This window comes from Pteronotus mesoamericanus, unplaced genomic scaffold, assembly GCF_021234165.1.
Source record: "Pteronotus mesoamericanus isolate MK-2021 breed Mesoamerican mustached bat unplaced genomic scaffold, CSHL_Meso_final contig_24, whole genome shotgun sequence".
NCBI classification, from domain to species: Eukaryota; Metazoa; Chordata; class Mammalia; order Chiroptera; family Mormoopidae; genus Pteronotus; species Pteronotus mesoamericanus.
Window position 1 is genome coordinate 12,700,023 of NW_026555100.1, and position 144,179 is coordinate 12,844,201.

Genomic DNA, 144,179 nt, shown 5'->3' on the forward strand with positions numbered 1-144,179 from the left:
ACATGATACTAAATGGGGGAAAACTAAAAGCATTCTCCTTAAGATAAGAAACAAGATTAAACTGTCCATTTTCACCACTTAATTCAATATAGTATTAGAAGTCCTGGACAGAGAGATAAGAGGAAAATAAGTACATAGCATCCAAATTAGAAAGGAAGATGTAAAACTATCATTATTTGCAGGGGACATGATACTCTACAGACAGAACACTAAAGATTCCATAAAACAAACTATTAGAACTCAAAAAAGTCAAGTTGCAGCATATAAACTTAATATTCAGAAATTGGTTGCATTTTTATACAAAACTAACAAACTCTCAGGATGAGATATTAATACAATAATCTCATTTACAATTGCATCACAAATAACTAGCAATAAATTTAACCAAGGAGGTAAAACACTTGTACTAGGCTAATTGTAAGACATTAAAAAAATTAAAGAAGATACAAATAAATAGAAGTATAGAACTTGTTCATAGATAGGAAGAATTAACATTGTTCAAATGTCCATACTACCCAAAGCAATCTGCAGATTTAATGCAATCCCTATCAAAATATCAACAGCAATTTCACAGAACTAGACAAATAATTCTAAAATATATTTGGAACCACAAAAGACCCTAACTAGCCACAGCAGCCTTGAGACAAAAGAACAAAGTTGGAGACATCATGCTATCTGATATCAAACTATACTACAAGGCCATAGTAATCAAAACAGCATAGTACTGACATACAAACATGCATTAAAATCAGTGGAACAGAATAGAGAACACAGACATAAACTTAGACCTATATAGTCAATTAATATGTAACAAAGGAGGCAGGAACATGCAATGGGGTAAAAAAAAAAATTATTCAATAAGTGGTGTGGGGGGAACTGGACAGTTATGTGCAAAAATAATGAAAATAGACCACCTTCTTACATCATGCATAAGAATAAACTCTGAATGGATTAAAGTCCTAATGTAAGATACAAAATCATAAAACTCCTAGAAGAAAACATAGGAAGTAAGTTCTCTCACATTACTCTTAGTGATATTTTTTCTAATATATCTTCTCTGGCAAGGGAAACAAAAGAATAAACAAATGGGACTACATCAAACTTAAAAAGTTTTTTCACAACAAAGGAAACCATCAATAAAGTGAAAGACAACCTACTGACTGGAAGAAAGTATTTGCCAATGATACATCTCATAAGGGGTTAATATCTAAAATTTATAAAGAAATACAATGTAACACCAAGAAAATCCTATACAATTCAATTTAAAAATGAGCAGAGGATCTGAATAGATACTTTTCCAAAGAGAACATACAGATGGCCATTAGACACATGAAAAGATTCACTACATCATTAATTATCAGAGAAATGCAAACTAAAACCACTATGAGGTATCACCTCACACTTGTCAGAATGGCTATCATTAACAAATGAACAAATAACAAATGTTAGAGAGGATGCAGAGAAAAGAAAACCCTCATGTTTTGTTGGTGGGTCTGAAAATGAGTGCAGCCACTATAGGATACAATGTGGAGATTCCTCAGAAAATTAAAAATAGAACTACATTATGATCCTACAGTTTTACTCCTGGATATTGATCTGAAAAAATACAAAACACTAATTTGAAAAGATACTTTCACCCTTATGTTCAATGAAGCATTATTTACAATAGCCAAGATATGGAAGCATCCTCAGTGCCCACCTACAGAAAATTAAAGAAAGAAGTCATGCTAAGTGAAATAAGCCAAGTGGTGAGAGACAAATACCATATGATCTCAGTAAAAGTGGAACCCAATCAACAAAACAAACAAAGGAAAAACATTGAACCAGAGGCATGGAAATAAAGAACAAACTGACAGTGACCAGAGAAAGAAAAGGAAGGGTCAAGTCAGGGAACGAGTATAAAGGACCCAGGACAAGGACAATGGTGAGGGGGAGGGTTGAATGTGGGAGAGGTGAGTGGGCAGGGTAGGGGAGAGTAATGGGGGAAGAACGGGGACAACTATAATTAAACAACAGTAAAAAAATTGAAATAATTGTAAAAGAAGTTGTGGTACATATATACAATGGAGTATTACTCAGCTATAAAAAGAATAAAATCTTAACATTCACAACAATATGAACAGACCTACTGGGTATTACGCTAAGTGATGTAATTCAGAAAGAGACAAATACCATATAATTTTAATTATATGTGGAATAAGTACAAATAAAGGACAAATAAAAAAATAAATGAAGAAGCAAAGCAGAAATATACTCAGAGTTACAGAGAAGAAACTGAGGATCGCCAGATGAGAGAGGGACTGGAGGCTGAGTGAAGGAATTAAGAAATACAAATTGGTAGTTACAAAACAGTCACAGGGATATAAAGTACAGCATAGGAAATATAGTCAATAATACTGTAGTAACTATGCGTGGTGGCAAGTGCGTGTTGGACTTATCAGGGGAATCATTTTGTAAATTACATAAATGTCTAACCATTATGTTGTACACCTGAAACTAACATAAAGTAATAGTTAATTTTAACTGTAATTAAAAAATAAGAGAAAAACATGTATATTATTTTACAACCAAGAGATGAAACATAATTAAACCTTCATCAAATTACAAAAAAATAAAAAAAATAGATTAGTGTCAGTTATTTAAACAATTTACTAGTTTTGGATTTTTAGGATGTATTGCATTTTAATAAATTCTAAAATCATAAATAATTTTATGATTTTTATCTTTGCCATATAATCTCTTAGCAATATATTTTTATAAGATTATATCTTTATGCCAGGAGAGAATTTTAGTAACTCCGTAAAGTTATTGTTTTTTTAAATCTTTCCACTTATAAATTTTTATATCATACAATTTTTAAAAAGAAAACTTTTAGTAAAAAACAGCCTTATTTTAATGTTGAGAAACCCAAAATCCATATATTATCATGTTATGAGTCTAAATTAGAACACAGATCTTTATGTATTACTTTAATACTACCATGTTATGTATTAAAATACAAAGAAAAATTACATTTCTGCTTTTATATGTGCCCATGTGGCTGAATATTAATTTTTATAAGAATTAGTTTTATGCTCTCCTTTTAAATGTAATTTAATCTCCTGTCATTTCTCTAACATAATCAAATATTTTTTAATTAGCATATGAGAAACATGAATGCCTATTAGTGTTAGATCAAGGAGATGTGGACAGCCCTCTTAGGACAATACTTTCCTGATGCAATTTATAAAATGATATTTATTGAAGTACAATGTACATACAGCAGCATACACTGATCATAAATTTATAGCCTGATGAATTTTCACAAAGGAGGCATGCGTGTGTAACCAGAAGCCCGTCCAAACAGAGCGTGTACATTTCCCAGGGCACCCAGACTTTCCTTCAGTCCTTCTACTCCGCCCTGGACCGCACCGCCCCCCGCACGCAACAACGGTAACCACTCTTCTGAAACACTACAGATGGTGCATTTTTAAATGAAATTCTAAAATTTGTACATTTATGTGTCCGCTTCTTAGACTCAAAAATATTTGAGATTCATCCATGTTGATGCATGTAGTTGTAGTCTGTTTGTTATCACTGCTTTCTAATAGTCCATTGTTTAAGCATGCCGGAGTTATTTCTATAGGCTACAGGTAGAGAAACTATGACCCACAGGTCAAACTTGAATGGTCATGTTTTTTTGTCACTGAAGTTTTCTTGAAACACACCCATACCCACTTATTTATGTATTTTTCTGTTACTGCTTTCACACTACAATGGCAGAGTGGAGAATTTGTGCCCAAGACCGTATGTCCTGAATATGTCTTAAATTATTTACTATCTGGCCTCCTATGGGAAAGTTTCCTGCTTCCTGATCTATGCTTCATATGATGGACATTTGGATTGTTGCTAGCTTGGACCTTTTAAGAATAGTGCTGCTTTAAACATTACTGAAAATATATTTTGGTAAATATCTGAACTCATTTCTATGGGGTTTATATCAAGGACTAGAATCCTAGTTCAGCAGTTCTGGATATGTTTGCTTTCCGATGATATTGTTAATGAGTTTTCTAAAATTAGTTTGCCAATTACATAAGTGTTCCAATTAATTCATATTTGCATGCAGGCTAAAACTTGGTATATATTTTTCATTTTAGCCATTCCGCTGTTTCTGTAGTGGTGTCCCATTGTGATTTTGATTTCCGTTTCCTTAGTAACTAATGAAATTGATCATGTTTTAATATGTTCATCGGCAATTTGGTTATCTTCCATCACAAAGTGCCTATTCAAGTATTTTCTTTGTTTCCCTGTTGGGCAGTTTTCCTTTATTCTATTGTAGAAAAATATAAAGGACCTGAATTATTTGAATATATGTTTATTGCAAAATATTTTTCCTACACTGTGGTTTGCATTTTCACTCTCTGAACCATACCTTAAAAAAGAACAGAAGTTGTTAACTTTAATGTGGTCTAATTCATTCATGTTTTTCAAATGTTTGGAAATGTTGTCCTTTTTGAGAAGTTTTTGTCAAGTCCAAATTTTTGAAATGTTCCTGTATTTACTTTTAAAAGATTGATATTACTATCTACACACAGATTGAAGTACCTGATTGACTTCATTATGTTGTGTGAGGAAGAATGTATTTTAAGAATGAATATTCAATATATTCAACATCATTTATTGAAAACACAATTTTTTCCCACTGCACTACAACATATTTACCACATTGAATTTATTGTTTTTTCTTTCACATATTAATTTTCCTTACATCTTTGGGCCTGTTTTCAAGTCTTACAGTCCATTGTTACTAATTGTTGTTAATATTATTATAGCATCTTAAGTCTCAATATCTGGTAAGGCAAGTAGATGTACATAATTCTTCAAAATTGTCTGATCTTTTATACAAATGTAGTAATAATCAACAAATATTCCACATGCTATTCTTAATTTATCTGTTTCCTTAAAGTTAGGCCAAAAAAAAAAAAAGTTAAAAGCAGAAATTACTTCTGGGCCAAAGCATTAGAAGGGAAACATAAATGTTACACACAATCTTCCACCTTTGACAGAGTGAAGAGGTCCATTGCTGAGCTAGAAGAAGGAGAAGAAAAAAAAAAAACTAGGTTCCCAAGTCATCATTAGATTCCAAAGATAATTACCCTGGAAAATCACATACCTACAAGGCAATTTGTATACATAAAAGAAAAATTTGGTAGGGGGACAGCCACTGAGCTTTCAGAAATTTTTTCTGCTTTTGTGCAATGCTGTATTATTCTAATTCAACTATTCTTGACATTTGTTTCTTAGAAAAGGATATCACTATCTATTAAAATCTAATTACATCCAGTTAAAGATACATTCTTTATTTATTACAATAGTCATTTTAGTTAAATAGATTATGCTGCTATCTCATTTTAAAAGCCAATCCTGATAAATAAAATAATGCATACATCAGGAACAAAGGCACTCTGACTATCATCTCTCTTAAAAGGTGCAGCAATATTTATTCCATGTAGGTATAGAGTTATTTACTTTTTTGGAATCTGCCTTTTAGCACTACAAAAATCCACCTCCATCTTGTGACTTTTTTAACAGTTTTTACCTAACATAAATTAGATGAAATCTCAGGAGACGCTATTTTTCGTTAGATGCCCCATAATATAGGCATCAAGCAAGCCCTATATGAATCTCAACACAGAATCAGAGTTTTTCACAAAGATTTTCTAACACCAGTTTTCTTGGTCTTCACTCCCCACTCCTACTTCTTTCATCTTGTTCAGTAGGACACTATAAATCTTTATACTTTTCCTGTTCACCACCTTCTAGGAGCAATATTAGGTATCTTTGTGGCCATCTTTCTTATGTATTTCCTCTTTTCTACACAAAATAATTCTTGAAAAGAAGAGAAGCTATGGACTTTTGTGTGATGATGATACATCAGATATATCAGTTGCAAAAAATGTATCACTCTCTTGTGCAATGTTGATAATAAAGAAGGCTATGCATGTGTGAGGTCATTGGAATAGAAGGAATCTCTGTACCTCCCTCGCTATTTTTTCTGTGAACCCAAAACAGCTCTTAAAAAATTGAATTGGTATATTTTACATTATACTTGGAAAACATTAAAAAATGTTTTCATAGTCCAAGTTGCATATTAAGAAATCTAAATTATGTTCATTATACAGGAGCAGAAATTGATGCTAAGTCCTTAATATGATTATAATATGATATAATATAGTATGATTAATATTTAAGTCAATGCTTGCCCTTGATATGATTATAATATAGTTAGTTTCTGTGCTATTAAAATAATTTTTAAAAAGAACACACATTGATCTAGAATTTCAAATTAATGTGTTAAGAAAATTCCATTTAGTAGGAAACAAAACAGACTTGCCTACTTCTGAAATCTCATTTTAATTACTGCCAGGTTTCTATGAGATTATTAATAATATAGCCTCCAAATGAACAGCTCAGTTGGTTAGAGCATTGTCCTGATACACCAACGTTATATGTTCATTCCCCAGACAGAGCCCATGCAAGAATCAACCAACGGCTGCATAAATACATGGAACAAAAAATTGATCTCTCTCTCTCAAATCAATAAATTTTAAAAAAAGTACTTACAATTTTTCAGTGGTAACTATTATCTACAAATGTAGACAATTCTTTCAATCAAAAATTTATAATCTAATTAATCTTAATATAATACAATTACAGAAAATAAAAATATTTCCGCAAGTACAAATCCCCCTTTCATAGTAAGAGTTTATAAAATCTTTGTGGTAAATAAAAGCAATTATCTTAAGGACTGTATTTCCTCATGTTTGTGAATATCTAAGAAATAAGTAATGTCATAGAACAAACTTTTCTCAGAATTTAAGAACGTTTTATTTAAGGTATAAAAAAAGCTTTTTCTTTTGCAGTAACTGAGACTCCTCTTTGAGTTTCACCTGATTTCTATTAATATATTCACTATCTCATTAAAAAAAAAGATAATGAAAGTTGTGTTTATCTGATTCATTAACATTGTATCTCTAATTTGAAAAGGTTAAAGTTGCAGATCTCTTCAGTTTCCTGTTTGAAAATAAAATACTTTCAATTTAGAATATTTGCCTATAAACAACTACAATCATAATTAATTCTATGGATATTTGATCTCCAAAATATTTAAAGAACTCATATGACTCAACACCAGGAAGACAAACAATCCAATTAAAAAATGGACAAAAGACCTGAACAGGCACTTCTCCAAGGAGGATGTACAGAGGGCTCAGAGACATATGAAAGAATGCTCAATATCACTAGCCATCAGAGAGATGCAAATTAAAACCACAATGAGATACCACCTCACCGCAGTTAGAATGGCCATCATTAACAAATCAGCAAGTAAGTGCTGGCTGGCAAGGATGTGGGCAATAGGGAACCCGAGCGCACTGTTGGTGGGAATGCAAACTGGTGCAGCCACTGTCGAAAACAATATGGAATTTCCTCACAAAACTGAAGATGGAACTCCTTTTAATCCAGTGATCCCACTGCTGGGATTATACCCTAGGAACCCTGAATCACCAATTCAAAAGAACCTATGCACCCCAACATTCATAGCAGCGTTATTTACAATAACCAACTGCTGGAAACAGCCTAAATTCCCATCAGTAAATAAGTGGATCAAGAAACTGTGGTACATTTATACAATGGAATACTATGCAGCAGAAAGAAAGAAGGAACTCCTACCTTTCACAACAGCATGAATGGAACTGGACAGCATTATGCCAAATGAAATAAGCCAGACAGTGAAAGACAAATACCATATGATCTAACCTAATAAGTGGAACCTAATGAACAAAACAAACAAAAGAGCAAAATATAACCAGAAAAAAGGAAATAAGGAACAAATTGACAGTGACAGAGGGGCAGGGGGAAAGGGATAACAGAGGAAAGAAGGGGAAGGGTCTAGTCAAGGAATATGTATAAAGAGCTGTTGGTAATAAACAACAGGGTAGGGACTAACTGAGGGAGTGGGGGGTGGGTGGGGCAGGGGGAAGCAACAGGAGAACAATTGGGACAACTGTAATTGAATAACAATAAAAAAAATCTATAAATATAATTTGGGTTCACAGCCAGCATCAATAGAGCAGAAAAATGCAAGAATATTAATAATTCCATATACATATACATATATCTCCTGCATATTAACCAAAATAAATGTGACTGCAAAATATTATGAGCCAAAAAGGAGCTAAATATTTTACATATTTATGTTGATATACTACAGTTTTATACTTTCTGCTTTATAAATGCATTATAACAAGAGCTTTAAAACCTCCTAATCTCAAGAAATATAAACAAGATATAGCTACCAAAGCCAATTTCATTCCAAATCCCAAAGCTGAACCCAGAAATAAATGAGAAAAAGCAAAAAAATCTTGAAAATTTATTTTCCCTTTATTGAGAATTAAAAAAATTATACAGTAGAAGAAATATAATAGAACAAATGTCAAAAGACTTTATTAATTGCTAAATGATGCTACTAACAATTGGTGTTAACAGAATTTGGAATTTTGTGTATTGTGTTTATGAAGGATATGTTCATATGTATATCTTTCATTCACTTCTGTGCATTTTTACCTGACATAAAAATGTGTTATCAGTCAGCTATCATTGCCTGAAAATAATATAAATTGCACAAATCCATTTCAGAATATTGTTGCCACTCTTTTCAATCTGTTCATGCCAACTCTCCAATTCACCTTAAGGATAAGGTTTGTTTAGATAAAACAAACAATTATAGCACTTGAATATTAAGAATAAGATCACAGCCAGCCAGAAATACTATTTATAAGAGTTTTAAATAGTCCATAAAGATTAGAATATATTTACTGAAAATACATAGTGTAAATTTATATGCTTTTACTTATTTTACCTGTAAAGTATAATTTTAATAAGTATAATAAGTATAATTTTACCTGTAAAATAAAATAAAATTTTATTTTATTTGTATATATATAAGCATATATATACACAAACATGCATATATGATTTACATATACATGTACATGTATAAAAGAAGTAAAATGATTTCAAGTAATAATTCCAAAATAGGATCAGTAATTGAATCTGAATGCTTCTGATCATTATCATTATCAATTATTATGAGATTTAACTATACTTAATTTTCATAGCAGCACTGCAAAGTCATGGATGCTCTGCTTCTATAGATATCCTTCATCAGCCTCACCATCCCCATACAATCTACAAGTGAGCTTTCGTAAAAATGCTCGATTTTGCAAAAGATGTTTTGCAAAGATGATACTGTTTCCTTCCTCAGAGTGAATCGGACTTTGGCTCAAACTTGGGTCAGTCAGAGTACCTTTCGTGGTTATCTTACATCTGATGTAGAGCAAGAAAAAGGCTACAAAAAAACAAAAAACAAAAAACAAAAAAAAACATGTGGGAGATGGTTAATGATTATTCTTTTATTTTCAGAAACCCTTCATTCCCAGTTTCACACCTTTTAAAGGTCCTAGTATATTTCTGTATCTAAATTTCTGAGACATTCTACTGAATTTTTATAACTAACTTCTGAATACGCTCCTATGTAATTGAAATGATTTATTTATAACCAGCATAGTCTTAACTAGTACAGTTACTCTACCTATTTAATGCCTGAGTAAACTGAGGCTTGGGTAGTTAAGTACCTTCCCTCAAAGTCAAAGAACTGTTGGAGGCCAGACATCTTTAGAACTCTGGTCTGACTCCAAAATTTGTGTTTATTCTCATATAACCAGGATTGGGATGAGTGAGGGACTAATGGTAATTTTCATGAGCTTTTAAATTTCATCTCTATTTTCTAAAGTTTCTACAAAAATTGTAAATTTATGAATGGGAGTATAAAATTATTTGAAAAAATATAAAATCTATGTATTCAGCATCATTTTATTTCTAAAAATTGAAAGCTTGTGTGTATAGTATGTAAATGGACTTGTGCATTGGGGTGTTGAGTTCTGTGAGTAGGATGAAGTATGTTGAAATGGTATTAGAAACAATTCATCTGTTTCACCTCTGTTTTATGTTTTTCAGTCAGTTGCATATACTGCCTATTTGCTTAAATGTATGTGTTATGGAATTTTGAGATGTAGCTAAATATATTCCATTAGTCTGGTTAGTTAACCTTATTCAAATCAGTCTTATCTATATTCCACTTAGATACTTATTCTAGCAGGTAGTAATAGGGGTTTGTAAAATCATTCCACTTGAGTTTCAAATGAATCTTTTCCCTAAAAGACCTGTACTTTATGCTGCATATATTTTGAGGCTATGTTATTAGGTGTATATAAATGTATAATTGATATATTTTCCAGGTGAATTAACTTTATCATTATAAAATATCCCTCTTTAACTTTCTTTTTTTTTATTTATTTACTTTTTAAATACATTTGTCTCTGCCTCTCCCCCACCACTTTCCCTTGCCCCCTCCCTCCTTCCCTACCTCAGCTCTTCCCCTTTGGCTTTGTCCATGAGTCCTTGCTATATGTTCCTTGACTTTCCCCTTCCCTTCCCTTTCCCTGCCCCCCCACTTCCCTCTTGTCTCTGTTCATTTCTTTTCCTTTCAGTGTTGCTGGTCATATTTTCCTTGCATCTTTGCATTGTTGGTTAGGTTCCACTTATAGGTGAGATCATATGGTATTTGTCTTTCGCTCCCTGGCTTATTTCGCTTAGCATGATGCTCTCCAGTTCCATCCATGCTGTCGCGAAGTTTAGTAGTTCTTTTTTTCTTTCTGCTGCGTAGTATTCCATTGTGTATATGTACCATGACTTTTTGATCCAATCATCTACTGATGTGCATTTAGGTTGCTTCCAACACTTGGCTATTGTAAATTGTGCTGCTATGAACATTGGGGTGCATAGGTTCTTTTGTATTGGCGTTTTGGGGTTCTTAGGGTATAGTCCTAGCAGGGGAATCCCTGGATCAAAAGGCAGTTCCATTTTCAGCTTTTTGAGGAAATTCCACACTGCTTTCCACAGTGGCTACACCAGTCTGCATTCCCACAAACAGTGTACTAGGGTTCCCTTTTGTCCACAGCCTCACCAGCACCTGTTGTTTGTGGATCTGTTTATGATGGCCATTCTGACCGGTGTGAGGTGATACCTCATGGTGGTTTTGATCTGCATTTCTCTGATGGCTAGTGATGCTGAGCATCCTTTCAAATGCCTCTGGGCCCTCTGTATCTCTTCCTTGGAAAAGCATCTGCCCAGGTCCTTTGCCCATTTTTTGATTGGATCGTTTGTCTTCTTGGAGTGGAGTCGAGTGAGTTCTTTATATATCTTGGAGTTCAAACCTCTATCTGCTGTATCATTAGCGAATATATTTTCCCATAGGGTAGGCTCCCTTTTCACTTTGCTGATGTTTTCTTTTGCCGTGCAGAAGCTTCATATTTTGATGAGGTCCCACTTGTTTATTCTTTCCTTTACGTCCCTTGCTTTAGGAGACATATCAGTGAAAATATTGCTGTGTGGGATATGAGTTTCCTGCCAATGTTCTCCTCTAGGACTTTGATGGTGTTGCAACTTATATTTAAGTGTTTTATCCATCTTGAGTTTATTTTTGTGTATGGTATCAGCTGATGATCCAATTTCAATTTTTTGCATGTAGCAGTCCAGCTCTCCCAACACCATTTGTTGAAGAGGCTATTATTCCTCCATTTTATGCTTCTGCCCCCTTTGTCAAATATTAGATGCCCATAGAGACCTGGGCTTATTTCTGGGCTTTCTATTCTATTCCACTGGTCTATGGGCCTGTTCTTGTGCCAGTATCAGATTGTTTTGAGTATGGTGGCTTTGTAGTAGAGTTTGATGTCCGGTATTGTGATCCCTCCTACTTTGTGTTTCTTTCTCAAAATTGTTGTGGCTATTCGGGGTCGTTTATGGTTCCCTATAAATTTTTGAAATGTCTGTTCTATTTCTGTGAAATACGTCATTGGTATCTTAATAGGGATTGCGTTGAATCTATACATTGCTTTGGGTAGAATGGACGTTTTGATGATATTAATTCTTCCAATCCATGAGCACGGTGTATGCTTCCATTTATTTGTGTCTTCCTTAATTTCTTTTTTCAATGTTGTATAGTTTTCTACATACAGGTCTTTTATGTCTTTGGTTAAATTTATGCCTAGGTACTTTATTTTTCTTCTTGCTATATCGAATGGCATTTTTTTCTCTGATTTCTTCTTCTTCTATTGCATTGCTGGTGTACAAAAATGCCTTTGATTTCTGAATATTGACTTTGTATCCTGCTGTTTTGCCAAATTCACTTATTAGGTTGAGGAGTTTTTTGGTAGAGTCTACAGGGTTTTCCATGTACACTATCATGTCATCTGCAATGATAGCTTTACGTCTTCCTTTCCTATTTGATTGCCTTTTATCTCTTTCTCTGGTCTGACCGCTGTGGCTAGGACTTCCAATACGATGTTGAAAAGAAGTGGTGAGAGCGGACATCCTTGTCATGTTCCCGATCTTAGTGGGAAAGCTTTCAGTTTTTGCCCGTTGAGTATGATGTTGGCTGTAGGTTTTTCATATGGCCTTTATTACGTTGAGGAATGCCCCATTTATTCCCATTTTGCTGAGTGTTTTGATCATAAATGGGTGCTGTACCTTATCGAATATGCTTTGTCTGCGTCTATCGAGATGATCATGTGGTTTTTGTCTTTTCTTTTATTCATGTGATGTATCGCGTTTACTGATTTGCGTATATTGAACCATCCCTGCATGCCTGGGATGAATCCCACTTGATCGTGGTGGATAATCTTTTGAATGTATTGCTGGATGCAGTTTGCCAATATTTTGTGGAGGATTTTAGCATCTATGTTCATCAGCGAAATTGGCCTGTAGTTTTCTTTCTTGGTAGGGTCTTTCTCTGGTTTTGGGATCAGGGTGATGCTGGCCTCATAGAAAGAGTCTGGGAGTCTTCCCTCCTCTTGGATTTTTTGGAATAGTCTGAGAAGGACAGGGATTAGCTCTTCCTTAAATGTTTTGTAAAATTCTCCTGGGAAACCGTCCGGCCCTGGGCTTTTGTGTGCTGGGAGTTTCTTGATGACTGCTTCCATTTCCCCAGCTGTTATCGGTCTGTTCAAGCTTTCTGTTTCTTCCTCCTTCAGTGCTGGAAGATTATACTTTTCTAAAAATTTGTCCATTTCATCAAGATTTTCAATATCTTGGCATATAATTGTTCATAATAGTTTCTGATGATCATTTATATTTCTGTGGTATCAGTTGTTATTTCTCCTCTTTCATTTCTGATATTATTAACTTGGGTCCTCTCCCTTTTTTTTCTTGATGAGTCTGCTTAAAAGCTGGTCAATTTTATTTATCTTTTCAAAGAACCAGCTTCTGGATTGGTTCATCCTCTGAATTGTTCTTTTTGTCTCTATGTCATTCAGTTCTACTCTATTCTTGACTATTTCCTTCCTTCTACTTGCTCTGGGATTTATTTGTTGTTGTTTCTCCAGTTCTTGAAGTTGTAGTGTTAGGTCTTTTATTTGAAATGTTTCTATCTTTTTTAGGTAACCTGTATTGCTATGAACTTCCCTCTCAGGACCACCTTTGCTGTGTCCCATAGGTTTTGGACTGTTGTCTGTTCATTTTCATTTGTTTCCAGAAATTTTTTTATTTCTTTTCTTACTCATTATTGACCCATTCATTGTTTAATAGTGTACTGTTCAGTCTCCATGAGTTTCCAAGTTTTTGAAGTTTCTCTTTGAGATTGATTTCAAGTTTCAAGGCCTTTTGGTCCGAGAAAAAGTTTGGTATTATTTCAATTTTCCTGAATTTGCTGAGCCTTGCTTTGTGTCCTCTTTAACTCTCTTAATGTTGTTTGCTTTAGGGTCTGATTTAGCAGTGTAAATATAACCACATCAACTTTCTATTGATTGGCATTTAATTATCTTTCTATATATTTATTTATTTTTAAGCTTTCTGTATCCTTATGAATATGCTTCTTATAAAAATGAAGTTTTGTTTTTTTAAAAAAATGGAATAATCTTTGACTTATAATTGGACTCTGATCAATTTACATTTATCTTAAATCAAATATATTTGATTAAATCAACTCTTTCGGATTGCTTTATCATTTTGATGAATCTGTTCTTGCGTCCTTCATTTCTATATTCTCTTCAATTATGTTTTATCATCTTATATTTTATCTTCCCTTATTTCACTCTGTTATGTTGAAACAAATATATATACACACATATGTGTGTGCATGTGTGTGTATATATACATGTGTGTATATATGCATGTGTGTATATATGCATGTATGTATACACACAGACACTATATATATATATATAATCATTAGTGATTCCCCTAGACATATCAAAATGATTCTCAATTTATCAAAGTCAAAATATCAAACAAATTTTTTCAGTCTTATATTAAAAAATGTTAAGGATCGTAGAAAAATAAAATATCATGTATGTTCTCTACCTGATTAATTCCTCTTGCATCTCCAACATTCTATGGGTGCATTTTCCTTCTGCCAGGAGAACATTCTTTGGTACTTTCTTTTGTGATAAAAAATTTGTTCTTAACTTTCTTAGTTTTTGTCTGAAAATGCTTTAATTTTTTCTTCATCCTTCTAGACTGTTTCTTTCTGTGAATTGCAATTCAACAGTTTAGTAGCATTGTTACTGAGGTTTCAAGCTTTTGAAACAAAAATCCATAAACAAGGTAAAAGGAAAATTATCCTCCAATGGTGAGCTCATTTCTCTAAACATCACAATACCAAGGTTTCTGGCCTGGTGTATAAGGTAACTATAGTGGCATTTCAAGTCATTTTGTGGTTAAAACAATTCCCACACAAATAAAAAAATGGATTGCCTGATGCTTTTTTATCTGTGCCAGATGTGGCTGTGCTTGTGTGGGTGGAGGGCTGACTGCGGGCTGCCTGTCTAGGAGGTCCTTGACTACCTGGCTCAGCTCTGTTCCATGTGTTACCTCATCCTCTAGCAGGGTAACCTGGGCTTGTTCTAATCATAGTGGCAGGGATTCATGAGAGAGAGAATGGAAGCTTGAAATCTCTTTGGAAACCTAGGCTCAGAAATGGCAAACTACCACTCTGCCAAATTACTTTTGTCAAAGCCAACCACCAAGGCCAACATAGATTTATGGAGCAGGAAAAAGACTTTCTCTATTCCTGGAAGGGATCAAAGAGTCATGCTGTAAAGTATACAGATATTACAATTAATTTACCACAACTGATAAATATTTATTAATTTTTAAGTACTACAGAGTTTTTAAATTGTTACTTGGGTGTATTTAATCTAGTTTTCCTAGTTATCCTCTGAGGAGGAATTGATATGACTTACTTAAACTCTATTGCTGGAAGACTGTCATTTATGTTTCTAGGAACTTTTATTGTACAAATTGGTACAGCCAGCAATAATTAAACTATTGCATTTTTGTTAATGAAAGACAATAATAGTGCAAATGACATTACATATTTTTTTCACTATGCAGTAATGTTCTTTCACAGTCACACAAAATACTCTGGCTGAGAGGTCAGGCAGCTGCTTAGTGATACTCTGTCCCCAAGGAGTTCATGTACCAGCGTGCTTAGTTATGTTTACTTCAAGGGAATATGTCATGTAAATTTAGATTTTGACATGCAATTCAGGAAATTGAGTCTCTTTTATACAGTTCACTGATTGTAAAGTCCATGAACGGTTTATTGGATAGTTTCCACTCAATCAGTCTGCCTAGTGTAATTTTTCCCAGGGGATTGGAACTTCATGTTGTTATTTCAATCCCAAGTAGCTCTACTTGTATTGTAATAGTTGGAAACTCATGATTACCCTTTAGAGAGACTTTCAGAGACTGGTTATTAAATTGTTGTTTCTCTGTCCCTGCTATTCTAGCTGCAACTCCAAGAAAAAAAAAAGAGCATTTGTAAATAAAGTAAGGCCATATAGTGTATACTCCATTAAACAAAGAATTGCTGGCAACACTTTCTATTATTATTTTTATTCTACATCAGGAAGAAACAAAATTATAAATGTGTACAAAACGTCCTGTTTTCTCTTTTGCAATGCCATCATTTCTAAATCCTGCACTTCTCTAATGTCATGATTCTTTATCAAGTTATTATTAAGTTGGAATATTTTGCATGGGTGAATAAAAAGTATAATTTATCTCAATAGCTCACAAAACTGAAGAATAATGCAAATTTAATTTCAAAGACATGTGGATTTATTCAGCACAATGGGGCTTTTTTCTTTTTATTATTTGTTTTTCTAAATCTAATTCACAGATAAACCAACCAGCAAATATTTATTAATCTGCTAATTTATGATCAGCACTAGACTGTACACTCTCAGAAATAAAGATAAAAACATAAGAAATATCCCTTTTTAGAAGAACTGAGGTAGAAAATATTAGCATTAAAAACAAAAAAAACACAACCAGCTTCTATATTTATGGTCCAGGCTATTTAAATGCATGTGTACACACATTTTTAATATTTATCCAGAAAATTCATGCCTCAAGACTGATTTTTTTAAGTCCATGAACAATTTATTGGATAATTTTCACTCAATCAGTTTGCCTGGTATAATTTTTCCCAAGGGACTGAAACTATATTATCTCAATCCCAAGTGGGTCTATAAAACATTGTAATTCCTGTCAAGTCCTTCCTTTTTTCCCTTTAAGTCTGCAAAATGTCTGCCTCCTCAGAACTCTCGAAGCAGTAAATGTATAATATTTTTATAGATGTATAATGATCTACCTACCTTTGTAGTTATTTATGACAATTGATACTTTTATTCTGGAGATTAAATATTTTGATTAGCAGAATCTATATGCAATTTATTTATATATGCTTCATTAATGCCAAACATAATTATTGGCACATAATTGGTGATTGATAAATAGAAGTGAATGATTAATTATTGAATAAGAGGGTAAAAATCAGTATGCATTGACTAATTTAAAATATATATATATCTCACATTATATATATATATATCTCACATTATATATATATATATATATATATATATATATATAAAATCTCACATTTCTTTATTCATTCATCCATCAATGGACACTTAGGTTGTTTCTACATCTTGAGTATTGTAAATAATGCTGCAATTAAAATAGGTGTGTAGATATCCCTTTGGGATAATGAATTCATTTCCTTTGGATATATACCAAGAAATAGAATTGCTAGATCATGTGGTAGTTTTATTTATAATTTTTTGAGGCATCTCCATACTGTTTTCTATAGTGGCTGCACCAGTTTATATTCCTACCAGTGGTGTATGAGAGTTTCCTTTTATCGATAGTCTCACCAGCATTTGTATTATCTTGTATTTTTGTTGAGAGCCATTCTAACAAGTATGAGATGTATCTTATGATTTGGATTTGCCTTTCCCTAATAGTTAGTAGTGCTGAGACCTTTATATTTACCTTTTTTGGCCATTTGAATATATTCCTTGGAAAAATATATATTCAGGTTCTATACCCATTTTTAAAATGGGTATTTGTTTTTATGCTATTAAGTTGTATTAGTTTCTTATATAGTTTGAATATTAATCTGTTTATCTGATATGTGGTTTGCAAATATTTTCTTCCATTATCTAGGTTGTCTTTTCATTTTGTTGATAATTTTTTGGGGGACAGACATTTCTGAATTTGACAAAGCCCCCCTTTTTTTATTTTGTGGCTTGCGCTTTAGATAGCATATCCAAAAATGTAACTGCCAAGACCCATGTCAAGAAGCTTTCCCTATGCCTTCTTAAGGATTTTTACAAGATCAGCTCTTATATTTAAGTCTTTAATCCATTTCAAGTTAATTTTTGAGTGGTGTAAAATCAGGGTCTAGATTCATTCTCTTGCTTGTAAATATCCCAGCACCATTTATTGAAGAGACTGTCTTTTATCCATTGAGTATTCTTAACACCTTGTCAAATATTAGTTGATTATATACTAAATGGCTTTCCATATACTCTCAGGTCTATGTTCAATGTTTCCCATATGACTCATTTCATATTCACCTTTTAATGTTTTACTATTCATCCTATCCAATGAATATTTTATATCAGTACCATAGTCTAATATCCAAGAATAATTTATTCTTATATTTTTCTCATTTCTATGGTAGCTTCTTTGTCTTTTATGCATAAAATATTTTCTCAATTTCTGTGAATACCTAATATAGCTATTAACGGTTATTTTTTAGCCCTTGAAAGTCATTTTTCTGTACTCATTGCCCATTTCCATGCCTTTTTATTCTTTTTCTTTTCTTTTGATAAATGTCTTTTCAGGTCTTCTGCCTATTTTAAAATTGAATTTTTTTATGTTTGTTTGCAGTTGTATATTTTGAATAAGAATATTTATGTGATTTGCAAATATTTTCTCACACTCCCTCTGTTGCCTTTTCATTTTGTTGATGATTTTGTGGATGAGGGGGTAAATTTCCCTCTCCACCTCTCTTGGGTGTTTATGGTTGGACTAATAATTAAATTGACAAAATACCAGATTAAGAGGAGAAACACTAATTTAGTATTTGCACATGGGAGATCATAAATGGTTCTGTGAGAAATGTTAGGAGCAGGAAGCTTTTTATGTTATTTAAGCCCCCAAAAAATACATTTTAGAAGATTTGACAGGAAAAAGAAACTTAGGTTTGTGTGCTCCTTCATGAGGAATCTTAGCAAAATTTGGGCTTGGCTAGTAATTAGTTAAGAATTAACAAGATTTGTTTATATAGGCATTTTGGCCTTGAATTCCTTAACTCTGGCAATAGGGAAGTCTCTTTCAACTCTCCTACCTCACCCCAATGGAGCAAGGAGAGAACCTTTCACAGGGGAAATTTATTTTCGCATTCAGTGAGAGAAAGGAAGACCATCATGCCTTTCCTGGACTGCTTTTTAAGTAACTTAAATTCAAAATTATCAACATGTCAATATTCAGGGGCTGCTCGCTCTGGGCCCCAACAGTATCCTTTGAAACAGATGCTTTTTAATTTGATACACTTCCACTTATTTATATTTGATTTTATTGCCTTTGAATTTGGTATCAAATATAAAAATATATTGCAAAGACCAGTGTCAAAGATCTTACATCCTGTGTTTTCTTCAAGGGGTTTTACAGTTTTAGGTGTTATGTTCAAGTATTAAACCATTTTGAGTTGATTTTTTATATGATGTGAGATAGGGGTCCAGTCCCATTCTTTTGCATGTGGCTATCCAGTTAAGAGACAATCTTTTCTCCATTGTGTACTCTTGGCCCCATTTTTATAAATTAATTGACCATTTATATGTGAGTTTACTTCTGAGCTTTCTATTCCATATCTAGTGACCAGCATTTAAGACTCCATCTCAGGGATGAGCTCTCAAAACACACCACACTCTAAAAGCCAATAAAACTTATATACATATACCGCTAACCCACAAAAGTGTAGAAAACAAAAATGCAGTTCTTAACAGGCACTCAAGGAGAGATTTTCAAGATGAAGGAGGAGTGAATGGAAGTCACACTGACCTCCTCCCAGGACAATCTGGAATTACAACTAAATTGCAGAGAAATCACCTGGAACAAACAGCTGAACAATAGCAACAGAGAAGCCTTAAAACCTCAGACAAACAGAAGAATCAGCTTTAAAACAACCTAACTGGTAAAGAGTGCAGTGGAGACTTGAGAAGGCAGCCTGGGCATCTACGGGCAGCAGTGCCAGAGATATATTAAACAGCCAGTTGGATTCTCCTGAGAAGAGTGAGATCTAAACCATAAGCAAGGATTCCCAGCCTATAGCACCAGAGCCCAAAAAGTGCACTGATAATAGTTAGCTACGAAAAATGGCAGGGTTTCTCTCTGTCAGAGATGGGTGGCTGAAGACACAAAGAGCCATGTAAAGGGCCAAAACATACATTTTTATTGGCAGTCACTTACCCTGGTTTCCGGCAAAAGCGAGGTCAGAGTGGGCTAGAGATGCCTGAGGAGAGACTGAGAAAGGAGGTTTTGGGGAAAGAACTGAAAGAGTAGCCTGTGGAATCTCAGTGCTGACTCATCCCACCTATGGCAGCAGCCATCTTGCTCAGGCAGACCTCTCCCCTGAGTAGGAGCAGCATGAGAGCAAACAATAGGCCCATCCCCAGGAGGAACTCTGCCCTGCCCTGTGGTGACTAAGTCTGACGGCTGAGTGCAGAATGACTAGATTAATAACTGAAGGAGACAGCCACAGACAGTAGAACCCTGGAAGCCTCAAACAGACTGCCTAAGGTCAGACACAGTCAACATCTCATATCATCAGAGGCAGATCCAGAAAGAAAAAATAGGGGTAAATACTAGAGGTTACTGAGATGAAATCCAACATGGTCTTCTCCATGATTTGTAATATTTTCCTTAATACATAGTTTTTTAATGTCCATTTCGAGTCCATGAAGTTTGTGTATTTAACTCATTAGATTTTATACTAATAGTTAATTTCTCCCTTTTTTTATAATAGTCATAATTTCTCTACAGCCTTATTAATACTGGTTCATTTGCTGTTGATAGTGGGATTGCAGGAGTGATTTATTTGTGGGTATATGAGTTTGTTTCCTGGGTTTTGTGGTTTTTTTACTGGCAGCACCTGCACAAAAACACATAAGACATGGTGGGCAGAGGGACTCTCAGTAAACCAGCAGGATGGTAAGACCCACCAAAGAACAGCCAAACAACAATAAAAACCCAATTACTTCCAGAGAGCCAACATAAATGGCATAAAAGGCATCCAAAGAGCAGCAACTTCAGGAGATCAATGAGACAGCACCACTGAATCTCACAGTTCTCCTACTATAGAAATTCACACCACAAAATCAGGAGTTCCAGACAGATCAATTTAAGAAGCAGAAGCAAAAAAGAAGAGTCTCACAAATAATGGGAAGACAAAGAAACACCCCTCAATCAAAAGGAAAGGAGGAACCCAAAGAAAAAGAACTAAATTAAATAGAGGCAAGTATGCTATCAAATACTGAGTTCAAAACAATGGTTCTAAGGAAGCTCAGTGAGCTCACAGAGAATTACAAAAAACTAGAGGGAAATTATGAAGAACTTACTACAGACTATATCATTATAAAAAATGACATAGAAACTATCAACAAGAGGCGAGAGAAAATGAAGAATACAATTTCTGAACTGAAGAACACAGTAGAAGGAATCAAAAGCAGGCAAGATGAAGCAGAGGGTCGAATTAGAGAGCTGGAGGACAGGAGAGAAAAAAGCCTCCAGAAAGAGCAAAAAAAATAAAAAAAGACTCAAAATGAATGAAGATGCATTTAGGCAAATGAAGGACAACCGGAAACATAATAATATCCATATGATTGGGATACCAGAAGGAGAAGAGGAGAATAGGAGCAAGGGATAGAGAACCTGTTGGAAAAAGTAATTACAGAAAACTTCCCTAATCTGAGTAGAGAAAAAGTCACACAAGTCCAGAAAGCACAGACAGTCCTAGACAAGAGGAACCCAATGAGGCCCACTCTAAGACACATCATCATTAAAATGACAAATATCAAAGACGAACAGAGGATCCTAAAGGCAGCAAGGGAGAAAAGGTAGTAACATACAAGGGAACCCTGATAGGGCTAAGCAGCTGACTTCTCAACAGAAACACCACAAGGCAGAAGGGAATGGCAAGAAATATTCCAAGTCATGAAAAGCAAAGGCCTGCAACCACAACAGCTTTACCCAGTAAGGCTCTCAATTAAAATGGAAGGCAAAATAAGGAGTTTCCCAGACAAAAGAAGGCTGAAAGAATACACCTCCATCAAACCACCATTGCAAGATATGCTAGAAGACTGCTTTAAGAAGATGAAGAAAAAGAGTAAGAGAGGAACACAGATACAAAGGGAAAAAATGAATAAGTCCCTATCAATAATAACTTTAAACATAAATGGGTTAAATGATCCAATCAAAAGACATATGGTAGCTAAGTGGATTAGAAAACATGACCTGCACATATGCTGCCTACAAGAGACCCACCTCAGAACAAATGATCTACACAGACTGAAAGTAAAGGGATGGAAAAAAAATATTCCAAGCAAATAGACAGAAAAAAAAAAGCCAGGGTAGCAATACTTATATCAGACAAAACAGATTCAAAACACAGGATATAAAAAAGAGACCCAGAAGGACACTTCATAATACTCAAAGGAATAATCTATCAAGACATGAACATCATAAATCTATGTGCACCTAACATAGGAGCACTCAAATATATAAAGAAAATCTTGGATGACTTCAGAAAAATAAACAGAGCAACACACTGATAGCAGAGGATTTTAATCCCCCACTTGTGGATAGATCTTCCAAACAAAATATCAACAAGGATACTGTGGAACTGAACGATGCATGTGTATATATGCATACATATATATAGCTGAATATATGTAGAACCTTTCATCTTGATATATATAGAACTTTTCATCCCAAAGAAGCAAAATACATATTCTTTTCAAATTCACATGGAACGTTTTCAGATAGACCACGTGATAGGACACAAAACAAGCCTCAAAGAATTCAAGAAAATTGAAATAACAAACATTTTTTCTGACCAGAAGGGTTGGAAACTAGAAATGAACCTCAAGGAAAATACTCAAAAACATTCAAACTCATGGAGACTGAATGTCATGCTATTAAACAATGAATGGATCAATAATGAGATCAAAGAAGAAATAAAAAAGTTTCGGGAAACAAATGAAAATGAACACACAACAGTCCTAAACCTATGGGACACAGTGAAGGCAGTCCCAAGAGGAAAGTTCATAGCAATACAGATCTAACAGTCTAGTACTGGCATAAGAACAGACACATAGATCAATGGAACAGAATAGAGAGCCCAGAAGGAAATCCATACCTCTATGGTCAATCAATATTCAACAAAGGGGGCAGAAGCATAAAATGGAGTAAAAATAGGCTCTTTAACAAATGGTGTTGGGAGAGCTGGACAACTACATTAAAAAAAAAAAATGAAACTTGACCGCTAACTTATACCATACACAAAAATAAACTCAAGGTGGATAAAAGACTTAAAAAGAAGTTGTGATCCATAAAAGTCCTAGAGAAGAACACAGGCAGGAAACTCTCAGATATTCTATGCAGCAATATATTTATCTATATGTCCCCCAGGGCAAGGGACAGAAAGGAAAGAATGAACAAGTAGGACTTCACCAAAATAAGAAGCTTCTGCCCAGCTAAAGAAAACATCAGCAAAATAAAAAGGGAACCAGCCGTATGGGAAAACATATTTGCCAATGATACATCAGACAAGGGTTTGATCTCCAAAATACATAAAAAACTCACATGACTCCACTCCAGGAAGACAAACAATCCAATTAAAAAATGGGCAAAGGACTAAACAGATACTTCTCCAAGGAGGACGTATACAAGGCCCAGAGACATATGAAAGGATGTTCAGCATCACTAGCCATCAGACAAATATAAATTAAAACCACAATGAGATACCACTTCACACTGGTCAGATTGGCCATCATAAACAAATTAACAAACAACTGCTGGCAAGGTTGTGGAGAAAAGGGAACCCTGGTACACTGTTGGTGGGAATGCAGACTGGTGCAGCCACTGGAAAACAGTGTGGAACTTCCTCAAAAAGCTAAAAATGGAACTGCCTTTTAATTCAGCAATTCCACTGCTGGTTTATACCCTAAGAATCCCAAAACAATAATTCAAAAGAACCTATGCACCCCAATGTTCATAGCAGCACAACTTACAATAACCAAATGGCGGAACCAATCTAAATGTCCATCAATAAATGAGTGGATCAGAAAACTATGGTACATTTACACAATGGAATACTACGCAGCAGAAAGAAAGAAAGAGCTACTACCCTTCACGAGAGCATGGATGGGACTAGAGAGCATTATGCTAAGTGAAATAAGCCAGGGGGCGAAAGAGAAATACCATATGATCTCACCTATAAGTGGAACCTAATCAACAAAACAAACAAGCAAAAATATAACCAGCAACATTGAAAGAAAAAACAAACCGATAGTAACGAGGAGTGGGGGGTGGGGGGGAGAGGAGGAAGGTAATGGGGAAAAGAAGTGTCAAGGAACATTTATAAAGAACCCATGGACAAAGCCAAAGTGGGGAAGGTTTGAGGGTGGGAGGTGTGGGTAGGTCGGGCAGGGGAAAGTGGTGGCTGGAAAGTGGAGACAAATATATTTGGAAAATAAAAAGATTTAAAAAAACCAAACAGGCACTCAAGCGCTTGCTGCCACTATCCCCCACCCCCGCACCAACCCAAACTCTGTGCAGAGGGAGCAGGTAAAAATGTCTAATATTTCCATGAAAGGGTTTATCTACATACTTTAAAAGCTGTTGCCTAAATTACATATTTCTAATTTAGCACACAACTAGGGGCTGGCTACAATGCTCCCTAGAGACTGAGGAAATCTGCAGATACCTCTACTGCCCTCTCTTCAACCTACTCCAAGTCATCAGTTTCCCAGTGGAAAGACCTTGTACACATGTCTGGACCCCAGAGTTTATGACTGGTGCCTGAGGGACTGATCCCCAGGTCATCTGGCTCTGAGTTGAAACAGGACTTTCAACAGAGAAGCAATTCTGGAACAGCTCTCCTCCCACAACTCAACACAGAATATAAAGGTAAAAATGCCCATCTCCAAGTCTTTCCCTGAAATGGTTCTACTTCATGCGTTAAAAGTTGCTGCCTGAGGACAAGGCTTCTAATTTTGTATACTCGAGGCTGCTGAAATCCTCCCTAGAGATTGGGGAACTCTCTGGACATCTTCTTCCTCCAGCCTACCCCAACAGCAACAACAAAAACAAGCCACTAGTTTCTCCTTAGAACAAGCTGGTACACACATCTGGCCCATCAGCTTTTAAGCAACCAGTCACCTGACACTAATAGCCATCAGTAGTCATCTTCACTGAGCAACAAGAGAATTAATATTGTTGAAATGTTCATACTACCCCAAATCATCTACTGATTCAATATATTCTCTCCCAAAACTCCAATGATACTCTTCACAGAAATAGAAAACACTATCCTAAAATTTTTATGACACCATAAAAGACCCTGAATAAACGAAGCAACCTTGAGGAAGAACAAAGCTGAGGATTTCTATACCTTTGCAATCCATATTACAAAAGTATAGTAATCAAAACAGTAAGGTATTTTCAGTAAAACAGACACAGTGATCAATGGAACAAAACAGAGTCCTTTCATGGACTTCATGGTAACATCTTTCAGCAACATGCCTCCCTCTTCCTGGAACCTCTTCTGCCCTCACGACTCTTTATACATCCTTGTCTTTTTTTTTTTAATTTTAACAAGTGTATTTTAATTTATTTTCCAGAAAAAGAAAGATTTTATCATGTTTTTATCCACTATTATTCCTGAAAACTATATTTTTATTTTCTAAATTATAGGTCACTTTTCCTATTTTTCGTAATTGTATAGAAAAATTAATACAAAGGAAATTTTTTCATCAATTATTTTAAATAAAAATTAGGCCTCAATTAGAATATTTAAGTGATTAATAGCTTCATTAATAATAATTTTATCATAGTAGTATTAATTTGTACAAAATACTTGATCTCTATATATCTAAATGATTTTTAGGTAATTGACTTTATAACACAAAAAGTTTTATCTGTATACTATTGCATTAAAATGACAGATGAAAATTAATGATTGATTACCCCCTGATAGAATATGAAGAGTATTATAATTTATATTAATAACTTTTAACATAAATCTTTTTAATATGCTCATTTTTAATCAGTTGCTTTTCTAGCCAGCCTGAAAGAACTCAAACACTGTAAAAACATTTTCTTAAATGAATAAGACATGTAAATTGGTAATCATTATTCTAATTTTATTTCCAAATAAGAATTTATTTTTAATGTTTTTAATTTATAATATCAATGTCATTACAGAAATGTATTCATAGATATGGGGAAAATTTGACTTCAGGGTACTTCACATAGTGAATGAATAAAATAAATCATAATATAAATGAATATTGGAATCCAATGAGCATCAATGTTACTAATCAGTATAACACTGCACATTCAGGTCTTATATTATGAAAGGGAGAAATAATATTGCTCAGTAAATACAAATTAATTTTGGACACTAGGATCTAAATTAGTGGAAGATATCTAAGTCAAGAGAAATAGGACTGCAAGGATTTCTCCTTTGGAGCTACTTAGGTAAAGTCTATCTGAATATTTTATTTCTTGACAGTGCTAGTTTATGGCAATTATGGGGAGATTGTGCAGTTCCCCAAATCTCCCATTGGCCTAGCTGCTTGTCAAGACAATGGACAAACAGGGAGAGATACTCAATGCATAAAACATTTTCTTCTTGGCATTTGCAGCACTCTGAAGCAATTCTTATAGCCTATACTCATCATAAGGCAGAAATCACTTGCTTTGAATGATTTTCATCTTCTTTTAGCCAAAATACAACCTGAAGTTATAATTGCTAATATCTTATTACATCAATACATTAAAGAAATAGTGGTGGTTCATAATGGACCTCAGAATTATTTCTTTTGCTATATACTTACTGTATATAATTTAAACTATTATATGAAGCAATCAAACAATTTTTAGCTTATAAATTGGTTGTCGAATAAATAATAGCAGTTTGATAATTTAGTGCAGTAAAATAAACTTGATTGGATATATTAGTGTATTGTTCTTACTGTTAAATATCAGAAGTTAGATGTGTAAATTAATTTGACTGCATATATGATATCGGTAACTAAGCACTTGAGTTTTCATTTAGGATTATAAGAAAGGGATATCAGAATATCTGCACTATAATAAAGAAAATTGGTTGTAACTCTTATTTCAAAAGAAAATCACTGGATTACACTTTTCATTTAAAATTCTCATAATACCAAATATTCTAAATGTAAAAATAAAAATAATAAATAATAAGACATTTTACTTAGAGTTTCAGATTGTATATCAGTTTGTAACTTACTTCTTATTTTAACACAACACAATGGATATGGATTTAGTCTTTCATGTTATCTTCACTCATAATCTTTCTGCTTTCCTCTCTACATTTGTAGAAATTATTCAATTATTCTGTCCATATGTTTACCATCTCCAACTTATTCCTTTACACTATCATTTAAATTTTACAAGGTGAAGTAAAATAATCTGCCACATGTATTCTAGCAGAAGTAGAACTTCCATGATCAAACCCAGGTAATAAATCAATCATAAAGTCAAACTTTTTAAAGGGTAGGCATAAGAGAAAAGATGGGAATATTAAATACACAGCAAGTTCCTAAATTTTATTTTTTTAATTAATATATTTATTTTTTCAAATATATTTGTCTCTGCCTACCCCCCATAACTTTCCCTTGCTCCCTCCCTCAAATTTTCCCCTTTGGTTTTCTCCATGAGTCCTTGCTATATGTTCCTTGACTTTCCCCTTCCCTTCCTTTTTCCCTGCCCCCCTCCTCTTTCCCTCTTGTCTCTGTTGGTTTCTTTTCCTTTCAGTGTTGCTGGCCTTATTTTCCTTGCACCCTTGTATTGTTGATTAGGTTCCACTTATAGGTGAGATCATATGGTATTTGTCTTTCGCCCCCTGGCTTATTTCGCTTAGCATAATGCTCTCCAGTTTCATCCATGCTGTCGCGAAGTTTAGTAGTTCTTTTTTTCTTTCTGCTGCGTAGTATTCCATTGTGTATGTGTACCATACTTTTTGATCCAATCATCTACTGATGGGCATTTAGGTTGCTTCCAACACTTGGCTATTGTAAATTGTGCTGCCATGAACATTGGGGTGCATAGGTTCTTTTGTATTGGCGTTTCGGTGTTCTTAGGGTATAGTCCCAGCAGGGGAATCCCTGGATCAAAAGGAAGTTCTATTTTCAGCTTTTTGAGGAAATTCCACACTGCTTTCCACCAGTCTGCAGTCCTACCAGCAGTGGACTAGGGTTCCCTTTTCTCCATAGCCTCGCCAGTACCTGTTGTTTGTTAATCTGCTTATGATGGCCATTCTGACCGGTGTGAGGTGGTACCTCATGGTGGTTTTGATCTGCATTTCTCTGATGGCTAGTGATGCTGAGCATCCTTTCAAATGCCTCTGGACCCTCTGTATCTCCTCCTTGGAAAAGCATCTGCCCAGGTCCTTTACCCATTTTTCGATTGGATCGTTTGTCTTCTTGGAGTGGAGTCGAGTAAGTTCTTTATATATCTTGGAGATCAAACCTCTATCTAATGTATCATTAGCAAATATATTTTCCCATAGGGTTGGCTCCCTTTTCAGTTTGCTGATGTTTTCTTTAGCCATGCAGAAGCTTCTTATTTTGATGAGGTCCCACTTGTTTATTCTTTCCTTTATGTCCCTTGCTTTAGGAGACATATCAGTGAAAAAATTGCTGTGTGGGATATCTGAGAGTTTCCTGCCAATGTTCTCCTCCAGGACTTTTGTGGTGTTGCGACTTATAGTTAAGTCTTTTATCCATCTTGAGTTTATTTTTGTGTATGGTGTCATCTGATGATCCAATTTCAATTTTTTGCATGTAGCCGTCCAGCTCTGCCAACACCATTTGTTGTAGAGGCTATTATTCCTCCATTTTATGCTTCTGCCCCCTTTGTCAAATATTAGATGCCCATAGAGACCTGGGCTTTTTTCTGGGCTTTCTATTCTGTTCCACTCTTCTATGGATCTGTTCTTGTGCCAGTACAAGATTGTTTTGAGTATAGTGGCTTTGTAGTATAGTTTGATGTCCGGTATTGTGATCCCTCCTACTTTGTGTTTCTTTCTCAAAATTGCTGCATCTATTCGGGGTCGTTTATGGTTCCGTATAAATTTTGAAATGTCTGTTCTATTTCTGTGAAATACGTCATTGGTATCTTAATAGGGATTGCGTTGAATCTATAAATTGCTTTGGGTAGTATGGACATTTTGAGGACATTCATTCTTCCAATCCATGAGCACGGTATATGCTTCTATTTATTTGTGTCTTCCATAATTTCTTTTTTCAATGTTATATACAGGTCTTTCTGCATACAGGTCTTTCACGTCTTTGGTTAAATTTATGCCTAGGTACTTTATTTTTCTTCTTGCTATATCGAATGGTATTTTTTCTCTGATTTCTTCTTCTTCTACTGCATTGCTGGTGTACAAAAACGCCTTTTATTTCTGAATGTTGACTTTGTATCCTGCTATTTTGCCAAATTCACTTATTAGGTTGAGGAGTTTTTTGGTAGAGTCTGCAGGGTTTTCCATGTACACTATCATGTCATCTGCAAACAATGATAGCTTTACTTCCTCCTTTCCTATTTGGATGCCTTTTATCTCTTTCTCTTGTCTGACCACTGTGGCTAGGACTTCCAATACGATGTTGAAAAGAAGTGGTGAAAGCGAACATCCTTGTCATGTTCCCGATCTTAGTGGGAAAGCTTTCAGTTTTTACCCGTTGAGTATGATGTTGGCTGTAGGTTTTTCATATGGCCTTTATTACGTTGAGGAATGCCCCATTTATTCCCATTTTGCTGAGTGTTTTGATCATAAATGGGTGCTGTACCTTATCGGATGCTTTTTCTGTATCTATCGAGATGATCATGTGGTTTTTGTCTTTTCTTTTATTCATGTGATGTATCGCGTTTACTGATTTGCGTATATTGAACCATCCCTGCATGCCTGGGATGAATCCCACTTGATCGTGGTGGATAATCTTTTGAATGTATTGCTGGATGCAGTTTGCCAATATTTTGTGGAGGATTTTAGCATCTATGTTCATCAGCAAAATTGGCCTGTAGTTTTCTTTCTTTGTAGGGTCTTTATCTGGTTTTGGGATCAGGGTGATGCTGGCCTCATAGAAAGAGTCTGGGAGTCTTCCCTCCTTTTGGATTTTTTGGAATAGTCTGAGAAGGACAGGGGTTAGCTCTTCCTTAAATGTTTTGTAAAATTCTCCTGGGAAACCGTCTGGCCCTGGGCTTTTGTGTGCTGGGAGTTTCTTGATTACTGCTTCCATTTCCCCAGCTGTTATTGGTCTGTTCAAGCTTTCTGTTTCTTCCTCCTTCAGTGTTGGAAGATTATACTTTTCTAAAAATTTGTCCATTTCATCAAGATTTTCGAATTTCTTGGCATATAACTGTTCATAGTAGTTTCTGATGATCATTTGTATTTTTGTGGTATCAGTTGTTATTTCTCCTCTTTCATTTCTGATATTATTAATTTGGGGCCTCTCCCTTTTTTTCTTGATGAGTCTGCTTAAAGGCTTGTCAATTTTATTTATCTTTTCAAAGAACCAGCTTCTGGATTGGTTCATCCTCTGAATTGTTCTTTTCGTCTCTATGTCATTCAGTTCTCCTCTAATCTTGACTATTTCTTTCCTTCTACTTGCTCTGGGATTTATTTGTTGTTGTTTCTCCAGTTCTTGAAGTTGTAGTGTTAGGTCTTTTATTTGAAATGTTTCTATCTTTTTTAGGTAAGCCTGTATTGCTATGAACTTCCCTCTCAGGACTGCCTTTGCTGTGTCCCTTAGGTTTTGAACTGTTGTCTGTTCATTTTCATTTGTTTCCAGAAATTTTTTGATATCTTCTCTTATCTCATTATTGACCCATTCATTGTTTAATAGTGGACTGTTCAGTCTCCATAAGTTTGCAAGTTTTTGATGTTTCTCTTTGGGGTTGATTTCCAGTTTCAAGGCCTTGTGGTCTGAGAAAAAGTTTGGTATTATTTCAATATTCCTGAATTTGCTGAGGCTTGCTTTGTGTCCTATCATGTGGTCTATCTTTGAAAAACTGCCATGAGCATTTGAAAGAATGTGTATTTTTCTTCTTTGGGATGTAAGGTTCTATATATGTCAGTTAAGTCTCTTTCATTCAGTGCATCATTCAGCTCCACACTATATTTATTAATGTTTTGTTTGGAAGACCTGTCCATTTTTGACAGCGGGGTGTTGAAATCCCCTACTATCAGTGTGTTGCTGTCTATATCTTTTTTGAAGTCATCCACCAATTTCCTTATATACTTGGGGGCTCCTGTAGTGGGAGCTTATAAGTTTACAATGTTGATGTCTTCTTGATAGAGTCTTCCTTTAAGTATTATAAAGTGCCCCTCTGGGTCTCTCTTTATGGCCTTTGTTTTGAAATCTACTTTGTCTGATACAAGTATGGCAACCCCGGCCTTTTTCTCATGCCCATATGCTTGGAATATTTTTAACATCCCTTTACTTTCAATCTGTGTAGGTCTCTTGCTCTGAGGTGGGTCTCTTGTAGGCAGCATATGTGTGGGTCACGTTTTCTTATCCATTCAGCTACCCTGTGTCTTTTGATTGGGACATTCAGTCCATTCACATTGTGAGTTATTACTGATAGAAACTTATTCATCCTTTCTCTTTGTACCTGTGTTACCCTCTCTCTCATTCTTTTCCTTCATCCTCTTAAACCAGTCCCTTTAGCATATCTTGGAGTGCTGGTTTGGTAGAGATGTATTCTTTTGGCCTTCTCTTGTCTGGGAAACTCTGTATTTCCCCTTCTACTGTGTTCTTCAATTCAGAAATGGTATTCTTAATGTCCTCTTGTGTCTTCTTGATAGTTTCTATGTACTTTTCCAGGCTGATATAGTTTGCTGTAAGATCCTGATAGTTTCTCTGCAGTTTCTTATAATTATCTTTGAGCTTGGTGAGCACACTGAGCTTCCTTAGAACCATTGTTTTGAATTCAGTATCTCATAGTTCCCTTGCCTCTATTTCATTTAACTGTCTCTGTGGGGAGTCCCGTTTTCCACTCTTTCGGGGGGAACTTCTTTTTCTTCCCATTTTTGTGTGTCTGTTCAGTAATTTATTTATTTATTTATTTATTTATTTAATTTCCTTTTACTTTTCTTTCTGGGCCTGCCTCTGATGCTGTCTGTTGTTTACCCTATATGACCTTGGGTTGTTTGTTTGAGCCTTCCAGGAGTCTACTGTCTGTGTCTGACTCCTGCTTTGGGCAGATCTGTGACCGCTTTGGCCAGGGATCCACTATTTCTGTGCATCGCTCTGCACTTTCATGCTGGCTCCTTGATTGCGCTCCCTGACCTGGCAGGATCCCCAGCCCGCCTGGGCTATCACGTGCTTACCCCAGCCCAGGGGGCTTCTTTGCTACCTCGCGTACTCGTCTGTCCCCCCAGGCCAGCGGGCACCCCGGCACTGGTCAGTTTAGGGTCTTTTATTTTGTGCTTTCCCCGCTTTTGGCTCTTTGGATGCGTTGCCTGCCCTCACCAAATGGAGACTACGGAAATGGGAGGAAGTCAGCTCCAGGACTCTCTGGTTAATCCTGTCTCCGGTCTCTCCTCCAGGGACTCTGGGCAGCTCTGTGACCCCTTCGGCCTGGGATCCACTATTTCTGCGGACTGCTCTGTACTCACGGGCCGCGCAGGTTGATTTACACCTGCCCTTGCCACTCTGCGCACTCCCTCGCAGGCACCATCAGTGCCAACCTGTGGGAGGCCTTGCCAGCCCACGCGGGTCCACACACACACTGGCCAACCCTCGCCAGGCACTCGGAGCAAGTGTGCGCGCCTGCACTGGGTGGTTTTGGGCTGTCTATTGTGTGCTTTTCGGCTTTTGGCTCTTTGGGGGTGTGGCCTCTTCCTGCAGAATGGAGACTAGGGAAAGGAGGAGGAGTTGGGACTCCCCGCTTCCTCCTCCTGTTCTTTCCCCAACACCTCTGTCTCCAGTCCCTCCTCAGGGGTCTCTGGGCAGTTCTGTGACCCCTTCCGCCAAGGATCCACTCCCTGTGCGGACTGCGGTTCAATCACAGGCAGTCTGGTTCCTGCGGACCCTGCTTCTGCCTCTTTGGGGTCGCGCCTTGCCTGCCCACAATGAAGACTACAGATCGGGGAGGGAGTCAGGACTCCCCGGTTCCTCCTCCGTTCTTTCCCCAACACCTCCGTCTCCAGTCTCTCCTCAAGTCTCTCCCAGCCAGTCTGCACTCAGCCCCCCAGCTCACACACACACCAGCTGTTTGTGGAGAGCACAAAAGGCAGGTTCATTGATTCCTTTATGCCTGAGCAAGGTGGTAGCTGCAGAGTGGGAGGTGAGTTATCACCGGGGCTCCACCGGCCACCGTCTCAGTTCTCTTCAATAAATTTTCCTCACCAGTCTTTTCCCAGGCACCAGCCCACCCTGCTACTGCCTCTACCCAGAGATCAAGGAGGGTGGCTGCCGCTGCAACTTTTGCGTTGGCCCTTTAAATGTCTCTTTGCCTCCCCAGCTACCTGTGTCTGGCAGAGAGGGCCCCTAAGCTTTTTGGGGTTGCGTTTTTTCTGTATTTTCCTGGTTTTAGCTGCTGCAGTTTAGGGGTCCCTGTTTATGATTCAGACCCCGTTCTTTTCGGGGGAAGATAACTGGTCGTTTCAATGTCCCTCTGGTGCTAGTGCCCGTGGGCACCCAGCCCACCCTCTCGAGCCTCCACCACACTTCTCACCCGTTGGAATGTGTGAGAGTTGAATCCACTGTCTGTCTGCGGCTCCAAGGCTCTTTCTCCCACTATGGTTCCATTGTTTTCCAGGTGATTACTCCACTATTTAGTTGCAATTCCAGTTTGGTCTTGGAAGGAGGAGGTCAGCGTGACTCCCATTCACTCCTCCGCCATCTTTCTCTCTGACCAAGTTCCTTAATTTTAAATTTAGGTATGAGCTCGACCTCTCAGAGAGTGTGCAGATATAGTGAATTAGTTTTAAGTTTTCGTCAATATAGTCAAAGCACAAAAGGAAATTAAAACAATAGTTTCACCTTTCAGGTTAATTTGGATATACATTGATAAACAATTCTTCCTACTAAAATACCTCTTCTTATCTTTTTTATACCCTCCCCTCTCAAAGTCTTGAATTCATTTTCTTTGTTACTTTTAATGAGAAAGGCTAGGGTGAGCTACTTAATGCTAAGGCAATGGATTCTTATGAGATCCATTGTACTAGCATCCTAAGCTAGTACAATTAATTTGCTTAGATTTTTTAAAGTGGAACACTCATAAAAATAAATGTCATTCTCCTAGCAAGACATTAAACTGATACGTTGATATATTCTTATATCAGAAAATGGTTCTATAATAGAGAGAAGGTATGAAGAAGGTAAAAAAAAAAGGCAGAAAAACTGCCCTGAGAAACACTGAGCAATATTCTTCTGTGCCAGACTCACTAATAAAATATTTTATCTGATTCTGAAAAAAAAGGAACCTTAATCATGGGATATATAAAATAAATACTTAGTATTTATCTCATAACAAGATTTTCAATACCCAAAATAGAATCTGAAAAAGTCTCTGAAAAGGACCTATAGTGGTAGGTAACTAACTTACTAACACTACAATCAGGATGCATAAAGGAATGTAACACCTTTATTTCTCTACAGCTGATTTTATCTTCTTTATAAGCTTCACAATCTATTTGGGAACAAATAGAAGATTTAAATTTAATAAAACAAAACTAAAATTTAGTACTATTTAGAAATTTAAATATCTGTGTCAGGTTTAAACCGTTCATTAGAGTGATCTCTCCTCTAGCATACTTATTTTCCAGATTTTGACTGGATGCATTTGGATTAATGAGAGTTTAATAGTGAAAAGACCCATAAGATCTGAACAGAAATCCACACAGTATAAAAGCCTAGACATAGCGAATAAACTATATTAAAGATATAGTTTATATTGACAGGATGTTTTCCTCCAAAAGAAATTGAATTAGATCTACAGATGCCAGAATTGAAGGGAAATCTAAGAGCCATTAATTAGTTCATGTTCACAGTAATTGAACAAATATTATGGAGTGCAGTAACATATTACTGTTCAGGTATTCCACAGACATGAATAAAACCAAAGCCATTGTGATATCAGATCTAGAATAGTAAATACATAACATTTCCAGAAAATCAAGGGAGTTAACAGACAAGGGCTAAATATTCAGGTCCACATTCTTTTCTTGAACAACAAGTCTTCAAGGACACTAAAATAAGAAACTGAAACTGAGACCCAGTATAAATAAATTAAATAAACTTTACCTATAATCAAAAATGACTAGCACCATCTTTGTACTATGATTTTCAGTCAATTAAAAATTATCAAGAGAACCTAAACTTCTGGCTTGTGTCTCAGTTATGTTTAAATTCTGACTTTATAAGCAGTCTGGAGACTTGGTTAAAAAAATAAAAAATGATATCCCTTTTGAAAGCCAACTCTCTCAACAGACCAATGCACTATGTTGACTATGCATTTTATTAAACATGCTACAGTAAAGAACCCTACTATGATGGAGACTTGCAGAGAGAAATTTTAAATGAGTGTTCATATGGTTTTGGAGTCTGAGCACAAGTTGTCTTTTAAGGGACTGTAGAGGCTGGATAGTTTGTGATATAATATTAATAATTTAGGATTGTTGGACACAGCAAGACATAATAAGCCTTGAAGTAATTCTTGGTAAGTGAACTGTTTGATTAATATCTAATTACTCAGATGAGCAAATAATTTGGTTAGATAATTTAGTTTTATCTCTTTCTTAAAACAATGCAGTGCAGTGAAGATTTACAGCATTTTTCTTTCCTTCTTCAGTAAGAATTTCCAGGACCAAAAGCAATGTGAACACTGATGGCTTCAGTTCTTCATTCTCAGCTCTGACCCTTCTTCATCCTACGCTAGAGGGCAGACCATCATTATCTGTGGATATGAGCAATCCAAATTGAATCAGATAATTGAGCAATAGTGATTATATAAGTTTTTAGTAGTGGACATTTCAATCCCTAGGAATAGGAGGACACCCTGTTTTTTTAATGTTTTGATGAAACAGCAAATGTGCAACCACATTTTAGTTTTTGCAGAGTTCATCTCTAAATACCTCAGCATGGACAAATTCTAATATTAATATATAGATACATACATACATGTATACTTATAGATATATCAAAATTCATAGCCTCTGCTAAGTCAGAACCCAAGGATCCTTAAATTAAACCAAAAATTGAATTCAATCATCAATCTAGAGCACAGAAAACTAAATATAAGGTTATTAGCCAACTTATCCAATTTGGTTTATTTCCTGAATTATTTAATATCAAATCAACATAAATTCTAATCATTATTCCATTACAAAAGCACATGTTTTACCTGCCAAGTATATTTGCCTGCCCAATCTTATTAAATTCTCAGATGAGGTTTTCACACCATGACTAGGGGAAGAGTGAAGCTTGAGGAGAATTTCTTTCTGTTTCCATGACTGCATTTAAGAAGCTGAGCTATCATTAATTTATTTTCTTCCTTTCTTTTCTTCTTTTATTTTCTTTCTCCTACCTTCATTCCTTCATTCCTTTGTTCCTTCCTCCCTTCCTCCGTGTGTGTTTGTGTGTGTGTGTGTGTGTGTGTGTGTGTGTGTGTGTGTGTGTTGTCCTTGTGTTTGAAAGTGGAACCTTTTTGCCTCCTAGTTTCTCCAAAGAGTAAACCTCTTGACTCCTGCTGGGTGAGGAGCATTCATGTATTTATTCAAAAGGAAAACTGGGAAAGAGGATATAGAGAACATCTCTGTTCCTTGAATAGAGCTTCAACAAGTCCTCCTGCTTTCATCCCCACTTCTACTACTATCTTTGAATATATTTGTTATACTCACTGAAGAGTATTTTGTGGGTTGTTTGATGCAAATGACTCACTTTTTGTTGTTTTTCCTTTTCTAGAACATTATACCTGTTCAGACGTTTTTCTCAATTTGCATCTTCAGTGGACATCTCTCATCTAATGTCAGCTCCTAACTAATATATATGTAACTTTATGGTCATTTTACAGGAAGAGGCAAAAAAGCATGCATGTTTATTAGTCATTTTAAATCAGATATCCTCCATGATATTATATTATTCTCCATAAAGTAAAATACCCATTATATTTGAAAACATTTTGGCTTAATATCAGTTCTGTTGGCAACAAGAAGCATTAAAGTATTTGAGAAAATTATATTCCTGTTTAAATAAACCTTAAATGGATACATCAAAAATTAACAAAATAGATATAGTTGGACAATGTCAATAAAAACCTTGAAACAAAGTTTCTTAAAAAAGATTTAAAACTGTAATGGTAAGGCGTTCTAGTATAACTGAAATTTACTTAGAGTGAATATTAAAGCATTATTGATCACAAAGCTTTACTTCAATTTTTTTTCTTAGTGGTCACAATAAATTAAAAGAGACAGCTATGAAGCCAAAATGCAGAAGAATAACAAGGTAATGTGAGATTTAATTTTAGATTTGTCAGTAATACTCCTGGTGATTCTGGAAAGTACAATTAATGCTAAATATCTCAGTTATGTTATCTGTGAAAAGAGAGATTGTAAAGTCTTAAAATGATTTTCTAGGTGCAACTTGTTAATTAATCTAAAATACATGCTTCCCATATAAAATATTAGTTGAAATGTTAAAAATAGATCAATTATTTTTATAAATATCCATTTAATGCTTAAAAACTACAGTATTTTAAAATTTTTATTACTTTTCTACTTTAAATATAGTGCCAAAAATTATTAAGGAATAAATATATTTTTGTAATATTATAAAGTGTTAATATTTATTTAATACTTTATATTTATCAGACACAAAATGTTAGTAGGATGTTATTATCAATCTCATTTTATAATAGTGTAAGTTAATTTGGGTAATTTAGACAAGACTATACAAGCCATAAAAGACAAATATAAACTCAAACCTAATTATTAATTACAGGTGGATATACATATTTTAACATCTTTTCTATACAGGTTTGTGAGATTCATGTTCTATCATATCTACTTTCTGCAGATATCTAATCATATCTTATCTGTCAAGCAAAAAACATATGCGCCTTTTAGAATGTAAGAAGTAGTTTATATTATTCTCAGTTTCACTAACAATTACTTCTTAAAACTGTAATATTTAACTTTTTTATCGTTATTCTATTATAGTTGTCATACCTGCAACCCAGGCATGTGCCCTGACAGGGAATCAAACCCAAGAACTTTCCGTTTATGGGCCAACACTCCAACCAACAGAGCTGCCCCGGCCAAGGCAAAACTGTGAAGTAATTTTTAATAAATGACTACCTTTGTGTCTTTTGAATTAATTTTAGAAGTTACATGGATCGGTATTGTGATTATTCCTTATCTAAGTAGTGATACACATTTGCTAATTTCCCTATAATTAGAGTTAAATATGTGACAATGTTTCATATGTTAAAAACACATTTTAAAATGTCATAACTCAGAACTATCTTCTTATTTTTATTAATACCTTTCTAATAAAAGTATTAATAGTAAAAATAACATAATTTTGAGCAAGTTCTCACTTTGCTCTCTAGCCACTGTTGTATTAACGCAACCATTAACTATGTATAAAGCATAATTGTCCTATTTACAAATTAGAAGGCTAAAACACAGAAGGATTATGTAAATAATCTTCCCATTTTCCAAAACTAGTAAATGAAATTGCTATCATTTAAGCCCCAGTCATGTTAACTAAATTCTACATTATTGAACATACCACTGTGCTTGTCAATTAATAAAATGTGGTGCAAAGAATTGTAAAAGTAGATACCTTACTTTCAAAAATCATCTAAAATAGCCCTCCATGTGAGAATAATGAAAAAAACGTGTACATACTGTGTTAAATTTCAAAAATACCTATCACATAAGGCAGCTACTCATCATGCTGCTGAAAGGCCAAAAGTATAGTAAAATTAAATATGATCAGTCTTAGCACATAATTACTCAGGGGAATGACTATGTTATTAATACACACATTTAAGTTATTTTTCTACTCAACAAAAACATACATAGAGAAAAAGTATACAATATAGAAATGTATATCTCTTGCCAAATATGGCTTGGGAATTGATAATACATGCTGGGAGGGAAAAAGCAGCAGAAAATATCTGGCTCATCCTAACGTGGATGTGCTTTATTTCTCTCTGTGATTTTAAAACCTCATATCTTTTCTGCCAAGATGTTGCTCCCAGATGCCTTCAACCAGCTGTTTTGTTAAATGATTATTTTACCCACCTTCCTTTTTTATTTTTGGTGAAAATGTTGTTCTATAACAGAAGTGTCATGCTGATGCTTTAAGAGTTGAAAGTAAATCTGATCCAAATTTAAAATAGGACATCAAATTAATTCCTGACATAGTAGAATTATGCCAACTAATTACATAAAATAAAGCAAAATGGTAAAAATAATCAGTAGTTTGGTTTGCCATGGGCAAAATGTTAAATGCCAGTGTGCAGTTCCAAATATTTTAAACACATATTTAAATTTAAGCAATTTAGTACATTTAACTAGAGAAATCCTATGAAGACTGAGAAGTACTCCTAAGATTTTAATGAATTCAGAAGACATTTAAAAAGATAAAGAACATTTTAGTGTATAATATATAATGGGACAACTAAATAAATAAATAGTTGAATATTTTTTAAAATTTATTTTAATGCATGAAATGTGAAATACTTTGTTATAGAACTTTTAGAAAAATGTGTTGATATCATATAACAGGAATTATTATAGTCAATTTTCCTCTTTATGTAAACCTGTTCAATTGAGAAAAACAAGAAGATAATAGTCTCAACTCTTCATAGAAAACTAGAAAATATGAATCAATATGTATCGGAGGAATTGTTTGAAAGAACTCTCTAGTGATGACTAAGTATACTTGCCAATAATGTACAAAAATATAAAAATCTGTTATAATTTGTAATATTGTCAAAAATAAGGTAGACAAATTTTTATGAGAGTTCCACATTCTCTAATATTTTTAATTTTAAAATTTCCTAGAAAAGTAAAGAGAAAATAAGCAAATCTATGTTAATATTCACAGGATGTTCAAATTTCTGAACCAGGAAAGAAGGAAAATTTTAAACAATTTTTAATAAAATACATACATTTATTATTGACAATAAACACATAATAAAGTTTGCAAAAACAGAAATAATTCAGTGCTATCATTCTACCACTAAAGATAAGCAGTGCAGACTGTTAACAAGAAATGTTAGTTGCTACTCAATGAGTAAGGAATACAATATGGACAGAATTTCATTGCGTAAACATATTGCAAACCACAAAATCTGGAAGCATGTTGTAATTAAATAAGTGAGGTAAACTATATACATACACAAAAAAAGGGATGGTTCAAACAGATTATGTAGTTTGTAGTCAATGCAACAGATGGACCATATGCCTGACCGAATTACCTAATGGCAAAATTGTGATTTAATGGACATTGGGAAGTACTGCTGGTTATTCCAAAATTTATGTAACTCTAAAGTATCAACTCTATAATTCAGTAACAGTTACAAACCTCAAAGCTCATTTGTAAATGGCATAAAAATTCATCATCTCCCTTCAAAAATACTAGGAAATTTATTAAATATTGAAGTAACCTGGGTAGTATTAAAAATAAATGTTCATTATTTATTTTATTTAAGAATTACTTTATAACATCAAACTAGGTGTTACTAAATATTCACTTAAATGTATTACATACTTAAATTTATTTTTTCTGTTTTAATGCATTTTTTGAACTTTACTTTTTTAATTAATTTATTTATTTTTTCAAATACATTTGTCTCTGCATATCCCCCACTACTTTCCCTTGCCCTCTCCCTCCCATAAATTTAAACTAGATATTCATTAAAACGTTTAAAACTATTATAATAGAAAATGAGATAATTTATCAATTATTTACACTTTAAAAATTTCTCCATTTTAGAATTTTTATACTTATTTATTCATAAGTATACATAAGTATACTTATGTATACTTATTTATGTGTACTTATTCAATTATTTAAAAAGCTATACTATTCATTAGTATAAAACTACTTTTCCTTCAAAAAATAAATATTCACAATATGAAAAATCTTGCAAACAACAATCAAATCAAAGTCTGATGGACAATTCTTAGGAATGTTATAGCAAAAATACAAATTAATGACTTTAAAAATGTATATACTATGTGTATATGTCCATTTGTTATTGATTTCGGGAGAAATATATATCTCTCAACATAAGAACAAGTGGAGAAATAAATATAGATATCACATTTAGACATGTTTCTTTCTTTCTTATGGAAATAACTTATGAATTTTTGCCAAAATAGGACAAAACAGTTTGTAAAATAAAAAATCCAAAGTACTCAAGCAAACTGAGATACCCCAAAGGAGGACTGTGATAAAAAGTTGAAAATCACTAGTGTGAACTTAGCATCTTATGGTTGATAAAATATTCAACAAAACATAACAGCCAAGTGAAAATTTTCTCAATGTAAGAAAACAGTAGAATCTCATCTTAGAAATACACTGTACTCCTCATGCCCAAAGAGAGTTGTTTCCATAGCAGATTCACTTGTGAAGATTGCCATTAATATTACTGTAGTTTTTTAGTGTAATTTCTTCTCACAGACAAGGTACTCCAAGTTGATAGCTTCCCTCAATGAAAAGGCAACAACTTAAAGGCAACATGATCTTAGTTCTTCTGAGTACTTTTATAGTAGGATTTTTTTCAAATTTATAAGTTGACCTCCATGGGGCAAAAAAAATCCCAGTGACCATTTCTAACAACCAAATTCATTGTGAAAGAAAATAAATAATGACAATCTTACTCTGCTTTTTCTACTGAAAAAGAGGCCAAAAACCTTATAGGTATAAACTAACAGGAGCTAATGTTAAATTTATCCCTATTTTCATAATAAATAATAACAGATATTATAAACTATTGGCAATCATTGCCAGCAGCTAACAGCAACATATATTTTTATTATGTGGGAAAATACATAACACCTAGTGTAAAAGCAAAATAATATATCAGTCAAGAGTTTCTGTTCTAGGATCAAACCCCTGTGAGTGAATTCCATCTTTCTCATTTTTTATTTGTTATTTAACCATCTCTACATTTATTATTTTCACTGTTGGAATAGGATAATAACAATTACTGTCAACAGTCATTTGAGGATTTAATGAGTCAGTTCATGCAAAATGCTTAGAATAGTGCCAGACAGATAATATGACCTCCTTAAATGTTGGTCATATGTTAAGTGATAATAGGTACTCTGTACTATAGATTTATTTTTATATACATATAATTATGCACATATAAATAATGAGATAAAGGAAATACTTAAAGTGGTGATGATTTCTGAGTGCTCTACTTTATGGGTGATTTGATAGCCTTTGAATCCTTTTGTCTGCTGCCTTCCATGACAAAAGGAATTAGACAAAACATGCACACACACACACATGCACACATACACCCTGAGAGACAGTGACAGAGAGACACAGAAATAGAGACAGAGAGAGACAACATGAATAAATTATATTTCTTTAGGTAATAGGTTTCATTATTAACATAGTCATACAACAAAATCATCTTATTTGTTAAACAATATACTTCATATATTTAAACTCCATTGGTATTTTCATTTATATTATCAATTACCTCATCTCTTAGAATAAAAACTCAGAATAAAAACTTAGTAACCATACCCACTCCTTTTTCATCAGTTTCTAAGAGTCCAGAAGCCAAAAATATACATCCCAGGTGGATGTTCATATGGAGCCTGTAGACAAAGTCCATGGTAAATTTCCATTTCCTGAAAATGTTGTGTTACCAATTCAACACCCACCCCACCATTGCCCCTTCCTGCAAGTAGTAAATAAGCATATTCTACATAGATATGGGGTTTCTTGAGCATTAATGGCAGCCACAAATTTTCAGAATGGTAGAATCGTATTTTTACTGAGATAGATTCTTCTAGAAACACAATTTTAGAATACTACAATCAGTCTTTGGACCATTCAAGAGATGAGAGCAGGCACTTACTAACTGATATATTTATAAGGAACTGAGATAAGTTAGACCCCGAAATAGCTAGGAAAGCATCTGGTTTGTTTCCCATCTACTGATTGGGACTCTCCCCCATCTACTGGGGGATATATTTATAAAAGGAACTGAGATAAGTTAGACACTGAAATAGCTAGGAGAGCATCTGGTTTGTTTCCCATCGCTGTGTGACTCTCTCCCAGGGTCATCCAACCTTTTGGTGTCTCTGGAACACAATAGAAGAAAAGTTGTCTTGAGCCACACATTAAATACATTGAAACACGTAATCACAAAAACATCTCACAATGTTTTAAGTAAATAAACTTACAATTTCATGTCAGGCCACATTCATAACCTTCTTGGGCTGTTTGTGGCCCATAGATTGCAGGTTGGCCACCCCTGCACAGACCAGAGTTGAGCATCCTGTTCAGACTGTAATTTGCCTCTAGTCAGCATTCAATGCCACCTAAACTTGAAGGGACCCAAAAGCTGCAGGTGCATGCTTCTAATTCCATGGAGATGCCAGAGAGGCCAAAATAGAGGGAAGTCAATGATCGTATTTCAAATCTCACAATGCTAACTGATTTCTACCACCTCAAGGAAGAAATGCCAATGATGCAGAATATCCTACAAATTGGAAGTAAAATTCCACTTATGAGAACTCTTAAAGAGAGAGAATATTATAACATAATCAAAATGTTACCTTTTTCACTGTAGAGCAAATCAGTAAAATCATAACCTGTCAACCTGAGGTGGCTAGCTACCTAAAGTTGGTGAGCCCTCAGCACTCTGGACAGCCAGGTATATCTAGAGCACAACTGAAGCATCTAAAAAAATATTTACTATTATCAAGGAATATCTGGACATCCATCTTCTCATTCATGCTTTGCAGTAATTTCAGTATGATTTTCATGAAACACAGTTACTTCACTCCTCTAATGACTGTGGGAACTCCCAGCCACTGAAAGATAAACTCCAAACACCTTACTAGGAAATTAAAAATTCTTATGCTAGATTTATCTAATATTGTGTAAGAATTCTGAAAAGCCTATTTTGGTATGATACTATACTTAACTTCCTAATTAAGAAAAATATATTTTAAATATGCTTCCACAATAAGATATATATATATATTTTCTCTTTAAAATATATAAATACCCTAAATTTGGTACACTTATGTAACCATCATTAAGGTTGTATTTCTTTTTAGAAGGAAGTATCACTATATTTAATCCCTAGATGACAATTTTTTTTCACATTCTTCCCAACACTGGACCCCATTCTCTTCCTGGAGAATGGAGCTCTTCTTAAAAATAAAACTTACTTTTTATACAGTTTTAACTTCTGCCACGTTAAGACTAAAATGTCATAATGGGTGTTCAGTGTTATAAATTTACCATATCACAAATAGCCACTGTTTTATATTTTTCTTTTTATTATATTTATTGAGATGGCATCTGTCAATAGAGCCACATAGATTTCAAGCGTATATTTCTACGTGTGCCCACCACCCAAAGTCGTCTTCTCCCATCACCGTGTATTTGGTTCCCTTTACCCTTTACTACTCCCCTACTCCTTTCTGATAAACACCATCCTCTTGTTCGTGTCTATGAATTTTAGTTATCCCACATTTGAGAGAAATCATATAGTACTTAACTTTTTCTTGCCAACTTATTTTGCTTAGCATAATATACCCAAGGTCCATCCATGTTGTCACAAATGACAGTATTTCATCTTTTCTTATTGCTGAGTAGTGTCCCATAGTATATATGCACCATATCTTATTTATCTCATCCTCTGTCGAAGGACACTTTGGTTGTCTCCATGTCTTTTCTAAAACGTGATATAAAAAAAGTCTCCTCATTTGCTGTTTATTACTTAGGAAAAATATGATCCATACATGATCGAAACCATACCTTTGGTAAAATAGCTGATGGAACTTTTATATCTTTGTGTCAATTTTTCAAGATTCTTGAAATTAACAAAAAACACCCAAATGATAAGATCAGCTATTATGACTTGCTGAGACACAAAGGTAGGCAGGAAAATGTGAAAATTATACTAAAGAAAAAGGGAAGATTTTCAGTTATGCTCTGATTGGAGTTTGTTGGCATGAGAAAGCTCAGTTGGATTCACTAGTAACAACATAAAATGCTAAGCAATATTATTTACTGAGTACTTCTATTTAGTAGTTCCTATTCTAGTCTTTTTAAATGAATTATCTCAATTAACATTTGAAATACATTATCCCTTTTAATGTTCATAACTGTATATTATATAGATACTGCTCTCATCTTAAGTACATAAATTTTAAAAAGTACCACTTGGAAAATATCTTTCCAAAGATCACATAGCTCCTATATTAAAAAGATGAATGTAGAAGACTCTTCGGAAGAACAGGAGGAGCCAGCTGGACACACAATATAATGTGTAACCAGTTTTATTGTATTGTTACCTTTGCCTGGTGGCTTAAACCACAGAAATTAATTTTCAGTTTTTCTGGAAACGGAATTTTTAGATTAGAACACCAGCACTGACTGGTACTGGGGAGATACCTCTTCCTGGTATGCAAAGTTGTGTCTTCCATCATGAGGGTTTTACCCATCGTAAACTCATCTGAACCTAATTATCTCTCAAATGTTCCATCTCCAAATACCATCACATTAGGGGTTGGGCCTCAACATATAAATTTGGGGTGAGGGACACAAACATGCAGTCAATAACAACTATAAAATAGGATTGCATACTAAAAGAAAATATCATTAAAACCCATATATATTTCAAACAAAAAGCACTAGAATGTGAGGCTATTAAGGAAAAAACACATTTAATTGGATATTTTTCTACCCAGGCAACCACTACAGTTTTTGATTTGCCGAATTCACATTTTAATCCTTGGACATTTGGAGTGGTGGAAAAAAGAAGCGTTCTTCACCCCGGGGAGAAATTTATAGTGGCTAAAAAATAAAAGCAAAATTCTGTAATGAAGTGCTTTGATAAATTTGGGGGGGTAGGAAGAGCTAGAGTCAGAGCTTAAACGCTGTCAAGACTGGAACCTGGAAAACCAAAGAGAAATTAGGTAAAGGAAAAAACTAAAATAGCTGACACCTGTTAGTAAATATAAACTACAGTAAAATATCCTGAGTATAGAATGTATCCTAGCTTCTAGTCATGTAAATACATTAGAAAATTTCAACATCTGAAAATGAGTTAAGATGACCCTCTATTTCCAGAGTCCAAATGATTAGAAAAAGGAAAGTGATGCCCTCTCTGAAGAAAAATAAGATCATAGATCACACATTATTTCTACGAATAATTTTTCAAACACAAGTACAGAACAAAGTCAAAGATAATCATTTACACAAGATAAAAAGATATGAATAGAAACCAGCACAAAATATGACTAGAAAAAGGATGAGAGAGATTTTTTAGCAGTGGAATTAATAGTCACAGGTTTTAAAGCAACAATGCTCATCCTGCTTATTAAAAAAATTATCAAGAAAGTAGAACTAAAAAAGAATAAAATGGCACATTAAAAAATGTACAATTTATTGAAATAACAGTGCAGTAAACAAAAGAGATCTAAGCTTCAAAAAAGTCCAATGTACTTCAAGTAAGAATAAAAAAGAAATTCACATCAAGAAACAACAGAGTTTAACTGCATAAAACTAAACATACATGTACACACAATCCTAAACGCATGTAGAGGAAGAAGGGAAAGACTAGCATCAAATGAGCAATATTTAAACGGACAGTTTACCTCTCAAAAGCAATAACATAATCCAGAATACAATAAAAGGATATTTTTAATATAGTAAATGAAAATAATTTCCAGGTTAGAATTCCACATCTGATTTTAAAAAAAGTACCCTGCCATGATGAGAATAAAATAAATACATAGTTATATTAACTTAAAAATTGAGAGGCTCCACAATCAGCACAGTTGCATTAAAGGAAATTATAAAGATTAACTTCAGGCAGGAAGTTATCTTCAGGAAATGATCCCTGTCAGGAGCACAGAGATGTGTGAAGAATGAAAAGGAATAGAAAATAAAGTCCATATAAATAAAAACCATCCTCGAAAATAAATGTGGACATATAAATACAAAGAAAAATAGCATATATGTACATATTGGGTCTGTGTGTGTGTGTGTGTGTGTGTGTATGTTTAGGGGAGGAGATAGAGTCAAAGTGCTCTAAGGTCCTCTCCTTTTCCAGATATGGTAAATGTGACAATTAACATTAGATTGCTGTAAGTCAAAAGTCCAAATTGTATTATTTATGATATTTGTTAACTAACGAATTAATCGCTTCTCAACTAATATAAAAATAATGAAACATAACAAATCAGAACCATAAAAAGAAGTAAATAAGCATTCATTTGAATATGAGTATAGCCTTATAAATCTGTCTCTCAATATTTGATAAAACAAGTAGTCAAACATTACTAAACATATAAAAATTGTGAATAACCCACTAACAAATAAGAATTAATGTATATAACTGTGAAATTGTACACAACAATTTCAGGATACATGGTCTTTTCAAGCACCTCTAAAGCATTTTTTCAAGACAAAACTAGGTTGAACATAAAGCACTTCTCAACACATTTCAATGATTTGAATTCATACAGATCAAGGGTAAGCAAACATTTTACATAAAGTGACAGAGGATATAAACCCTAGGTTTTGTGGGTAATGTGTTCTCTGTCGTTGTAGTGTGAAAGAAGACATCGATAATATAAAGGAAAAAATAACTAACATGTCTCTGTTCCAATAAAACTTTTCTTAAAAAAATAAAAAGACTGGATATGGTCCACAGGCCATAGCTTGCCCACCTTTGATAGGCATTACATGTATTAGCCACATGCAATTAAGTTAGAAAAGAATATTTTCATACACATAAAAAATTAAGAACTTCAAAGAAAACATCAGAGTAAGATGGAAAATAGGTTGAAATAAATGAAAAATGGACACATCGTATCAAAAATCTGTTGTGTTCTAAAATGAAATGCATCTTTAGGGAAATGACTGTTCCCATTCTGGGACAGAATATGAACAAGGTAAGCCTAAAACACTCTGAAAACAAAAAGTGAATAAAATTTTCAAAAACCAGTGGAAAATTCATCACAACTTGTTCATCACAACAGGAGCCACTTGAAATAAAATTCTGTAACATTGGGACAATTTATCTATTAGTCAATCAAGGCTTCCATGATTTGAAATATCAAATATAGTATAGTCAAAAATAGTTATAATTAGCTTTAGAACTTAATGAGGTGTCAAGTTATAAAATTAGTAAGTAAAGGAAAAGAATTAAGTATTTATTTCCCCTCACTTTCCTCTGTGAATTGTACATCAGGATAACCAAATACTCTTTGATGGAAATATTTTAATAGAAAAAATTTAGCTATAAAACAAATAAAGATTAATAGAATTATAATATCTTTATCCTATAAACCCTACTAAAGTAATGGATACAGATAACAACCATCAATAGCTGCTAAACCAGTAAGTGAAATAGTGATAGGAAAATTTATAATGGATAAATCAAGCCAATAATAACTGAATCTGCTCATCAATCACATCAACAACCCAAGTACAGAAATGACCAAAAAGACATGCCTTGGTAGGAAGTAATCAAGATCATTTATGAAGTATTCTTTTATAAAATTCAAACCTTAATCCAATTTAACTTCTAGATCTAAAAACCACTTGCAAGAAATTCAGGAAACGAACTACATAGGGGTGGTTCTCCACGTGGCTGACAGGAGATGGTGTGCACATATCCCTCCATATGCACCCTGACTCTACTGAGATGACTGCAAAGTGCACGTTTTAGAGTGGCTCTTGGAGTCTTTCCAGTGGAAAAGTTCCAGCAGCCCCCAATAGATGCTGGTGTCTTGTATTGGCTATCTTTCCTTTCCTTCCTTTTCTCATTGCCTTAAAAAGCCACTTGCACTAGAATCCTGATCTCGGTTTGCATCTAGAGGAATCCAAAGAAATTCATGATATAATTTCTAAAGTTCTGCTTATCTGGTAATTAAAAATTACCTTCTAAAATAACATTTTAAAATTTTATTTCATATTTTTCCATCACTATTAATCCTCCCATACCCTCTTCCACCTCCACTCAACCCCCACAATTACTACACAGTTGTCCATGTCCACAAGTTCTTTTTTCATCAAGTTTTCTCCTGCATTCTCTTGTCATTAAGTCTCTTAAACCTAATATTGATTTCCGTTCAAACCCATCCAGAGATTATAAACAAATAAACAAAATACCCTAGTTAAAAACAACCAATTATAATCTTATTTAAACAGAAATGCACTTTCACACAATAGTTAATAGTCAAGGTAAATCTTTTATAATCACAGAAATCTATTACAACATTTTTATAGGCAAATATGAATATACAAACCTATATGAGCAGGGGTTTTTTTATATCAATGACTACAACTAATTCAAATTTCACAGCCAGCATAAAACCCACTAATGAATATTGTGGCAGTGGAGGTGTTTTTTGTTTTTTTTTCCCCTACCTCCTAATCCTTGCACATGGAAATATTTAAGATAAAGTAACATTACTTGTATTGCCTTATACCCTATTTATTCCTCTTCCTGGGAGGTCGAGAGATTAATTTGGTTCATTAGCTTGGGAGAAGCTAATGGTCCTTATTAGCTCACCAGCTTTTCATTTGGAGCCAGTCTGTTTGTAAGGTATAGGAATGTGGCGAGCAGCCTTCTCTCCAGCAGGGCCCTGGACTCTCCACTGACTGGGGGAGACTCTCTAATTCAGCAGTGAAAAGTGAATAAACCCATTCAACTGTAAACCAAAAGCTGCATTCTCAGTACTAGTGTCAGTTAAAAGTCATTTTTCATCTCTATTGGTTTAACCCTTACATGTATTTCCTATATGTTTGGACTTAGGAGAAAAGAAAGGGATATTATTTACCTCCTGCCTAAAATAACAAACTATTGACTCAGAAGCTCTTGGGATATCAACAAGCACTGCAAATGATTCTGGTACACCTGACTTTCAAGAATCCTGAGAGATAATAATATAAGTACACAAGTTACTTTTCTGGAGAGAAGCATATGTTTGAAGTTTTAAATTTGAAATATTTGAAGATTTTGTATAAGTTTTCATGAACTGTTGGCTAAAGGTTTTTAAAATCATTACTTTGAAATAATTTTACTAAAGTATAGAAAATGCACATAATTAAATTAAAATTTAATTTCAATTACATAATAATAAAATTAAAATATTTGTTATTCTGTTAATGTGCCCAGTTGTATCCCAACATTTTGGGAAACACTCTTCAGATTCTTTTCAACATTATCCTGATTGGGTAAGAGTTTGTTCCCCAATGTCTACATCATTACTCAAAGTGTTCAGGTTTCACATACCCTGTTCAGTCAGTGGGCTTCTCTATACCCAAGTGTCCCAGATAATTAGTCAGTGTAGTTGAGCTCAGAGAATAATTAGCAGTGGGGGGAGGGGCGCGCGGTGTGTGTGTGTGTGTGTGTGTGTGTGTGTGTGTGCACATACTACAAAAGCCAGAAGCTGAGACTTATCTGTGCCTGGGTCTATGTTTCTTTTCCTAACTGAAAATTTTTTTTTCCCTTCTTTATCTTCCTCTTCACTTCAACCCTCTGTTCTCTAATTTGGATAATGGACAAGCCAGCTGCAGGCATGAATCCAATTCTTTCTATTCTCATGCTAAAGCCAGTGTTTTCTTTAGCCTTTGATTTTGCTTTGTGTTATACGGTGAAGTAAAATGAGCAATAATGGAAGAATGATGAGAGAACAAAAGAGAAACAAAAATTTAGAAAATCCAAAAATTAATATTTTAGAATATAATACAGTCATGTTAAAGAGAAGCTAAAAATAAGCAAGACTTGCCCTATAAATTTCAAAAACTATTCTAAATTAATGGAATAAAATAGACAATAAGAAACAATCCCTATAAATGTGTGTATGTATTTGACCACAATATCATAATATCTACACTTCCCTTTCTTCTTCCATTCCTCTCTCTCTCCTCTCTCTTTTTTTCTCTCTCCCCCCATATATATATGTTTACAGACATTCAGTCTTTGTCACAACTACTTAATGTTTTTTTATAGCACTAAAACACCCATTCACACTATAGAAACAAATAAGTATGGCTGTGTTCCAATAAAGCTTTATTTATAAAACAGGTAGTGGGATAGATTTTACTGATAAACTGGTATAATTTAATATAAGAAAAAAAGAAAGGATGGAGTAGTCAGCAAACGACATAGTAATATTTTTCAAATTTCCACTAAACATCCAAATTAACTTCCAGATGACATTGAAAGAAACATTCTGATTATTCAACATATTATCCATTTTTAAAACATACATAATAAATTTAGTTATCACAAGTCCTTTCCCCAATAGAATTTTGGATAGTTTCATTTAAAATTTGAACATGCAGGTTGTTTTTAGACTTGACAAGAAATATAACTACAGGACAGATTGGAAGCAAAAATAAAACACAGGAAATAAAACATGAAAGTAAAACTTTTAAAAATAAACAGTACATTTGCCATAAACTTAATTTCAATAATTTTTATATTTAATGCTTTAATGACTTTTTCACATGCTCCCAGTTATCTTGAGACTAATCAAATCATTCTCATTCTAGATACAAAATTCACTTGGTCATATTTCCATAACTATTTTCACATTGTCATAATAATCAGTATTAAATACTAACAAAAAGTTTTGTAACATATATCCATGTGGTTTCATTAACATACTACCTAGAAATATGAGGGGACCCTCCCCAAAAAAGAATTTTTTTATTAAAAAATGTATTTATTCTTACATGTTTAAAGTTCAATCACCTTCAAAGTGCTCTCTATTTGATGCAATACAACTATTAAAACATTTGTTCCACTGCTCAAAACAGTTTTGAACTCATTGATTTGGATGCCTGTAAGTGCTTCTGCCTTTTTTTGTTTCACCTCTTCCACATTGGCAAGATGTTTCCCTTTGAAAACCTTTTTCATACATGGAAACAAAAAACAAAGTTGCTCAGGGTGAGATTGGGTGAATAAAGAGGGTGGGGTATAGAGGTCATGCCATTTTCTTGGTAAAAAACTGCTGAACTAGATAAATGCATTGGAATAGTCTTAAAAAAAAATCACTGAAGCCAAATGCAGCCTCTCACACAATGCCAGTCAGTACACTGATACAGGTGGGTTCCTAGAACACTTACCTGGTAGGGAAGCCTGTACTACAAGGGGCTTCCCGTCCAGATGATAATTCTGGTTTTTTGTGGGGGGCTCCCCTCTCATATAAAGGGCAAGCTAGAATAACAAGAAATCCCATTACCCTTTTCTTTTAATTTGCCTTACATTTTTAGAATATCACAAAAAAAATTTTATTCTACTTTGAGAAGAAAAAGGCTAAAAATGGCATTGATAATTAGTGAGAACTTCAATATTTAATTTCATGAGAACTGAAAATGTAGATTGTTTTCTCCTGAGGTCTAGACTCTTCTTTTGATTGAGGGTCGTATGTGGCTGTAACTGTGTCAGGGGTGTCCTGCCTGTGGCCCACGGGCCACATGCCGCTCAGGATGGCTCTGAATGTGGCCCAACATGAAATTGTATATTTATTTTCAGCTTTTGTGAGGAAATTCCACACTGCTTTCCACAGTGGCTGCACCAGTCTGCATTCCCACCAACAGTGTACTATGGTTCCCTTTTCTCCACAGCCTCGCCAGCACCTGTTGTTTGTGAATCTGTTTAAGATGGCCATTCTGACCGGTGTGAGGTGGTACCTCATGGTGGTTTTGTACTGCATTTCTCTGATGGCTAGTGATGCTGAGCATCCTTTCAAATGCCTCTGGACCCTCTGTATCTCCTCCTTGGAAAAGCATCTGCCCAGGTCCTTTGCCCATTTTTCGATTGGATCGTTTGTCTTCTTGGAGTGGAGTCGAGTGAGTTCTTTATATATCTTGGAGATCAAACCTCTATCTGATGTATCATTAGCAAATATATTTTCCCATACGGTTGGTTCCCTTTTCATTTTGCTGATGTTTTCTTTTGCCGTGCAGAAGCTTCTTATTTTGATGAGGTCCCACTTGTTTATTCTTTCCTTTATGTCCCTTGCTTTAGGAGACATATCAGTGAAAGAATTGCTGTGTGGGATATCTGAGAGTTTCCTGCCAATGTTCTCCTCGAGGACTTTGATGGTGTTGCGACTTATATTTAAGTCTTTTATCCATCTTGAGTTTATTTTTGTATATGGTGTCAGCTGATGATCCAATTTCAATTTTTTGCATGTAGCCGTCCAGCTCTCCCAACACCATTTGTTGAAGAGGCTGTTATGACTCCATTTTATGCTTCTGCCCCCTTTGTCAAATATTAGATGCCCATAGAGACCTGGGCTTATTTCTGGGCTTTCTATTCTGTTCCACTGGTCTATGGGCCTGTTCTTGTGCCAGTACCAGATTGTTTTGAGTATAGTGGCTTTGTAGTATAGTTTGATGTCCGGTATTGTGATCTCTCCTACTTTGTGTTTCTTTCTCAAAAGTGCTGAGACTATTCAGAGTCGTTTATGGTTCCATATAAATTTTTGAAATGTCTGTTCTATTTCTGTGAAATACGTCATTGGTATCTTAATATGAATCTATAAATTGCTTTGGGTAGTACGGACATTTTGATGATATTAATTCTTCCAAACCATGAGCATGGTATATGCTTCCATTTATTTGTGTCTTCCGTAATTTCTTTTTTCAATGTTATATAGTTTTCTGCATACAGGTCTTTTACGTCTTTGGTTAAATTTATGCCTAGGTACTTTATTTTTCTTCTTGCTATATTGAATGGTATTTTTTCTCTGATTTCTTCTTCTTCTACTGCATTGCTGGTGTACAAAAATGCCTTTGATTTCTGAATGTTGACTTTGTATCCTGCTGTTTTGCCAAATTCACTTATTAGGTTGAGGAGTTTTTTGGTAGAATCTGCAGGGTTTTCCATGTACACTATCATGTCATTTGCAAACAATGAACTGCCTTTTGATCCAGTGATTCCCCTGCTGGGACTATACCCTAAGAACACCAAAATGCCAATACAAAAGAACCTATGCACCCCAATGTTCATAGCAGCACAATTTACAATAGCCAAGTGTTGGAAGCAACCTCAATGCCCATCAGTAGATGATTGGATCAAAAAGTCATGGTACACATACACAATGGAATACTACGCAGCAGAAAGAAAAAAAGAACTACTAAACTTCGCGACAGCATGGATGGAACTGGAGAGCATTATGCTAAGCGAAATAAGCCAGGGGGCGAAGGACAAATACCATATGATCTCACCTATAAGCGGAACCTAACCTACCATACAAACATGCAAGGAAAATAAGACCAGCAACACTGAAAGGAAAAGAAATCAACAGAGACAAGAGAGAAGGAGGGAGAGGGGTGCAGGGAAAGGGAAGGGAAGGGGAAAGTCAAGGAACATATAGCAAGGACTCATGGACAAAACCAAAGGGGAAGAGCTGATGGAGGGAAGGAGGGAGGGGCAAGGGAAAGTGGTGGGGGGTAGTCAGAGACAAATGTATTTAAAAAATAAATTGAAATTAAATTTAAAAAAAGAAATTGTATATTGACTTAAAACAGTATGAGATTTTTTTGTGATTATGTGTCACAATGAATTTCATGTGTGGCCCACGACAACTCTTCTTCCACTGTGGTCCAGAGATGCCAAAAGGTTGGGCACCCCTGCTAGGTGCTTTCAAAGTCAGCTCCTTGCATTTCACTGCACCATGATTATGTCTTTCTAAGGAATTAACTGCTTTTGTTTGCTGAAATCAGGCTCCACCCTGTTCTCCAACCCCGGGTAAAATGATTCCTCAAAATAGATAATGTCTTTTCACATATATTTCTTTTACTAGAATTGTAAGCCAACTCATTTGAAATATTTTCTTTGAAAATGTAAAATACATTCATCACATCTGATCAAATAATGTGGTTATAAATATAGTATCAGCTACTTGAGAACTTATACAAATCTATAATATAATTGGAATAAGATCTAATTTGATGGAAATACTTGGTAGTAATATTTCTCCATCATGGAAATTACCCTAATTGTTAGTAATTATTTTAATTTTTTATTAGCTATAGACACAATTATATAAAATAATCTATATTATTGAACTGGATTTTAGAAAGATTGGGATTACTACCTAAAGGCAAAATAAATGTAGAGAAGCTTGCTGTAGTTTAAAATTATTTAACTTATATCCAGATGAGCTGGATTTAAGTCTGAGCAGTCTGAGTGCCTACACTGAAGGAGTCGATTTGCCTCTCTAAAACTCAGCTTCCTTGTTATAAAGGTGGTTGCAATAACCATCTTCTAAAATATATATGTATTTTAAAAAATATTCTGCAACAATATAAGAATGGGAACGGATATTCTAAAGGCAAAAATTAGCAGAAACACTATTGTGGGAGTTTTTTTTGATTAATTAATATGTCCTGGGCTTCTGTTAATCAACTAATTCTCTGTAATCATTGTTTCAAATATATATTCCCAAGCCCTTTCCCCAAGAGATTATGATTAATGTTACTATAGGGGATCCTAAGAATCTTTATTTTGTAGTGAAGACATATATTTTTTATAATCAGAAAAAGTTTGAAAGTATTGACTTATATCCTTGATCTCAATGAAAGTCCATGGAAGTCCATACAACGATTCCAATGGTAAGGCATTTGAACTAAAGTAAACATTTAAGTACTAAAAATGAAACAAAACTGGTTTCCTTACTCCTTGGCAACATACAGCAATTTATCTTTTCCTCTACTTTCTTTCTTTTTAATTACCAATGGTGTATCAGACATGAAACATACTCAACTAACCTCTTTCTTTTGCTGATACAACATCTTCAGTACTTAAGACATTTTATCATCTTCCTTACTACATTTTTTAACTAGTGAGATATGTTAGAATCAATTTTCTAAATATATTTGCCTAAAGAATCTATTGTCAACACTTGTTAACATTATTACCAGAGAAATAACAGCCAGTCATTTTATTTCTCCTAATGAAAGTGTACAATACTGCCTGTGTTCTATGTGAAGAAGAGAAAACAAAATCAACAAAATTCAGATTATGAAAAGTCTATGGACTATTTAGTTTAGCTTTTCAAATAAATAAACTGACAGGTAAGAAATGATGGAGAGAAACTTATAGATTAAGGGAAACATAGACTGTAGACCTTCCTTACTTTAACCCTGATTTATAAAAACTTTAAAAAAAGGGTGGGAATTATTGTAAATATTAACACTTATATTTGATGATATTAAAATTATTTTTACTTGTTTTAAGTATGATAATGGTATTGTGATGATGTGAAAGTCTTTATTTTTTGAATATTCATACCAATATGATGTCTTGGATTGCTTTCAAATATTCCAAGGAGGGGAAATAGATGAGGTTGTAGATGAGGCAGGATTAAGAATGGCCTGGTGGTTGTTGGGGACAGGTGATGGGCATATGAGGATGCATTTTCAGTCTTTCTACTTTTAAGTATGTCAAAAATCTCCAGTAGAGAAGGTTAAGCATAATAGATATACCTAGGCCCATTTCTAATGTTACTGACTCAATAGATTTTGGGTAAATCCCAGGTATCTGTATTTTAAGTAAGCTGCACAGATATTCCTGGTATAGAATCATGGATTAGATATATCCTAAAAGTATGTGTATGTATCTGGTACTAGATATATCTTGACACTCTATAAATGCAGATAATTAAAAACAACTATTGTATTTGTTATTTTGATGCAAATATAGCATCCCTATCAAGACTTCCTATCCTTAAAAATATTACAATAAAGGCTTAGGAAAATCCACTTTTCATCAATACAAGAATTCTGTTGGGAGAGGGCAGAAAAAAAATAAACACACAGGTGAGCAAATATGCAGACTCAGAATTAACAGAAGAAGACAATATTTAAATATTTTAATGAATCCTTAGAAAAGATGCAATCATCAATGCATGTTTCATTTATAATATTATAAAAATCCACAACAAACTACAGTCAGTTGTTTACAATTCTGAATATTTTTAAATTATTTGGAGACATTTTTTAAGCTATCAATGCCCATACCTCAATTTCAAATATTTGGATGTCATCAGTTTGGAGTGGAGTCTGAATATTGGTATAATTTTTAGTTCTTCAGACAATTCTAATCAGCTTCCTTGGATCAGAAATATTTTGCTGTAGACAAAACAACTCTCTACCTAAATAAAAATATTGAAGATTGCTCATGGTATCAACTTGGAGAATTGTGTAGCCTGACTAAAAATAGTAGGAGGACTTCAAAATTGACAAGTGTGAATTAATTTCAATCTGGCCCTTAGTGTTGGTTTTTTTTCCTAACTACTCACCTCTGTATAGTTTTCATACAAATAACTGTAAATCGACTTTTGTCCAACCCTATGTATATTTATTAATTGTTATATGTGGCACCTTCTACCAGGAACTAAGAGGCACTACAATGAACAAGAGCTTAAATTCCAGAGGCTTTAATCCAAATGAATAAAATGAGAAAGCAAATAATTGTGAATACAGTAATTTCATATTCTAAGTTATATAGGTAATATGATATGTTTCATAGAGACTAATAGGATAGACAATTACTTTTTCAGGGTGCTGAGGTAAAGCTTCTCTTAAAGACCTTGTCTGAACAGAAACAGGAATAAGAAATCAGCCGGATAGGTAGGGAGAATAGTTTCTAAAGAGTAGGAATGGCCTCGTAAAATATAACCTCAAAAAGAGCAGGACACAGCCCACAAACAGTGAGGAGAGTGCAGATGGAGATTATTGAGCAGGAGCAAGGGAAAGAGAGGAAGATATGAAAAGAAGTCAAAGAAGTGCAGAAATCAAATCAAGTAGTATCTTTAGGCCACAGTAAAGACAGCTTATTCGTTTTGTTCTGTTTTGTTTTCCCTCAAGGGCAATGGGAAGCCTTTTGAAAGTTTTAAGCAGGGAAGTGACATGACCTGATTTATAATTTTGAAAGATCACTATGGCTTTGGTGCAGAAAAAGCATTATAAAGTAAGACTGGAAGTAGGGAACTCAGGTGGAAGATAATTGCTATACTCTGGGGAGAAAATATAAGTCTATTACAAAATATAATACAATGAGAACTAATTGAAGTAAACACCTACATCAGTGTAAATACGGACATAATGTATTTCAAATTTACAGATTATACCAAACTAGAAAACAGAGCTCTTGTTTTATTATTTAACTCACAAATTTTTGTTAAAGTCCATGTAGTTGATGAATTATGAGCTATTATTCTAGACTTATGAAAGCATATTAAAACTCAATTCTTTCATCTAATGATTCTGATCGGCTTTCATAGCTTTGTATAAGCCCACATGTTAGTATTATATGAAGATACTCATATATGAATTATATGAATTTAGAGTTTATAAAAACACAGTGAAAAATTACCTGAGGATTCTTAAGCAGGAGACTTGCATTATGTGATTTCTGCTTTAAAAGTGTCACTCTTGCTATTGTCCAAGAAAGTCAACGGCAAAAAAAGAAAAACTAACTAGAATATTATTGCCTTTGAAATTATAAACTAAGTAATGTAACTTCTCTAGTTAGAATTCTTAATTCCAGATGAAAGATGATGTTATCAGGCAGCTGTGGAAAGGGTGAGAAGTAATAGGATATACTTAGGAAAAAGATCCAAATGAATTAGAATTAGTAGATGAAGGAGAGGGAGAACTCAAAGGGAAATCCTTGGGTTTTTTACTAAATAACTGGATGACTGCTAATTCATAAACTGAGGTGGAAAAGACTATGGAGAAAAACATTTTTGGTAGAAATAAAGATTCTATTTTGGGAATGTTAAATTTATAATGTCTTAAGACTCAATTGGAGGTGTTAAGATTTAGGTATAGGAGACAGAGACCAAGATGGTATTAGGGATATGAGATGTAGATTAAAGCCACAGGTCTGAAAGAAATTATCCAGGGCAGAAACAAAGACAATGAGGAGGTCTAAGGACTTCCTCTAGGGTATTCTAATAATTAAGAGGGACTGGGAGACCAGCAACTGAATCTGAAAAGCAGCAGCACAATGGTGTAGGCAAAGAACCTGAGATTTGGCTAGCCTGGAATTCTGGGGAAAAATATTTCAAGAAGCCAGTAATAGTAAAAGGTATCAAATGTTGATAAGATATAAATAAATATTATCAATTCCTCATCCAAGGACAGAGATTGAATAATATTTAGTTTTGGATGCTTCAAAAGGATTGATGCTTGATATATAAGGTAAACACAAATTACATTAGTTAAGATAGGTCATCTACTGACAACAATGAGCCTAAACATTTCAGTGCTAGTTGAGGAGTTTTGCAGTACACAGTTGTACAGTGACCAGGACATACACATTCTGTTTAGTGGCTTATGTGGCTCCTTTGCAACCAATCAGCAATGAGAGAGAGAGGAAAGAGGGAAAAAGAAAAAGAGAGAGAGAATAGAATAAATAGGAGCTTTTAACTCTAGGAAATGATAGATCTCTTTTGCCTACTTACCAGTGAAAAGAATAATCAATATAGCAAGTAGGGTGAGACATTTTATTTATTACTACAACAGGATGTGAGTTCAATAGCTTTTACCAGTCTCTACTACATAAATATTTTTGAAATCACGCCAATATCTGTTTTATTCTATAAAATATTGGAACATTATTCCTTTGATCACTTAGATCAATATTTTAATTCAGTTCATATGATCTCTTTACTTTCCCTCCACCAGTTACAGACCTTCATAATCATACTACTACGTGATTAAATGATCTGATTTGTCAATTAAATTTACCAGGTGATTAAATTATTTTATTAATTAAATGTATTTCATTCATAGGTGACTACAGTTTATATCTTTATATCAGATATATCTCATTCAACCTATGAGTTTAATGTGATTTCTGCTTTAAAAGTGTCACTCTTGCTATCATCTAAGAAAGTCAAGGGCAAAAAAGAAAAACTAATTAGAATGTTATTGCCTTTTTAGTATACCATGTTTATGTATTATATATTTATACATATATACACAAAGATGTTTAGAGTATTATATATTAATTTGATAATACCATTTTTATTGCCATATTTTATCACTTTACAGTACTACCTTCAAGTTTATTTATTTCTTTCAACCACATTGTCATTACATATTGATAGTAAACAGATATTTCAATGTTAATATTATGTTCTATGGAGTTTAAACATTTATCACATTATGGGAAAGTTAATAAATGGTAAACAAGAACAGAGAAGTAGGAATGATTCTGTTAGATAATAAAGACTTAAATTAGTATGTTTAATGAAACTGCTGTATTGGATTCAGTAGGTTGTTTTCCTGATAATTACACTAATAACAAATTCGATTCATTGAAAATAATGAATTTGCTGACTCTCAGTTACACATCAGTAGATAGATAAATAGTAAAGGTTTTAACATGCTGCACATCATTACTTTGAATTATGATATTTGAAAAGAGATTCGTAAAAATTTTTACTGTTCTACTGTTGTGAACTGTCCTAAAAATAACTGGTTAGGTGAATGATGATACTACTGACCTCAGAAAGTGCTTTGAATAACTATATCTAACACTAATGAATTAGCTTCAGCTGTCCCATTAACAGCAAATCTTTCCCACACAATTTTTAAAAATAATTAGCAAGAGCAATGGGCAACTGACACCTATGATATGCATTAACATATTATTAATTAATTATATCTAAGCTACATTGGTCTCATTAATAACCTGCTCATTTTAATCACATCAACTGCTGGAAATAACAGAGAATGAAGAATGGGTATATATAGATTAGACAATGTGTTTCTTTTTATTTGTGACTCTAAATTAATTTTAGTTTGTATTAATTTAAGAATCTGTTCACACAATTGGTGATAGAATGTCAAATATTAATTTAGTCAGATATTAATATTTTAAAGCATGTAGAGAATACAAAGCTAAGTAGTTTATTTGAAAAAAAATTAAATTTAGTCCGCAAAAAGAATTAACCTCATACATAATTTTCTAAAATGTAAATTTATTTTTTAATTTTTATTTTTTTAAATCATGTTTATTCTATTACAGTTGTCTCAAGTTTTCCCCTTTTGCCCTTCTCTGCCATCCAACCCCCACCCCCTGCTCCCATAGTCAATTCCCACTCTGTTTTCCATGACCACAGATCATACATACATGTTCTTTCTCTAGTCCTTTCCCACTTTTTCCACCATTGTCCTCCTTCCCCATCCCCTCTGGTCACTTTCAGTCTGCTCCATGTTTCTGTGCCTGTGGTTTATTTGTTCATTAGTTTATTTTGTTGAACGGATTCCACCTTGAGGTGAGATCATATGGTATTTGTCTTTCACTGACTGGCTTATTTCACTGAGCATAATATTCTCCAGTTCCATTCATGTTGTAAAAGGTAAGAGTTCCTTCTTTCTTTCTTTCATTTTATTTATTATTTTAAATGTGAAAATGCATTATAAAATAATTAAAAATTTAAATCCATTATAAAATCTCAGCAATTAAAACATGATACCAGCACAGAAATAATCAAGTAGATCAATGAAATAAAATGAGCCTCCTAGAAACAAACATATCTATTTATACCAACATTTATGCCTATGTGTGTAAATGTATATTTGCATGCATATATGTATATACACATAATACATGTACAATTACAAAATTTATATTTGTGTACATATATAGTACATATACATTCAAATATAGCATTTATTCTTTTTCTATGGGGGATAATTTCCAAAACATCCAGTGGATGCCTGAAACTTAAAATAGTACTGACCCCCTACTTATACTATATTTTCTTATAAATATATTTGATAAATATTAAGTATACATTATTGATTATGCTATTACAGTTGTCCCATTTTTTCTCCCCTTTATTACCCTCCACCTGACATCTCCCTCCCTCCAACATTCACCTTGCCCTTAGTGGATGTTCATGGCTCATACATATAAGTACTTTGGCTTCTCCATTTTCTATACTATACTTAACCTCCCTCTCTTTCCTGCCTACCACACCTCTTCCCCCATTCTCCCCTCCCTCTCTCCACTGATAACCCTCCATATGATCTCCATTTCTGTGATTCTGTTCCTGTTCTAGTTGTCTGCTTAGTTTGTTTTTGGTTTTTAGGTTCAGTTGTTGATAGGTGTGAGTTCCCTTTCGTTTTACTGTTCAGAGTTTTGATCTTCTTTTTCTTAGATAAGTCCCTTTAACATGTCATATAATAAGGGCTCAGTGATGATGAACTCCTCCAAGTTTACCTTGTCTGGGAAACACTTTATCTGCCCTTCCATTCTAAATGATGGTTTTGCTGGATAGAGTAATCTTGGATGTAGGTCCTTGCCTTTCATGAATATGAATAGTTCTTTCCAGCCCCTTTTGGCCTGTAAGGTGTCTTTTGAGAAATCAGCTGATAGTCTTATGGGAACTCCTTCATAGATAACTGTCTTCTTTTGTCTTGCTGCTTTTAAGGTTCTCTTCTTATTTTTAATCTTGGGTAATTTAATTATGATTTGTCTTGGTGTGGTCCTCCTTGGGTCCAGCTTCTTTGGGACTCTCTGAGCTTCCTGGACTTGCATGTCTATTTCATTTGCCAGTTTGGGGAAGTTTTCCTTCATTAATTTTTCAAATAACTTTTCAATTTATTGCTCTTCCTCTTCTCTTTCTGGCATCCTTGTTGATTCAGATGCTGGAATATTTAAAGTTATCGCAGAGGTTCCTAAGCCTCTCCTCATTGTTTTTTGAATTCTTGTTTCTTCATTCTCTTCTGGTTGAATGTTTATCTCTTCCTTCTGTTCCAAATTGTTGATTTGACCTGGTTTCCTTCCTCTCACTGTTGGTTCCCTGTATATTTTTCTTTATTTCACTTTGCATAGCCTTCACTTCTTCCTCTATTTTGCATCCATACTCAATCGTTTCTGTGAGCATCCTGATTACCAGTGTTTTGAACTCTGCATCTGATAGGTTGGCTATCACCTCATTACTTAGTTCTTTTTCTAGAATTTTGATCTGTTCTTTCATTTGAGCCATATTTCTTTGTCTCGGTGTACCTGTTATGCTGTAAGGAACAGAGCCTTAGGTATTCACCAGGGTGGGGCAACCCACGTCATTGCACTGTGGTGCTGTATGTGGGGGAGGAGTCAGAGAGGGGACAGTGCTGCTTGTTCAGCTCTAACCCCACTTTCAGTCATTTCCCCCACTACCCACAAGTGAAGTGGGTCCTTTTGGTGCTGATTCTGGGGTTGGTGGGTTTGTATATGTTCTAGGACCACGTGGGTCCCTCCAATGGACTTTCCTGTGAGATTGGGAGTTTCTCCCACCACTGCAACCCCCACAGATTTTTGCAGCCAGAGGTGTTTAGGCTTTTTATCACTGAAACCATGGGTTGCATAATCTGTCTTGCTCCCTATTTTTTCTTCCTGATTTATCCACACACAAATGTGGGACCACCCAGTCTTCTAGCTGCCACCTTGCCATGTGTCCTCTCCGCCCTGGCTGCCCATCTTCACCCCTCCTACCATATGGATGAATATTTCTTCTTTAACTCCTTAGTTGTTGGACTTCCATAGAGTTCAATTTTCTGACAGTTTTGGTTGTTTTTTGTTTTTAAATTGGTTGTTGCCCTTCTTTTGGTCATGCAAGGAAGCAAAGCATATCTATCTATGCCTCCATCTTGGCTTAAAGTCTTTTTAATAAATTTTAACTTATAAATTAGGCACTGTAAAATATCAATGGCAATAACTAGTAATAAAATAAAGTAATTACAATATGCTGTAACAAAAGTTATGTGAGTGTAGTTCTTTCTATCAAAATATCTTGTTGCACTATATTGACCCTTTTTCTTCTTGTGATGATGTAAGATGATACAATGCCAATGTGATGAGATCAAGTGAGGTCAATGGTGTGGGCATTGTGACTTTAGTATAGTAACATTAAGCTACTATAATGGTTACTTAAACAGAATCACTGTCATACCCAACAGTCAATTTGATAACCGAGATGGCTACTATGTGAATAACAGGCAGGTAACATACAGTGTAGATATGCAGCCAAATAATGATTCATACCCTGAATGGAACAGAGTGGAACAGTCTGAGATTTCATCACACTACTCAAGAAGAGCATACAATTTAAAACATGAATTATTTATTTCTGAAATTCTCCAATATTTTTCAGACTAAGGTTAACTGCAGGTAACTGAAACTATGTATAGCAAAACTGTGGATAAGAGGGGACTACTGTAAATTTATATGTGTGTCATCTATATATTTGTGTGTGTGTGTGTTCAAATGAGAATCATAAACATGTAGGAATGAATAATCACAAAAGTTTGGGTTAAGTAGATATCAAGAAACTATGTCAAGGTAGCTTACACATAAAATTCCATGCAATAACAGAATAAATGTAAAAAAGACCAAATAGAATTTAAAGCAGCATGGGAAAACATAAACAATGTAACTTTAAAAATCCCCCAAAATACAAAGTAAAGAGGGTTATATAATAAAAAATGGAAGGTATAATGGCACACATTCATTAAGGATAAATGAATCAAGAGTTACACGGATTGAGGATAAACTTCTTAGCACTTGAGCAAGCTGGAAGCTTAGCCAAATTTATACAAGAAGTGGCAGAGGGCCCATTTGAAAAACAAACTGGTTGACCTCTCCCTCTCCTGGATTTGTTCTAAGCAATAAGTAAAAATGTTATTAACCCAGAGGTTAAGCAATTAGTGTGGAAATTGGAGCAGTAGAATCAAGAGTGTCTCCAATAGCTTCTAAGTACGTAACAACCACCCTGAGAAGACAATCAAGAAGCGAAAACTTAAATCATGTAGCATGTCTTGCTGCAGCTTTTATTCTACTCTAGATTGAACTGACATGTAAATTATAACTATCACCTTAAAATTATATGCAAATAATTAAGAATCGTAAAATAATAGAGTGAAATAATAAAATACAAGTATCAAACAAGACAAATTGAACCAAAGCTTAAAGTAAAAAGGTTTCTAATGCAAACAGGTTAATGATAGCATTAATAGCAATAAGATCCAAAATAATTTAATCACCTGCCTCAAACTTTACACAAAAACCAACACAGTAGGGGTTATGGAAAATGTGTCAAATATAAAAGAATTAAGCTTTCCATAAAAATAAAAGAAAATATACTCATGACTATGGAATAGCCAAAGATTACTTAAATAGGACTAAAATGTAGCTACTATAAAGGAAAGTTGATAAGATGGTCTTAATCAAAAAATTTTTTTAATTCATCAAAAGAAATAACTAATAGAGTTAAAATGCAAGTCAAAATCTGAGGGAAGTTCTTTTTAATACTGATATTAGAGGAAGTTCATCTGGAAACTCCAAGAGTTAAAAATCAATAAGATAACTTGGTACAAATGAACAAAATCTTGGAGAGGTACTTAAAAGAAGACACCTAAATGGCCAATAAGGCATAGGAAGGTGTCCTCCATTATTAGTTATCAGAGAAAAATTAAAACTTCTGTGGCATACCTCTACAATTCTCACCAGATTGAATAAATAAAAAGAGAAAACTCAAGGTTTGGGCAAAGATGTTCAGGAAGTAGAGCTCTTTTACACTGTTGGTGGTTTCACTTAAACACAAACATACTCAAAACCTATGACCTAGCAAATTCCATCCTTATTACATAATACATGGAAAGATATAGAAATGGACACACATGTTAATAGGTGTGTTGTTGATAATATTTTATTATTGCCTCTTTTTATTTTTTTATTGCATTTTTTTCATTACCATTTAGTCCTCTGATACTCCCCTACCCTCAGCAATCACCACACTGTTGTCCATATCCATGAGTCCTTTTCATCCCCTCAGTTCCCCAACCAGCTGTCAACCTTCTCCCCATGTATGAGTCTGTCCCCATTTTCCTTATTAGGTCAGTTGGTCATTACATTCCACATATGAGTGAAATCATATGGTATGTCTTTCTCTGACTGGCTTATTCCACTCAGCATAATGTTCTCCAGTTCTATCCATACGGTTGCAAAGGGTAAAGTTTTCTTCATGTTTATGGCCTAGTAGTATTCTATTGTGTAAATGTCCCATAGTTGTTTTATCCACTCATCTCCTGATGGACACTTGGGTTGCTTCCATATCTAGGTGACTGTAAATAACACTGCAATGAACATAGGAGTGCTTGTGTTCTTTTAAATTAGTGTTTTGGTTTCTTTTGGATATATTCCCAAAAGTGGGATTGCTGGGTCAAAAGGCAGATCCATTTTTAATTTTTGATGTATCTCCCATACTGCTTTCTACAATGGCTGCACAAATCTGCATTCCCACCAACAGTGCAAAAAAGGGTTCTCTTTTCTCCACATCCTCACCAGCACTTGTTGTTTGTTGACTTGTTGATGATAGCCATTCTGACAGGTGTGAGATAATATCTCATTGTGGTTTTAATTTGCATTTCTCTGATGATTAGGATGTTGAGCATCTTTTCATATGTCTATTTGCCATCTGTATGTCCTCTTTGGATAAGTGTGTGTTTATGTCCTTTGTCCATTTTTAATCGTATTGGGTTTTTTTGTTGGTTTTTTTTATTTTTTGTTTTTTGGTGTTGAGTTTTGAGGCCCTTTTTTTTTTTTTCTATAACCAAATAAGAAATGGAGAAAAATCCTGGTGAGGGGGAAAGTGTCACTTGGATAGTTTAAAAATTTTGAGCTTTCCTCTCATTAAACTATTGGTACAGATGTATATCTCCCTTTCTAGGATCTTTCTGTCAGGGCCTTGTACTCTCCTCCCCCTCTGCCCTCTTTCCTCTTGCATACAGACGCACTGCAAAATAAAGACGTGTTTATCTATTTATCACTCACTCTACGGCCAGTCATTAAAACTAATGGAGAAGTAGATGATTTTATCTTTCGTGAGTGCTCTCACATAATTATGAAAACTGGGAATTTCTACAATCTTCCTTCTGCAAGCTGGGGACCCAGAAAAGCCACTGGTGTAATTCAGTCTGAGCCCATAAAACTGAAAACCATCATAACTGATGGTTTAAGTCCCAGTCCATGGGCTAGAAAAGATGAAATAAAATGTCCCAACATGACCAGGCAGGGAGGAAGCAAAAAGGGACAAATTTCTCCTTCCATTACCTTTTGTTCTATTCAGGCCCACAGTGGATTAGACCATGCCCACTCACCTTGGGAAAGGCAATCTGTTTTAATAAATTCACCAATTCAAATCATAGTCTAATCTGGATACACCTCACAGACAGATCCAAATAAAATATTTACCCTGGGTACCCTGTGGTCAGTCAAATTGACACACATTTACTATCATACTTATTTACTACTATATCACCGTGGCTTAGCATGGTGTCTTGCACATTTTAATGACTTAATAACCATTTGTTGAAGAAAAGAATGTTTAAATTAGTGGCTATGGACAAACATGGAAGGGTTTGCAAAACTGAAGTTATAAAAATTAATGCTTATTTTAGTGAGCTTGGATTCCTCTTCAGGGCTATCAACTTGTTCTGCCTTTGTTTCTTTAAAAGTGATAAACAAATGGCCAGATCTTGCCATTCTGTGTCTATCAATAATATCTAAAAGCATGCTTTCATTGAATGTGCTTATCCCATGCTCGTGAGAAAGCACCATTGTACTTCCTCAGTATGCTTTCACTGTGCTGTATTCTTCATGTGCTTGTCTCCAGTGGATGTGTAAACCCACTGAAACACAGGATGTTAAAAAATCAACACATCACTTCAATAACTGTGGAGTCACTCTGTTCATGATTATCAAACTATCTTTAGGAGAACCAGTTTGTTTTTTAAAAATAATTTCTTGAGTATCATGGATTGATACAATAAAAAGAATTATTAGAAGAACAAAGATATGTTTGAGTGTTGTGACAATGTCAAATTCCTCTTAAAAAGAGTCTACTAGTTTCTCTTTGGGTACTTAGTTCTCTATATGCTGTAGTGAGCAGTTGGAAGACATAGGCCCTCAGACCACACTTTTGAGTATTGGTCCTCTAAATTACATAGGGGAAGGTGAAGATCAGCATCACAGGGGAAAGCAACATGCACAATGAAGTTAGGTTTACTTAGGGGAGTTTTAGTATAGGAGCTATTTGCAAATATATGGGCAAAGAATAGAGAAAAATGAAGAGATAGTAACCAGAACCTCTATTACAGATGAGAATTATTAGTCTTGTGGAAGTTAAATAAATTAAACAAAGTCCTCAACAAATAAACTCCTGATACAGGATTTAAACCTAATCTGACTGAGCTTTAAGGAAACATAAGAAATGATTTTTTTGAGAAGTCTTAATTGGACTCCTAGAACATATAAAAATAAAGACTGTAGACTTAACAATATGTGAATAAGTATAAAATAAAAGAGGATAAGTACAAAAGAGAATAAGGGAGGATAATCAGAAGAAAATAGGGAAAAATTAGTGAAGTTAATCAATGTATATCTATTTGAGAAAGTACTGTGTTCCAGAGTATATGAGTAAGAAAGTACCAAAGAGGTAACACTGAAGGAAAGGAGTACTGATGGAGTGAAAGGAGGCATGAGAAAAGGCATCAGGTGTGATCTAGCAATTTGTGTTTGGAAGCGTCCAAAGATTTCATCAATCAACACAAAGAGTATAAACTGGAAAATATGAGATGACTCAAAAGTAGCTCTCTATCACGACCTGGGGACTAGCAGATGAGGAGATCACACTGGCAGAGCAACGCTTTTCAGCTGTACCTAATATTGATGTCTTTCCTTGTTACTTGACTTTTCTAATGGTGAATAGTAAAAAGAACCATGCAGGTTTCATGTTCAAAGTAAATCAGGGGAAGAGAAAATTGTTACTGCTTGTACTTTAGTAATTACTTAAAAATTGTGCCGAGGTTTAATGGAGCCTTTAAAAAGTTTACCATTTTCCATCTGTCACTTTGCCAGAAGTACCACTTTATTCATATTAATTTTGCAAAATTAGAAATAAAATATTTGCTATTGATAATGACTGTCTCAATTTGTTAGCCTTACTGTAAAATACACCCTAATATGCAGTTAATTGAGATTGAAGAAGAATAGCATGTTTGTTAAATAATAAATCACAATAACTTTGAATCAAAGCCTAGTATCAGGCAAGTATGTAGAGATCCCTTAAAATAGATTAATATTCCAGTTTTGAGGACTTGCAAAACCCTATTAAGCAAACATACTATCATCCAATTTGTTCTAGTTAAAAATTATAAAATTCTTTCCAGGTTTCTCTGAAAAAGTGGCCCTTCTTTTCTGCAACTTATTGGTATAAAACAAAGACTTAAGTGTTACGGTGATTGTAACAGTAAATTCCAAAGTTTAATGGTTCAGTTATCACCCTGGGCACACTAAGCTGCTATGAGTTTATTGTCATAGAAATCCTATAAATAAAAGTTACATATTTAAATGCATTCAATGTATTTTATAAAAGCTTTTAATTTTAGCCCTTTTAAGATGTTACTTATATGGACATATTTACTCTCAATATACGTTAATTGGTTCTTAATAAAATAGTGAATTATAGAACAGCATTTTGAGGTATATTTCAGTTAAATGACTTTTCTTGGTTAATAGCTGCTGCTTCGTGCTCTAAATATGTAGCTATCAGTCGAATTCTGCTTTTACAATGTATGGTGGTGAATGAATAAATGAATATAACAGCACGACACACTCTAACATATTCCCCATTTGTAGTGTTTTATTAACTTTAAAATATATGTCAGAAAATTAAACATATTGGAACAACTTAAAATGTAACTAAACATAAAGCCAACCAGGTGATATTACAAATCCTGTATTTTCAATTAGATGCCCATAGTTTGCAAGCTAATTTAGTTAGACCAATGTATCTGCATCATCAACAAATATATTCATCATCATTATCACTTTTCAGCTGGCAGAAATTAGCAGCAGATGTTATGAAAGTTTTCCATGTTTATATTCAGAGATGTTCAACATTCCCCTGTGATTTCAAAATAGGAAAACACAATGAATCATATCCCTGCAGTCATAGCAAACCATATTTTGCATCATAATAACATTTGTCTAATGGAAATTCATCTCAGATTTATTTCCCCCAAAGGTAAGAAAGCTAAAGGACAGTGGAATTTCAATAAAAATGCTCTTCATACTGCTCAGACTAAAAAATAAAAAAATAATTTTGTTTATATAACATTCTTCAGAATCCAATAAAATCACAAGAAGCTCTTTGTATTGTAAAAATTTACTGTTCAACTTATATATTAAAGAACTTTTTATTTAAGCTTTACACTCTTTTATTACTATCACTAAAAAATTTTAAGACTATTTTCTTTTAAAAGTTAAGAAGTAGCTTTCTCAAATATAGAATAAAACATAATGCATAAACATTTTTAAAAAGCAAAACTAATTAAATATTCTAACATTATAAGGCACTTAAATGTGCTGTAACTACAATTTAACATGACACTCAGCACCGAATTTACTCATAGCAAAGCCAGAAAGGAGCTCACTTTGTAAGCATAAACATTTTTCCAATATCAATTTTGAGAAGTAATTGTTATGTGGGTTTTGATGTAAGAAGATGTGAGTAATGTCATGGATGACATTTTCAACTGAGTTTTCGGTAGAAATAGAAGCACTTTTAAATTATATAGGTATATCAACACTGATAAATATTGATAAAATGACATTTAATTATAAACCCTGAAGGCATCGTATGTAGAAAGTAGTTTGACAGGAATATAAATTTTTGGTGATGTTAGTAAACAGAATAATAGAGAGTTCTAGTTAGGGAGTTCTAGATAGTTTCCCAAAGTCATTTCTTGGGGCACTAAATCACTAAGATGCTCTGTGATAGAAGTGTTTCTTACTTAAATAATGTTGGGAGTCATCATATGCTATTTGATCCTCTAAATTTTCATAATTCATATTAGTATAGTAATGCCTATGAAGAGTTCAGCCAAATACAAATCTGTTTATATGTGTAAATTTTTATATGTTAAAATTATTTAATCTTAAAACACATTTTTCATATATGTATTAAACAAGTAGCATACTCTTTCAATAATATTTCAGAAAACAGATTTTATAACTTTCTGATATGGCAGGATTAATCATTGGAATGTGCCCAAATAAAATAAGTCAACTAAAATATTCTACCATAATGACTGGTTGTCACTTCATATTTGTTCTCTCTGATGGGTGACCATCAGTTCATTGTTTTTCTAAGTGATTAAGGATCTTCGTACAACATATATAAGACACAACATGGATATTTGTCAGGAAAATTAAGGACTGGATTTAATTCAAATGTAAGGATAATTTGTTTTTGCATAGGGTTGAGTCACAGGATTCTGCTGGGAAGAGCTTTATAAAATTCAAAAAGCGGATTTGCATTCACTTAAATTTAGGAGGGGAGGAAGAATTGCTATAAAATATCTTAGGTTGGATTCCCTAGAATCAAAATCTGGCATGGGAAATCTTGCTCAAGTGCTCTGTAAAGAAGTGAGGAAAATGAGAAGTCTCTTTTCTCATTTCTTTTTTTTATTATATCTTATTGTTTATCCTATTACAGTAGTCCCCAAATTTTTCCGTGTCCCTTTCCACCCATCCCCCTCCCCTCAACTCCCTCAGGCGTCCCCACACCACTGTCCATGTCCATGGGTCATGCATTTATGTTCTTTGGCTAATCCACTTCCTATGCTGTACTTTACATCTCCATGACTATTCTGTAACTACCTCTTTGTACTTCTTATTCCTTCACTTTTCCCAACCATCCCTCACCCCATCCCATCTGGCAACCATCAAAACATTCTATCTATGATTCTGTTTCTGTTCTACTTGTTTATTTTTGTTTTTTAGATTCAACTATTGATATATATGTATTTATTGCCATTTTATCCATATTTTTATTTTCTTCATCAAGGAGAGCCTTTAACATTTCATATAGTACTGGTTTGGTGATGATGAACTCCTTTATCTTTTTATTGTCTGGGAAGCTCTTTCTGTCCTTTGATTCTAAATGATAGCTTTTCTGGGTAGAGTAATCTTGGTTATAGGTCCTTGCTTTTCATCACTTTGACTATTCTTTGCCAGTCCCTTTTAGCCTGTAAAGTTTCTTTTGAGAAATCAGCTGAGTTTTATGGGTCTCCCTTATAGGTAGCTAACTGCTTTTCTCTTACTGCTTTTAAGATTCTCTCTTTGTCTTTAGGGAAGTTTTCTTTCATTATTTTTTCAAATAGGCTATCACTTTCTTGCTCTTTCTCTTCTCCTTCTGGCACTCCTATGATGCAAATGTTGGTAGATTCAAAGTTGTTCCAGAGGCTCCTTATACTATCATCTTTTTTTTGGATTCTTTTCTCTTCTTCTTGCTGTTCTCATCGGTTGTTTTTTGCTTCCTTATATCCCAAGTCACTGATTGGATTCTTGATTTTGTCCACTCTACTGTTGATTCCCCATAAATTGTTCTTTATTTCAATTAGTGTGTCCTTCATTTCTGACTGGATCTTTTTCATGCTGTTGACATCCTCACTAAATTCCTTGTGCATCCTTATATCTAATATTTTGAACTCTGCATCTGATAGATTGCTTTTCTTCATTTTGCTTAGATCTTTTTCTGGAGTTTGTCTCCCAGACTTGACAGAGTTCTTTAATGTAGTAGGTATCCTGTAGTGTCCAGTGGCACAGCCTCCCCTACTACCCAAGCTGGGTACTCAAGGTGTGCCCATTGTGTGGGCCATGTACACCCTCCTATTGTAGTTGAACCTTGATTGCTGTTGGCACATCCAAGACCAGCCACCACCTGTGTTCTGTTCAGGGTCACACAGCACGAGCCACAAAGCAACTTATAGATGGCTGATACTCCTGCTGGGCTTAGAAGTGTCCAGGAGCGGCTAAGTTGTGAATCAAGGCTGGCTTCTCTGAGTGCCATTCCTGGGGCAACTTAGTGAGAGGTACAGGGTTTACTGAAACCAGATGCTGCTGCTTTGAGAGAATTTAGGAAAATCTAAGGCATGGGCCAAGACAAACAATTTAAATGGAAAAGCCACTGGAAACAGCTTGGGTGGGTATGTTGCAGCCTCTCTAGGCTGGGCAGGTACACTCGAGGCTTGGGTAGATGGAAGAAGTTGAGTGGAGCCTTAGAGATGCTTGACATGCCTTTATTCAGGACAGTCACACAGGCAACAAGCCCATGTCCAAGTCGGCACTCTGACTCCCGAGCTCGTCCAAAGTTCCTACCCCTTAAATACTAGCTCTAAACAAAGCAGGCTACAGGCCAGAAAGTGAAGTAACTATCATGAGCTGTGCATGCAATCCTACTCAAGGCTACAGGACAATTGATCACATCAGGGCTCAAGGCCATGAGACCTGGGCTCAAGGCTGTGGGAACACTGCTTTATTAGACTCCTTCAAGGTTGTGAGGAACTGCTCCCTCCAGTTACCCATTCATCTGGGTGAGAAAGCCAGACCGCCTCCACCTACCCTGCAGTGGACCTGAAAATTTTATGGGTCCATGTCTCCAGGAATCATGAATGTTGAATAAACAATGTGAACTATGTTGATGGAGTCTCAGATACGGCACCTGCTCTGTGACTCTGTTGGGGAAGACTCAGAAAAGGTACAATAGCCTCTGCTAGCACTTCTATCTGGGAGAAAGCTGCCCCCCAGTTCTCACCCTGATGCTGGACAATTTCAATTCCTCCCCGTACATCTCTGATTCCTTTCAATCTGCTGTCCCACACAAATCTAATTATATATAAAGCAAATCTAATTGTATATACTTCCTTTGAAACACCTATTGTTGCATTTCCACTGTTTTTAGGACAAAGACTCAAATCAATAACATGGCCTAAAAGATTCTGTCTTCTTTCTATATTTCTAGCCTTTTCTTATTTTATTTTTTCCCTGGTCTATGTATTTTAATCACTCTGGCTTTTCTTCAAGGCCTCACTAGTACATACTCTCATGTATGCCACAATCTTCACATATGCTGCTTCTGTCTTCTAATTCTAATCATTCCAATTCTCTGATCATGAGTCCAAACACATAAAGACACACATACCACATACATACCACACACATGCATACAAATATGTGTCCACCAGCGTACTCCTCGAAGTTAAGTCTTCAATGTTCTTCTTATCTTATCTAGATCATCAGTTCCTCAGGAAAGATACCAGAGACCTCTTGGCCATCCACTCACATCACCTTGGCCTTACCTCCAGCCACATTTTGACCATATTTACCCTGAAAGATTCACTTTCCTGAAAATGTAATGTGGGATGCTGCAGGAGATACTCTGCAGCCACATAAGCATAACCTAGAAGCGTGAGAGAGTTCCTGCTTTACAAGAAAACCATCACCCAGTGCTCCTCCCATCCAAGTCCTTATCATGGCCTGTGCAAGTTCTATACCATTGACTGTGCGAGCTCCACTCTTGGCTAACTCTCTGACCTCCTGTCTTATCATTCTTCTGTGCTCAAGCTGCTCTAAATGTATTTGAGTTTGTTTCTGTTTTTTTTGTTTGTTTTTTTTTCCTGATCCTCAATCATGTTTTTCCAAAAATATATAAATGGCTTCCCTTTTTCTTTCAGGTTATTGTTTCATACATTACCTTTTTTTAAAAAAACAACCACACATACAAATATAAACACATAAAACAACACTGTATGTCGCATTGCTTTGTATCATGTGCTTCCTTTAATTTTCTTCACATTTATCATCACTTCTGGATATTTGTTTATTATCTGATTGACTCTAATATAATATGCATTCTTTGAAAGCATGGTATCCATTTTATTTAGCTTTTATTCCCTAGCACTAAGTACCTAAAACATAGCATGAGTTAAAAATATTTTTGATAGAATTAGTCAATACTTGATCAATTTTTATTTATTTAATTAAGCAAATTAATTCATCTCAGTTTCTTTAAATATGTGTCAGGACCCTTAGATAGTTTTCCTTTTATCTTCTTTATCATTCTTGAAGAGTTAGGACATATATTATGTATATAACTAAAAACAGTTATATTTATTATTACATGTTGTATCCTGTGTGTGATTCATATCATATATAATTTTTTCTTTATTTTTTATACTTTAACTTCTTAGGATGAGGCAGTAAATGGAGGAGGTATTTAACAAATGGTCTTAAGTGACAAAAAGACAATATTAGTAATTTTTGTAAAATGGCTACCATTGTAGACAACTACCAACTTTACTTGAATCAATAATGATGTTCTATCTAAATAAGAATGATTATTATACTATTTGTGGTTAAGTTTCACTCAATAAAATTTTATTGTAGAAAATTGCTTTAATATAAAAATTTAAATCAACATTATAGCAGATTACTTCATTTCATTTTTGGCAGCACTAAAATGTCCAGCAAGATCATGATGTTAAATTTCTGGAGCTGAATCCAATGTTACCCTTTACGTGGTTCTGTCGCATATTCCATCACCTACAAACTTTATTTCAACCTATTCTACTTGATCATGTAATACTATGATCAATTTTACCTAAAACAAAGAAGCAAACAATAACAGCAACAAAGCACATTCCCCCGGCCTAGCTTTACTGACTGTGTTCCCAAATCATAGAGAGACACTTCTTTTTTCCACAAGCTACCCACAGTGTACCCATCATACAAAGCCTAGATAGACGCCCATCTTTCATTCAAATCACTTTCTGATTATTCCAACACTTAGTGAAAATATACGGATATGGACAGATACTTCATATTACATAACCAGCCAATTCATCTTAACATATTCAACTTTGTTTTAAAGTTTATGTTATGTTTGTCTATTCTCCTAAACTCAATATAAATTGCCAAAGGTCAAAATCATGTTGTTCAAAACACTAAGAAATGAATTTGGTAATGTAAACTTGAGAATAGTAAATTAATGAAATAGGGTTTTTTTTTTTAATATTATAAGAATGCTATAAGTCAACAACTCAGGATAAGAATTACATCTTAATGGCATCAGTATCCTAAGCTCCTTCCATCTTGTCTTTCCACAATCCTTAGTGTCTTGGCTTTTTTCCTCTGATTGCTGCCTTACAATTTCAGGATGGCTGCAAAACCATCAGAGGTTAAATACAAACTTTAGGCAAGATAAAGTTTAAAAAAAAAAAAGCAAACAGAGATGTGCAGCAGCTAGAGGACTTTTCCCTGAGAAGCCTTTCTGTGTATCGGGAGGGAAATCATCTCCAAGGACATTTGCCCACATACTATTGACACAAACTTGATACAATAACTCGCCATTCACAGTGCATATCAAAGAAGCCCACAGATGTGATCCATGAACCACACTTTGAGTAGCAAATTATATTCCATGCTTTTTAAAAAGTATGCTATTATCTAAAACCTCCTCAAGTTTATTTACAAGCTCTGCCTCTTATCCAGCTGAGGGATCCTGGGGAATATAGTTAACTGTCAGTTTCCCCATCTGTAAACTGGTGATAATAATAGAACCAATTTTACAGGTTTATAAGAAAATTAAATTTCATGGTCCATATGGAACACAACATAATAGCTATCCCAAAAGAAGTATTCAATTCCTTTTTAATAATTTCTGATATTTGTATCACTATAAACTGAAGCTAGCATTTTCCAAATTGCCTTCCATGATATTTTCAAAGCTTTTCCCTAAAAAAAAGAAATAATGTTGGGGTGGGGGGACCTGTTAAATAAATTTAACTAAGTTAAAGAATCTAAATAGCTCAATCACAAATAAACTTTTCTTGAATCTTATAATTTACTGATATGATCTATGAGTCTCCAAGGTGGACCATCATATTCAGCATTTCACAAAACTATCTACCAAATACTGTGAATTATTTTTATAAGCAGAGCCGCAAAAGTTACTGTACAGCCATGACACTGTCAAACTTTATTTTAGTCTGTGTGAAAATTCTCCTTGAGCTTGTGCAGAGAACTGCTTTCTTCACTACATGCCACGATTCTGCACTAGTGCACTAGTTGCAATACAAACTTTGAGAAATGACATGGGAGGTGTGACATAATTTAGGTGAAAGTTTCCACTAGAAGTAGGGATGTTGCCATCATCATATAAATGCATCTTCAAAGAGAAAACATGACTTTACTGAAATATCAAAGAAGATAATAGAAGAAGGAATAGGAGGAAGAAAAAATGTATCCCCATGGAATTCTATGAACATTGAATGCCATGCATTACTGAAACTTAAACTGAGGACGAGAAATTTCTGCCAAATACAACTTTATCATAGATGTTGTGATGGACATTGTTCTATATGTGGTTAACAATAAATAGTGTCATATACTTCCTTTTACTAAGGAAATTAATAAATGATCAATAAATTCAGTTATGTTGAAATGGAGAATAGATTTATATTTGTAATGATCTATACTGAACATACAAATACTGTGTTAGAGGGTAGTTGAATAAAAGTGCTAAGTATGATGTCAAAATCAAGATCATTAATGAATCAGTTAATTAAAATTGATTCTTCAGGGAATCTTCCTGTCATCCTCCTTGGACATCCCTTGAAAATGAAGCTCAGTGAATTTGTGATTACTGTTTAAAGTTCACATTTTTCTCCCTTCAAAATGTAGTACTATCCAGCGCAGTATAAAAGGCAAGTTTTTTGGAATAGCAACATGGACTATATTAAGACAAATACTATTATTGTTACTAGAAATTCAGAGATCACTAGTAAATGTGGATAGTATAAAAATAAAATGAAAATTTTCGAAGTGGCTTCTCAAAACACCTTTTTAATCTCATCTGATGAAATTTGAATGTTATTAAATGAGTGCTCCGAAAGAGCATCACAAAAGAAAGGTTAACACCAAGATAAAACACAAGGGCATTCATAAGACCCTGTGCACCACTCTTAGAACCAAAGAACTGATGGATAATCACTGTGATGGCCCTGACAGTCTTTCAGTGGCACATAACTTTGAAATAATTTCAGAGAACCAAGAAGAAGCTGTAGGACTTGAAAGATAGTGTGCCATGATTAGTATCCGCTGACAATCAGTTACCTAACTGACACAAACCATGTCATTAAAAGACAATACCTTCAATATAGTTGTCAACTACTCATCCGAGACATTATGATAACAAGATCTTGAAGGAAAAATGTACTTACAGAAAAAACCATTGGGTTTAATATTATTTTCAAAGACATTCCAAGTTAATTTCTTATGGGGGCTCTGAGGGAAAACCAACAATATATTTTTAAAGCTAAGGTTAGCACAAAAGAACCAGGTAGAAAAAATGTATTAGTATTTTCATAGCCAAAACAAATGTAATGACACAAATATGCATGAGGTAATTACTACCTCGTGTATCTTTCATGAGCAGCACTATTTTTCATGTCACTTCTGTCCTTTTCTGCACAAATGACCAGAATTTTTTTTCACAATTGTTTCCATTCTAAACTAAATATAATTGACAAATGAACCAGAATGTTTCTACAAGAATGTACAATTTATTTAGTCATCAAAATGATTAGATGGATTTCAAAATGAAATAATGAGTCTCCTTACAAAATTTGTACAGAATTAAGAGCACTAAAATTTTTTAAGTAGAATTATTAAAAGATTTTTATACAAATAGAAAGAAGTATAGAGGGGATGTCTAAGGCTTCTAGGACTCTTGAGACAATGTATAGCCCTGTCTCTGTCCTGGGCAAATCACAAGTACATCTTAAATAATTTCTTGAACACATCTAAGGCAGAATCTTTCTCCACATCTCCTAGGAAATAGTGTTAATTCATCTTCAACCAGTTCCACTGTGGATATGTCTGCTTTATAGTATCTCTGGAAATGGTTGCATCTCAACATCCTTTCTTTCTTATTCTGTTCTAGTAAAAATGTAATCAGGTATTTTGGGGTGGGCTGGAGTTGGAATATACTGTATGGAGGTCTTACATAATCTAGAAAAGATATTTGGATGTGAAAGAGGGCATGGACTTAGTAGCAGAATGAGTGTTGCAAGGGACTGACTTTTATGATACAGTAAGTTGTATTTCAATCCAGCTAACAGTTTCAACATTCCCTGCTTCTGAGCGCTTGAGGACTAAGAAAGAGAGGACTGTGGCTAAACTGAAAGGGCTGATATTCCCAGGAGCCTCAGCTATTGTGCTCTGTGATACAGCTGCCAGAATGTAACACCAGAATAAGTACGTTCTGTCTGCTGGGAGATCAGCATGCAAAATGTTACGAAATTCTAGACCACAAAACTTTGGTAGGAACTGTCTTAAGGCATATGAAAAGTAGTGTTACTTGGTGGTCAGCAAAAAAAAAAAAAAAAAAAAAAAAAGATTTTAAAGCAGTACATCAGAGGAGTAGAACATTAAATATCAAAAAAAGAATAATATATTAACTCTGTGATAGTCACACAATGAAATTATAAATGAACAACTTACAAGTCCTCACAATAATATAGATGAACACATTTATTGGAGAAGTCAGACCAAAATTCTACATATATATGATTCTTTTTAAATAAAGAGAAACAGAAAAAAAATAATTTAAACTGAAGAAATTAGTATAGTAGTTACTCTAGGGAAATGTACTGTCAGGAAGAGGCACAAGAGAAAGTTCTAGAACACTGGTAACATTCTATTTCTTGATCCAAATGCTGATTTTTCAAGGGATTACATTTGTGGTGATTTACTGAAACATATACCAATGATGTATAGACTTTTTATAGGTGTATTATACTTCAATAAGAACTTTTTACAAGCTTGAAAAATATATGAAAAGGCTCTTAGACTTTCATAGAAAGAAACAGCAAGAAAAGGCTATTAGAGCCTCATAGAGAAAGGTGTTAAGATCCTATTACACGGCAGGTAGGGATGTTGAATCTAATCTATTTAGGTACTTTTACCCCAAGCTGATGTTGCCTTATAGTCAGTCACCCAGCTCTATATCTCCATTATTACTCTTTTTAGGAGTTATTCTTTGCAAAAGGAAACATTTTTAAAAAAACAATCTTTTCAGGATGAAGCTATTTCATTGTATGTGAAGTAAAATTACAGTAAATCTCTCATTCAAAACAAAAGTTTTATTTAATGTCATTTATATGTAAATATATAAAGTAAAAAAATGGTTGTATACACAGTTCTAGAGAGAGAAAAAATCTCTAGTAAAATAATAATAATAATACATAAATAAAATTATGTTACTTATTTTAAGAAGTATAAAATCATTAAACAATTGAAATGTACCATATCGATTTTATTTTAAAGAAAAAGTGAGGCAGTTGTTAAATTAAATTATAAATTCTTTCAATGATTTTAAAATGTTGTTTCTGGTTTTACACATAAAACAAATAAGCATACAAAAAACATAAACAAAAAAATAAACAAAACCCTAACCAATCAGCCCATAAAGTTTCTTGTTTCCTTTCTGGATTTGAATGATATGGCTGTGACGACACTTAAAGAAATAGAAGAAATTCATACTAGACACATAATGGAAAGGCTACTAAAAAAAACAAAGCTGTTCTATGGAAGACCTCCCAACTCTAATTTCATCTATGGGCATTTCATTTCTTTTAGGATTTTAAGAACTTGAGAAGTAGTCTAAGTGTGGGACTAATTATTGTCTATATATTTTGGTAATAGGAAAATCAGAAAATTAAAGTGACTGCTCTTTCAATTTCAATTAAACTTAATATTTCTGAAGTAATTTGAGAAAGTTTGCAGTATTTCAGTTACCTAAATAAACATGTTCTCTGAGCCTTTCTGTTTCAGTATTTACATCTCTGATCCATCTGGAGGTTATTTTTGTGTAAAGAGTTAGGTTTACACAAGAAGAGTTGTGTGGGTGAAGAGTTGTAAACTTCACCTGTTTTTCTAATAAGCACCCTGTTGTTTCAGTAACATTTTTGAATAATATACTCCCTACCACCATTGAATGCTATGTCTTCATATTTGAGTACATGTGTTGATTATCAGTTTTATATCATTGGCCTAGCTACACGATTTAGTTACACAGATTTATTTATTATTACTTTATTATATGCTTATCTTCTTCACTGGAATTATATCTCTTAATCATTTAAACATGTAAAACCCACTTTTCAAATTTAACATTTATTAGCATTAAGGACATCGTTCTATGTCAATAAATATAGAAATACATCATCAACTGCTGACATGGATTACGAAGAGCATGTATAGGAGTCTATGATGCACCACTGAAAGAGTAATATGTTGGAATTGAATTTTAGGAGCGTATTCTGCAATACCACATACCCTAAATGTTGGAACAGAAGATCTCTAGGCTATAGGTTGACAGTAGAAAGGGTGTACTTTTTATTTTCTGGCTTTCTTTTTGTATGTGTGTGTTTTTACTCTATTGTCTAAAATATTTGTTCACCACTTAACTATATGATTCATTTCTTAACTAAAAAAGTTGCTTACTCTTCTTCAAAACCTCTATTAATTCCCCATTTCCTTGAGTAAAATGTAACATTTTTAGCATGACATTTTAAAAATGTCCTTTATCATCTGGCTACAGAATACCTTTTCACCCACATTGAACTTTTTACATTAACTCATATATCTCACCATGCCCTTCAATGTCTCTGAAAACTTCTATGTCTTCTTTCCTGATAGTTTCTCTCAATTTTTCTCCGCGAAGTTTTTCTGGAGATTTTCAAATAGTTGTTTGCTTCCTGTTTTCTATACTCAAATAATTTTGTTTATACCTTTATTAGATTATAAGTTGTGTCATATATATATATAAAAATGTGTGTGTGTGTAATTTCACATATGACTGTGTCCTATAGCACCCAGAGTTCTTCAGGGCAATAGAGCAGTGTCTTCAGTAATTTTCCTCTGTATCTCTATCATTGTATTCAACTACTAGCAGGTGGTCATTCAATATTTGTTGAACGCATAAATGTATGAATAAATGCATGAGATTAGACTAAACAGGTCTACAAGTTGGACTAGAGTGATGAAAAACAAAGGGTTAGTATCCCAAAATGGCATCAATAATGGATATGAATTTTAAAATTTTATTTAGAAAAAATTGGACAATTTTATAAATATCACTGATACATTTTAACCCCCTGTAATTTTAAAACGCAAAGAGAATGCTAAGCCATCAGGGAAAAAAATGATTCATTTTTTAATTAATTAATTCATTCATTAATTCATTTATGTGTTCAACAAATATGAATTGAACTTCTAACAGAGATAAATAATATGGAAAATTTAAAACACTTGATCTAAAAGGCTCACAATTTTCTAGATGCTCAGAAAAACAATCAATCTATGTAACAATTTTGACCCAACTATGCTTTTAGATGATTAAAAGGACCATTTAAAGAACAGTGTGAGCTAACTTATTGTTTATATTTCTTATCAAATTACCTAATGTCATGAACTTGTCATTAGACAAGAAAAATCTATATTTACTTACCCTGCTTAAATTTAAATTCTTAAAGAACCTAGACAGCAATTTCTTTTCCTACATCATTGTATCCCCATGCCTATCAGAGTTTGTGGTTTCTAGAGGTGAATAAACCATATTCTCAACATCATACATTTTAGGACGTTAATGCCTATTCTGAAACCCTTTGTTATTATTCTACTCAACTTGTAGAGAAGAAAGTGAGAAGATGCATAAAACAATAGTACATTAGAAAATAAATGAATATGTACAGAGTGTGGCAAATGAAGGTTCACAGGTATTCATATGGAAAATAATACAATAATTAATAAACAGTAATACAAGAATAAACTCTGTGTTCTGTGTACACACAACTGTAAACATACATTTGCCTTACCCTATATTAAATGTATTATATGTAGTAAAGGGACAGTGCAACTTTGGACACTTGCTTACTCTTTTCCTGAGCCCTGCTGTGCTGCTCTGTATGTGGATTTATTCCATGGGTAAATCTGCCCTAATATGAGATAATTTGATACTGTAAAATTCTACAGTGGCAAAGTTTAAATCTTCTTTTATACCATGGCTTCTGCTCTTTAACTATCTGAAGGAATGTCACAAAATATTTGTGAGACTAATTTTCCTTTCACCTTGAGCTGAAGTATATGGGCTGAAGTATAGGGATGACACATCTTAAGTAAATTTGAAAACTATACAAATATAATTGTCTTCTTGAGACCAACTTTATCAATCACACGTATAAAAACAAATGGATATATACCTTAAGTTTTCATATAAGTAAATATCAAATAAATTTTATTTACAAAATTGTAAGGATTAAAAGTTAAAGCTTGAATCACCAGAAATGTTTTTTTTTAATTTTTTCATTGTTGCTCAATTACAGTTGTCCCCATTTTTCCCCTATTATTCTCCCCAACTCTGCCCACCACCCTCCCACATTCAATCCTCCCTCCAACTCAGAAGAATTTATTTGTCAGGAAAAGAAAGTTATTTACTTAAATACATTGCTCTAATGATGCTTTAACTTATATTATATATAATGTTACCATAATTGATATCAAATATTTAAACTTTAACCTTTCAAACAAAAACTATTAAAATATTTATAAGTAAAGAAGTCTACTGGACAACACATGTTCAATAGTTACTGTTTTATTGGAATGTTTTATGTATATGTTCATATTAATATATAATTTATTTAAGCCTATGAGCAATATAGGTGAATACTCACTACTTCCCTAGAAATTGATTATATCTTGTTGATTATAGACATCAGTATACTTGTTCCATACCTTAGGCTGGTCTGATAAATGGTACAATTTTTTTTCAAATCAGCTGAGACAAGTCAGGTGACAAATGATTTCCATTAGCTTCAGCAGAATGGAAACAAAACAGATCAATACAAATGATTTGCAGCAAGTTTAGATCATAAATTTACTTTTGCCCTCATACATCATTTTAATACAGAAGCTTTTTCTTTTCATAGCAGAGGAAAAAAGTCATTAAAGAATTGAAAATTCTAGTTACTGCAAACTGCCCCTGATTTAAGGTGAGATCATATTAATGCACTATTAATTTTATCCAATGGTACATAATAATATTATTTTAAAATATGATAAACAATAAAAATGTTAATGAGCCATCTTCCAGAAAATTAATTTCAGCTGTAAGTTGTATAAAAACTATAAAATGCTTAATTCTACAAAATTAGCTCTTCTCTCTACTTTAAGACCTTAGTTGGTTACATTTTTGTCTTTAGTTCTATTTCTTAAGCATTTCATTATAATTATTTTTGATAGTTAAAAGAATCCTTATTTCCTTGCTTCATATTAAAAAAATGTGTTTTAACTTCATATAAAATGTTTCAATAGTAGTAAAACATTAAAAAGGAAGAAAGGGATAAAGGAGGAAGAGAAAGGAAAAATGAAAAAATTAAATTTTTAGAGAGCAAATTAGGGTTACTCTTTCCTCTGCTTTAATGATTCCAATACAAATAGCATTCTTACAAAGTTGTGCAGGAATTTGCAAAGAACCACAGTACCACACCCGATGGTTACCAAGGGATTCCTGGTAGTTAATAGAGTTATTTATATGATTTTTGTGGACCCATAAAGAGATGAACATAAAACTGTCAGTCATGCTTCATGCACAAAGATCATCCATTCTGAATAACGTTCTGCTATACTCAAGGAACACGTGTAAAGACATTTACTGCACCCATGAGACTCCTCGCACTGCTGTAATGAGCAAATATCCTTTACCTCACTCAGCACAGAAGAAGAATTTCAGATACCACCACTACCTAAGAGATAGCAAGAGAAGAGGCGAGGATGCCTGAGTCTGCTCCAGGGGACATCTGTTGACTCACGGACAAGGGCAAACAGGTAGTGCCCTTGCTTCCTTCCATAGCCTTCCTCGTAAGTCTGCTAACCTTTCTTATTATTATAAGAAAGTCCTTTATATTTTTTTAAATCACAAGGATAAAGCACAAAAAGAAAGCCAGTTTGGGATGGGCATGAATAAGAAGAGAAACAAGCACAAATACAGCTTTCAGGAGCCCCAACCTTTTTAGAAGGGGTGAGGCAGTGCTGGGAAGAATGTGGGAATGAGGTCAGGTCCAGAAGGCTCTATGCCCCTAAGATCAGATCTTTGTGGAAAGCTTCAAATTTCGCCTTACTTTTCTTACTAGTCTGAAATAATTTCTCTAGATTTGTAGTATGATTCAAGGAGTTCTAGAACCAGTCTGAAAAGCAGGGTTCCAATCCTGGTTTCCTTCTTTATTCTTGGTATTATCTCCAAAATCATTTAAATAAGCTGGTCCTTATCTGTAATTTTGGCAAAACATTATCCACTATATCTGAATATTCATGCATCTAAATGTCTGTTTTCCAACCTGTCCTAATGAGTTCAAAGTATACATACAATAGCATGACATAATGCTAAAAAGCTTGGAACCTAGAGACAGACTGCCTGGACTCAAATCCAGTTTTGCGACATACCAGCTTTAACTTGTAATTCAGTTTCTTCAACTCTGAAATAGAGAAATAAACATATCTACCAAAGAGGATTGGGATGGGAATTAAAGAAGTTAATACAGTGAAGTGGCTTATAACAGCACCTGGATCATATCAAGTTTTGGCCATTATTGCTATCATTAATGTTATTATTACTATTATTGTGGCTATTACTATTATCATTACAATGATCTATGTACAAAAATAACAAAGGAAATTTGAAACAAAAGTTGAAGACTTTGTAGGAAGGCATTAGAGGGTTAGAAGTCATATAAGAAAATCTTTCCCCAGAAAGGATGTCCTACACATCTGCCAGGCACTCAGTCACGTGTGTGAAGTAATGGGGAACTTGTCTCAGTGTTCACCCAGCTCACCCAGTTTCAAAGCCACATAGACCATGAATCATAGATGGTAGTGGAAAATTCATCCAGCACACAAATCTCTGCTTCTTTTACCTCGTTGATAAAGACTTACACTCGTCAAAGTTATTGTAAAATAAAGTTGGGTTTAATTCCATTGGCTAATTTAAGCTTTTTATAGTTAAGTAAGTATTTTAACGAAATATAGCACATATGAAGAGAAGTTCACAAGTCATAATGAACAGATTGATGAATTTTTGCAAACTAAGAAAATGCATAGAAGCAGCACCTAGATCAAAAAATGATACATTATCAGCACATCAAAACTATGGCCATTTTAGTTCCTTTTCTTTACTGTGAAAGTATTCCCTGTGCCCCAAAATACCGCTACTTATTTATCCATTCTCTATTAATGTAAATTTAAGGTTTTGTTTGTTGTTGTTGTTGATTATTATAAATGGTGATTCTGTGAATATTTTTGTACATGGCTTTAAGTGAACTTATGTGTGCATATTTGTTCATTACCATACCCAGGAGTGGAATTGCTGGGTGATTGTCTCTGCACGTAATTGTCTGTGGTAGATAATGGCAAGAGTATTATAAAGTTGTTGTACACCTTTACATTACCACCAAAACTGTAGGAGAATCTAAGTTACTGCACGTATTTGCAAGAAAAAAAAAGATATTGTTAGAATTGTAATTTTGGCTATGTAAATATTATTATTATCACAGTATGGATTTCTCATTTCCCCCTGATTAGTAATTAACTTGAGCTCCTTTTTATGTCCACTAATTACATATTTTCTAATGTGAAATACCTACTTGAATCTTTTGGTCCTTTTTTTCCTAATAGGTTATTTGTCTCTTTTCCTATTAAATTTTAGAATATCAAGTGCTTTGTTAGGAATTGTATACAACTATTATAAATCTGTGGCTTGACTTTCACCTTATTAACAGTGCCATTAGTTGATTCCATTAATTATTTCTTAATATTAATGTAATCAATTTATATCTCAATGTAACCAAAATGATCATTTTCTTTTATATTTAGCACTAGTTAAATAATTGTATACCTTGAGATAATGAAAATAATATCCTATGCTTTCTTCTAGTAGCATTCTTCATTTTACCTTTCCTGTTTAGATCTAAAACCCATTAGAAACTGATTTTTTTATATGTATGTGATGTATGGTAGGGGTCAAAGTTTACTTTTCCCATTTTAATAACCAAATGACTAAGCACCAATTATTGAAAAGATCATTTTTTTTCAATGCACTGCAGGGGTACTTCCTCAAAGTGACTGAATATACAGGTCTGTTTCTAAACAGTTTATTCTGCTTCATTGATCTATTTCTCTCTCCTTGTAAAACTACAATATTTTCCTGATTATAACAAATTTGTAATAATTCAATATCTAGAGTGATAATGTCTAGCTGCATTCTTCAAGATTTTCTCCAGTGCTCTTTGAATAGTGATTGCTTTGAAATCTACATATAAATTGGAAAAAAAAGACATCTTATTTCTGATGATGCAGTATTTGTCTTTCTATGTCTGGCTTATTCCACTAGGTATAATGTTTCCTGGGACTACCCACATTGTCACAAATGGCAGAATTTCATTCTTCCTCATGACTGAATATGGTACCATTTTATTTATAGATATCTATATATCTATATCTGTATATTCATATACCTATACATATCTATATCGCATCTTGTTTTATGCATCAAGGGACCTTCAGGTTACTTCCATATCTTGACTATTGTGAACAGCACTGCAGTAAACATGAAAATGCAGGTATCTCTTAGAGATACCAATTTCATTTTCTTTGGATATAGACCCAGAAGTGAAATGCAGCATCATATAATAGTTCTATTTTTAATTTCTGAGGAATCTCCATTTTGTTTTCTACAATGGCTGAACCAATTTACATTCCCACCAACAGTATACAATAGTTCCCCTGTCCCCACATTCATGCCAGCATTTATCTCTTGTCTTTTTTGTAATAACTGTTATAACAGGTATCAGGTGATATCTCAAAATGGTTTTAATTTGCATTTTTCTTGTGATTAGTGATATTGAGCATCCTTTCATATAACTGTTAGCCATTTGTATGTCTTCTTCTGAGATGTGTCTATTCAGGTCCTTTGCACACTTTTATTTGGGTTGTTTTTTGCTATGATTTGTTTGAGTTCCTTAAATATTCTAATATTAACTACTTATTAAGTAGATGGTTTGAAAATATTTTTTTTCCATTCTATCAGCTTTCTCTTCATTCTGTTGATTATTTCCTTTGCTGTGCAAAAGCTTTTTAGCTGATGACAAACCACTTGTCTACTTTTGCTTTTGTTGCTTACACTGTGAGGATCACAGCCAAAAATAATAATAATAATAACTGCCTAAACCAATGTCAAAAGCTTCTCCCTGTGTATTATTCTAGTGGTCTTACAGTTTCAGGTCTTATATTTAAGTCTTTAATCCATTATGAGTTGACTTTTGTATATGATATTAGAGCCCAATTTCATTCTTTTGCATATGGATATCCAGTTTTTCTAACACCATTATCCTTCTCTTATAAAAGAATCAAAACAAAATCTTAATCTCTTAGTTTCATCAACTATCCAATATTCATATTCCTCAATTATATATTTTTTCTGTTGTGAAAAAATCGTTTGCTTGAGTTGAGATAAAAATAAGGTCTGTACAACAGTGTTCTGATTGATCTCACCTATAACTGGAACCTAATCAACAAAACAAACAAGCATGAAAAATATAACCAGCAACACTGAACAAAAAACAAACTGACAGTAACAAGAGGGGAGGAGGGAAGGGAATAATGGGGAAAAGAAGGGGAAGGGTCAAGTCAAGGAACATGTATAAAGGACCCATGGGCAAAGCCAAAGTGGGGAAGGATTAAAAGTGAGAGGTGCAGAGGCATAATGGGTAGGTACAAAATAGACAGGGGTATGTTAAGAATAGTATAGGAAATGGAGAAGCCAAATAACTTTTATGCATGATCCATGAACATGAATCAAGGGGAGGATCGCTGGGTGGAAGGGGGTACCAGGTAAAGGGATGTAAAGGGGAAAATACTGAGACAACTGTAATAGCATAATCAATAAAATGTACTTTCTTTATATATATATATATAAATATATATATATTTATGGGAAAAAAAAGTGAGAGGTGGGGGTGGGTGGGGCAGGGAAAGTGCTGGTGGGAAAATGGATACAAATATATTTGAACAATAGAAAAATTTAAAAAAATTTTTTTTAAATATGAAAGGCAAAACACTAAAGGATCTAGAAGTTAATGTAGATTAATATATTTGTGGCTTCAAGGTATATAAATATATTAAACAGAACACAAAAAGTACTAATCATAAAGTTTATCAAAATTAATATTTGGTCATATAAAAAAGATAAAGTAAGAAACCGCTTTTATATCAAATAGAAGACTTATTATGAGACAACATAAAGACTAGAAAACAATAAAAAAATAAACATTTCCATCCAAAAAAGGCATGAGATTTAATAAGGAACACATTTAAATGCCTAAGTGATAATTGAAAAGTTGTTCAATTTCATTAGTCATTAAGGAAAAGCAACTTAAATTTCCTTTTAACTGAAAATGAATTGCACTAAAAAAGGGATAAAATTGAATTTCAGGTATTTGTGCAAAATCAGAGAAATTTTTATCATTCCTTTGAGGGAATGTAAATTCATAAAACTGCTTTCGAAAGCAGTTTTTTATTATCTAGTAGTTTAAAAATAGCAAAACTCAGCAGTTCTCCTCCTATGTGTATATACAAGAATGTATTCATATGTGAGCTCAGAGACATGTACAAGAATATTCATAGAAACATTGGTCATAAAAGCCCTAAATTGGAAACTACCCAAATGTTCAATAGAAGGAAAACTGGTATATACATTGTGGTATATTCATAGACTAAAATGCCTTACAACAATCATAAGAAAATAGAACTACAGGTACACAAAATAATGCAGATTTATCTCTTAAGTATAAATCAAACAAGAAAAGCCAGACCTAAATTATATACAATATGCAATTCTATTCACATAATGCTCAAAAATTAACAAAACCAAATTATTTAATTTAGGTATGTATTCTTAAGTAGTATCACTATAAGAAAAATAAAGGGTGATTAACTTGAAATTGAGGATAGTGGTTGCCTTTAGGAAAAAAAAAGGAATTTGTTATTGAGGTAGGATTTCCAGAGTACTCATAACACTTTATTTCTTGTCCTTGAAAATGGTTATAGGGACACTCAATATATAATAATTTTTATTTCTTGACCTTAAAAGTGGTTATAGGGATGTTAACTGTATAATATTTTTATAGCTGTGCATTTAGACATTATGCAATTTTATGCATGCATTTTTAATTGTGTAAAAAGGATTTAAAATGCCAACATCTCATTTTCTTTATATATACATTTTTCCATCATCAACCTGTGCTAATTAATGTACTTTTATTTTAAAAGACTAGTACATTTAATTAGGGGAGTAGGGAAAAGAATGGAAGTTAATAAAGAGATGTGTGAAAACTCCACATGGGAAGGGAAATGTCATGATGAGTACTCCCTGATGGTTCAGTTTAGGGGGGTCATGTTTAATTAGTCTTCTGGGATTATTTGAAAATATTACATCCATAATAGATGATAGAAATTCGATGATGTAGTACCCTTGTATTTTTCTCCAGGCAAATAGCCATGTTACACATGAGAGACTAATGACTAAGACAATGAGTTATTGAGCAAAAGTTAGAAATAGTACAGGATGGAAAACTGACAGCACCAGCGTTTTACTCACAGTCTACAGCTATAAAACCCTTCCTTCAACATCTTTTTCTGTAATATCCTAATTACAAGAGGCCAGTAACCCTGCTAGAATTGCAAAGACTTTGAGAACTGAAGTAATCAAGGAAGCCAAGATGAATTTATATTTCTACTACACGACCACCACACTCAAATCCTGTACATTCTCTCCCCTCCTCTCCCCTTCCTTCTCCCCTCCTATCCCTGTCTCCTCCTCCCCTCTCCTCACCTGCCCTTTCCTCCCCTCCCCTCCCCTCTTCCTACCTTCCCCTGTCCTCCTCTCATTTATCCATTCCTTTCTTTTTCCATTCATTTCACTGGGAGCAGGGCAGGGGAGAACTCTCCTGCCAGAGAGAAGTATTTTCAAAATACAGTAATTAAGAGTTGTGAAAGTAGAATTACCTATTCTTTCTCTGAAATTCAGAGACAGACATAATTTGAATTGTATAAAAGATAAAAATTGGGTAAATTTTATATTGTCATGTTGTAATGATCATTTTCTTAGAGAAGATATGTCAGCCTCTATTTAAGCACATTGGTTTAACAAAGAACAGGAAAAGTGAGATTTAGCAATCATTTAAGTTATTTTGAAAAGCACACTTTTAATAAACATCGTAGGAACCAGTTTTGGCAGCATTGTTCCATTTGGTGGTCTATAATAATCACAGTAACCCGGTCATTTCCAAGTCTTCATTTTAGTTTTATTTTGAAGACTTGTTTCCGGGACCAATTACACACACATAGATATGCACACGATTCACAAGCCTATACTATGAGGACATGTAATAATCCATTAATTTTGACCCAATGTGTCAGACATCCTAAGGGCAATCACATCAGCAATGACTTTCTCTACAGAATTTGAATGAAACCATCTTTGAAACATTGACATAACTTTTTCTCACTTATTACTCTCCCGATGTCTTAGTGCTTGTTTTGACAAAATTGATTTATATTAAAAATTAATTTAATTCATAATATAAATTGTCATTGTTAATAATCATTGGAAGAAATAATTTTTATACAATGAAAAATATTAAAATCTCAAAATAATCAGTGATTTCCTGTGTATATTATCATGTATGGAGAATAAGAGTATGTTACTTCTAGGAATACTCCCTAAAACCCAATGCTGGGTTTGTTGCCTCCATTTTGTGCATGATTGATCATATTTTATTACTAATGTCTACCTGATTTCCATTTTCTCCTCTATACCTGCACTATCCAATAGAACATTCTTTGATAATAGAAATGATCTATATTTGTGCAGTCTCATAAGTTAGTTAGTAGCCAAATAGTACCACTTGAAATATGTCTAGTTTCAATTAAATTTACTGTAATTAAACAGCACATAATATTCCAAAAGTTAGTGAAAAAATTAGAATGAAAAATACCTCATTAATTTTCTGTACAGAATTCATGGAGAGATAATAATATTTTGGATACATTGGGTTAAATAAAATATATTATTAAAATTAATTTCACCCATTTATTGCTACTTTTTGAAAAGTGGTTACTAGAAAATTGAAAATTACATATGTGGCAGCGTTTGTGGATGTTTTGTGTTTCTACTGAGCAGTGCTCTTTTACAATGTCTGTAAAAAAAGGAATTTTCTACATATGGTATTTTGTAATACCATATTCTATGATTCACATTTATAACTTTAATACTCTATTAAATTTGGATGTGCCCCATAATTAATAGCAGTCATATTTTATAGGACCTTTTATCTTTCTTAGCATTTTTTTCTTTCTATTACATTTTATATTGATTATAAGTTCTGATAAACAAGGTTTTATTAGTAAGGTTGTCATATAAAAACAGTACAAATCAGTTGATTCTTAGTCTTTTGGAAATATCTTCTAGTATCTTTTTTAGACAGTTACACCTTATTTTGAAACTGTTTGAGTTAGAGTGTGCCTGCAAAAAAAGGTAATAATTCAGGAGTGGGTCTTAGCAAGTACTTAAATAGAATACTACCCAAATAAGCCCTGGCCAGGTGGTTCACTTGGTTGGAGGGTCAACCTGTACACCAATAATGTGACAGGTTCATTTCCAGGTCAGGGCACATACCTAGGTTGTCCTGGTCCAGGTGCATATGGGAGGCAACCAATCAGTATTTCTCTCTCACATTGATGTCTCTCTCTCTCTCTCTCATTCTTCCTTCCTCTATCTAAAATCAATAAAGATATCCTTGGGTAAGGATTAAAAAAAAAAAACTACCCGGTAGGGAAATAATTGAGGTAGACCATTCTCCTTTTTTCCTAGAAATGTTATTATAACCATTTAAAATAAATCTAAGTTTTTACTTCAGTTGGAATAATTGAGAATTTGAGTAATGCCTCAAAGTTTTGTTGAAAATGTTATTTTAACTAATAATCACATGACAAGTTGCATGTTCATGTTGCTAGGAAAAAAGGGCTGGGGAAAGTTGAGGAAAGAAAGAATTTAAAGAAAAGAAAAATTATGCGAATATACGTTGTTGTTTTGGAAGATTTTTCTTTAGATATAATACCTACAATGAAAAGTAATAAATACAGATGGTATCTAATCAAATACCACAGTCTGTCTCAAAGCACCTCCAGTTCCACTCCCCCATGGTAACTCCTTCAATATTTGTAATTTCAGTATTTCTGGTGGTCCCTTAACTCTACATCTTATGTTAACATCTATATTTCTTAATTTGTCAACTGTAAGAAAAATCTATTGAGCCCTAGACAATGACAAAGAAAGAGCTGAGTCAAACTGACCTCTATTTCCCCTGCATCTTCTCATAGTCAATAGTTACACTATGTTTAGTTTAATTTTATGTAGGGTACCTTTGAATCTTGAAAAATATATAATGTAAACCCTTTAATTATAATACATCTTAATTTTTCCATTAACTTATGACAGTACTCTTAATTTAGTACATCCTCATACTGGAAAATAAGGGTTCTAGTGTTCTGTATCACTTCTTCCTGCTCCTTGTCTTCCTTTCTCCCTTCTCATTTCTGTCATTCACATTTTAAGTCACTAAAGTATTTCAGATTTACTTTCTTTATTGCAACCATAACTGTTTAAAATATTGATTCTTCTACAATTTATAAAGTTGAAATCTATTAGCCACATTTATGCTATTATGATTATGTATAATCCATAGCCAAATGAAGTCAAACACTAAGGCTTATATATCTTCATCCTCACTTCAAGTTGTTGACCTTAAAAAGGTGAAAGTACTTACTTCTATTTTTTAATAAAATGCATCTACCTTGTAAAGCACTATTTTATAAATTTTTGAGCGGGTTCCTTTTAGCAAAAATTTGCTGAATTTTTGTTCCACAAATAACCCATTTTTAAAACTGTACTTCCATGTGGTTTGAATTATCAGGGTTAATAATATGTATTCCTTATTTGAGAGACAGAGAGAGGGAGGGAGGAAGCAATGGCATTGGGGGAAGGGGTGAAATTGTAAAAAAATTAAGGTGATAGTAGATTCTGAACAAATATTTAAATAAATATAGTTATTTTTAAGTTTCAATATCTAAATGTATAACCATTTTAAATCCAAAAATAAGGTTGTATTTGACATTGAACTAAATACAGCAGGAGAGAATAAAAGTAGTAGAATGATTGCTAATATAATTTTAATATAAGGAGACGAAGAAAAAACTACCTTCATTTTTTATAGATCCATGATTTTAATTACATTATTTAAACCCCAAAAAGTATTTACAGTAGAAATATGAATTTATAAAAATATGAGATTGTCCACATTTAGTAATATTGTCTAATTAAAATAGAATTTCAAATCACTGAATACATCTGAAAATTAAATCTAAATTTAGAAAACATTGTGACAGAAGCATTTGAAATTATAAATATTTTATTTATATAAACATGCTTTTGATCTTCAAAGAAAGCATAATTGAGATAAAAGCCAGATAGCTACTTTAAAAAGGGAAAGGTAGAAATAATTCTATTTTTTCTTTTTATAAAATATATTTTTAAATTATTGATGGCTTAAAAAACGAGCAAAATATCTGACAAATATCATTTGTTATGGAAGGAATATTAATGACAATATTACACTTTCTATTCCATGAAAATATCTGAATGGCAATGTGAAAAAAATTTCCTTTAAAGACTACTCTATGGAAATGCCTCTTAACCAATAGCAGGATTGTGGACGCCTGTGCAAAAGACAAACCTTTTTGAGTCCCTGTGTAAGGGAGGTGGGACCACACACGGAGGGAAAGAGTATGAAGAGTGGAAGAGTAAGATTTTGTCATATCATATTTGTAATTAATGGGAAAACTAATAAATACCTATAAAATATATGGTAAATAAATGCCCATAAATTGATAGGTAAGTTATTTTTTGTGTAATATGAGTACTCTTATAACCAGCATAATTTCACTTCCATGTGTGTATTATAAAGAATTTCAACATTTCTGATATCTCCTGGATTGCTTTCATCTTCATAAGCATAATCTATCTTATCATTTTAATTAATTTAGCACATTGCTAAAACAAGGCATAGAAGAATGGGATATATATATTCACATCCATACATGAAATCTGTCCCGGAAAAGTTCAGCCATTGTTAATATAACAGGAACGATTTGTGCCACATAGGTGTAACCCAGCAGCCAAGGAGAGTGGACTGGAATGCTCATGTGTGAACAATGATGACTTCACTGTACTAGAGAGTGGGGGTGGTAAATGCCACTGAGAGAGCATATAGACTGTGTGGCCATCACATTCAAAACGACTCGGTAAATAGAACAATGAATCTACATCAAATTTTGCATTTAAGCTCGAATATTCATTCCTCCATGGAAAGTATTTGGATGGTTCAGAAGGCTTTTGGAGACAATGCAATGGGTGCAATGCGAATAAAATAATGGCACAAATGCTTCAAAGATGGTCAAGAATCTGTTGAAAGTGATCCACATTCTGGAAGACCTGCAACAAGCAGATCACCTGAAAATGTTGAACGTGTATGGGCTGCAATCAACAGAGGTCGGCGGCCGACAGTGCAAGAACTAGAAACTCATCTGGGGATTCCAAAAACTACGTGTCTGAGATTTACACGCAGGATGTTGGCGTGAAATGTGTCATCGCAAACTTTGTTCTGCAGCTTCTGCAACCAGAGCAGAAGGAACATTGTGCTGTAGTTGCTGATGACTGGATTCAAACCTCTATCAATCAACCAGATTTCCTCAAGAAGATCATAACCAGAGAGGAATGGTGAATCTACAGCTATGATCCTGAAATGAAGGCTCAGTCATCCCATTGGAAGCTGCCTGGTTCTCCACGCTTGAGAAGGTGAGGCAAAGTCACAGCAAGATCAAGACCATGTTAACTGTGTTTTTTGACTGGGAAGGTGTTGTCCATCAGGAGTATGCCCCTCCAGGCCAAACAATTAATAAGGAGTGCTACCTCGATGTCCTTCATCAGTTAGAGGTGCAATACAAAGAAAACGGCTGCAGCTATGGGCAACTGGTGATTGGCAGCTTCATCACAGCTCTGTGACCACTCATACATCAAGTCTCATGGAGGCTTTTTTTGTGAAACATCAAATCACCCAGGTGACTCAGCCCCACTACAGCCCAGATTTGGTGCCCTGTGACTTCTGTATTTTCTCAAAACTAAAATCACCTTTGAAAGGGAAGAGAATTCAAACTGTCGATGAGATTCAAGAAAATACAATGGGGCATGTGACGGCAATTAGGGGAATTATGTGAGGTCCCAAGGTGCCTACTTTGAAGCGGACTGAGGCATCATTGTCCTCTGAACACTGTTTCTTGTGGCTTGTATCTTCTTCAATAAATGTCTCTATTTTTCATTGTGTGTGGATGGATACTTTCTGGACAGACATATGTAATTGACCTACCAATTCATTAGAAAAAATGGTTATATGGGATATTTATAAACATAAAAGTAAAGTCTAGGAAAATAAGAAGGAACGAGAAGCATATGAAGTGTTTAGAAGAAATGAAGGAAATGTAAAATCACCATGGAAAACATTTATATTCTAAAATCCTTTAACATTAAAATGTGTGATAGATGCTTTCATTCACTGATCCCAGTGTGTTGCTCCATGCTCAGTAGGCACTCAGTGATGGTTGTTAACAAACTAGAAACAAAGTTCAAAACTTTGGAATCCATTTAGCATGTCAAACAGAATTTATCTCTAAAAACTACATCTGTCTCTAGTTAAGATTGAATGCTATATTTAATTATTGAAAAAATCATAGTTGCAACAGTTCCCTATGGAAATATTTATTCACACAGTTAATTTTTACCTGGCCTTATTTTATTTTATTGTGTTGGGGAATTATAGACTATGAGGGAGTTCTTCAGTGGATAACTACTTTATGTTGTAAATACCTAAGTGGTGTTTCTATAAATGATTTAGTTTATAGAATTAATTAAAAAATATTGACTGTCTTTCAAATTTTAACTAAAATTATTAGGAAAGGTTAAAAAATCTAAGAGAAAATTTGATATACTTTAGATCAAATGCTGATCATTGCTATATTCTGACACATAAAATCTATGTATACATAAAATAGCAAATTTAAGTTTCATATCCCTTAAATACTGTAAGGTTCTCTAATTCATCACAATCACAGACACACCTGCAATTCATGTCATCCTGCTGATATTAGCAGGGTGCTATAATATATATTTATATATAATTTACATAATTTGTAGAGTGTGCATTTATTCTAATACATTTTTAATTTAATGTTAGTTAACATATTGATTCACTAGAGACAACAGAACCTATGAGACCATAGCAAATACATTTCTTATTAAAAAAATACCTTATTGCTGGCAGTGAATCTGGAAATTTTTCTGGGACTTCCCTTAAAGCAGGACTATTCAAACACAAATATAAGGAAGCTGAAATCTAGTGCCACTAGCAACTACTGCATAAATATTCTGTAATAGCTGGCAATCCTAACACCCTTCTGATACTATTATGGTAGGAAACAACTCACAGCTAGATGTAATTGTTAGCTTTTGCTATGTAACAGACCATCCCAAAATTCACTGGCTGAAAATACTTGTTTCCTCACAATTGTGTCGGTTTTAAGTATATGCTTGAATCTGTTGGATTTTTTTTTTCCCTTGATATTGCTTAAGCTTACACATTCACCAACAGTCAGCTAGCGGATGGTTTATCTGGAGTGAACTAACTCATAGATCTGGAGGCAGTGCTTACTACATCTGGGGTTACTAGGAGGGGTTGACTAGCAGGCCACCCTGGGCTGATTTCCATAATGGAGGTCACAGTTTCCACAGGAACAACAAAGTAAGGCGAGTGCCAAAGCATAATCACTTTTCAGGTCTCTCCTTGTGTCACAAACACTGTTATCCTATTGTTGGAGGCAAGTCACGTGGCCAAGCCAAATGTACATAGACTTCAGTCTTTCCAAGAACATGGCTATGAACATTTGTAAATAACTATTACAAGCCATAAACCTGGGATAATGTCTTGCTAATAAAATACAAATAAATCAGATCTTTGCATTGTCCTTTTTTGAGCCCAATTAAACGTTAGTACATGAATGTTTCTTATCTATTAATTTGTTAATGTATTAAGATTCATTAAATTCATGCTAAAATGTGGACTTGAAACACATGACTTAGAATCAAGTCCTTAGACAATTTTCTATTCTTTTCTTTCCCATTGCAATTTAAATATTTGGAAATGAATGCTTTAACGTGCACCAGAGAGAAAAAAGACAGCAGGTCCTCCAGTGGCTCCCTGACTCCACATGGCCACATAAAACTAGAATAGAGGGAGCCATGATAAAACACAGGAGAAAGTATTGTAAAAGGCAGAATGAAAAATGTCATCTCAACTTTAATACACAATACCCCTGTACCCTATTAGCTATGCCCCTATCCAATTAGAAAATTATCTTCAAATAAAAAGAAGAGCAGAAGAAGATAAGGTGGGACTAAGTTTGAGAGAAAAAAGAAAAATTCCACTTGAGAATCTCATAACTAATATCACTTTGGAATGATAAAACCCAATGCTGCATATACATCCTAGTTATGTAAAATGGTAAAACATGTAAAATGAAGTGATGATTCACAAAAAAGATGAGGAAAATGTTACCATATACCAATAGTTCCACACCTAAGAATTTGTCTTAAGGAAATTATTCAACACAATGTTCTCCATTAATCATAAACTATTTTGAGAAACTAAAAGCAATTTTGGATAGTTTAAATTATAATTTAACATCAAGTTAATTAGGTACCATTAAAATAGTAATTATAAAATAGTAAGTTATTCAGAGAGAAAATAACATATAAGTAACAGTGAATATAAATGGTAGTATATATTATTGTCACTGTGTCTTATATACACACATATATAAAAATGCAAAAAGACATACAGTCTGTTAGAGTGATTGACTTTATGGATACTTTAAAAAAAAGTATTTCTATTTCTATGTATTAAATATGATGTAAAATAACACCCCTTAAAGTAATTATACCCTGATTCTTTAAATTCATAAAAACAATATGAAATAAAAGCAGAGTATATAAAACCAGTTTTATATTTCAGCTACCAATTGTTTCAATGCAATCTCATTGGCTTTGGCCTGTGCATTAACAGGTTACATAGCACAGTAAGTCAATCTATTAAGGTTTGTGTGTTCTCTTGGTAAAATTTCTCAAAAATAAAATAGAAAATAGAGGAAATTATAATTATATTTATAACAAAAAAGAGTTCCAGCAATCCAAATCAAGCAAAGATGCTTAGTTAACATGAATGACAAGGATAATTAATTCAATAGTTTACTTTTCCATGTACACACAGTCTGAAAAGAAAATACTCAGGGCTTTAGTAATATAAGGCATGGTGTATTTCTAGGTGAAATATGTTTCTCAAATATCATTAAGTAAATTACAACTTGACTTTAAAACCAAATTACTAGTATTTCTAGAATATCCATCTCCTCTGCGCTGCAAAAGAATTGCTCAAAATGTAACTCTAAGTTATCAAGCTTAGGAAATTGAAATGGAAATTTAGACGTAGGCTGTTTTCAGCTCAGTTAGGAAGCATGCAATTGCAATTGAATGCTCAGCTGCAAATACTTCTTGAGCCTGAAGGCCTTTCAAATTTTTGTTAAGCAACTCACGTAAATGATTAAAGCACATGGCAGTGCTGTCTTCTTTCCTCCATAAATAAAGAAATGTTAGTACTATTTAACTTTAACCAGAAACATAATGCTATTCTCCCTGCAAAATGTCAGTGCCATTTACGAAGTTTAAGACAGATATTTAAGGAGAGACTTGTAATTTTTTTAACTGAAGGGAAACACTGGGCAGTATTTCCCTGATGAGAACAAAGATATTGGAGTATTTAGGAAAGAATAATGTTCATTTACAATTTGATTTTAAAAATCTGTAAACATTATTTAGCACAGTATGTATTTATGTCTCAAAAGGAGAAATAAAATTGAAAATGAGCAAAATGGATTGGAAAGTTACTAAGCTGTGCTATTAATTTCAGAAGCACATTTCTTATCTTTTGTGTAGGTGATGATGAGAAAGTCTCTAAACACTAAAAAATTAGACTTGCTAATACAATTCCCAGAATTTCATTGTTCAAGTTTCCTGATATTTACTAACTTCAAAGAAAATTCAAAGAATTTAAATAACTCATTCAACTTTGCTTGCTATAAACAAACAAAAAACAGTGGCACTAATGTCAGATTTATAATACGAATATCTAATTATTAAGAAAGAGGAGGAGAAAAAAATAATTGAAGTAATAAACATTTCATATTTTTATATGTCCTAAATCTGAATTGTATGTTTGGGAAACCTTCCATTATTTGGATGTAAACCATGATTTTAACTGTAGTTCTAACTTCTTAGTCTCTATTGTCTCCTTTATTTATGAATCTTTCTCCAGAAATACCCCCTAATTTTTGAGAAATCTCATGTTTTTGAAATATATTCCTCATCTGTTTAAATTAATCTGAGTTGTTTATTCTCCTTTGCCTAAATACCAGGAATTTGAAGACATTTGTCAGAGTTGGTTGTAGGCAACAGGCTTGAAAGCTAGGATTGCTTACTGGCCCGGGTGAGAATAAAGAGTAAGTCTAGATAGTATCAAGAAAAGTGGCTTTGACAACTTGTGAATTGCAAGGTGAAACAGTCAATAAAATTATGTATAATGACCTAGGAAGACCAAGCTCTGAGGCTGAGTGGGAGGGGATCGCCACTACTATTAAAGAATATGTAGGACATGGAATGCATAATCTCTACAGAGTGACAGAGCTGAAACTGGTAGAGCAGACAGTTTAGAGAAATAAAATAAATTCAGATCTCTCTCTTCCTGCAACTCAAACCTGACAATAACATTTCAACATTCACCATGAGAAAACTATGCTCTGGATAACAGCCGGGCCAGGGAGCATGAGAGAAATGCAGTGGCAAGCTTGAACGTAATCCAGAGAAGCAACCTCAAGTGGAGCCGCCCCGTCCAAGCCCACCCTCAGTTAGCCTAACCGTAGTCAGCCTACAGCACACTAGCATGGAAATGTTTTGTTTGTAAGCCACTGAGAGTCTGAGACGGTTTGTGATGCAGTGCTATTTGGCAATAGCTGGATACTTCAACATTGGATTTGGTAGTTTGAACTCATGTGGTCACTTTGTTAATGCTGTGTCAGTGGAGTGTCTGGAATGAAATCCTAATTCAAATGGATTAAAGAAAAATAGGGAGGAAAATACAGTGAGCATGTGCAACAAACTCTTGGAAAAAAATGTAAGTGGGGAAACAAGAAAAAAAAAGGTGTGAACTGGAATATAAATGTGGGGTAAAAAGGCTTTTTTAAAAAAATTTCTTGTGTTTCAAAATGGTATAATTATTGGCTATCTTTCACAATTTATCATTACACAATACTTCTGCTTCTCAAGCAAGTTACATCTATAGGTAGAATCAGAAAAATAAAAGTGTTTTATTGACTTGGTCTACATCAGGTAAAACTGAGCTCTGGAGATCAGGGAAATTCCTAAGACTTAAAATTCTGTTTTATCAGTAACATAATTCGTGCAATCATTTCTTATTTCCACCACTTAGAATAGAATACATAGAAGTACATGAGGGAGAAAAATATCCCCTGTTACCAACTCCCTCTTTATATTCTTCCTAGGAATATCTTAAATTGGAGCAAAGATTCTTGGTATGTTAAGAGGTTTGATTAACAGAAGATTGTATTTCACACATACATCAATCATTAAATACATACCTAGACTATAAACACTGAAATCCTGAGCAATCTTGTTTTACAAAACCTGTTTGCCAGACATATTAAAATGACAGTGTTTACCTTTTCTTGAGCAGATAGTCACTCTGTGTGAGAATTTGCAGATATTCATTGTCCAAAGTGCTCGGAATTCCTGTTTTCTTGGTACTACGCACATTTAGAATAAGAGCAAATTATTTATATATAAATATATACATTTATTTATATTTAGAGAGAGAGAGAGAGAGAGATTGATCATGCAGAGCTTTTTGGCAAAACATCAAATCATCCAGGTCACTCAGCCTCCCTACAGCCCAGATTTGATCCCTGCGACTACTTCTGGCTTTTCCCAAAACTAAGGGCACCTTTGAAAGGAAAGAGATTTCAGACCATCAATGAGATTCAGAAAAATATGACAGAACAGCTGGTGATGATTAGAACTGTGTGAAGTCCCAAGGTGCTTATTTTGAAGGGAACTAAAGTGTCACTGTCCTGTGTACCATGTTTCTTGTAGCTTGTATCTTTAATAAATGTCTCTTTTTTCATATATCATGGCTGATATAGATATAGATATAGATATAGATATATCTTTTCTCTCTCTCTCTCTCTCTCTCTGTGTACATATGTATGTTCCATTTTTTTAAGTAAATTTTTTATGTTCCATGTACATACATGGAACCAACTGACAGCTGTCAGAGGGGATGGGAAGGGAGGCTCTGGATGAAAGAAGGTGAAGGGATCGGCCAAAGAACATAGAAGCATAACCTGTAGACACAGACAACGGTATGGTGATGGCCAGAAAGAAGGAGGGGCAAGGGTAGGGGGGAGCTGGGCAAAGGGGGGATTGGAAGTGGGGATATCTGTAATAGTATAAACAATGAAAATAAACTAAAAAGTAAATAAATAAACTTTTGATCCTAAAACAGTTTTAGATTTACCAAAAAAATGGAGAAGATAGTACAGAGAGCCTCCAGATAGCCTATATTATTTCCCCTACTATTAACATCTTCTATTAGTATGAACTCCAATTAATGTGTCAAAATGATAAATTATTAATTTGAACCACAGTTAATGAAATAAAATGATACATTATTAATTAAGTCCATACTTTACTCAGGTTTCCCGACTTTTTCCCTAAACTCTATTTTCTGTTCCAGCATCTCAGCCAGCTTACCACATCATATTTATTTGTCACATCTCCTCTTGACTATGGACCTTCCTTCATTTTGATAGCCTGGCTATATGAGGAGTACTAGTCAACTATTTTATAAAATGTCTATCGATATGGATTTTTCTGATATATTTTTTTCATGACTACACTAGGAGTATATGTAGCTTTGAGAGGAAGACCATAAAGGTAAAGTGCTATTTTCATCACATAGTACCAACATGACTTATCACTGTTGATGTTGACCTTGATCGCCTGGCTGTGGTAGTGTGTGTTCAGGTTTCTGCATCACAGTGTCACTTCCCTCCTTGCTTTCCACTTTGTACTCTTTGGAGGAAAGTTGTTACATGCAGCCTGCACTTACAGGGTGAGGTGTTATGCTCCACCTCGTTGGGAAAGGAGCATCCGCATAAATTATTTGAAATTATTCTACCTGGGAGATTTGCTGTTTCTTCTTACTTTATTCATTAATTTATATTAATACAGATTATTAACATTTATTTTATAATTTATGTTATAATCTATTACTATTTTATTTTGTTACATTGTTCCATCTTTTACCATCAGGTGCACATATATATATGCCTAATATATATATAATTGCAGACACATATATATCCATAGTTATAATTTTATTTTTGAGACTTTCCTCATTTCCAAGCCCCAGGCTCATTTGGTATATTTCCTTCTCCAGTCCTAGAATACGTCATTTATTCAAGTATTCCTGAATCTTTTTATTTCTAATTGGTATTAGAAAATAAGATCTGTAATATGATAGAATTCTTTCTTCTAAGGGTTTTCTTGATTTTTGGCCCTCTCAGCAGAAAAGATATGTGCATATAATAATATACATGTGTATATATGTTTATAATAATATACACATATACATATATTTGTAAATAGTTATATATGTAAACATCTGTATCAATTATAGCTAAATATTATTTCACATGAATGCCTCCAACTCTGTTTCATAACTACATGGAAGGGGAAGTATCTTCCTCCCATTCCCTATCTGTATTCTTCCATTCAAACAGTGATAAATCTGGCTTACACAATTAGCCGCATGTTTACTTAATTTTTCAGTTCCCAAGAGACACACATTATGAGACTAAAATATATGCACACATAACAGACACAGATGTGTATCTGTGCACAGAAATTTCATTTACAACTATTGTATTTTTGTTCATTGCATAGACAATCAGGAATTTCATCTCATCCTCAGTTCGTTTATTAAGACATGTTCTTTATTTTTTTTTAAGATTTTACTTTTTTATTTATTTATTTTTAGACAGAGGGGAAAGGAGGGAGAAAGAGAGGGAGAGAAATATCAATGTGTGGTTGCCTCTCATGCATCCCCTACTGGGGACCTGGCCCACAACCCAGGTACGTGCCCTGACTAGGAATCAAACCAGCAACTCTTTAGCTCACAGTCCAGCACTCAGTCCACTGAGCCACTCCAGCCAGGGCAAGACATGTTCTTTAAAAGGCTATGTTATGTTATGTTGACTCCTTAATGATACTTAGGTCATGTGTTGATTCTAATAATTGTTAGGAAATTGAGGGTTTAACTTTGATTACAATTAACAATAGCTCCCATCTAGTGAGTTATTAGTTATTTGGCATTGGTTTTCCTTGGATTTAAATAAGCTATTATGAAAGAAGAGGAAACAGCTTTGGTAACTCGGTTCATTTTTATTTGAAGATTCTCTCTTCAACTGTCCCTGTTTCATGATGCATCCTACATGAGAAACACCTTCAATCTTTTCTTCATCTCTTACACACTTTCCCCATGTACAAAGTAATTCTTGGTAGAATGGTAATAATCTAAAATGTTTCCGTCTGAGTTACCTTGTTTAATATTTATATATTAGTGTTATAGTGTTACCATTCTCAGGTGCTCTGCTTTTCTTTCTCGGGTAACTGAAACTTGGATACCTTAACAAACCCAGTTCTAAGAAACTTATCCTTGTGTCAAACTGAGATGCCTTCTAAGAAGCACATCCGTAACACTCATCTTTTCTGTCCCCTAGATGTGTCCTCATAGTACAGCAGCATGGAAGAATTGCTTCTGGCTACAATTCTAAGTCACGTTCTCCAATTCAGATGATCACACTAAAAATTATGACTGTTTTGATTTTTCACATAATTTCTATATCTAATGTTTTTGTTTTTAAAACATGAAAAAATATTATAAATGTGGAGGTATATATGTCCCTTCTAAATTATTTGAACAAGAGTTCATTGACAAAAACTTGGGGAAATTAATTCTAGACACATTTATTATTCATATAATTATATTTTAATATGACTTATGGAAACATTAATTTTTATAAGACAAGTTTATTTAAATAACTTATTTGGGTCCATATATTGTTTTGTGATGTAAAACCATACACATCTGTACACATGCACTACAGGAAATTACAAGTAACTAGAGTAACAGCTTTTTGATAAAAATAAATATTTTCAATAATTAGATACCAATCCATATTATTTCTTCTGTAGACATCATAATCCAAACAGCGTAACTTTATTTTTCCATTTGTGCTTTAAAAAAGTACTTATTTTTATAGTTTATACCCTTCTAAATGTGGTTGAATATAAAAATGTCAATCAAATTTGTTCTTTAAAGAACCCCCTTTAACTAATGCTGATGTGAAATGCAGTAAAACTAGATAGTTGGAGATAGACACAATATTAGAACAATTTGTATCTAGGGAATATAGGCAAAACTAATTATAGTACCGATTACCATGTGCAGGTTAATTGCTACACTGTAGAAATGGTCATATAACTATCTTCATGGTGCTCCAGGCTATTACTAAACTATAATAGCTCTAAATCTGACCATGAAGACTTATTAATACTATAAGCTCCTAGGATACATCTGACTCAATCTAAGCTTAGTTTTTGCTGACTACATACATTTACAACCAAGTTAACTCCACCATTCTCCCTTGACGTCTTTCACCTCTGCCTTATCATTTATTCTTTATAAACTGATTTCCTTTTTATCCTGGTGCACATGACAGAAGAGCCACCCCCCAGTTCCAAATTTGATTGCTGAGCACTAATTCTGAATTGTTGAGAGAGAGAATAGGATTGTCACAATTTGATTTAGGTGTTTACTTTGGTCTGGGATGCAGGATGAGAGGAGACTAGATCTCAAGTAGTTTAAAGAATACAAATGTGGTTCCCACTTTTATGGAAAAATATCTGGAAATTCCTATACCAAAAATGCTAATAATGAAAAGCAAGATTTTATTTTAAAAATATATTATTTAGCTGCTTTTCAGTTTATTTTACTTTTCATCTAAGTGTTTGTAGTGAAATTGAATGAAATTTGTAATAATTCATTCTGGACTAATTAAGGATATTTATGGCTGTTTATCCAGATTTACTTCCAACACGTTTGTAAGAGAAAAAAAAGTAAAAATAAAAGTAACTAATCCCATAGGGAATGTTTTAAATAAATAACAGTGCATACATAAAAAAAGCACTAGCCAACAATTATTATTTATGTTGACAATATTAATTACTTATAATAATTTTACTCAGATTTAGGTAAAACACATATGTTAATATTCAAATATGAAGAATAGGCTCTAGGTTCAGACATACACACCCACTACGGCAAATGCTGCCATTTGGCTCCCCAGAAGCCATTCCCAAGGCCTTTATTTCTTTGCCTTACCATCTTACAAAGGTTAAAAAGTTTAGACAGTGCATCTCCCTGGCTTTCCCATAAAGCAGTGTGTCTGTGTGACTCCGTTCTGGCATGTAGTCTTGAAGAGAAGTATCACTGGGGCCTCTGAGAAAGCGTCTTATGGTGTCTTAAGTCAAGGAAGAAAGCTCACTCATGACATCGATTACCTGTTTGCTTCCCATCTTAGTTAAAGTCCCAATAATATGACGTTGAAGTTATGTCAAACTATTCAAAAATCACAAAAGTTCAGGAAAATCATAGACACTTACTTACCCAATCAATACCTGATTTTATAAATCTGCTTTACCAAAACTGGAACTCTGACCACAGACTGCTGGTTAAGTAAACATTAATTAACCTTTTTTTATGTTTTGTCACTATTCGTTGGATTTTTCTCTTGTTGTAAACCAGTTCATCTCACTGACCATATACATACACCCTAGTTATATAACTATACATTGTTTTAGAAAGCTCTGCATCAGCATGTGAAATGTGTTTATCTCTGAGTGATAGGATTGCTGTTAATAATGTTTCTATCTTGGGCATGTTTTCTAAATTTTCTAAAAATTATTATTTTATAAAAATATAGGAAATGCTCAATTCTACTTAATTGAAGTCTTTCTATGGTCATTATTATTTCTAAAAAGTTTCAATATTTAACAATTATATTAATTTTGATTTTTTTCTAGTAACAAATACAGTTCAACATTTTCTACATGTTTGTACTAGGTATAATTCCTCTGTAGTGAATTCTAGACCGATAACCTTTGTTCATGTTAATAGGTAAATAAAAATCCAAGTAATATTTTAATTTAGAAACTGTCAGAAATAATCAAGATTATTTTTAAATTCCTCTGCAAGTTAACCCCAGACAACTGTTATTTCAAACAGTGATAATTATGATCTTGGTTTTATAATTGGGGTGAGACAGTAAATTAAAACTTTTGAATAAATTTCTTTTTAAATTTTAATCATAACCAAAGGATACATTTATTGATTTTAGAGAGAGAGAAAGGGTGAGGAGGAGAGAGAGAGAGAAACAATGATAACAATAATGTGAGAAAGAAACATCAATTGACATCAATTTGTTGCCTCAGGTACACTCCCTGACCAGAGATCAACCCACAACCTAGGTATGTGCCCCAATGGGGAATTGAACCCACAGCCTTTTGGGATACATGACGATGCTCCAACCAACTGAGCCACCTGGCCAGGGCTAAAAAATATTTTTATAGCATAAACTCCTAAACTGGTCTTGCCTTATGACATTACATGACGCCCTAAACATATTTCAATTAATTTGAAAAAAATAAGTTTTACATTTAGATGTAGAATTTAAAAGCATGAAAATCCTTACAGTATTAACGCTAAAGATGATGGAAATACTAGAGAGACAAAATGGAGGTTATGATGGAATAATAACCTTTTTTATGGTATAAAATTATTTTTTCTCTTTAATCCAAACACACACCTTAAATACACACACATTTATGCATTAAAATCTTTAAAAAGCTATACAACATATTAAAATATTTGTGTCTGGTTTTAGTCAATGACTTAATCTCATATTATGACTTTTAGTTTCACTTAAATATTTTGGTCTTAAGAGCTCAAGGACCTGAAGAAAGCTTATACAATAAGTCTAAATATTTGCTGCACATATTTGTAACTTGCATTTATTATTTTTTGACCTTCAAAAATTATTTTAACTTAGTCGAATGTCTTATCTTTTGTCTCTTATCCCTTCAGAATTTAGAGACATGTTCTCCTTTCAAAGTTTTATAAAAGGTTAATTCCAGGTCATAATTTTTCAATAGTTTTACACACATACATTCATACATATATACACACTAACCATTTAAAATTGATCTTGTACTAAAAAATATTTTTTTCTTCAATATTGCTATTATGCTGTCCCAAATCCTTTTAGAGAACAATTATTTTGTCCTATGTTACCTCCAGTATCATAAAACAAGTTTTTGCTTATAATAGATTTATGTGTAGGCTACTTTGCTCCACTGAAAGCTAACTGTTTTTTATATTACCTCCAGTGTTCATCACACCACACTATAACTTTGTTCTGAGTAACCATGTTAGTTGATTTCCTAATAGAATTCCAGTCTCTAGACAGCCAATGAATGAATGTAGTTCAATGAATGTTAATCAGATCATTTGGGGAACCAAAATTCCAAGGAATTCTAAAAGTTCATGGGTCTGGCTCAGTGTGGGCTACCCTGGTTGACATAGACAAGCTCTACCAAACAGCCCTCTCTGAATTGCATACATATTCAAATTTTGCAGTGAATCCAAGCAAATTTAACAGCTCTTTGTTAAGCAAAAGTGTCATATGCCATAACAGCTCCCACAACTGTAACACACAAACTGCAGACAAAACTTCTTTCATGCTCCAATGTGTATGTTTATGCCTCAGGATCCGCTGACACTTCTCAAGCAGAAAACATTTGTTGTTGAAACAAATAGTTATCAGGTCTGTGAAGACACTGACTGTTCTGTTAATTTTAGGAATAATTATTATTCATGCTTCATCCAAGCAAAAATATTATTTTTTCCATAAAGAGAGTTATATCATGTAAGTATTAAATTTAAGAGAAAAATGCTCCTTTGTGTAATCCTTATAACGTCTTCATTTTTTTAATACACATAGTATTTGTCTACATTACACAAGGTACTTGGGATACAAAAATTAGAAAGAAAGGGAGATTAAAAATTTGGCAAGACTATCCTTAAATAAACAGACTGAATATGAATAAGAAGGGGCTATGTTTATGTAGAATACATAACATATATATATTTATACATAATAAACGGCAAAGCTACATGCTAAATACCTCATGTCAAAATTCTAATAGGAATTCATGAGAGAATCAGCTTTGAAAGATGAAGTATTTAGACAGATACACTGTGACTTTTAATGGCTTTTGAATGATGAGAAGGACTTAGATAAAAGAAGTAGTGCCTTTCAGGCAGAAAATTGTAAGAGAAAAAACATAGTTAGAAATGTATATGAGATGCTAAATAGAAATTTATTTAGTCGAATAGTTTGGCTAAAGTGAATTATATACAAAAGAGAGGAGTAAGAAGTAATGTTATATATATATCAGTAGTACATTAAAGAGTGCTTCTAATGTTGGGGTACAGCTTTTGAATATTTGACATGGATGATGCCAACAAAGAGACTGAAGTGGGGAACTTGCACCAATGTCTTTAGTATGAACAGGATGAGAAAAAGAACTGAGGTTGGCATAGAAACTAAGACACTTTCAGTGGTCTAATTATAACATGTATTCATTTTTCTAAGAATGAGTTCTTTTTGTTTGAAAGGACAGAATTTTTTCATTAATTAATTTTTGAAAATGGAAAAATTGTAAAAGTAACAGAATAGGCACTCCAGATTATGGCAATACGAAGCAAGTACCAATCCATTGTTTGTGAGGAATGTCTAAATTTAGTGAAGCAATCTAAATACAGGTGTTTCAGATTTAAAAGTTTTATGATTTCTTTAATAATGTCACTTTTACTTGGGTACTTATTTCAGCACTCCAGAAACTTTTTTTTTGGAGACTACATTTTCTAAAGCTTAATTTCTATATCTAGATCTCCAGTTTCAAATTCTCTTGGTGATACTTGAAAAATGCAGATCCTTAAAGCCCACTTTATGCTTACTAAATAGGAATCTTTAAGCGGAGCCCAGCAATTTACCTTTTTTTTTTAAATTAGAAATACAGGTGGCTCTTAAAAACATGAGTGTGCATTCAAACTCAGCTTTGGGAAGTTTTTTTCCTCTCTAGTTTTTTTTTTTTAAGAAGTAGCATGTAATTGCTACTTCTTAAAGAGTTGTAGGAAAACATTTCCATATGTATGTGCTATTATTTAAGTCATTGAAGCTTTTATGACACACAGGAGTTTAAGGACACCCTTAAAAGGTCAGGAAAGTAATATATGGAAGAAAAAGCATTAAGAAAATAGAACCAGTTTATAGTGGGGTGTGTGTGTGTGTGTGTGTGTGTGTGTATGTGTGTATGTGTGTGTGTGTTTTAAATCTAAACTACACATCATGACCTATTCATGATGGTAAGGCTAAATAATCTGAATGTTAGAGAAGTCCAGAAACTAGTCCACACTGATTGCCTAGATGGATTCATAGAGTCAGACCATATCCAATATTTTAAATGAAGAGCTGTTTTTCAGTCAGTCATCCTGAGAAAAAGATAATAAAGGCAGAAAATGAGAACTGGGGGCAAAAAGGGAATACATTCCTCTCTATGAGACTTGATTTGTCCTGGTTTTAAAATGCTAAAATGTTAGAATTTGACCGTGTTCCACCATGGAGCTAGTATCAGAGTTATCCATAGAGGTGGCTGGCTGGTAAGGATTCTGAGGAAGAATGGAGCATCAGTGGCTATCAGAGGAGAAGAGCACCTATGCCCCGCAGAGAAGCAGCACCAGAAGAAAGCAGCAGCAGAGTCTGTAGTGTGGTTGCAGGATAGGCTTGTTTTAGTAGAAGAACATGAAAGACACATTTCTGAACCCATATAAGACAACACCATGGGGCACACTGAGTGAAGACATTTTTCTAATAATAATTTCTTGTTGAGGTTGGAACTCTTACAATTTGAATTTTGAAATTATGGATTTATGTTGCAGCCAAATACTAGTAAGATCTATGATACGTGGTTAGACATTATTCTCTTGTTTAGGTTCACACATAACATTATGACCCTGGTCAATAATTTCAGAATTATTACTTGTTATTTGGTCATTTATGTCAAATAAAGCTCATAATATCTAAGAAGCAAACGAGTATATAATCCTTTCTCATAGCTTGCAAATAAGCCCTTTTGGAGGAGTGTTCCATGACAACGATTATATTTATATATGCACAGGCCATGACATTTTCAGGTGGGCACTCAGAAAACTTTTATTGTTTGATATCTATGGAGAACACTTACCATGACGGGAGGAGCATAATTATGGGGCAACCGACTCTCTTCTATACACTTCCTTGCATAGTTTTTAAAGTGTAGTAAGAATGACAATGTTTAAAAAGTTCTCCTCTAGAGAGTTCTGGGGTGAAGTAAATTTGAGAAATAGTACTTCTGGACCCTCTCATTGTACTAGCTTTGACCATAAGAATAGTAAATTCTCCAAGAAGGCCAGCAGTAAAGAGACTGCTATGTCTTTAGTTATTCCAAACCCATCTTACTGGAACATGGAAGAACATTTTCCATGCTACACTATTAACATAATAGGTAACACAGTTCAGATAACACTACGAAAATACAAAAATTATATGCTTGCTTACACATATGTATTCAAATGCCAGCATTGCCTCTTACCACCTATGTCCAATCATTTGTAAAATACCTACAAATGAAAATAGGTATCTCCCACAAAGATGTGTTTTTCTTTTATTTTTTTGAAAATTAGTTTAAATAATGAAAAAAATGTATATAAAGAATCTAGGAAAACACTAACCAATATAGTTGCTTTAATAAAATAATGCTAGTTGCTACTTGTCTTTATAATTGCCCAACTCAAACCTCCAAAACTCCTTTAAAGTCAGTATTTTGGATTTGGCTGAAGACCAAAAGGGCAGGATATTAGTAAATGAAATAAATATATTCATAGCAGAGTAGTACTGATATGGAATTGCACAGTATATAGAAAAATAAAGAAAATATTGGTGAGATTATATTAGCCACCTTTAGTAAAGGATCTATTCCATTCTTTTTCTTCTAAAAAGAAATGAATACTAACTAAAGGCATAACAAGTTATTCCAATTATAGATAATTCTACATTACTACACCATTAAATTCAATAAATTTAAAAAATGTCTGAGGAAACTCAATTATAAGAAAAGACAAGTTACTATCCTCCTAAAAATGTTCAGCTTATTTATCACACTTCAGAACTGAACACAGAATTCTTTGGCAGTAGCCAAAGAAGACCCAATTAAAATTTGCAAACCAATTGATCCTACTTCTGCTTTGGTGACCTCTCATATGCATCTTGCTCATAAATAAGATGACATAAAATAGGAACTATTGATTTTACATGAACTTTTGCTTGCCATTTCTCCCAATATACTCAAAACAATGTGAACTATTCTCAAAATAAGGCTCCTACATTAGGCAAAGGTAGACTGTGTTTGACAATTATCAGAAAAACAATAAAACATAATGAAACCAATTCACTTGTTTCCAATAATCTTCAAATTCTCTTCTCATTTCTAAATGCCTGAAGTAGTGTAAAAATCAAATTTGGGGTAAGATGTTGTCTCATCATGCAATGAGCAAAGGTTATTTTAACAGCACTGCTACTTTTCTTAAGTAACGTGTCTTTGGGAAGAATTCTATTGAAAATAGAATTTTCTAGTTAATAAAAGTTATGGGCAATTTAAGACAAGAAAACTGTCTCAACATTTCTGTCCTCTCCCACACACCTTGGCTCAACTATGTTGCTGCCTCTAGGAACAAAATCCCATCCCTCAAGTCTGATTTTACTGGCAACACTATTTGGTGGATGGTGAGGAGAGAGACAGACAGACAGACAGACAGACAGACCTAGATCTAAATGGGGAATTAGGAGATATGAGAATTAGTCCTGAATAATCCTGGCTCTCTTCCTACTTCACTATATGATCTTTGGTAAACACACTGAACCTCTCTGGGCCTCCAATGTGTCATCTGTTATGTAGCCTAGATAAACCTCAGCTGATCTCTGAAGTTCCCCTCAAATATATATATTTTTCTAAAAAAGCCCAATCTCTCCTCTAAAATACATCAAAGAAGATTTAGTAATAAATGATGAAGTTGGCTGAATCATTGCAGATAATGTGTTTGTGATTGTAAATTATGATCCATCCTCACGAAGTCTTCACTCCCAAATCAGATAACTATCATAATAACCCACAGAAAATTGAATATAAGAATACAAGTCTTCAAAATTCAGAGGATCATGTAATTGTGAGACCTGAAGGATCCATGGCCAAAAGTAGAAAAAGACAGAAACTGACCATAAGAAAACATAATAAATCAGTATTCGGAATATTTAAGAGTTGCTAATACCGACTATGTAGGGGCATTAATCAGCTAAGAAAATATAATAAAAAAATTCTAGACTGGACAAGAGCTTTCCTCAGAAAGACCAGTGAGAGGGAAGTAGCTTTACTTATCATTTCAAACCCCTCTAGTTTATCCCTTCTCCTTGGATTTCATTTACAATGATTTTCATGGTTACCACCATGCTCTGTAAAACCCTCCCCAAACATGGCTTCCAATTTTTAATTTTAATTTAAAGATTATTTCTTAAAATTATTTTACTTTTATCCTTTTAGCAGTGATATAGGACAAGTTTTCAGAATTTTTGCCCAAATCAAAAAGGACCAAAAGAGAAAGAACTATAAATACACACATTCTCCAGTTTAATTCAATTTATGATATCACCGCATCTTCTTGAAATTTTTTCAGGGTATACAAACCACACCAACATTTGTATTTATCACCATAATAAACTTAGAATTCAATTCTGAAAAAAAATGCGATAAACCAAATAAAGCAAAAAATGTTTTCATTTAGATGAATGAAGATAACTATAAACCAAATATAGTTTCCTTAATATATCTTTAATCTTCTAGTTTCCCCATGGAGTGCCTGTACAGGACCTCCCCCTTGTGCAATTTGATGCGACAGCAGTCTTCCTGCTTCTTGACCCTGACCTGCAGCTTCCATTTGCCCTTGGCCCCCATGGCTGTGGCCAAGGCATTCAGGCAGATGGACAGTACTCTCAGGATCCAGCTGAGTCCCATTCTTCTCCCTGGTCTCCTAAATCTGTCTCTTGAAGATGTTCAGATGAAAGAGGCCCAGAGATACCCTTTCTTCCAGCCTCCAACCACCCTGCAACCTTTTTTCCAGTCACTGCCTTTGGAACCACCTCAGCCATCCTCATCTTCCAAAACCAGCCAACACCATTTTTTGACCTTAACTCCTTATTGCCAAACAACCATGAGCTCCCATATTCATTAGAATTATTACACTGAGGTGGAGGCTGCCATCAACTGCCTGGTTAACCTGCATCTGTGGGCCTCCTATGCTTACCTCTCTCAGGTGTTCTATTTCAACTGCATGATGTGGCTCTGGAGGGCGTGTGCCACTTCTGCAGTGGCTGAAGAGAACCGTGAGAGGACCCAGCATGTTTTAAAGAGAATGAGCATCGTGGCTGCATTCTCTTCCAGGATATGGTGAAGACTTCCAAGAAGAGTGAGGTAAAACTCAGAACTCATGAAAGCCGCCATGGTCGTGGAGTGGAACCTAACCAAAGCCCTTTTGGATCTGCATGCCCTGGATTCTGCCCTCACAGACCTTCATGTCTGTGACTTCTGGGAGACCCACTTCCTAGATGAGGAGGTGAAACTCATCAACAGCATGGGCAATCACCTGGCTAACCTCCACAGGCTGGGATGGGTGATTGTCTCTTTGAAAGTCTCACCCTCAAGCATGACTAGGAGCCTTTGGAATCTATACACCTTTGACCGGCCCCTCTGCATTGCCCTGGTGCTTGGCTTTTTCCTGAGCCTCACCCTGAAACCACTAGGCATCCTTTTAACTACTCCAAGCCCTTGTCCATGGACTGGAGCAAGTGAAAACATAAGGCTTTTTGCAGTGAAAACATAAAAATTCATAACTTCTTTTAACTTATTTAGAAGTATCCTTTGGAACAGTTATTTTATTTTCTAATTAATACTGAATTGAATTATTTTGCAGACTAGTGAGTCTATAACAGAAGTAGTAATCACTTCTATTAATATTAAAGTGATTATTAAAGATCCAGGAAAAAAACAAGTTTATTTAGAAAGTCACAAAGGTAGAAGTGAGCCATAAAAGAAATGGGCTCAGGAAAAAAGCTATAGCCAAAATTGAAGGGCCCTCGGAGCTTGCGGAGAAAGAGGGAGAGCGAGAGAGATGCATCTTAAGAGAGGAAAGAGGGAAGAGAGGTTTGGGCATGCGGAGATGTGGAGGGGGAAGAGGGGGGAGAGAGAGGCTCCTGGGGAAAGAAGGTGATGGGGAAAAGTACAGCCATACTCTATAGAGCTGTTGTGGGTCCTCCCTCCTGAGAGCATTTATTTGCAGGTCTCAGGGGAGGATCTCAATGGACTATTCATCAACTTTTTCAGATGTGTCTCCTCAGGGTCACGATTTCCACTGATTGGTCAGCCCAGGGTAGGGGGGGGATCATTAGTCAATGCAGCTGTTCCTAATGACAACCATGCAACACTCTGCCTATTTTTGCTGCTTTTATGGGTCTGGGTAATTTCTTGTTTTTGTTTTGTTTTGTTCTTGTTGTTTTTCTTTTCTCCAACTAAAGCATTTAGTTTCCCTTGAAAAATGACTGAAAAAGAAAAAAAACCCACAACTCTGGAAAAGCAAAGCTGCACAGCATGTTAAGAGCTACGTAACAATTGACCCTTTACATGAAACAGTAACAATGCCTATCTAGGGATATACCTATGGCACAGGTTAAATTTCCATTCATACAGATTTAATATCTGCATGATATTAACTGCAAAAGAAAACTGCAAAACAAAAAACAACACCCATAAGCAGCACACTCCAACCCATTATTATTTTATTATGTTGTTAGATTTTAGTAAATAGAAACCACATTGTTTCATTTGCTACAGTGAGTAATACATGGGAGGCAATCATCCCTGAGGCCCCAGAAAGCTTTCTCATCCACCAAACAACAGAAAGGATAAGTACCTTCACCCCCTGAGCTTTTGGTCTACGTTCTCTTTGGATCTCTGTTTTCCCACCCACGTCAGCCTGCTGCTTCAGAATGGAACTCGGCTTGGGGTGGAGTCCTAGCTGTAGGCTGGTCTATCAGCTTGCCTGAACAATGAAATGGAGGTCCCTAACTTAGCTGAGGAGCCTGGATGTTTTCTTTAATCTCAGCCCCATCCCAAGGCCCATGGGTATTTTCTTTAAAAAGCTGCAGGCCAGTGAGGTAGAAAGGGCAGAGGCAGGGAATGGACACCAGCAGAAGTTCAAAGAGGGTGACTCCACCCCTACAAAGGGACAGCAGGCCCCTCAAGGCTGAAAATGCAAAGAACAGTGAGACTCTCATAGACATAGAGATACATGCCTTCAGTTTCTTCTGCAACATGGGCCATAGGGGAAAAATCTGGATGGCAAAAATCTAAAGGTGTGCAGGGGCCAGGCAGACAAAAGCAAAGGTGGCCATTTTCAAGGACAGGGTGCTTGACACAACAACAACATTGGCGCCACAGTCAAAGAAGATGAAGTGGCCTAAGAGCATGAAGATTGACGTGGTGTAGGAGAATAGGTACTAAGACAACAAAATGAGGGTCTCCGATTGTGCAAAGGGTGGTGTGACTCTGGAGAAAGAAATGCTCACATCCTAGTTCTGCACATAGTTACAGTTAACTTTAAACTCCTTGCAACTCGACCTCCCCCGCTTTTTTCCTGGTAACCAATTAATTAGTTTACAGGTTTAGAATTACTAATACTAAAGTTATAAAATTTTTAAGCTACAATTTGAGGCTTTTTCTGCTATCATTGTGCCTAGCCTAATAGGAAATACATAATAGGAAAATCAAAACTGAAGATTATACAAGGTAAGTTCTATACCAGTTGACTCAACTATAGATGCAAATCATTGAGATTTCCATCTATGATCAGAGAGACAGTGTAAACCAATGAGAAGAGAGGGAAAATATAGAAAATAAAGAGATCTAGGAGACAATAACCATAGGAACATGGAAATTAATCACAGGCAGAGTTTTCCATAGAGAGACAGTTCTAACCGTAATTATGTTTCTGGTTCTTGGTCCTATAATCTCCAGGAATGTCTTCATTTCTGAAGCGTTCCTTTGCTTCTGGGGGCTAGGCCAGTATCCTTCCAATAATTTTCCTTTCTTATTTATGCTTCTATGACTTGGGTTTCTATTACTTTCATTTGAAATAATTCCATTTCATGTTTGTAATATATATAGTAGCTTAAATTATTTGTTGATATATTATAGGTAAAATGTTTTGAAAACTATAAATTCACAAATGCTACTGATTATCTCATCATTATTATTTTTATTATTTCAAAACTAATGACAATACTGAATATTCTACAGCTTACTTTTAGAATCAAAAATTATTATCAGTGCTTTTCTATAAAATTTATATTGAAAAATAATAAATATGTACCATTTTGTATAGTACAGTAGAAAATAGAGAATAATGGAATGTGTGGACACATCCCATTAGGAATAATAAAGTCATTAGGCAAGTATTTACACAGATTTGAATAACTTAGGACTGGAATTTTACATTTTTAACAGATAACATACAGGGTTATTTGTTCATATAAAGCTCAGCCTTCTACAACCTTCCAATTATTCCATTGTTGTAGAGTGGAGGAAATGAAGGTGTAGGCAATTTTCATTGATACAGTAGGATCTAAGTGTTACTAGTTAGAATCATAAGATTTTTATGAGAAATATTAAACTATAACCTATCAGCTTGTCTGGATGGCAAAACTATCTAATATTTAAGCTATTGATTTACTTTACAAAAAGAGTAGTAAATGCCCCTCAAAATAAAGCTCCCTGATTAATTCCATGCTAAGTAATATACTTGTATACACACATAATCAATACTCAGTATGTTAGTGATCACAAATGTTGATAACACATAAAAGTATGTACCTTAGATAAAAAAAAATTAAATACACTTCATTAGTGTCATTATCTGTGTATATTTGTGATGAAATAACAATATAAGCTGTTTCAGTGTAGTGCTTCCTTATTTCCACCAGGATCAGAGGTTAACTCCAACAACTTAATAACAGCAGCTTAAGGAGGTAAAATCATGAGATCTAAAAACAAAATTAGATATTCCCATTTTTAAATTATCATATTCACTTTAAAATGTACTCATATTTTTTAAAAGTACTATGTGATTACCAATTTTAATTTCTACCTCTGTATTTTACTCATGACACCATAAATATAATCACACAGCATAGCAAATGCCAATTAATGCTCTTATTAAACATTAGCACAAATATAACGTTCTATGTACATTTGGGAATGTTATTCACATCTATGTGAGTACTTTAATTATTTAATAATATGAAGGAAATCTGAACCATAAGACTAGAGAGTAGCCAAGTTATTTCAGCAAGGTTGAGTTTTAATGTATCATTAAAAATTCAAATTGAAAATTAATGATATATAAATTCCATGATATTTTCTGAATTTTATAAATTCTCTTTCCATGTCTTATAACACTTGAAATCTGTCTAATCTATAATAAAATTTGTATAGCCAGGCAATCACAGCATCAATCTTCAATACAGATTCAATCAGCAAATAACTTTAATACCAATCAGTAATCAAACTTGAATTTCGTACTACAAAATAAAGAAATTAGGGTTATTTAGCAAAAGGATTTTAAAGACTTTAGGAGGACTATGGTAGAGTCCAAACATGTAAACCCATCATAAATCAAGATAATATAAAGTATTTGGTGATTATTGCTCTTTGAATCTGTATATTATGATCATCTGCATGTCTGGTCTCTTCTGCCTGTGAAAGCTTTAACAAAAGATGGTTTTTAAGGGAAAGACATAAATGAACCCTATTCAAGCACTTTTAAGACATCTGAGTAAGATTGAGTAGGACAAGTCTTAAAAGTGTACATACAAATCTATGAGTAGAAAATTAAAATATTCAGGGATAGATAGAAAGTATAAATATAAAAGTAACAAAACTTTAACATTTAAGTTCAAATTGGTTGGATGGTTTTTGATTATCAGAATAATATACTAGTAGATGTTAGAACTTAGGCTGGGAAAATGCAGTGAAATGTGCACCAATATGGCATAGTGACAATGGCATGGTATATAAGAATGAGAACTGTGGAACATTTATTTGACCTAGTAATTCAACTTATAGGATTTTTTTAAGGAAAAACACTCAAACATTTGTGAATGTACATTTATTAAATGTTCATTTCAATGATTATATATTTATAAAAGAAAAAATTAGAAACCATCTAATTGTTTATCAATTTAATGATGATTATTAAAATATGATAAATATCATACTAATTTTAATGACAGCTTTTTAAAGAAAAGCAAATATTTTTATATCTAAATACTAAATGAGAATACAAGACAGAAAGCATAGCATGCGGTGATATCTATTTCACATACACATGCACACATACATTTCCAGCATTAAACATATCAAAATGCTAAAAATTTTAAGATAACCTTTTTTCATCTTTCTGATACCCTTTTTCCATCTTCTGTCCAATGATAAAATCATCATCACCTACAGGAACCCCATTTTCCCGTTCCCTCTGGTTCATAACAACCTGATCCATCTCTCCTTTTTGCCCCAAGTCACGGAATACTTCCTCCAGGAACCAGCACTTAGCGTAGAATTGGAAACATGATTTTATTTAAAAAGAATGTCTCCCCTGAGGTTTGAGAGATTAGAAAAGAGAGGAAACCTTTTTTCTAAAATAACGACCTGTAGGTATGTTAGCTAAAATCTATAATATACTCACAGAGAAAAACAGATAGGGCCCTAACGACTTTGTCTAAAACCTTAAGTTAAATAATTCTTAAAGTTATAATTAAATATATATTAAATTTATAATATATATATTTTTAAATTTAATTTCTTGGGGATAGGTTTCTGTCATCTGAAACTAGAAAACTTCTGACTGACAACAGTCTGTTTAGGTGATAAGATTATGAAACATTGCAATATACATATATACTTCCCAAATTTATATTGTTCTATGGTACATTTATGTTTTTATAGTCAGATTAACGTCATATATTTTAAAATCAGCTGGAAAATATTGATTAAATCTGATTTAATCAATAACTTTAATAATCCAGTTGATACTCAACAAAGTGAATAATGTTAAGGCCAGAAAATGTCTACTTGAGGACTAAAACAAGAGTTTCACTTTAACCCAAATGTCAAGAAGCCTCAGTAGCCTTGGCTGCTGTGCTCAGTGGATTGAGTGTGTCAGCCTGTGAACCAAAGGATCACTGGTTCGATTCCCAGTCAGGGTACACGCCTGGATTGTGGGACAGGCCCCCAGTAGGAGGGTGCTCAAGAGGCAACCATATATTGATGTGTCTCTCCCTTTATCCTTCTTCCCTTCTCTTCTCTCTAAAAATAATAAATAAAATCTTTTAAAAAATAAAATTAAAAATAAAGAAGCCACAGTACTATCAATAGCATTCTTTTGTCCCATCAATGTTTGAAGACAACTGCAGCGTTTTTTCAAGTTAATGAATACTATTTCCCCTCCTTTGAAATTTAATGACCTTTCCCACATTCAGTTCCCATCTTCTCTTCATGGGCATCACCTATCTGTTTGAGTTTTCCTAGTCCCTTACTGAAGCCCTAGTGTGAAGTTCACAATCTCACAATCACATGATTCTTTTTTAAGATTGGAGCCAGATATGGTTGCTACAATTTAATATAGTTTTATACTATCTGTATATCTATAAATATAGTTGACCTTGGCCAACATAGTAAAAAACAAAAAGGAAAGCAAGAAAAGGAAGCTAAAACTGCCATTATTTGCAGATGACCAAATCTGCAAATTTAATAGAATATCCAATATAATCAGATAAGCTATCATAAAACATAAGGTTTATAATATTTCAAGATGCAAGATAAAGTTAAAAACTCTATTTTATTTCTTCATACCAGCAGCAATCCATCTGATGTATGCATAGTTGATAGGTTGATGTTTCCATTGATTGCATTCATTCCTGAACAATTAGAAAGACTCCAGCTAAGGCACTGGTATTGCCCACAGGAAAGAGTACGACACTAAATTCTATTATAGACATTATTAAAAATGTAAGCCCATCTCTTTAAAGGGGGTAAGCATGGAACCCATAGCCTTGGGTTAAAGTAACAATCTTCAAACCATAGTAAAATTATCCCTAATATCATTCACTACTCCAGTTTTGTCTGTAGACATTTGACTCTCTTCCTAGCTCTAAGGAACTTTGATGTTGACATAGTTTTGCATCACTCCATATGATTTTTTGGTTACTACCTCTAAAATTATTTTACTGAATAGTAAATAATAGTAGTCTCTTCATCTTTGAGAGCTTGTTCAGGAGTGGCAGTTCTGTGTATATACCAAAGTTATGTCATGAGGTCAAGAAATAGCTGTTAGAACAGGAAGGCCAAAATATGATTTTTTGGTTACTACCTCTAAAATTATTTTACTGAATAGTAAATAATAGTAGTCTCTTCATCTTTGAGAGCTTGTTCAGGAGTGGCAGTTCTGTGTATATACCAAAGTTATGTCATGAGGCCAAGAAATAGCTGTTAGAACAGGAAGGCCAAAAAGAACCTGGCCTCTTCAACTTCACAATAGAAGGAGGGATAGACCCGAAAATAGAGCAGAAAGGGTTTAGATTTCAGAAAGTCAGAAATAACAAATGTTTATTATAGTCTTTTTATTTCCTATACTCCAATTGTGTTTCTTGTTGTTGTTCCAGCTTTCCCCACATGTTATGTTCCAAAATTTGTGATATTTTCTATTGACTCTGGGAAAATTTTTATCCTGGCTCTTCTCTGTAGCTATAGCTTCTTGCTACTCATTCTATTCCCATATAGTCTGCTGAAGTGAGATGATTTACCTTTTCCCTAACACATTCCTAAATTATTTTGTTAGTGTTTTTTTCTTATTATTATGAATTAGGAATAGGCAACCCAGTTTGTCTCTTAGAGATGACTTAGCACAGGGATCAGGAGTGACAGTAAGGAAGTCAATGAGAATAAACTGGAGGAGAGAAGAGGTGGATACCTGCTCTGGCAATACAGAACCCATGAAGAAGTTCTTACTTGCTTAAAACATTAAAAAAATTTAAAAACCTGGAAAAAAAAAAGCACAATATAATTAGATTTAAATATAGTTAAATTTAACCAAATTAGATATATCTTCTACATGTTGAGACGATGTGTTTTGTTTTTAGTAGAAATGTCCTTTCTTCAAAAAGATATGATGATAGAAGACAGATTTTTAATATATATTTTAACACCTTCACTCAGAAAAAAAATCTATTAATATAAATTCTATATCAATTACCTCTTTTAAAAAATTAGCTTTCCAGGAAATCAAAAATCTGTGGTAACAGCAGTTAAGGTCTATTATATAAGCTGAAAGCTGCCTCTCCGTAATCATTAAGAACAAAATATTCCAAATCTAACAATAAATCATTTGAGGGAGGGGGAAAAGGCCACCAAAAGGTATTTTCAGTTAATACTTATTTTATTGTTTTCATTATAACAAATATTTTGATTTTCTACTTGCACCTAGAGGTGATTTTGTTCAGTTCTGCTACTAATGACATGACAGGACTTTTCTTTTTTTAATTTTATTTTAATTTATTTTTTCAAATACATTTGTCTCTGCCTACCCCCCACCACTTTCCTTTGCTCCCTCCCTCCTTCCCTCCTTCAGCTCTTTCCCTTTGGTTTGTCCATGAGTCCTTGCTATATGTTCCTTGACTTTCCCCTTCCCTTCCTTTGCCCCGCCCCCGCTCCCTCATTCCCTCTTGTCTCTGTTGATTTCTTTTCCTTTCAGTGTTGCTGGTCTTATTTTCCTTGCATCTTTGTATTGTTGGTTAGGTTCCACTTATAGGTGAGATCATATGGTATTTGTCTTTCACCCCCTGGCTTATTTCGCTTAGCATGATGCTCTCCATTTCCATCCATGCTGTCGAGAAGTTTAGTAGTTCTTTTTTTTCTTTCTGCTGCATAGTGAGGGCGATCTGGCTGCGTCATCTGTCACCCCATTGATCACCAGGGTTGATTCGCCTGATCTGGCTGGCTAGGCGGGTGTCCCCTTCCTACCTCACCGATCCCTGTGCGTCCCTCCCGAAGCTGCGTGCTGGTCAAAGAGGACGACCTTCCCAACTAGAGGAGAGGACCGGTGTTCGGTTAAGGGTATACGAGTAGCTGCGCTCCCCTGCTAGAACCTCCAAACAAGCTCTCAAGGACTTTTAAATTAAAATAAACAATCCGACACATTTAAGGGATAGTTGGCCCAGGTTCTATTTGGAAGAGCATATGTATTTAACCTAAATATTTGTCTGCTTCTGCAAACCACGTTGTGCCTTATATTTAAAAACTAAAAAGCAAATTAATTAGAGAACTAAGTGAACTGTGAAAAGTCTTCTCTCTGTCTATAGTTTTGCTGCTAAAGAACTGGGAGAATTTAGATTTGTCTCAATTTTCTTGTTTTTTTAATAAATCATAATTATTATTGAAAATGCTCTCTGATTGCTGTTTGAAAATTTTGCAAGAGCACTGACATTCTAGGGCTCAAAACAGATCTTTACTACAATGGACAGATAACATGACAGTAGAAACACACATAATCCAAAGAACCAGGGCGACTGTCATTCAATGAGAGAAACAAAATTCATCACAACAGAAGCAGAATCAGGTGTTAGTTCTGAGGTCATATACTAGAAAATAAGGTAAAGGACTGGAAGCTTAAAACATCAGAAATGGTTTGAAAGTTAAATTATATAGCATTTCTCAGAAATAGGTTGTGAAAAGGAAAAGTGTATTTGTTGCATTTCTATTGTATTTCTTTCTGATTGGGTAGTTCTAGATCAGTCCCTTTGATTTAGGAGCACAGAGCTAGTGTGCTTTAAGAAAAGGGAGAAAGGAGAAATTTAACCCCTTATTTTCAATAGGGATAATTAAGCCACTCATTTTTAATTTGTATTTCTCTTTATACAAGGCACTGTATAGGATACAGCAATGGAAAAGATAAAGTGTATACTCTTGAGACATTTATAGAAAAGATATCAGAACTGGGACCTGAATTATGTTCACTATCTATTTCCCACCTAAAAGATCAAGGACTCCTAAGTAAATATTGCAGAAACTTTATTTTCACCCCCACAAAATCACAAAACACAGGTTCCTTTATCCATATATTTTATCATGCAGAAATTAACTTAAATAGGATTGCTCAGTTTACTGTTTCTTTATGTGTTTATGTATGTGTATATGTGTATATATGTACCTATGCATATATTTACATATGTATATGTATGTATACGTGTGTGTTTTTGTGTGTATATATACAGACATATATACAGGAGGTGTATCTGGAAAAAGTCCAGCCATTTTTAATATAATGAGAATGGTCTGCAGGACATTGATGGAACCTGGCAGCCAAGGAGAATGGACTGGAATGCACATGTGTGAAAAATGATGACTTCACTCTACTAGTCAGTGGGAGTGGTAAACACCATTGAGTGACCATGTGTACTGTGTGGCCATTGCATTCAAAATAACTGAGTGAGTAGAGCAACGAATATGCATCAAATTTTACATTAAAGCTTGAGCATTCCTTTGCAGAAGCTATTCTGATGATTCAGAAGGCCACAACTATGGACAACTGGTGATAGGCAGCTTCATCACAACAACGTACCCACTCATGTCTCATGTCTCATCTCATGCAGAGTTTTTTGGTAAAACATTAAATCACCCATGTGACTCGGCCCCCCTACAGCCGAGATTTGGTGCCCTAAGACTTCTGGTTTTTCCCAAAACTAAAGTCACATTTGAAAGGGAAGAGATTTCAGAACTTCAATGAGATTGAAGAAAATATAATAGGGCAGCTGATGGTGACTGGGAGAACTATGTGAGGTCCCATTGTGCCTACTTTGAAGGGGGCTGAGGTGTCATTGTCCTGTGTACAATGTTTCTTATATCCTGTCTCTACTTCAACAAATGTCTCCATTTTTCATATTACATGAGTGGATAACTTCTGGACAGACCTTTGTACATACATATATAAAATAATTATCTATGTTCATAATACCTAAAGAAAATAAACCAATTTTGATAAAATAACATTAAAATTATCAGTTTTCATTTAAAAGTTTATGCATACACAAATTGAAAATTCCTACTTCAAATTACATATATTATATATATTAATTCATTATATATGTTATATATATAATTATATATATTAATTCAAATTATATATATTAATTCATGTATTTATTGAATGATTTTTATAAGCTATTTCTTTAACAATAATATGTACTGGTCACTACAGAACATGTTAAAAATAAGTTGAAAAATATATTGAAACAATATTAAAATTTTAGATTCAGACCACAGTTGATTCAAATTCAGTTTCTTTTTTCTCTAGTTGTGCAATGTTGGGTAAGTTGTTCAATCTCTCTGAGTCTCAGGTTTTGTTCTACAAAATGGTGATCAGTATATGCATTTTATTGGAGCATTTTAAGAATATAATGAGACTGTACTCAAAACTCTTAACATAGGGTTGAATATTTAGAAAATGCTGAAAATGGTCATTATTACCCTCAATTAATATTTAAAAAGGTATATATAGAATATTGATAAAAATTCAATTGTTTTTTGTATGTTGTATGGAAGGATAATCAAGAGAAAGACATAGGTAATAAAAATCTATGGGACCACCTGTAAAGGCTGGTTATAGAAAAGGATGTCTGCATTGGAAGGGCTGGAATCAACAAAGAAATAAAAAATCAACCAGCAGATTCTTTAGATATAATTATTACCTTTAAAATCAGGCATTGTTATATTCCTTATATAAGTGAAAAATTGGAAGCTCAGAAAAGTTTATTAATGTAGCCCAGTGTTTCTCAAACTATTGGTGTTGAAGGGCCTGTTATATTTACTTTCAATTTATCAAGTAACACTAGTTTTATAAAATATAATAAAAATGACACCAAATGGAATAAGAAATAAAAACTCACATAATATGTGCTCTAATTGTTTTATTAGATGCAGTCATAAAATTATGGTTTAATAAATGTATCCAAAATAGGTAAAACATGATAAAAAGTAAATAATTATAAACTCTCTATATATTATTTATTGAAAATGTGAATGTAGGTGATTAATGTAGTCACTATTACACTTATAAGTTTTGTTATTCCTCTATCTTAAGTAAACAAAAAGGTTTAAATTAAACACAGTTCCTCCTATTAAATTCCTATACCCATTTTGAATGAACAATGTGAATACCAATATTTGAAGTTTTTTTTTAAATTTTATTTTAATTTATTTTTTCAAACACATTTGTCTCTGCCTACCCCTCACCACTTTCCCTTGCCCCCTCCCTCCTTCCCTCCCTCAGGGAAGTTTTTAATATGGCATTATTTGCCAAGGGTAATATATACTTAAATATATCTATGTTTTGTGTGAATAATGCCCTTAGTAACCAATCCTACAGAAGCATATCAATAGAACTAGAAGACATTTTATTTTACCAAAAGGCTGTACTTCATCAATTCATCTACCTGAAATTAAAGGCAGCCACATTTCTATGCTGTCAATGTGATGAAAATTGGATATTGCTTTTTCTCTTTCCTGCCAATTATTTTATCCTCATGGAATCAGGAAATCAAACACATGCTTCAGAATTTCTCCTCCTGGAATTTTCAGCAAAGTCAGAACAGAGGGTCACTCCATTCTCTTTGGGCTCTTTCTGCCCAAGTACCTGGTCACATTCACTGGGAACCTGCTCTGCTTCCTGGCCATCTGTTCAGACTCCCATCTTCGCATACCCATATACTTGGAAAAAAGACATTTTTAAAAACCTTTTAGCAAGCTCAGGATATTTATCTTTAACTTTCACCCAAAATGATGTATGTGATGCTGTATTTTCAAAGTTCATCTTCAATTCTCATCAGTAGCTAGTTTCATCAATTTTTCTTAGAAAACTTACGGTTAAATTTAAATCATCTTTCAATGAAAGAAATTACATCTGGATCCATGAATTTCTTATGCATAGGTTTCTTTTTGATGGAAAATGAAATAAAATTGATATATCAAGCAGTTACGGAGTTTATTGGCAACTTCCTGGCAAATATCCAACATCCAGGTCATTTTCCACCTCATTCATAATTATTGTCAAATTATGGGACACGTTATAACGGTCTATAGACAGTATTCTAAATTTTAAGCTTCTGTATGTGTCCTTGATATTGTCTGTCATTGAAAACATGTTAAATTTCTTCATTGCTTGGAAGTAATAAATAATGAAAAAGGAAACAGATATATTGGACTGATAAGCACGTCTGGCTGTCCAAATCATACCTTAAAAAGCTGTGACAAAACCAGTTTATACTGAAGAATAATTTAGAGTTTGTTGCATATTTCAAGAACTCTCAACAAAACATTTTTCTCAACTAACCAACATATCTCTATATGCAATACTGGTCATTTATAATCATCTTCCTTATTACCATATAAATAAAAGAATATTTTAAAATATAACACATAGCCTTTACAAAATTCACATCTAAGCCATCTTTCTAGACTATATAGTTGAGAGCCAACTTTTTTTCATTGTTGTTGTTTTCATTGTTGTTTTGTACTTTCTCTGTGAAGAAGTAGTGCATCAGTTGATAATCTGGCACAAACTTGTTATTCTGGGGGACTACCCCACAGAGCGTTACTCGTACACAAAACTTAAATTCCAACCCACATTGATTAGCAATACTATCTTTCATAGTTTTACACAATTCAGGGCTAGTTGTGTTTGTCAGCAACTAATCTGAAACTAGTCCTTCAGTCAGATCACCATAATGTTTAAAGTACATAAGTTCTAAAAGATTTACCATGCTATAGCATGAATTCATCAGGTTGTAATAAAACATACTTTGTAGCTTTTCCCCCCATTGGTTAGTCTTTGGTATAACTAGCCAGTTCTTAAATATGTCAAGTTACAGTTTTATCGCAAAGAGGTACTTGAGTCACCTGCTTTGCATGAAAACATTTCCAGATAAACTCTTTGATACCATTATTTTCTTTTAGTATCTTTGATACTAGTTTCTTAGTAATTGTATGTGGTGTTTTTGTTCTTAGGAAACAAAAGTGCTACATTTTACAATACAAAGCCTGCAAAGCAGTAATGTTTATATGTAGAATATTGAACACCTGCTACTGTCAGGTTTTTAACCCAAAATTATTTCTTCAAAGAATTTTTGTGGTTTGGATACGTTTCTTTATGCTGTGCATGTACATGCCAGTGACGTTTCAGTGTTTTAACTGCTTCAGTAGGTAACTCATCTTGGCAAATAACACATTCTTCTCTTTTTCACTTTACCAAAATTATAGCTAAAAAATAAATTTAATATGTGAGGGATAATGGTTCTGAGTAAAACTAGCTTGAGCTCTTTGGTATTCATTTCTATGGAGCAGCTTCCATTATCACTACTTAATATACTATTGAAAGAAAAGGGGTGTCATTTGTTGACCAAAAAATTATGTGGCTCTTTTTTTACTATGTGTAAATTAGGGTTAAAATTTCCTCTTAACTCCTTAATATAACTTGCATTATTGCCATTTGATATACTACTACTGCAAGAAAAGATGTGCAATCTCTTGATAAAAAATTCTTTTAAATCTTCAATCTGGAGGCAGGCTGATCACATTTCACTTTGGGCTATATACATGTCACCTTACCTCTTTCTAGTGTTGGACACTAGTTCCTGAATTGCTTCAATCTGTCTGGGTTATTGCAACTTTTGATAAGGAACATTACTTATTTGCTTTCTGAGAAAGGTGTATAAGAGGTAAATTGTTTGAGATCTTGGTTGTCTAAAAATGATTTCTATTTTATCTCATGTTTAATTTACTTTTTAAAAAATGACTGAGTAAACTTTTAATCAAAAATGTGTTTCTCTTAAAATTTTAAAAACACGTTTATTGACCTCTGGTTTGCAGTTTCACTATTAATAACTGATGTTTCTTTTTTTTGGATGTTTTACATTTCCTTTTCAAAACTTTTGGGCAATGTTTGATAAAATGTCTTGTTATAGGTCTATATGACTCTGTTTTTTACAGGGCACTGAGATGGGCCCTATCAATTTGGAATTTGTTCTGTCTGGAAAAAAAAATCTCAATTAATATTTGGGTAATATATGTATTCTATAACTCTTTTTAGAATTAGTATTTGGAAATTCAATTCCCGCTGTGTGTCCTCTAATTTTGTTATCTTTCTTTTCTGCATTCTCACCAACAGCGTGTGAGGGTTCCCTTTGCTCCACATCCTCACCAACACTTACTTGTCTTTTGTTGATTTATTGATGAGAGTTATTCTGACAGATATGAGGTGATATCTCATTGTGGTTTTAATTTGCATTTCTCTGATGATTAGTGATATTCAGCACTTCTCATATGTTCATTGACCATCTATATGTCCTCTTTAAAGAAGTGTCTATTCAGGTCCTTTGCCTATTTTTTAAGTGGATGGTTGTTTTTTTGGGGGGGTGGGTTGGTGTTGAGATTGATAAATTCTTAAAAACTTTGGATATTAACCACTTATCAGATGTATCATTGGAGAATGTGTTCTCCCACTCAATGTGGTGTCTTTTCATTTTAATGATGGTTTCCTTTGCTGCGTGAAAACTTTTTAGTTGGATGTAGTCCCATTTGAAGCTAGAAAACATGTAAAATGTCTTCCTTTATTATGCTCCATGCTTCAAGAACACTATTCATTTATTACACAGTAGAATGACCAAGAGAAAATGGAATACCTGTTCCTGATCAGTGTAACTTGCTTGCGTTTGTCATTCATTCTCTGGCTTTCATTATTCAGATTCAGAATCAGTCATTTGCTAGTAAGTCATACATATCTTCAAAGACAGTGCTGAACATGAAAGAAGCAAATACCACTCTCTTTCTATCATGGCAATTACATTTCTTAAAACAGCCCATTCACAGGCTAGAATAATGACAACATAACATGTCATTTTGTAACCAACTATATTTATTTTTGCATAAATCATTATATCTTTTTTCATTATAAGAGACATGAAAACAATTTATTTCCTAATCACTCAGTGCTAGACTAGAAGTTATTTCAAGAGCAGACAGATGCTGTAATAGAGAATATAGAGTCCATAACATCAGCCCCCATAACATCTGGTACATATTTCAAGAGTGCTTTTTATATCCTGTCAGATTTTTTTGCTACTATATTTTTCTCATCATTTATTTTTATACTCATCCCATCACTATATTTGCTCTCATCCTTTTGCATATATTTTTCCTTAACAAAGATGCATTAATTCAAATATGCATTCACTAATTCTCTCACTCAACAGTAATTTATTTCATACCTACTCTGTGAAAGACCTTGTTTTAGATACCAAAAATACCACAGATTCCTGCCCCTGTGTATTGTACATTCTGGTGAATAAAGACAGAAAATTTTTTAAATAAGCAGTCAGTATTATTACAATTAAGGACAAGAAATATGATTACAATTAGGAACAAGAAATACATTCTGGTGAATAAAGACAGAAAATTTTTTAAATAAGCAGTAAGTGTGATTACAGTTAAGGACAAGAAATATTAGGGACAAGAAATATATTACAATTTGGCATCTGGGCAGATGCCAAAATATTGTATCATCATTTGTGTAAATGAAGTTCCTACATTTTTCTATTTTGATGACTAGTCAGAGGGAACTCCCAGGACTTCCAACATGGGTTAGATATAAATATGTAAGGAGTATGAACCACCTGTTTTGCCACCTGTTCTTGTGTCTTCAAGACATATAGGAGCTTTGTCCCCTAAAGACCCTTGGCACTTGACAATGGAACTTCCTGGGAATGCTTAACCTGAGCGATTATTGGGACAAATAGGATATATCCATGTTGTCTATTGAATTATGTTCCATAATCAAGTTTTCATTATATATTAGGGCAATAGCATCAACAATTTAAAAAATTCAAACCCGTTGAGCAAAAAGAGTATGACTATGATATTATTCCACATTTCTAAAAGCCACTGCTATGATTCTGTAATAAAACTTCACACAGCACTCAGATCTGCCATAAATATTGTGACTACCATCGAATTAGTTGTATCCAAAATACACAAGCAGAAGAAATTATTGTTCTACAGACTAGACCACCGGTAGAACTTTCTTTTACTTGGTCCCACTCAGACATTCAGGTCAACTGATAATGAGTCAATGCCACTAAAGTATATGTGATGTCTTTAAAATCCAAAGAGACTACTTCCATAAGTATGTTGGCTAGCTTTTCCAGGTTTTAGATCAAAGTTTGTGCCAAAGTCTAGGGTTGATGAACCTGACTGATGGTGCCTTGGCCAAATGGTCATATTTTTTCATTACAAAAAAGACTGAGAAAGCAAGTATCTGGCATTTTTGTTTTCAAAAGTGGAAATCAAACTCTGCTTCATAAGTTGAACATTACATATGAAGAGAGATTCTGGGCAGCAAAAGGAAAGTAAAATATCCTCTAGAGAATTCCCCGTTAAAGGTGAGCCTTAAGCAGTAAATTTGGATTAAAGTCAACACAAGAGATCTTATGGGCTTCCTGAAGTTGTTGATTATTTACAACCTGGGATATAATGAAAAAGATTAGGATAATCAAATACTTGTCTCATACATATATTTTTTCTTTTAAATATGTAATTAGTTATCAGAGTAGTTTTAGATACACAGAAATATTTAGCAGAAGATACAGAAATTTTTCTGTATACCCCTGTCCATATTTATAGCCTCTCCTTGTCAACATCTCTTACCAGAGTGGTACCCTTGTTAGATTTGATCAACCTGCCTGAGTGATTTTTGTACTGTTTGCTGCAAGAGGCACACTGATGTGCCACAAGAATTTTTTAAAAATGCAATACCCGACTTTTTAGTCAAGGGCACTAACCTCTCTTTCCTTAGATAGTCAAATTTAAAGAATGAAAACAACAGAGTAAAATTGATAGCTGCTAGAAAGTTTAGGGTTTGAGGGATGGGGTGAAAGATGGAGAATGGATTAAGTGAAGAACATTTATACACAATCCATGGACACGGACAACAATGGGGGATTCGCTTGGAGTATGGAGAAAGTGGGGGTAAGTGGGGGAGGCAAAGGGAGAAAAGAGGGAACAACTGTAACAGCTTAAACAGTAATTTAAAAAAGAAAGAACAAAAAATGACAAAAGCCAACACAACAATAGCCATCCAGTGTGAATAAATCAAAATTGTACCTATTTTAAGTTGTAGAGAAATCATCCTGAATAACCAACTGAATAACCGACTGACTGGAGAGAAGCCCTATAACCAAGGACAGACTGAAGAAACCACTTCACCACAACGAGACTGATAGGGAGTGCAGAGAAGGCACAAGTGGGCTGGCTGGGGTCCCATGGGAGACAGCTGAAATTCCAGAGGGATATTTCAGCAGCCAGAGGATTCCCCTGAGATGTATGGGGCCTAAACACCAAGGTGGTCTCTGCAGGCAACAGCACTAGGGTCAGAAAGGAACACAGATAACACCTAGCTGTTAACAGAAGCAGGGTTTCTGTCTGCCAGGGACACATATGCAGAGACTCTCTTGAAGGGCCAATGTACAAAATTTCATTTATAGCCACTTACACTGTGCTCCAGCAGAGGGTGGGCAGAGTAGACTAGAGATGCTTGAGGAGAGTCGGGGATTGGTGGCTTTGAGGACAGAACTGGAGGAACAGCCACCTGGATCACTGTGCTGAGTCATTCCCCATACTACAAGAGCCATCTTTCTCAGGCAGCGCTCTCCTCTCCAAGAGGCATCCACCTGAGGGGAAGCAATAGACCCACCCACAGGATTTACTCTGCCCATCCTGTGGAGTTTAAGCCTGACTGCTGATTACAGTTTGATGAGTTTAACAACCAATGAATCAGTTTAAGAACTGATTAGCTTAACAACTAAGGCAAAAAATATAAAAAAGCAGCTAACGTGGGAAGATAAGGAAACAGACCCCAAATGAAAGAAAAGAGAATTCTCCAGAAGAAGAACTATATTAAATGGAGGCAAGCAATTTATCAGATAGAGATTTTAGAGTAATAACTATAAGAATTCTCAACAGCATGAAAAAAAGACAGAAATCATAAAAAAGGACCAGTAAGAAATAAAGAATGTAATATCTAAAATAAATAATACACTGAAAAGAATAAACAATAGGTTAGATGAAACAGAGGATTGAATCAGTCATTTGGAAGACAAGGAGAAAAAACACCCAGGCAGAGCAGCAAAAAGAAAAAAAGAATTTTTAAAAAATGAGAAGAGATTAAGAAACATTTTGGACAACATGAAATATAACAATATCTGCATCATGGGAAGAGCAAAAGAAGAAATAATGACCAAAAACTTCCCTAATCTGCTGAAGGAAAAAGACATGAAAAACCAGAAAGCTCAGAGGGTCCCAAAGTAGTTGCACCCAAAGAGGCCTACACCAAGACATATCATAATTAAAATGGCAAGGCTTAAGGACAAAGAGAGAATCCTAAAAGCCACAAGAGAAAGAAGGTAGTTACTTACAAGGGAGCACTAAATAGGCTTTCATCTGATTACTCAACAGAAATATTCAGGCTAAAAGAGAGTGGTATGAAATATTCAAGGTGATGAAAAGCAAGGACCTACACCCAAGACTAAATTACCCAGCAAAGCTATCATTTAAAATTAAAGGAGAAATAAGGAGCTTTCCAGACCAGAAGAAGCTAAAGGGGTTTGTTAACACCAAACCAGTACTGCAACAAATGTTAAAGGGTTTGCTTTAAGAAGAAGAGAAAAAAGAAAAAACAAACAGAAGAAAATAGTCTAACAATAAAAAAGCACTAAATACATATCTATTTATAATCGCCTTAAATGTAAATGGCTTAAATGCTCCAATCAAAAGACATTGGTTAGCTGAACAGATAAAACAACAAGACATACATATATTTGCTGTCTCCAAGAGATCCATATCAGATTGAAAGATACACACAGACTAAAAGTAAAGGGATGGTAGAAGATATTCCATGCACATGGAAAGGAAAGAAAAAAAAAAAAAGCTTGGGTAGCAGTATTTTTATACAATAAAATAGGCATTAAAACCAAGACTACAGTAAGAGGCATAAAAGGACAATACATAATGATAAAGGGAGCAATGCAAAACTGACTATAACTCTAATAAACATTTATGCATCTAACACAGGAACACCTAAGTTTGTGAAGCAAATCTTGATGGACATAAAAGGAGAGATTGACAGAAATACAGTCAGAGTTAGGGATTTTAGCACATCATTATCTTCAACGGATAGCTATTACAGGCAGCAAATCAACAAGGAGACAGCAACATTAAACAATACAGTAAATCAAATGGATTTAATTGATATCTTCAGAGCATTTTATCCCAGAGCAGCAGAATATACATACTTTTCAATTGCACCTGGAATGTTTTCTAGGATACACCATATGTTAGGACACAAAAGAAGTCTCAATAAGTTTAGAGAGATTTAAATCATGCAAAGCATCTTCTCTGACCACAATTATATGAATTCTATGAAACTAGAACTCAATCACAAGAAGAACACTGAAAAACACACAAAGACATGGAAGCTAAAAAACATGTTATTAAACAATGAATGGGTCAATAATGAGATCAAGGAAGAAATTGCAAGATACTTTGAAACAAATAAGAATGAGAACACAACAAACCAAAATCTGTGGAATACTGGGAAAGAAATCCTAAGAGGGAAATTTATAGTATTACAGACCTATCTGAAAAAGAAAAAAAAGAAAAGAAAAAGAAAAACCTCAAATAAACAATCTACCTTCACACTAAAGAAACTTGAAAATGAACAAAAAACAAGGCCCAAAATAAATCAAAGGAAGGAAATAATAAAGCTCAGAGAAGAAATAAACAAAATAGAGTCTAGAAAAATGATACAAAAGATCAATGAATCTAAGACCTGGTTCTCTGAAATGATAAACAAGATTGGCAAACTTTTAACCAGGTTCATCAAGAAAAAAAGAGAGAGGACCCAAATAAATAAAATCAAAAGAGAAATAACAACAGACAGCAAAGAAATAAAAAGGATTGTAAGAAAATATTATGAACAACTGTATGCCAAGAAACTAGACAACCTGGACAAAATGGATAAATTTCTAGAAACATACAATCTTCCAAAGCTAAATCAGGAAGAACCAGAAAGTCTGAATAGACAGATTACACCTAGTGAAATTAAAGCAGTAATCAAAAAACTCCCAGAAAACAAAAGTCCTGGACTGGATGGCTTCACTGGCGAATTTTACCAAACATTCCTAGAAGAATTAACACCTCCTTTCTCCCTCTATTTCATAAAATTCAAGAGGAGAGAAGCCTCCCAAACTCATTTTATGAGGCCAGCATTATCCTAATTCCAAAAGCAAATAAAGACACTACAAACAAAGAAAATAATAGGCCAATATACCTGATTAATATAGATGTTAAAATCCTCAACAAAATATTAGCAAACCAAATACAACAATGCATCAAAAAGATCATACATCATGATCAAGGGAGATATATCCCAGAAATTCAAAGTTGGTACAACATTTGCAAATCACTAAATGTGATTCAACACATAAACAAAATGAATGATAAAAACCACATAATCATATTAATAAATGGAGAAAAAACATTTGATAAAATCCAGCACCCATTTATGATAAAACCTCTCAGTAAAGTGGGACTGGCAGGAACATACCTAAACATAATAAAGGACATATATGACAAACCCACTGCAAACAGCATACTCAACAGGTAAAAACTACAAGCATTCCCCTTAAGATCAGAAACAAGACAGGTATGTCTACTTTCACCTCTTTTATTCAACATAGTACTGGAAGTCCTAGCCACAACAATCAGACAAAAAGAAGACATAAAATTCATTCAAATTGGAAAGAAATTAGTAAAACTGTCATTATTTGCAGATGACATAATACAGTACATAGAAAACCCCAAAGGTTCTGCCAAGAAACTACTAGAACTGATAAATGAATTCATCAAAGTAGCAGGATACAAAATTAATATCCAGAAAACAATTCCATTTTTATATGCCAATAATGAACTAACAAACAGGGAAATCAAGAAAACAATCCCATGCACAATTGCTTCAAAAAGAATAAAAATCTATGAATGAACCTAAACAAGGATGTAAAAACCTGTGCTTGGAAAATTATAAGACACTGAAGAAATTGAAGAAGATACAAATAAGAGGAAGTACACTCTGTGTTCATAGGTAGGAAAAAATAATATTAAAATGTCCATACTACCCAAAGAAATCTATAGATTCAATGCAATTCCTATCAAGATTCCAATGATGCATTTCACAGAACTAGAACAAATATTTCAAAAATGTATATGGAATGACAAAAGGCCCCACATAGCAACAATGATCCCAAGAAGAAAGTTGGAGAAATCATGCTACCTAATATCAAACTCTGGTATAAGGCCATAGTAATCAAGGCAGCATGGTACTGGTATAAAAATTGATGTAGATCAACGGAACTGAATAGAGAGCCCAGAAATAAACCCACACCTAATAGACAATTAATATTCAACAGGAAACTACAAATAGTTTCTTCAATAAATGGTGATAGTAAAATTGGACAGGACGTCTAGAAAAATGAAACTAGACCACCTCCTTATAGCACACACAAGAATAAATTCAAAAGGGACCAAAGACTTAAATGTTAGACTTGAAACCATAAAAACTCTAGAAGAGAACTTAGGTAGCAAAATCTTACACATTGCTTGTAGCAATATTTTTTTGGATATATCTCCCCAGGCAATGGGTCTAAAGAAAAAACAAACAAATGGGACTCTATCGAACTAAAAAGCTTTTGCATAACAAAGAAAATCATCAACAAAATAATAAGACAATCCACAGAATTGAGAGAACAAATTCACTGATACTCTGATAAGGGGTTGGTTGATATCCAAAATTCATGAAGACCTTACAAAACTCAACACCAAAAATACAAACAACCTAATTAAAAAATGGGCAAAGGACCTGGATAGACCCTTTTCCAAAGAGGACATACAGATGGCTAACAGACATATGAAAAGATGCTCATCATCACTAATCATCAGAAAAATACAAATTAAAACCACATTGAGATATCACCTCACATCTGTCAGAATGGCTTTCATAAATAAATCAACAAACAACAGGAGCTGGTGACGATGTGAAAAAAGGGGAAACCTAGTGCACCCATTGGTGCCAATGCAGATTAGTGCCACCACTGTAGAAAGCAGTATAGAGACCCCTCAGAAAATTAAAAATGGACCTGCCTTTTGGCCCAGTGATCCAAATTCTGGGAATATATCTTAAGGAACCCAAAACACTAATTTGAAAGAATATAATCACCCCTAAGTTCATTGCAGCATTATTTACAATCACCAAGATATGGGAGCAGCCAAGTGTCCATCAATAGATGAGTGGATAAAAGTTATAAGACATTTACACAATAGAATACTACTCAGTCATATAAAAAGGAGAAAATTCTATATTTTGTAACAGTATGGATGCATTTGGAGAACGTTATGGTAAATGAAATAAGACAGTCATAGAAAGAAAACTACCATATGATATCACTCATATGTGGAATGTAATGAACAAACTGAACTAATAAGAAACATGGGGACAGACTCATAGATGGAGAACAGGATGACAGCAAGTCAGGGATAGGTGAGGGGCTGAGGGAATTGAGCAAAAAGAAAAAGGACTCATGGACGTGGATAACAGTGTGGGGATTGCTTGGGGGGGTAGTTATAAGGGGACTAAATGGTAATGGAAAAAATACAATACAGATTAAATAAAAACAACACAAATAATTTTTAATTACACCTAATTTTTTCTCAAATTGTTTCAAATAACATTGTTTGGTATGTGTCAGTATTTTGGTAATTAGTTTATGTTTGCCATGAGATAAAAAAGACTGAACATTGCTGACCTACATTAACACATCATTATTATCCAAAGTCTATACTTTACATTAGGGTTCACTCTCGGTGTTGCACATTCTATGAGCTTTGACAAACTGTTTAATGACATGTTTCCACCATTACAGTGTCATAAAGCATACTTCCCTGCCCTTAAAATCCTCTGTGCTTATCCTATTAATCCTTTCTCTGGCAAGTGCTGACTATTTTACTCTCTTCACAGATTTTCCATTTCCAGAATGGCCTATAGTTAGAATTGCACAGTATGCAGCCATTTTAGATTGGCTTCTTTCAATCAGTAATATGAATTTAAGGTTCTTCCATGTCTTTACATTACTTATTGGCTGATTTCATTTTTAGTATTGAGTGATAATATCCCTTCTGGGTGTGCCACAGTTTATTTAGTCATTAACCCTCTGAAGGATATTTTAGTTGTTTACAACATTCAGCAATTATAAATAAAGCTGCAGGTTTTTGCATGGACACAATTTTCAACTTCTTTGGGTAAATATCAAGGAACATAATTACTGGATTGTATGTTAAGGCTATGTTTAGCCTTATGTTGTAAAAAAAAAAGCCAAACTGTGCTGAAGTGACTACCATTTAGCATTACTACCAGCGATAAACAAGAGTACCTGTTGTTCTACATCCTTGCGAACATTCGATACCGTCAGTGTTCTGAATTTTAACCATTCTAACAGGTGTGTAGTGGTATCTCATTGTTGTTTTAATTTGCATCTCTGATGACATTTGATGTGGAACACTTTCTCATATGCTTAACTGCCATCTGTACATCTTCTTTGGTGAAGTGTCAGTTAAGATCTGTGGTCCATTTGTTTGTTTTCTTATTGTTGGGTTATTTCCTCATATTTTTAATTATTCTTCTTTCTGTAGCACTGTGCTGTGAGTTAGGAAAAGTTGCACTATAAATTATATATCTTATGCTTATAAATTATATATTTTCCAGGAGTTAAGTAGGAACCCAAGATATCTTCCCTAATTATTAAAGAACTATCTTCCTGAATAGGTGAAACGCCACTGACACAAATTTTATAAAGATAGTGGCTCTTTATTTTAGAATCACATTATGCAAAAAATGCTAACGGTAGTTTTTAAACTCATTTATTCTAACTCCCTGTGATACAGGTATCCTCTCTTCACCAAATCCAGCTCATGATCCCTTGCCTCAGCTTTCCTTTCCATAAATGGAGAATTCACAGCCTATAGAGGTAGTCATACTATTTTCTCTCCTTAATGTTGAACACAAACTTCTCTGTTCCTTAAGCTGGATTCCCAGGAATAGACTCCAAGATAAAGAGATTCATGTAGAGATTTATGGTAAGATGCCTCCTAAATAAACAACTGTGGGAAAGTGATGGAAGTTTGAGCAAAGAGGGGAGTTGAACTGTGTTTTCATGAGGCCTCAGTTGATTCCTCGTGGAGGTTTGGAACTGGCCGTTTTAAGTTGCTCTGCCTTGATTAAAGGGACCATCACCAACCAGTCGTTAGATTTGGGTTGTCTCCAGGGAGGGGACATAACCTCAGGTGAGAAGGCTCTCTTCAGCTGAGGTCAATCATCAAGTAGCCATTATCACTCCAGCAGCTGAAGTGTTGCCTCAGTTCTGAAGAGGTGCCTCACCTTAACACTTACCACTATGTGTAATAAGTTTCCCCATTATTCCTTGTCTGCCTTCAAACACCAATGAGAAAGTTCAATTCCTTTTGCACATAGGCCAAGAATACGAGAGGACACATTTTTACCATTCACAAGTCTCTTAATTTTCTCGTTTATGGTGGTTGCAATAGTATATACTGTATATTGACATGGCCCCTCTTAAAGTATGAAACATAGGTTTGAATGGATAACATGATATGTTCTTAGAGCATAGCATACAGCAAGATGACTATTATCCATATGTTCTTGATACTTTAACTCATCCTAAAATTACATTACTTTTTCTGAAACTTTCACCCTACCATTGACTAAACGTAGTGACAGCATATACCCATAAGTTCTTCATACAGGTTGCTCTTTTGCTTCATTCCCTTGCCCTATTCTTCTACAGGTTGTTTAATTGTATCCAAGGATAGAAACTCATATATTTCTAAGAAATACCAACTGGCTGCTTTATTTATAAATGTATAAATTTTCTAAAGATTATGTCTTATTCTCTACTCATAGCTCCCAGCCTAGAACATGGTAGATGTGTTTAATCAATGTCTTTTGAGTGAATACAAGGAGTTAGGTTTCTAACTGACATGTAAATATTTTTAGTTAAATTCAAACTCAAATAAAAACTCTTTAGAGTTCTTACATGAAATTTGGCATTTCTATTATTAATCACATGCTTTATATCAAATACTAAATATAGTGTTTGAGATAAACAGTATATTTATATAACAAATATATAACAGACTAAATAAAATAAATGTATTTGCTTGTCAATAAATATATATAAATATATATTTGTTTGAAGTATAACAAAGACTACAGAGCCAGATAGTCTCATGATTCTGGCCTTATTTGTTTCAATTCCCTTGAACTTTCTTATATGTAAGAAAGCAGCTTTGTTAAGTGATTTTGAAGAGTGATGAGAAAATTTCAAACCAGCTCTTCACTTCTAATTTAATTATATTGATGGAGCCTTACAATCAGAGTAACGACCAGCTATCAATCAAATTTACCTACTTCTGTGCTCTGGAAAAACTCTTCTCAGCTCTTTGCTCCCCTCTTTTATCACTGTCTTCTTTTTGTGAATAAGCAAAGGTCAACTATCCTTCCAAAGAAATGCCAGTATTCGGTTCAAATTCATTTTTGGTGGCCAGTGCAACTGGATGCATTTTCCCTATGATGTAATTCACCATTTACCAAATTTTCACTCGTATTGTCTTCCTCACTAATGGAACACATTTGTAATCAAATCCCTTTTATGAGAGATGATTATTTCTTAGCCAAAGGTCAATACAAAAAAATTTCAAAAAGAAAGAGATAACAAGCAGTTCGCACCCAGTCAAGTTAATGAACCAGCCAATTCCTCACACTCTAATTCAGCCTGAGTATCTATTTTAATTACAACACAAACTTTAGTTACTGATGAAAACTTCACATATAATTACAATATGACATAATTCAGAGTTATTACAGTGTGATATGAGAAGATGGTAGAAAAGCAGCAATTGCCTTTCAGGTGGTAGCCTTGTGTTTTATAAATTACAGGTAGTCAAAGTAATTACTTCAAGTTCTTAAAGCTACATATTTAATAATAAAATAGCAAAAACCTTGAAATTTTTCTACTGACATATAACTATGGGAATGTTAAATCTGATAAAACACAAACTTTTTTATAACATGAAAAGCAATGTTCTAAGTGTTTTATTTGTAAATTTATATAAACCTATGTGCTTGAAATTATTATCCTTATTTTGTAAGTAGGGTAACTGAGACACACTGAAGTCAAGTAAATTGTCCAAGTTCACGAAGCTAGCAAGATGTTGTCTAGATTTGAACCCAGGCCATCTAATGTCAAGTCCATGATCTAAACACACCTATCACTTCCCTTAAGAAGGGATGCACACTATAGACAAATGCAAATTTCCTCTTGGTTACTTTTTATTATTAAAGTAAGATTTTTGGAATAAATTTTATCATGACCTTTACTTTCCTATATAGCATTACATTTCCTATATAGCATGTTAAAATTAATAACGGATTTCATCTGTAGTACTCCAGGATGGGCCCTTCATACATCCACATGTCTATGAGAGAAACTTTGTGCTTAAACCTGAGTGACTTCGGAGTTTTTTAAACTAAATTTTTCTTTTTTGCATCCTTTCTCCATCTCTTCTTTTTATTCCTCTAATATCTCAATTGCATGCCTTCCTATCTTGATCTTCTACCACCTGCAACACTAATCTGTGGTTTATAAGGAGTGGATAATAAAATAAAAATTCAAAAAAAATGGGAAGATAGAATGTGAAAAGATATTCTCTTACCAAGTAAATTCAAACTTCACAATTTCACAAATAACGAGTATTTATGATAAAATATTACATGACTTTTATTTTAACATTCTTAATTGAAGGTAGAGAGAAAAATGTCCCACATTTATCTAGAATCTATCCTCCATACTACTTCCTAATACATAAAGTAGACAGCAAAATAAATTATATGTATTATCACAATTATATTGGTTCATAAATACTTCATTATTAAATTCCATGTTCTCATACACTATTACTGTTGTTAAAATTAGTTTTCCTTTAACAATAGTACTTGGCAGGAATACAATGCAGGATAAATAAACAGTTATGAAATCTTATGTTTCCTTTATGAGAACTCTGTCAATGCAAAAACATACAGATCAAATTTGTTTCATTCCTTTAACTGATGCTGAAATATAGTTCTAAAAGCAAATATAATCAATACGTATTTATTAAGTTCCTACCATGTGCCAGGGTCTAAACACTAGGAATTCAAAACAGAATAAAATAAATAGCATGTAGATATGGAAGAGTTTAAGGAATTATAGAAAATATTAGGTACAAGTCTGTGCCAATAAGTTTTACTATCAAGATGGAATGGAAACATATAGAAAACATAAATTATAAATGATTCAAGAGGGGTAAAAGTGCTAAGCTATATTGCTCATAAAAGAATCATAATTTGTCAGGAAGTAAAAGTCATTATAGGTAGCAGATCCAAAAGGTTTAACTAACATGGTCTAGCTCATTTTAGGTCTTAGGACTTGACTAAATGAAGAAATAGAATATTATTTGATACAAAAACAGGATAGAAAAATTTAATCCCAAATTAACACGTAAGTGTGTATGTGGTGGAATAATTATTAGCTTAACAGGCTTGCTATCAATTTGCCACCTCAATTATCCATGGAAAGAGAAGTACATTTCTGTTCAGTGAGTTTAGGCTAGGAAATAGGTATGAATAGTTCCCTCAGATTCCCCTTCTCTTTCTTTGGAATCTGTTTGTCTAAAGAGTATGCTGATTTGTTAGATGTAAGAAGCGTAGTAGAATATATGTTGTGCGTGGGGCACATATAGTTTTCCAGAACCATCAATGACTAGCTACATAAGAGTAATTATGAGACCTGGATTTAGTAAACTCATTCTTTTATAACATCTAAGCCATACCTTTCCATCTACAATTTACCTGTAAGAAAGGTGATATCTTTAACTTTGCCTAATGTGTTTTCACCATTAGCAATGATATTTATGGAGCTTTATCAAATCCCAGCACTTCCTAATATCTTTTACTTTGAAACTGAAAAGTTTATTTTAACATCTTTCTGGAAGAACAAAATATCAACTAAATATCAACTCTATTTATGAAAAATAAAATAAAAAAGACAAATGAGTGCCTTTCCTGATCAGATATTAAGAGATATCATAATGATACTGTAAATAGCATTAAATATAATAAAATGTGTAAGTAATAAATGATCTGGTATGTCACATATGATGACATTTCAGGTGGCTATAGAAATATAAAACTCTTTTTTTTAATTTTATTTTAATTTATTTTTTCAAATACATTTGTCTCTGCCTCCCCCGCACCACTTTCACTTGG